The 120,117-nt window shown below is 38.4% G+C and overlaps 2 protein-coding genes across 3 annotated transcripts; one reads left to right on the top strand and one right to left on the bottom strand.

Annotated features, from left to right (window-relative positions):
* Positions 1–25,539: 25,539 nt before the first annotated feature.
* Positions 25,540–42,353, top strand: LOC149842480 (monosaccharide-sensing protein 2-like). Of its 2 annotated transcripts, none has more exons than XM_089999216.1 (6): positions 25,540–25,635; positions 28,290–28,410; positions 28,708–29,274; positions 33,337–34,280; positions 34,681–34,868; positions 41,589–42,353. In XM_089999216.1, exons 2-6 carry the CDS (start codon positions 28,332–28,334, stop codon positions 42,013–42,015), a joined length of 2,205 nt encoding a protein of 734 aa, XP_089855342.1. In that variant the 5' UTR covers positions 25,540–25,635; positions 28,290–28,331; the 3' UTR covers positions 42,016–42,353. The 2 variants fall into 2 exon arrangements, with proteins under 2 accessions (XP_089855342.1, XP_089855343.1); XM_089999217.1 differs by lacking the exon at positions 25,540–25,635 and adding an exon at positions 26,175–26,275.
* Positions 42,354–58,124: 15,771 nt separating this feature from the next.
* PMI1 (plastid movement impaired1) lies at positions 58,125–61,175 on the bottom strand. The gene has a single exon (XM_089999218.1). The coding sequence runs from the start codon at positions 61,016–61,018 to the stop codon at positions 58,373–58,375; it is 2,646 nt and encodes an 881-aa protein (XP_089855344.1). The 5' UTR covers positions 61,019–61,175; the 3' UTR covers positions 58,125–58,372.
* Positions 61,176–120,117: the final 58,942 nt, after the last annotated feature.

The raw sequence follows: 120,117 nt of genomic DNA on the forward strand, positions 1-120,117 counted from the left end.
TCCAACCATCCAGATCTAGAAAGAATATGATGAATGGACCGGAAATCAAAGAGCATAGTTCACCTCAAAAAAAGATGCCCAAGGGCATATTCGAAAAGAACTAGAATAGATGAATAAGGAGAACAAGTTTAAAGAACCAATAGAAGCCATTCACTAGAAGAAGATATGAGGCATCAGATATCAGAGAGAATCAACCTACCAATATAACCAAGTTTGAAGAACCAATATTCAGTAGATTTGTGCATTTAGGATCATGCAAAAGGCATTTGAAAGAATCACCAGAACCATTCGACTCAGAGTGAGCGGATTTCGGATTACGAGACCTCTTCCAAGTGGATAACGATTTGATTAAGGTTTCACCCAAAAGGTTTCAAAGGATTCCCCAAAGACCTGGACCTACTCCCATTTTCCCAAAAGCACCTGGCGATATAGATCTCAACTCCCAAGTGCCTTCCACAAAAAATCTTGAAAACCTTGAAGATAATATGGCCATAGACTCAAATCCTGTTGCATTATAATTAGATTCTTTGTTGTCTGGATTATCTTTTGATGTAGGTTCTACTTTTATAGGCATAGATTTCACTAAGGAGGATGATCATGAGTTCGATCAAGAATTATGTAGCAATACCCAATGCTCAAACAGTCAATCCTGATCTTTATCATTTAAAAATGCAAAAAAATAGAAAATTAAAAACCCCAAAATTTATCTTTTTCTTTTTCTAGAGATGGCATTGCCTCCTTCTCATTTCAGGATTTCTGTGGATGAGATCTTGAAAATCTTTGTCAAACCTCCCATTTTTGTTGATGTTTATTTGTCTTATTCAAAATTTCAAAAAAAATGGATATTTCAAGAATCCAAAAAAATAAATTTTTTAAAAATCTAACATTGATTTTTCTACGAAGCACATTGAGCTTGAGCATGAAAATAGTCTAGACCAAAAGCATTGCATGGATGAGGAAGAGTCTACTAAAGACATCACTGAGCTTTCTCAGTTTAAGAAGATTTTTGAAAGGCAAGAGAACCCTTCTCCGGTGGTCAGGAAGGAAAACCTAGAAGTCAACTTAGGAACCTCAGAGAACCCTCAAGTCATTAGAATAGGAACCTCACTAAGCCCAGAAGAGATCGAAACCTTAGTTGAATTTCTAACCCAGTATAAGGACATGTTCGCATGGTCATACCAACACATATCGAATCTAGATCCGAAACTTATCAAACACTGCCTTATTCTTCATCCAAATTTCAAACCTATCAAACAAAAACTTAAGAAGATTGACCAAAGGATAGAACTCCGGGTCAAAGTCAGTCTAGAGGACATGCTTAAAGTAGGGTTCATTCGAGCTATATATTACCCTGAACAGTTAGCCAACATAGTTTCTATTCTAAAATTCAATGGTAAAGCTAGAGTTTGCATTGACTTTAGGGACCTCAATAAGGGTACACCCAAAGATAATTTTTCTCTTCCCAACATTGACCTCATCGTAGATAGCACTATTGAACATGAAATTTTCTCATCATGGATGGTTTCTCAAGGTATAACCAAATCAAGTTAGTTGTAGTTGACCAACTCATATTGCACCACCATTCGCACACCTACCAATGCCACTCTATTCGAGTTGGTGTATGGAACTTAGGCTGTGTTGCCTCTACAAATCCAGTTACCCTCTCTTAGGATAATTGCTGATGTAGAAATGCCTTTAGAAGTTCAACAAGAGATTAGACTAAATGAACTAGATGTCTTAGATGAAAAGAGACTTCTAACCACTAAAAATAATGAAGAATATCAAAGAAGAATTAAAAGGTACTATGCTAAACATGTGATTGAGTGATCTTTCCAAATCAATGATATGGTCTTGAGATTCATTCACCATATGAGACCACACCCCTTGGGGAAGTGGTGCCCAAATTGGGAAAAACCCTATGTTGTGAAACAAGTCTTACCTGAAAACTCATACCAATTAATCAATTCCAAAGGAGTTAAAATTACCTGATCTAATCAATGTGATGCATTCGAAAAAGTTTTATTGTTAGATTAGATGCATTTTTTAAAAAGCTTTGAAAATTCTCTCCTTGCCTTATAAAAATGTCATTTAAAAGATGAAATGAGAAAGAAAACTTTGAAAGTCTAAAATCCAAATGAAAAGGTTATCCCAAGGAAGAGAGAATTGGTGATAAAGTAGAATTACCCAAATCATTGCATATTAACCAAGGATCTTTAAAACTGAATCATAAAGATTTACAACTTGATGTCTCGAAATATTGTACCATATAGGACTTCCTTAGATGACCTACTCAATGATCTTAAAAACAGAAAAAAGTTACCTCTTGCTTCACCATGATTCTCAACCTCCTTTGGTCGGTCTCAAGAAATCCCTAGTCACTAACCTATGATGGACTCCATCTAGTAGCCAAATCAGTTGAGAGGTGACTAAGGCCAAAAAGGTGCCAATGCGAGAAAATCGTGAATCCCAAAGTGAGAAAAGGCTTTGTCATACCCCTAAGCTTGGTGATTCCACAAAGTTATTGCCCAATTTAGGTTCAGGTGACAACAGTTTAGAGAAACAAAAGAGCCAAAAAGGCCGCACACACAAAAGTCAGAATGAACCAAAGAGGCCATGTGTGAAAGAGTGAAAAGAAAATTTTGTTGTCATATCCTATAAGATGGGGAGGTCAATAGTTGGAGAAAACCATAAAAAGGTGAACTAACTTAGGGTGAACCTAAACTTATCTCCAATGTTCTCTTTCTAGGGGCATAGAAAGATCCCTAAGGTACTTTTTCTGTTTGGCGATAAATAGAGTCCTAATCTTTGAAAAGACCAAATATGGCTAGTATCATGAATATCCAATTATAAGTCCCTATGACTAGTAATCTCCTGATCTTGGTTAAAATCTGTTAAGGAGAGTAATGTAAATGCCAAGCCAATTCTTTTGATTCTGGATAACTTTGAAAAATGGAAGAAAGCTGAAACAATTGAATTTAGAATTTTGTCAAAAAAAGATCATTTGGAATTAAGGCGATCAAAAGCACAAAAGTTGCACACACAAGATCACAAGTTTTGCAAAAATCAAATTTAGAAAGTGTGCAAGTGTGTGTTTTCAGTGTGAGGATGAGTTCGTGCGAAAATTTGTTTAATCTATGTGTGAAAAAGTATCATTCACCATTCTTTGTATGTTCTTGTTCTTAGGGTCACACACATCATCTCACACCTATCATCTCATGAATAATTTATCATTCATACCATCAATCATGCACACACACCCACAAGCACACAAACATTCAAGCATGCAGAGAAGAAGGATCAGAAAGCATAACATAGCATATCATGACAAAAATCATGTATATTTATCAAGTTCATCATGCATATTATGTTATGTATAAGAGAGAAAATAAAAGTATAGACTAAATCATCTTTGGGATCCCTGGCTATCCCCAACTCCTTCCTCAGATCTGCTTATAACACATGGGTCCCTACTTGCTGCCCTCTAGACTTATCCATGTCCTGTAGTGTTTAGGTTGAAGATGATATCTCTGGCCGCTCCATGATGGTACTAGTTATCTCCCTCGAGAGGTACTCGCTCTAGATGGGACAATCTAGATCCCATGAGTCTCTAACCTCTCTTGATAGAATGCCATCAACATCTCTATTTGGGCATGCAACTTCTTCCTCAGTGTTAGCTTCTGTAAGAGAGTCCACGATTTCTCGCGATACTCCATGTTTTCTTTTCTTTAAAAGAGATTTAAAAAAAAGTTTGTGTTAGTATTTTCAAAATATTACACTTTGTCAAATTATGTCTATCATATAGCATAAATAGAGTATGATCTCTATATCACTATCCTAAGTGTTAAAGGCTTACATTCCCTTAAAAAAAAGAGTGAGAATAACAAGGAGACGAAGTACCTCTTAAGCTAAGTCAGTCTAAAGTTGTAGCAGGACCACATGAGTAGTTGTTGACCCTTATTGAAGGCTAAGTCTCATGATTTTTGAGTTTTTCTAGAGCAGCCCTTAGCGTTGTCACAGTTGACCTCAGCTCAACTATAGTACACTAACTCTTCTCACGTGTGGATTTGATTCCCTCCGAAAAGGTGTTTCACTAGAATGATGGGTACACTGTTGTGTCCGAGTGGAGAGATTGATCAATCGGATAATACATGAGATACTATGTATTTTTAAGCTGGATGAAGCTTATATGACATGAATGCATGCTATATATGTTGTGGATCCAAAACCGTTCTTTGTGAAAAGAATGTATGAAAGTGTAAGAGGTAAAAGATACACAAACTGTATACTGATTTTTGCTCCTTGGTTTCCCTCTAAGAAGGTGAAAACTTTGGATGGCTATCGTTGGAGATAAGATTATACTGAACTCTAGAGAATTTTTTTCCAAGAGCATGATAGGTAGTTCATTGTCCTCGATCACGGTAGTAGGAGACATTTACCACTATTGAAACCTGGGAATGGTGTGGTATTTGGCTTCAACTATTAAGCATTATCTGTATACCAAGCAGTGGCCACCTAGGGTATTGTATTCTGATTTTGCTCCGAGGAACAAGTGCATCTTTGCCTGTGAACAATACCCACATTGGGGTAAGGAGAAGACTTAAATTGATTGCAAGTAACATGCTTAGGCATTCAAAAGTAAGCATCAATAAGAAAGATAAAAGTGACCTTTTGCATTATGCATTGGTTTATGTATCTTATAGGATTGAAAGCATATTTGAATTATTTCACGTACTTTAACATTTTTTAAGGTTAATGTTTGTTAGATTTATGCTTTATGGCTTACTGATGGATTATGTAAAAATTTTGTACGAGAACTGTGGTTCTTACCCATTGTTTCATATTTTTAGGTAGTGAGATTCAGACATAGTTGAGCAGCGTGATGGCAGGATTAGTGCTGAAGAGGACAAATCTATGGATCATTGGGTTTATTTTTTAAACAGTATGGGTTGGATGAAAATTATGAACTTAAGTTAAAGTTTGTTATACTTTTTTTTATTAATTGAACTATTTTGTTTCATTAATGGTTTGAAATGAATGGTTGGTTTGATAGTGGAACATGGGTTTCGAATCTGTGATGTACCCTAGATCTGTGGATGTATTTTTGTTTTTATATAAAAGTTTTTTTCTAAAATATGTAAAGGTATTAAAAAAATGATATTTAGGGTGAATTTTGGGGTCATTACATCCAGACCGGGCCATCTAACTTTCTGCCGCGAGATCCAACATTATTGTGTTGAAGATTATATGTTTGAGTTTTAGAACATAGGAAGGACTTTCCAGGCCTGCATTTAAATGGTAAGTGGACCTCTACACCTTCCTAAGACCTTACCCAAGCCTTAGAGCCTTTCCGAAACCCTGAAAACTAAAATTGCACTTTTCGAGAGCCCGACAGGCCCATTTTGACTGATCCGACCTCTCTAGACTCCCTGCATCCTAACCCACGACTAGAGATTCTTCCCACACCATCCTCCACATCTCTAGACCCCATCCAAATCTTTTCACTAAGTCCCATAGCCGTTTAACTTGGTTTTGCATTAAAACATGAAACTACACTACTACCCAATTAGCTTGTTTTGCCTGTTCCTACTTTCAAATCCTAAACCGTCAAAACGAAGAACCTAAGGCATCTACCACACCGTATTCAGTGAGGTGCAAGTCCTAGAACCTCTCACCCACAGGTCTCAGGCCCTTCGTCCCACATGTTCAAACTATTGAAATTCATAAGCATCTCTTTAGAGTACCAGTCCGCCGCCCGACCCGGTATTTCGACCGGCCCATCTTTCCAAGTGAATTTGGTTCAGCCTACCTCAAGTGGTAAAAAATTTGAGGTCACCACAGGAGTGATAGTTCTTAACAATAATTTAATTTGTCGTCAAGGGATGCAGATGTCACGACCCAAAAGACGATTGATGATGATGACAATTCCAAAGGGTTGGCGACAATTCAAGGTGATAACGATAATTGAATGTGTCGTTATCACCTAAGAATTTATTTTTGTCATAACTTTTGATTTTGGTGCTAGTTTTGACTTGATTTTTGGCTTGTTGAAAAGTTGAAAACCTCTCTTTAACCTTTTTTTTTTTGGTAAAAAACCTTAATGAGGTCGTTTTGAAGGTTAAAAATCATATTGAAGTCATCTTGGTAATAAAATTTAGGAATTTTGATCTAGAAAATATCATGGTCCAAAATGGGGTGTCTACAATCTTGGAATAAAAATTCCAACAAAAGTGAATTCTTGAGAAAAAGAACCTAAGAAAACAAGAATCTTGAAAAAGGATTCTAAAAAAGCAAGGAAATTGAAATTTCAATGGAAATTTAAGAGTGTAGAGATTATCTCGGGGCCCCCTCCCAGATGTGAAGAATGTTTCAGGAGTTGCTCCGACCTCTTGAATAGTACTTTTGTAGGGATGTAGAAGAAAATAAGAAAGAATGAGAGTGACAGAGGTTTGGGAACCCAAGGAAAAAATCCTCCGAAAACTCTCGTGAAAGCCCACAAGTAAAGCATTCAAGAATGAGCTTGAGCGGAGATGATTGAAATAGGGTAAGGAGGGGGCATTTATAGGCTGAGTGAACCCCACCCCCCCGCCTTAAAACCAGCTCACATGGGTTCACAAGGGAGTTGCCACCGGCCCCAAGGAGGGCTGGCAACAATACCCCCCACTTGCGGCTAGCATTCTGGCAGAAAGGGATGGCCCTTGTATAGGTCTGGGTATTTCGAATGTAATTCCCAAAGCCTACATCGTATTGATGCACAATATGGTGCGTTGGAACTCTTTGAAAGCTCTTTTGGTGAAATTCAAATTTGGTCATTTTATTGGCCAAAAGTTCACTTGAAGTAGGTTATACTTTTCAAACCATTTTTTAGAGAAAATAATTTTGTTTCTCATAACTTTTCACTCTGGTATCATATCAAAGTAAATTTTGTTTGATAGCATGAAAGCTTTAGTTTTTAACTAAAATATTTGGTTGATGGTGTTTCGAAGGCCAAAATACAGCTGAAACCCAGTTTTTGAAATTAATGTTTTTGTGCTTCTTGTGACGTTTTATAAAAAAAAAAATTCTCTCTCAATTTTTAAAAATATTTTAGATGGAGTTTGTGTCCTGATTGCTCATCAACTTTATACGAAAGAGTTTCTTTGTGAAGTATTTTGCTTCTTATAAAGAAAATACTTCAAGTTCTCATCCAAGGTCTTTGATATGTGAACAAACCATTCCATTTTCAATAAGTCATCAAGGTGACCCTAATGTGCCTCTGGGGATACGAATTTGAACATCTAAAAAAAAAGCATGATTTAAATTTTAAGTTTTTAAGTATAGATTTGAATTATCAAAAGCATGCATTTTTCGTAAATAATCCATTTGACTATTATGCATTATGACAAGCCTCCTTGATACGATCAAACTTTAACCTTCATTCATGCTATTGTTTATTGAATCATGCTCGACCCAACCTGCAATCTTTGTAGGTTCTGCACCTAGAAAATCTATCTAGCCCTGTAGGTCAATATGCATGGAAGGTGAATTGTCTGGATTGGATTTTGAAGTTAAATTGGATTCAGTTAGGGTATGAAAGACCAGAAAATTCTGAACGTGGTTTTGTTTTCCTAGCATTATATCTTCTGTTTGAACATGGTTTAACATGAAACTTAGAAAAAAATGTCATCACCCAGCGCTTGCATGAGAATCTCTCTCTCTCTCTCTCTCTCTCTCTCTCTCTCTCTCTCTCTCTCTCTCTCTCTCTCTCTCTCCTTTTGTGTCATACTAATCAACACATGTATGTGCATAGATACATACATTTCTATGTCACATGGATTTGCCTAATAGGGTGCCACACGACACAACACAAATATTTAATTTATTATTAAAATGAAGTCAACTCAGTGATATGACAGAATTTTAAATTCTTTTTTATTGGGATAAATGTTAAATTAAGCTAGATTTATCCCCAGAAGTTAGACCCAACTGCGAGTTAAGTCAGTTAGAACCTTGTATATATATTTTAACTGATAAGGAAACTATTAGTAATCATCTCCATCCCAATGATTTTTCAAGAAACTTCATGCATGGCGCACTTTTGTTTATTTCATAAGATAATTTGGTATTGAGATCTGGCATGCTGGAAAGCCTTGGTAAAGTTATGGTCACCACGTCTAATAGCATAAAACCCTGAAGCTACCCCCATCACCCACCAGAGACTTTTCTGCTTCGTCTTTGTAGTAATAGATGCACATCCTGGGTATCAAAATCACAATGTTATTCAACTGGAATGTCTTAAGCCAACCCACCTAGCCAGATGTTGGAAACCCTTCTGGATGTTCATGCCTGACAAACTTAGTGTTCCGTTTTCAACTAGTATGGCTTCCATTTGTCTTGATCATTGAGATGCTTTTGGTGTAAAAGTTAACCAAAAATATCGCTTAACCCTGACATATAAACGTTCTTGCAAGTTATAGTTTAGGTCCTCTTCAATCTTAAAAAAAAAAAATTATCCAAAATTTTCCTTAAATATGGTTATCTCCAATCATGAAAAGGTACTTGGTATATTGGTGAGATTAAATCACGTCTTCAACCAATTATACATGCTTTACCTTTATGCTTAAAGCCATCTTCTACTTATCTCTCTTAAACCATTAAAGGAAATCGTAAATTAGCAAGTCAATAACACGTGAGGGAGTATTTTCAATATTTCGTTATAATTTTTTATTTCCAAAAGAGGGTGGCCAAATTTGATTGCTTTGGGATTGCATTTTGACAGATATCATATTGTGTATGAGAGAGAGAGAGAGAGAGAGAGAGCCGAAAAGCGATCAACGTTACTTAAAAGTGAAACTCAACAAAGCGTTGAGACCCACAAGCACAAACACAAACACAACAGCATAACATGAGAACACCAATAACACAAAACAGAACACTCATTGAGGACCACAAACATCTATATGAGGATCGGTTTGTGGCAGAGGCAGGTCTTTGAGATATATGCGTAAGATAGCATACACATCAGCCAAGACCCTATGGGAGAGAGAGAGAGAGAGAGAGAGAGAGAGAGAGAGAGAGAGAGAGAGAGAGAGAGAGAGAGATGGTAAACAAGCCTAATGAATCCAACATGAGGCATTTAAGTTTGTCTTATTTTTGTGATGAGTCGAGTTGAGTTCGAGGTTGTCAGCTGGTTCATTTACAAAAAGAATACATTATTTCAAAGATGAAAATGGTAGGATTTGAACTCTACTTATTGAGCCAAGCTCAACCTAACTTGTTTATAAAAAGAACATATTATTTCAAAATTAGAAAGTAATATGATTTGAGTTTGAACTATGCACTGTGTATATTGCACTACATTATGTGATGTAAAATATATTTAGAATGTATTTATTACTGCTCAGCAAGCTTATACAAGCCAACCTTAGGCAAACACATTATTCATATTCAGCTTGTCATACCTATTTTTCGAGCTCTTTAATTATGAGTTCAGAAGCAAATCATAAGCAGCTTGTATTGTTTCACAACCTTAGAGAGAGAGAGAGAGAGAGAGAGAGAGAGAGAGAGAGAGAGAGAGAGAGAGAGAGAGAGAGGATTGCTTGGTGTAATGGTAAAATGAATTAAGATAGAAGGTAAGAACCGTTTCCAATCCATCCCTCCACCGCACCGCAAAATAGGGGACCGCACTGGGTATGGCCATTTAGAGAGAGAGAGAGAGAGAGACATATTTAGGTAATTCATGACACCTCCAGCACCAAACTTTCCATGTATTTCATCTTAATAAATAGAGCACACACAAGATAACAAACCAAATATTTTTGCTATTGAATGAAAGATGGCGTGGGCTTTCAGCATGAAGGAGAAGGAACAAGTTGCTCAATGCCTGCAGACAGACATTGAGCACCTCAAAGCCACAGGGCAACATGGCACTCATTGCTTTGAGAGCATTGTCAACATATTGCAGAACTTTGATTCTGTCTTTCCAGATATAGAGGAAGAAAAAATGAAAGGCATTTCCAATGATGAAGATGGTGCCGTTTTTAATGGAGGAAAACTGATGCAATACATTCTTGAACCACCTGATGAGGTCACATCTGATGTCTCTGTAAGAAATTTTTCCAAAGGAATGCATTTGGAAATGGATGCTTCAGGTCACCTCTATCTTGTCACTACAATTACAACAGAAATTTCCATTAGCACATCATATCTGAAGAACCCATTCATCTATGTGCTTTAATAGTGTTTCAATATCTACAACTTCTGCCATGTGAAACATGCTACTGTGTACTGCTTAATTTGCATGAACAAATCATAAACTATAACAGTCTTACACTTTTTTTTTTTTAGATTCTTAGGTTTCTAATAGCCGTGACAATGTCAACCCACAAGGACTCTGCCTTACTATCTAGGGGCAACCATAGTTTGTCACCTGACATTTGGTGACCATGATTCAAAACTCACAAGAGGGTGCATGAGGGCGGGAGAGGAGTATCCCTTGCCACAAGGATGAAGTCGGGTTTACTCCTCTAATGGGCTGAGAAGACCTCAAGGGTTTTGCTAACTAGGGGCCTGCCAATATTCAGTTAGTGATAGGGGGGCTTTTCCCTTGGCCTAGCGAAAAAAATGTGACAATATTAGATAATTAAAAACATATATTTAAAGTTGGAACAACATTTGCATAGGTTTCTTTTGGGGTCATCTTGCTATGCAAAATGAGCTAATTGAAAAAAAAACCAACAACCTTTAACAAATATAGTCAATTAGTGATCCGCTATTGCTTATTTTGATATCAACAATGGATAGTTTAAAAAATTCAAGTATGACTAGTCTTTCTAAATTTAAGTTTATTCATAGAAGAAAATACAAATATATATTAGGAAAACCTTACCAAATTTTTTAGTATAAATTTTACCACAAAAAAAAAAGTGCTTAATTGTTGGTTGATTATAGTTGTTTCATTTCTTACATTTCCTCTCAAGCCCATTTCTACCTACGAAAATCAAAGCTTTAAAAAATTTTGATATCATACTTTGTTAGTATTATTGTAGTAAAAATATCACAAATATAAATTTTCTCTTTTCTATCCACATGACAGTTTCTGGTGCAAGTGATATAAAAATTTTCACTTAAGAATTAGCCTCATTTTTCATTTTGTTGTTGGGCTCCTCAATGTACATATGCATTACCCAAAAAGGTAAAAAAATGAAGTGCATGTAGTGAATATAACCAAGTTTAGGATGTTCATAATCTTTTTCACAGCCACATTGACTGCAATAAATGCATTTTCCAAGTACTACACATGCTTATATGGTAATACTTAATGAATATCTTATCTTATTGGCAATCAATATATAAACTATACAACTATTTTTCTAATATTTACCAAGGGAAAACCCCGGTTCAGGTGATGGGGACCGAGAGAGATTGAAGATCACCGTATGGTCCAACCCCAAGTGGTTAAAACCCCTTGGTCATCCCCTCACCTATCAAGGGGCTTGCTGTTTTGGACTCAAGCCAAGGTATACACACCCCTTATATTGAACTCATGATATCTTTTAACATGAATGCTTTAAACCAACTTATCTAACCAAGTGTACGAATCCTTTGTGGGCATCAGCTATATAACTAGTTGGTTCTAAACTCTATTGAAGGCCAAACAGTAGTAGATGCCCAACTTTTTTCTCAGGCTTTGGGGCTGGATAGGGGCTAGGCTGCTGAGCAACATGGGTTGCATGTATATATATATATATATATATATATATATATATATATATATATATATATATATATATATATATATATATATATATATATATATATATATATATATATATATAGAGAGAGAGAGAGAGAGAGAGAGAGAGAGAGAGAGAGAGAGAACAGGCATAAAAAAAGAGCACGTGAATGCACAAAAAACTGAAAGCAGAAAGTCATGAGAGGTGCACCTAGGCCAACGCTCAGCCCAGGTAGGTTCTGACTATATGGCTACCATGTTGTGCACATGGATTGAGGTGAGAGAGGGTAGATGTGTGCATGAGAGGATGTGGGAGAGTATGTTGCTCTTTTCCATACTTTCAACGGGGGAAAGAAGAGAATTTGGATGGCCAAATCATCCCATCATGAATAATATTTGCTTGAAATGAGTTTGTCCCATTGAGGACACATTCTTTGAAAATCCATAAAAAATAAAGATTTTTTTTAAAAAAAAAGCTGTACAAATCTGGGAAAATTATGAAAAAACTTCTAAAAATAGAAAATTTCCAAAAATCCTTAAAAATCTGAAAATTGCAAGAAAATATTTCTATAAAATCTTGTAAAAAATTATAAAATTTGCAAATTTTGAATAAGGTTCTTTTGAACCATGAATCATTCAAGAAAATCATAAAAATGTTAATTTTTGAAGAAATTTAAAAAATGAAGAGAAAATACTTCCAATATTTTAATAACTGGAAAGTGGCTTAGCAAGAATTTCCTCAAGTGAACTCATGCTTTACAAAGAACATGATCATATCTTGTTTGTGAGACACTCTCTGTCTCTTCATTCATTCTATCTTTTATGAGTGAATTTTCTTGTCTTTTTAGCGATCATGTACCTTGTTGGTTTGTCCTTTAGATAGAGCCCCTGGTTCTAATGTGCTTTGGCACTAGTTAGAATTCTTCTCTCAAAACAAGAATCCTTATACCCTGAAATTTGTCTACTAGTCTTTTTCTATTGGAGCTTGTTGTGTTTTGTTAAAGCTTAACACATGATGTTGTTACACCGACATAATACTCGCCTTTTTTGTTGTTAAAGCCAGCACATGATGTTATTGTTGTACCCGTATTGTGTTTGACAGAATACACTCTTTGGATAGTGAGAGTGTCAATATTTTTGTGTTAACCTTTGTCTTGAGACTGGTCATGTGACCCTGCAAGACCCCAACTTAGGGCTTGAACTTTTGTCTAGAGCTATTTTGGATACGTGTCAACTTCTTTATTATCAATCGAGTTTTACCGGCTCAACAACAAAGAGGGGTATTTATTGACACCCAATTTTTTTGGGGTTGCCAAAACAACTTCAATCGTTGGTCCCCAGTATCAGGTCATGCCATGACTCATCACAATTTGGGATTTGTTCATGCATATTCCTCGAGTTTCAGGGTGTGAACTTCTTATACTTTATTTTCATCAAAAATACAAAGCACTGTTAGAAAAGAAAGAAATCTATCCTATCCCAATCATTGCCATGCACACTCACTACAAGAAAAACATTAATTAGCGACGAAAATTTGTGACAGATTATTTTTGTCGCAAATTTATGACTGATTAGCTAGAGAAAACTAGTCGTCCCTAAATTTGGAATTAGTTGTAGCGACGAAAATAATTTTGTCTCAAAATCCATCACTAATTAGTGACGAAAACATTCTGTCTCAAACTCCATCGCAACTTCGTGATGGATGAGCGACAAAATTTTTCTGTCAATACTTTTTGATATGAAATCGCACACAAATTTTATCTCTCTCTCTCTCTCTCTCTCTTCCCCTTTCCCGTCTCCCTCTCCCTCTTTCCCTCTCTCTCTGGCGACGATGCACCCAAGGACTATGACACCACTCCCCTCCGACGATGATGCACCCAAGGACAACGGCACCACCCACCTCTGACGATGATGCACTCAAGCATCCCTCTCCCCCTCCCTCTGTGTCTCTCTTCCCGAACCCTCTTGCTCTCATTGCCTCCCTCCTGACACTGGCAAGCGACTAGCATCATTCCTCTGGTGTCCATCCGATGAGTGACTATCATCTCTCGCTGCCTCACCCTGATGCTCCCCTTGTCTTGCTGCCTTACTCCCGAGCACCCCCACTCTCTCTCGCTGCCTCTCTCATAACCGATCCTGGTGCTCCCCTTGCCATCCTCCGACCTCCAACTAGTGACACTCCTCTCTTGCTGCCTCACCATCGTTTCTCACTGCCTCTCTCACCCCGACCTCAGAGTTCTCCTGTTACGACTGTCTATTCATAGCGATCGATGCCCCTCGATGAGCAACAGACCTCCAGCACAACATCCTCTCATCGTGCCTGAAGGATTTTTGGCGTGACGGATTTCGGCCAATCCATCAAAGCCCCTTTGAGCTGAGCCCTAACCCCTTTCTCTCTTAAACTCTGTGACAAGCAAATCTTGTGCTTGTTTGTTTAATTTTTTTGGCATGTGAGAGAGAACTTAAACTTCCAAATAGAAATCAAGCATCCTCAAATCTGCCGAAAGCAGAATTTGGCTGCTTTTTGTTTAAAGGATTTTGGCTTTAGATGGTTCATTGTGATTATGATGTTCACTTTGCTTGCTCAGGAAGCTAAAAGGGGAATGCATATTACTGGAAAGGTCAATGTGACACTTGTGTCAGAGGAGAGGAGAAGGTTGTTGATGAAGAACCATTGGTTTATGCCACTAAGCAGGTATTTTTCTTATTTTCTTCTTGTTGTCTAGATTTCTAACCATTCAAAGTTGGATCTAACATTTAGTTGCCCCCCTCCTTTCCCTTAAAGCAGGAGGCAAAAAATGCATTTAAGGAGCTCCTGGAATCTGCACATGTTGAATCATATTGGACCTGAGAGCAGGTAATCATGTCTTATTCAACATCTTTTTGGTTGTTTATTTCATTCGTGATGATTGTTTAAAACTAAAAAGAACAAGCTCTAGGCCATGCGGGTAATTATAAATGATAAGAGGTATGGTGCTCTTAGAACACTTGGTGAGAGGAACTGTTGATTCTTGAATAACCACTTTAATAACCACTCATTCAATTACCTGTGTTGGACAAGCTTCACTTGTTGATTCTTGAATGCATCTCTAGTGGTTTACTTATGCGGATTAGCGACAGAATGCATCACAAGTTGGATCTAGCTAACTGGGCACGAACTTGAGCAAGCAACATTGGTCTATTAACTGCTTGCCTTTCTCATATGAATGTCTTCTTTTGCTTTTCATCTAATTTTGTGGATTTTCTTCATCAGAGACATCCCTAAATTTTCTTTTGGCATGTTTAATTTACATTGTAGATACAAGTTCAAGCTTGTTTATTTTTCATCAGGTCGTTTGCCAATGACGTTCCGGACTCCTCCTGTTAGCCCTTCTTGGCAAAACTACCTGACTGGAATGTGAAGAGTGTGTTCTTTAAAGTTCAGACCAAACCAACTAAATTCTTCACCACAATCAGCTATTTATAACTGGAGTTCTGGTCACTTCTTAACGCCCCTGTTGACCTTAGCGAATGAGAATGAAGAAGCATTGGTGAAAAGAGAAGAGAGAGGGAGATAATTGCATTGGATTGTATAGCAAAATGCCAACATTCTCGTGAGCCTTTCACTTTCTTCTATTGTTTCATGTTTCAAAGTTTGTGTTTACATTGGCACCGTTCATCCTTATCTCACTTATTAAAATTTTTTTTTGGAATCTTATTTTGTGTGATTGTTGACTTGCAGTTGTTAGCAAGCTTTGCAATCAAATTAATAGCTAGTTGGGATATCAGGTTCAAGAGCGGCATAAAAGCGATGTTGTTGCAACCCTTCTCTCCTATAGTAATTGCTGCAAATGAGAGTGAAAGAATTAGGTAATATCGTGGATGTAAATGTTTTACATTGACTGGTAGGAAATGTAACATTTAGCTTGGATGGTGTTACCTTAACAGACATGTTTTTATGGGATCTGATTGCTTGGAGGTTGCTTGTATTGTTCTTAGATTAGTGTGCTAATAGAATTCTTGTTGCAAACACTGATATAGATCCTAACACTCTAGTATGGAGCTCCTGAGGTCCTTCTGGGTGCTACTCACTACTGAACTCCAATAGACATGGTATGTCAATTGCGTCTTTGGTAATTGTTGAAGAACAATTAGAACTTACAAGCGACATTGTTATTCCAAATTTTTATTAACATGAATTCTTCCAATTGCATGTTTATTATTATTATTTCAACAACATAAAGATTGAAATTATGTTGTAACTGAGCTTGTTACAAATCAAGCACTCTTTTCAGAAGACTTTGAACTTCAACAACTATTACACATATTCAGGTTCTACTAGCTCACCCTTAACTTTATTAGTTTTTCCTTCTATATGAACTACTGCATTGCTTCAAATGGTCAGCTAGAAATTATTTCCTTTGGCTGTAGGTTGCTGGGAACTCCAAATGAAGAGGTGTGGCCTGATGTAAGTGCACTAAAAAATTGGCATGAGTACCCACAATGGAAGCCAAAGATTTTATTAACAACAGTTCTTGATCTTGACCCAGTTGGTCTGGATCTTCTCTGGGTATTATATGCCCCATTCCATTTTTTTTCTTTTAGATCAATAAGTTCATGTTAACTCCTTGACTTACATATGTGCTCTAACATCTACAGAACATGTTGCAATATGATCCCTCAAAAAGAATCTTTGCAAAGAAGGCAATAGTGCATGCTTACTTTGATGATTTGAACAAAACTCACATTTGAGAAGTGGTTTTCTCATTGGCAGTGTGCAATCTCACCCTCTTAAGTGAGATCATTTGCTTTTCTCAAGAACTTGTTTTAACATTTGTGAACAACAAACATATCATGTTGGATGCAATTATGTAATTAACATGTTTGTCGGTTCTCTTTTCTAGTTTTTTAATTAACATGTGCACAAGTGTCAAATTATTTTAATTTTTTTATTTCAAACAATATTTTTTTAAAATTTTGTGATGGATTAGCGACGAATATTATCCATCGCTAATATTTGGTTTTGCGATGGAATGTAATCCATCGCTAAAATAGCGACAGATTAGCGACAAATATGTATTTGTCGCAAAACCAAATCTGTGCTTATTTAGCGATGGACTCGTGATGAATCTTGGTCATTGCTAATCTATCGCAAATTAGCAATGAAAGTAGTGACAAATCAGTTTTGTCACTATTTAGCAACCAAGAAATTATGATGGACGATATCCATCGCTAATCCATCGCCAATCAATCGCTAAACAGTTCGGCAATGGATTTGTGACAGATTAACGACGGATAGTGTTTGTCGCTAATACACATTTTTCTTGTAGTGACTCAAGTATTTTAAAAGTTGTATTTGATCATATGCATTTTGAAGAATATTTCCAAAGTATTCAGTGTTTTAGGATCTTTCAAAGGAAATTCAATTTTTGCAATACTCTAACCCATGAAATAACATTCTCAACCTCTTTCAATCAAAATTAGAGGTTTTAGCTTTCCCATAAAGTCAAAAATTACTTTGATTCGACATCAAAGTGAAAAGTAATAGCCAAAACAAGTTTTTGGAATTCAAAATAACTTATTAAAAAAGTAGCTAGGACCACTTTGAGGGCATGTGATATTCCAAATAGTTAGCTTTTTGATGCATCAAACTGCTCATCAAATATACTTGCAAATCTCAAGTTATAGGCATTTTTCCAAGATGTTTTCTACTAATTCATTTGGCTAAGGTAGTTCCTTACTTGAACTAGTGTTATAGGGCTCCTCTTGGCTAAAAGGAGCACTTGTGCGTAAGCTGACTCCCTAGAATTTAGTTTAGCAGAATAATGTCTTTCAAATTTATCTTTGGTGTTTTTCATGAATTTGGTTATAAGAGGCTATTAAACATTGGTGCTTGCATAGGCTGACTCCTTATAGCTTGATTCGGTTAAGAAAATGCCTTAGACGAAACCTCACATTAACTGACATTAAAAAATGTTTAAAAAATTTGGTTAAAATTTTGAGGCATTACAACTTTTCCTCCTTCTAGAGTAGTTTTCATATAGGGAATGCCCCTCCCAAATATGAATTTTGGTCGGAGTAGTGTTATTCTTCCAGATTTGCAGCTCGCAGTAGAATAAAGAGACTCTACCGACACAATGAACGAGGGCTAGGGCTACAAAAAGCTTGAGTAAGCATTTTCTTCCTTTTTTTAGTTTTTTTTCTTGTGAATTTGCTTTTTTACCTACTTACACTAATTTTCATAGTCTTTTATTGCTTGAGTGGGTCCACCACTCTAGGCTTACTTCACAAGTGCTTGAAGGAGACTTTATAATCTCATTTTATAAGAAAATCTCAGTCTTGGTTGGATTATTCCTATCACTTAGGGAGGAACAGCATAATCTCGTACTAGTGAGAACCCAACATCTCTTGAAAAGAAGTTGGATTTTAAAAAAATATTTTTCTAAAATATTTTCAAAATAAAATCATTTATTTTCAAAGATAGGATTTCGGTCATACACCTACACACACACACACACACACACACACACACACACACACATATATATATATATATATATAAATTGATCATCAATTATGCCTATAATCTAGTTAGGATCTAATGATGCAAGTTATTTGGACTCCACATAACTGTAAAGAAGCATTCAACATTGTCGATTTAATGAGAACTGACCCTTGGAATGTGTTCTTTTGATGAAAACCATGTTTTTTGCATTGAGAAAATTTGGTGTATTTATGGTCGTTGATTTTTTGCATCAATAGAAAAGCATGTACACATCACATTTGGGTGATCTAAAAGCTGATTCTTTCTAAGCAGAGCTTGTAGGTCACATCTTTGAGGTGAGATTTATCAAAAACAATAAGAAAGTGAGAAGAAGGCTTCCACCAGGTTGATTATAGGCACAGCCGCTGGCAGCAACTATATATATGGCTACTAATGAAGATAAGGAACTAATGAGTAGAAATCACTCTTTTCTTCAAAAATTTTATTTTTTTGTAGATCAAATGTTACAGATGTATTCTACATAGTTTGTTTAGTAGAAAACTTGTTTTTAATCATGTGATTATGACAATTAATCAATTTTTTAAAGGAGTCCAAAAATCAACATCCCATAATGTGCCAAAATTTCATAACTCAAAAGATCACATTTTTACATCAGAAAAGTACAGTCCAAGGCTTGATCCTTAGCAAACAAACCATGTGTTGAACACATCTATATGGTTAGGTTGAGTCGATACAAGCACCTATGATTTCTAGCTCATTAGTTTCACTCCTTCGTTAGTAGCAAATATTTTTCACACACACACACATACATTATATATATATATATATATATATATATATATATATATATATATTGCAAACCCGATACATTAAATGTGTTCAACATGGCCAATTGCTAGGAATAAACTGCTGGATCATGTTTTTTGACAAAAAAAACATGATTTTTGGATGCTTCCATATTTTCAAAAATTCCAAGTTATTGATTTTTAAGCCTTAAAAAATCCTGCTTATGCATCACAATCAGATGATCAAGAGTCATTTCCTTTAAAACCAAGCGTGTAAATCACACCCAAACAGTCAACTATAAGAAAAAATTAATATATATATATATATATATATATATATATATATATATATATATATATATATATATATATATATATATATATATATATATAAAATCTCAGTTCACACTCTAGTTCTCATATTTTAGTGGGCATACATACATACATACATATAGTAATCAAAGCATGCTTAACGGTTTTTCAAACTTTTTTTTTATTTTCAATTTTTTTTCATACAAATGTGATCTATGCACTTGATTTTCGAGGAATAAGCTCTTGGAGCATTTAATTTGGCACAAGGTAAGGTTTTTATGAGATTTAAAAATTTGATGGACCAAAATCATCATAAATTTTTTTAGGCTCTAAATATCATTTTTTAAAATAGAAAACCTTGATCCAAATGTTGATTTCTAGTAAATCAACCATGGTGAACACTTCTATGGAGTAAGAATTGTAAAAAAAGGCATTTAAAAACCTGAAATATCAATTTGGCATGTTTCATTTAGCATTCTCTCTCTCTCTCTCTCTATATATATATATATATATATATATATATATATATATAGAGAGAGAGAGAGAGAGAGAGAGAGAGAGAGAGAGAGAGAGAGAGACACCCTTATGGGTAAGAAACCCCCAAGTGGGAACTCAAAGGAGGAAGCTATTTAACCAAATATGGCCACATGGATGTGTCCAACATGGACAAATTATCAGGAATCAACTCTTGGGTCATAGTTTTTTTTATGTAAAAATATGTTTTTTAATGTTTGAAAGTTTTGATGCATTGCAAGCCATTGATTTTCAACCCTCGTAAAACCAGACATATATGTTAGAAAACCATATTCCAAAGGCCAATTTCTACTAAACTTAAGATATAGATTACATTTGTAAGGTCAGATATGAAAAAAAAATTGAAAAAAATAATTACATTTTTCACGAGGGCATTATGTAGACACCCAATTTTGGACCAAGATATTTTGTCTTCATAAAGCTTGATTCAACCTAATTTTTAGTCTTAAAAATATCTCTTCAAGGTTTTTTACCAAAAGAAAAGATGAATAGGAGATTCTTAGCTTTCAAACAAGTAGAATCGACATTGAGATCAAAAGTTATGAACAAAACTAGTTTCAGAGTAATAACGATAAATTAGTTTATCATTATTACCCTTTAAATTATCGTTATTACCCTTTGAATTGTCATTATTACTATGTCGTTATAACCCTTTTCAAAATGACTCTTTTTGGTGGTGATGTCATTTGTCGCTATAACTTTCGAAATTCCTGTCATCATTATCTCACTTCGGAATGACTCAGATGATCACACCATCATTTGTCGTTAGTAGAGTTATAATGACAAAATCATTTATCGTCATTACCCTCCCATTTGTCATTATTACTTTTCAAAATGTCTGCTTCATTTCATACCATCTTCTGCTGATCTATGTCTTTTCTAAATTATCCAAAATTACCCAAAAAGTCTTTTTTTAGTGCTTTTGTTTTAAAAAGTTTGTTTTTATCTTTGTCTTTTAAAAAAATAGTCTTTGTCTTTGGCAAAATCATCAACTGCCTTTCATGTGATTTCAAGTGACAAGGCACTTGTTTCATCTTTGTCTGAGCTCATTCAACAAAACTTTTCATCCACAACACCGAGTTCACTGCAAGTAGGACTCAACCCAAACTCCATCTATATAATGAGGTCTTGAAGAGTCATATTGAACATTGATTAACGCATTGAGTGTATTTCTTGACTTAGAATTTTTTTTGGTAAAACACCACCTTTATTGGATTAGATTAGATTTTCTTTTGGGTTTCGAAGCCCCGGTTCCTCTAACCCGTATCTACATCCTGCTCTTCTATATTGTTTGTGGTGTTTGAATCTGAATACACCTTTAAAATAAGGTTCATATCTAGATCCAATCCATTTCATTTTTTCACGTGAAAATTGTTTTTGATATTATTAGGCCCACCTCAAGATTTGGTATTCAAGGTTCAAAACTTCTGAAATAAGTCCTGGGCTAGCAACATACGGGTACTCTAGTCTGAGCTCGACGAAAGCGAAAGGATCAAACCTCAGGTTCTTGACCTTTGAGGTTGGGCTGGACATGTCTAAGGTGCATAGCCTTGCTGGATGTAATGGGACAATAGTATTAGGGTAAGGTTTTGGGAGGTTCAGGGTCTAAATAATATATGAAGTTGGGTATGGTTTATGGAATTTTATACCAGACCAAGGCCAACTCCAGTTCCAACCAGGATCCATAAATTTTCAATATAAAAAAGATAAAAAGCCTATTTATATTTTATCAGGTATGGTTTATCTTACGATATGTTTGATTAGATCCCGGTTTGGACTCATCACTGTCAATCTCAAATCAGGTATGAATTTGGTTTCACCTGAGCCCAAATCAAACTTGACCCGTTGACACTCCTACTCTTCAGTAACCTAAACCAAAATCCCCTTCTTCAGGTAGGGCTGCAAAAATGACCAAATATAGGTTAGATGTATCCACATTCAAATCCGAAATATACAATGTAGATCCAAATTTGAACCCAAATCTGAATTAGACCTGATATGGTAGCGTTAAATATAAATCCAAAATGTAAATGGTAAACTAGATCTGGAGAAAACAATAAAAACTAAGGTTTTCACATGCATAAAAACAAAACCGGAACATGCTAGATCAAGATCTGAAATAGAAAAGACATTAAACACTGATAAAAACTCCGCCTGTGTATAATTGTTTAGTTATACACTGCCGATCCCAAGCCCGAATAAAGGAGGAGGGTTGCGGTAGGCCTGTGACAGCCAACATAAAAACTTAGTCATACCCTATGAATATGAACCAATATGAGAATTTCGTTGGGGCGTTCCCTATTGAGCGACGAGCTGTACTCTATAGGCCCAAAGGCAGTGATAAATGGGCAAGGGTTGCTAGGTCGTCGCCCGGAAGCGACGCGTCACACCGGCGCCTGGGTGTGGTGTCAAATAGGCAAGGGTTCCCTCACTTTGTTGGACAGGTGGGGGGTAAATAAGTTAGTCCAAGACCATAAAATTAGGTTAGACACTTGGAACATAGGGTCTTTAACTGGTAAGTTGGTAGAGTTAGTAGATGTTATGTGTAGGAGAAAGATTGATATTTTATGTCTACAAGAGACCAAATGGGTAGGTGAGAAAGCAAAAGTGATAGAACCTTGGGGATATAAGATTTGGTATACAAGAATATATAGGAATAAGAATGGAGTAGGGATTGTTATGAGTTGTGAGTTTATAGATAATGTAGTTGAGGTCCGTAGGAAGGGTGATAGGATTTTACTTATTAAATTAGTATTAGGTACACATATTATTAATATTATTAGTGTTTATCCACCTCAAGTAGGTTTAAATGATTCCATTAAGCGTCAATTTTGGAAAGATTTAGATGAAGTAGTATAAGAGATATCTTATGGAGAAAGGCTTTTCATCGACGGTGACCTTAATGGGCATGTAGGCATTAGTAGAGATGGATTTGAGAGTATCCATGGAGGCTATGATATAAGAGAAAGAAACGCAAGTGGAGAAAGGATTTTAGATTTTGGTTTGTCCTATGATATGATCTTACCAAACACTTGGTTTAGAAAGAGGGAGTCTCACCTAGTAACATTTAAAAGTGGGGTTAATAGGAGTCAGATAGATTTTTTCCTACTTAGAAAGAGAGACAGGGGTTGTTGCATTGATTGTAAGGTTATACCAGGAGAAAGTATAGCTACACAACATTGAGTCTTAATTTTAGATCTTAGAATTAGACAATGACGCAAAAGGGATAGACATAGGATAGATCCTAGGATTAAGTGGTGGGCACTGAAAGGAGCTAAACAAAGAATGTTTGTAGAGCAGATAGTTAAGGACGTTGATTGGTGTCTCGAGGAGGATTCAGAATCAATGTGGAATAAGATAGCGGGTGACATGAGAAAGGTGGCTAAGGAGGTATTGGATGAGTCTAAAGGTGGTGCACTGCTAGGTAAGGATACATTGTGGTGGAACGAGGATGTCAAATTAGCTATGAAGGTTAAAAGAGAGTGTTATAGAAATCTAAGTAAGAGTTATGATAATGAGAATTTGGAGAAGTATATGATAACAAAGAAGGAAGCTAAAAAAGTAGTTCAGAACGCTGAGGATAAGGTATATAAAGAGGTTTATGACAAGTTGGATACCAAAGAGGGTGAGAAGAATATTTATAGGCTTGCAAAGATGAGAGATAGGAAATCGAGGGATCTGGGTATGGTTAGATGTATCAAAGATGAAACACAAAGGGTTTTAGTCAAAGATGAGGAGATTAAGGAGAGATGAAAATATTATTTTGATAAGCTATTCAATGAAAGTCATGCTCAGGATCTTGGAGACTTCTCCATTCCTTTTCATGAGATGAGGCGTGACTTCATGCACAAGATTCAAAATAAAAAAAAATGCAGAGGCTTTGAAGAAAATGAAATCAAGAAGGGCAGTTGGCCCAGATGGTATACTTATCGAGGCTTGTAAATGCTTGTGAGAGAAAGGTTTAGAATGACTGACAAATCTTTTTAACAAAATTTGGCGGACAAATAAGATGCCTAATGAGTGGAGGAAGAGTACTTTGGTGCCTCTATATAAGAATAAGGGTGATATACAAGAGTGCATAAACTATCGTAGTATAAAACTCATGAGTCATACTATGAAACTTTGGGAGAGGGTGATTGAGTCTAGGTTGAGGAAGGTTGTTATGATATCGGATAATCAATTTAGTTTTATGCCTGGAAGATCAACTATGAAAGCTATACATCTTCTTAGACAACTTATTGAGAGAAATAGAGAGAGGAACGTAGATTTGCATATGATTTTTATTGATTTGGAGAAGGCATACGATAGAGTACCTAGGGACGTTCTCTGGTGGACAATGATGAAGAAAGGTGTTTCTCTCAAGTACATTAGTATAATTAAAGATATGTATGAAAGAGTAGTAACCAATGTCCGCACTTGTAGAGGGGTGGCAACCAATTTTCCTTTAACGGTTGGGTTACATCAAGGATCTTCTTTAAGCCCTTTCTTATTTTCTATAGTGATGGATGAGCTTACGAGATCAATTCAAGAAAATGTGCCGTGGTGTATGTTGTTTACTGATGATATTGTTTTGATTGATGAGTCTAGAGCTGGGGTTTAGAATTATGGAGACAAACATTGGAAGCAAGAGGTTTTAAGTTAAGTAAGAGTAAGACAGAATACATGGAATGTCGGTTTAGTAAGCAACGAAGTAGTGATGGGAGTGTAGTGAAGCTTGGTGAGCAAGAAATACCGGTGGATGATTCTTTCAAATATTTGGGATCTATCATTCAAAAGTATGAAGAAATTGATGGAGATGTAAATCATAGGATAAAGGTTGGGTGGATGAAATGGAAAAGTGCAACTGGAGTGTTGTGCGATTGTAGAATGCCATTGCGGTTGAAGGGAAAGTTTTATAGGATGACTATTAGGCCCGCTTTACTATATGATATGGAATGTTGGGCTGCCAAGAGACATCATATTCAAAAAATGAGTGTAGCTGAGATGCGTATGCCGAAATGGATGTGTGGAAATACAATAAAAGATAAGATTCAGAATGAGGAGATACGTAAGAAGGTAGGTGTTGCACCCATTGAAAATAAGATGAGAGAGAATCATTTACGGTGGTTTGGACATATTCGGCGAAGGCCTAATGATGCTCCAGTTAGAAGGATGGAGAAATGGGAAAATATATTAGTTAAGAGAGGTCGGGGTAGGCCTTGGAAGACATGGATGGAGGTGATAGGAAAGGATATGAATGCTTTGAACCTCACCGAGGACATGGTATTTGATAGAAATGATTGGAGGAGAAGGATTCATGTAGAAGACCCAGAATGATTTTCTTTTTTGGTTCATATCACCAACCCCAATTGTTTTGGGATGAAGGCGTAGTTGTTGTTGTTGTTGTATTAAACACTGATAAAATCTGATCCAAAACCCAAGAAAACATGAATTAGAAAATCTGAATCAGTTCCGAATCCATGTTCAAGTCTTATTATAAGGATTGGAATCCAAAATAATGTGCCGGGTTTGGATCGGATATCCGATCGTTTTGAGCGAAATCAGAACGAGGGAAATGGGCGTATCTCGTCTTCAAAACCGTAGGCCACGACCGTCCTGAACGAAGAGAACGAGGGAAATTTTTGTAATTGAATCCGTTCAAAAACTGGTGATTGTGTGTCCACATGGATCGAGATGTGCGACTGTATAAAAGCAGGCCGAGGCCGATCCGAAAGCTACAGATCAGCAGCGTAGAGAGAGAGAGAGAGATGCGAGGAGGATCAACGAGGCGTCTGTCTTGGAGGGACTTTGAGCCATACGTCCTTTGACAGGTAGATGCATGTTCCTGCGATATTTTTCTTCTGTTTTTCCTTATTTTTGTAAAAAATAAAAATTTCCTCTAGGGCCGCATCTTTTTCCTCTCTGGATCTCGCGTAAGAGGATCAGAAATGTATTAGGTTGAGAGAGTAGGATTTATAGTGCGAGGAACGTGTGGCTCTCGGAATTTCTCGGCTTCTGAACACTATTTTGAGGCGGAAGTCGGGGTTTCTCGAGATCTCTGGCGTTCTCGGCTGGAAAGACGGTTGTTTCTTTCATCGGGCGAGAATCGGGAGTCTCCAAGTGCTCTCGATGCGTGTATTGAAGTGATCGGATGGATTTAGTCGAGAATTTACTTGAAAAAGCGAGGGATATATAATTTGTGTTGAGATGTAGCTGCAAATTCTACGCGGGTTTTTGTATTCTTGATTTGAGAATGGAGCTATTAGGCATATTCGGAGGAGTTTCATGGTGGTTATAGCGGTTTCTGAGATGCGTGAAGGTGATTGATGAGGTTACGAGGCGATCGGAGAAATCTAGATGAAAGCACCCAAGCGAGATTCTATTCTGGATGGAAATTTGATCTTTTTCTTGAAAAAGAAAGAGCAAGTGTTTTGAATAGCAGAGATTCTCGGAGAGTGGTGGAATTGTCAGGTAGTTGAAGAAATGTAGGTTGGATGTGTAAAAGCCTTATGTTTCTTCATGTGTCCTTGCCATCTTAACTTCTCAGAGAAGCAAGATTTTGCTGAATTTCTGTTTCGAATGATTTTGGGGAAATGCCTGAAAACATTACTAGGGGATCAATGACATTATTGTTTACGTAATTATTTCGGAACTTTAAGGTGGAAAAAACGTAGGTCTCTTTGCGGTTGAAGTTCCAGTGGAGGTTCGGGTGGTGATAAGGACGACTTTGCTGGATATTATTTTTTCTGCAAGGATTTCCACATATTTTTTAGTATTGTAGGGGAAAAAATGGTGAACTTTGATTGTATGAATTTTAACGGAAATATTAAAAAAATTCATACCAAATTATTGACAACATTTCGACTTTTTATGAATCTTTAGCAGTTCAGGCAGAAACGGGTGATCTTAGCTGTCCTTTTTTTTTGTACTGGAAATTGGGGAACTTATTCTGAAAAAAACAGGTGTTTCAGTTCTCTCTCTGCCTTTGATGTGTTAGATGGGTAGTTTGTAAGAATGGTGGATAGTGCAATTTTCGTTCATTAGATTGTTAGTCTGGAAGAATGGTAGATAGTGCAGCTTCTTATTGTTAACAGAAACAGGAGATTTTTCATACCATAAGAGATATGCAATCATAGGCTTTAGAGCATCGTTTTTTCAGAATACTTTTTTTTTTTATATTTCAGGGCATAGGAACAAAGATTGCTCAGAGAATTGTACAGTTTTTTTAATCTGGAGAGTCGTAATGAAACTGTTTTTCGATTGTAGAATAAGTTTGCATGCTTCCTTTGGAGGAAAATTTTGTACAGATTTTTTTTCTTCTTTAGCATAAACCTGTTAACTGGGCAGACTCCCAACTGCTCCATGGTGGAAACTATAGGCTTGCATATGTTGTTCTCTGTATAATGGAATATTTTTGGATTGAAATATTTCATTGTTCACATGAGATTTTTCTGAGCAGCAAGAAGAATGTTAGTAAGGTTGCAATGAAAAGGTTCTTGTTAGGTGCCTAACCAATCCACCAAGAGGCCTTACGGTGAATAAGGTGCGTAAATTAAGTCCTTAAATCACCAAGATCCTAACAAATCCACACACTCCACAGGCGACATCCTCAACGGCTCACTTTAGGACAGCTTTGACTCTGGCCTCAACTTCAAGTAGCCCTTTCCATCTTTTGGTGGCTCTCACTATGGTCCAGGTAGCGTTTTTCCTAGGTCGCCCCTTTTGGGATTCAAACTCGAGACGTGGTGGTTGCTTTGATACCAAACATTAGGTTCCTAACCAATACACCAAAAGGCCCTAAGATGATGAAGGTGCATAAAGTTATGTCCTTAAACCGCTAGGATCCTAACAGTTTCACATCTATTCATTTAATGTATTTGTATCAAGAAATTGAAGGGCTTTTAGAGTTAATTTGATCTCAGTAGTGTAAATGACAAGTTGCTATACTGCAGTTGTGGATTTAAGTAAGAAATTCAAGATTCTGTATAGTTTCTGATATTTACTTGAAATGACTATGCTATCAGTAGTTGGAGTGCAGATCTGTAGCCTATTTGTCAATCAACAAGGTGCACCCATCGGAAAGGAAGGGGTTTAACATTTCATAATTACTCCATATCATCAATTTTGAAGTGTGCAGTTTTTAAGTTATTCATTTCTTAACATGAACTTAGTTCTAGGATATTTTCTACAAAGTTTTTATTTCCTTTCATGGTCTATAACTTCTATTACCTCCAGAGTACCAACTGTCGATATTCTTTTTCTCGTTTGCCTTTTAAAACTCTGGTCTTGCTACTATTTTCCAGGGGTAAGTTGTTTATTGGATAAAAGTAGATTAAATGTTGTCTGCTTGTATAGTACTGACAAGTTTTTTCTTTCTTTTTTGGTTTTTGTTTTTCTATTGGACTGATAAGGGTACTTGATCAGCACTCAGAAGATGAATTGTTTATTTTATACTTTTTTATCACTTAAATGTGTTCTTTTGCAGGCTAGCATACAAGTAGCCAGTAGTATCTGTTTTAGTGCAAAAATGCGGGGGTCTGCTCTTGTTGCTATAGCTGCATCAATTGGCAATTTGCTGCAAGGATGGGATAACGCTACCATTGCAGGTTAACATCATCTTGCTTGGTCTGCATACTTGTATCTCTTTAAGTTTTTTTCCTATTTGAAAGAATGATTTATACATGTAAGGTTCAACATTTTAGATCAGCTGCATTGGGAACTATGTGATATGCATGGGCCATGCTTTTTAATCTTCATGTTATTGTCTTTGACTTTCCCATGTTTTCTTGATATGTTCATCTTTTTACACCAATTATTTGTCTTGAGCACATTTTCGATGTAATTCCAGTTACACAACTCCCTCAAATCATCTTTGAGCTATTATCTATTTTTGTTGTCTGCAGGGGCTGTTCTTTACATAAAAAAGGAGTTCAGCTTGGAAAACAATCCTACTCTTGAAGGTTTAATTGTTGCTATGTCGCTTATTGGAGCAACGATTATCACTACTTTCTCTGGCCCTGTATCAGATTGGCTTGGTCGGCGCCCAATGCTTATAGCTTCATCAGTTTTGTATTTTCTAAGTGGCTTGGTGATGCTTTGGTCTCCCAATGTGTATGTACTTCTGTTGGGAAGGCTGATGGATGGGTTAGGGATCGGACTGGCTGTTACTCTTGTTCCTTTGTACATTTCTGAGACAGCCCCATCAGATATAAGAGGACAATTGAACACGCTTCCCCAGTTTAGTGGGTCTGGAGGAATGTTCCTCTCATATTGTATGGTTTTTGGGATGTCATTGATGGTGAACCCCAGTTGGAGACTGATGTTGGGTGTTCTTTTTATACCTTCTCTTGCATACTTTTTCTTAACAGTATTCTATTTGCCAGAGTCTCCCAGGTGGCTTGTCAGTAAAGGGCGAATGTTGGAAGCAAAAAAGGTTTTGCAAATGTTGCGTGGCAGGGAAGATGTCTCAGGTTAGTTAACTGGATTTTTTATATATTTTTTGCTGTTCTTCTGTTCTTAGATAATTTTTATTTCTTTTCTGTTCTTTCTTCAATCAGAAATTCCAATCACCATGGAGATCAGGAAAAAGAGAGGAAGTGCCTTCTATAATCTTATCAAGCACAAATACAATTTAAATGTTTAAAACATCAATACTATTTTTGAAATGTGTTAAAGAATGTTAGTAACATAGTTTGCAAACTAGTGACTCAGAGTCAGATCGCCCAACCCTTGACTCGCGAGTCAGCGGGTCAACTTAGTAACTCGGATGAGTTAGGACTATACATTTTCTAGTGTTAAGATATGGAAAAAAACAAAATTCATATTGTATAATCACTAAATTTAGCACATGACATCAATGCCTAAACTATATAAGTATTCAACTATACAAAATTGTTAATATTTTTTATTTAAAAACATATAATTCTTTATAACAAGTATTCTTTTATGGGAATTATGCATTAAAATCACAAAATGCATGAAAAAACATTGTTTTTGCATGTGGATCGGCAGTTCTGAATCGTGACCCAGTTGGGGTCCGATCCGGGTCGACTCGCCGGGTTTGCCAACTATGGTTAGTAATTTATCTAGACTCGGAGGTCAGACTACAGATTCATGAGTTGAGAATCCAAAAGAAGTTCCTTCTCTGATTCTCCTAAATCTCTCTTTAGTCTTGCTATCTGGTCCACTATTTCAGCAAAACAACTCTGATACCAAGCCAAAAATCATGCCCTCCTTCCAAGGAAATTTGTCATGATACTTTTAAAATATATCGGGTATGAACCACATATACCAACACTTTCACCAGAAGAAACCATCAAGCCTGTTTTTTAAAAGTTTTCTAGGTCAGGACAGCTAGTGCATCCAAAATAAACCTGACTTATGGCCATCAATTGTCAACTGTTAAATGTGAAATAATCATCAGATACCAAGTATGAATTTAAACCTACCGTCAATGAAGTACCAAGTGTGTATCAAGGACAAATTTTTATATGCAAATAGCGATTGATAAGTTTTTGATGATTGATGAAAAATGTTCATAGCAAAAATGCCTTGTGCCTCCATTAACCATGCAAATCCCAATCTGAGGTCTACATTCTTAGGCTTTGTGCAAGATGAATGACACTAGTCACTTTTGGACTATGTCACAGGGATTCGGCTAGCAGGGTGCCGCACCCTCGTCGACGCGACTCGACGCGGGTGCGGGTGCGGCACCGGGTGCGGTCAACCCGATCATGGGTGCGTTGACCGCACCCAGGATCATTTAGGTCTGTTTTTTTTGGATTTTTTTAAAAAAAAATTGCCCTATGAAATGGGCTGCGGAATTTTTAAAAAAAAAATTCTGCTAACAGCTGCTTGCTGCTGCTGCTCTTGTTTTATAAAGGGACACTTTTAAAACCATCTAAAATTGAAGAGCCTTTTCAATCCAGATCCTTCTTTTTCGTAAAGGATTTTCTCTCTCTATAATAAATGATAATGATGGTGGTAGCCTTGCTGATCCTTCTTTTTCGTAAAGGATTTTCTCTCTCCATAATAAATGATAATGATGGTGGTAGCCTTGCTGGCTATTAGTATTCACTGTTCTCCTGACGAGATGGGTGCTCTAGCTGTAGCCTTGTGTAGACCTCTCTTTTCCACATGTCCAATCCAATAAATTTCTTTTAGCTGTCGTACAACTGTATATAAAATGAAATTTGAAGAATCCTATGGCGTGGCAGTGGAGTCGTAGGCCTCATGAAGACTCTCTCTCCAACAAACCACATCAAACCTTGCGCTTATATTTTTTTTCGTGAAGACCAGGGAGTTTCAGACATGATTGAATCATGAAAGTCAACAGAACGCAGCAGGCTGGGTCGATGAGATTGCCAATCCTTTCGTTTCATCAATTTTGTCCTGTTGCTTCAAAGTACACAACAAGCAGAACGGGGGTAACAAGTCTTCAAACAAACACACCAGCAAAAAAAATTGGACCCCCAACCCGTGTTGGGGGAACCCCCGGACCCCCATATATATATATTTTACATTTTTGCCCCTGCCGAACCCCCGCACCCGGATTTTTTGGAAGTGCCGAATCCCCGCACCCGCACCCATGTGACATAGTTTTTGGAGTAGCACAAATGAAAACTATATAATATACTTAGCTTTGTCCTCTTGATCTGGAGGGGTCTTAGATATAAAGAGCATCTGAAATCGATAGTATGTTCTTACCAAATGAGAATTGGTTAGAGTATGTGTAGGGATTCAGTCATTACCTTTTTAAGGGTGAGGCCCCACATGAAAATTTATAGTGAAGTCATATTAACTTCTTGTGCCGACTACATTCCTAGAGGATCACACTACACTGAAAAATGTTTATGACGTTTTCCAACATGAGATAAATTGCAAATATGAGTTTCCTTTGGTGAAAGGATTTACCGCCTGTTGAAGGGCACATGTATGTTTTCTCCTTTCCTTGCATCAAATGCGTTAATTAATAAGATTTAGCCTACTCAAGCACTGGGTCTCATGGTGCTCCCTGCTCGTTTATTAACCTTCCAATAATCCAATACGTGTTATCCCAAATTGAAGGTTGTAAAATGCCGACTGTATCCATCTGATGATATTATCTGCTTTTAATGGTTTCTCACTATCTTATGATGGTTTCTTGTGTGTGTGTGTGTGTGTGTGTGAGTGAGAGAGAGAGAGAGAGAGAGAGAGAGAGAGAGAGAGAGAGAGAGATCACTTAAATTCAATGGAATGGCTATCCTCACGAATGCTAGGAACATTATTCTGTGCTTCAGCTGCTGAATTCTTATTTGTATTTTCTTTCGGATTTGTGAAATGTCTAGCACTTGAATGCAGTGGAAGTGGAATACTTTGTGTGCTGATATTTCCAACTGCTGACATCTTAGTGTTTTCCTTTCTGGTTTATAAAATCTCTTCGAGATATATCTTTTCTTTTTTATTTAAAAGAAAAATTAGTCCTAGGCTCCTAGCAACTGATGGATGCATAACGAAGTCAGCATGTTTTCTGTTGGTTGTCCAGCCAAGAAACTGATATATTGGCTCTAGAAATGATTAGCTATGTCTTATAGTCCTCCCTACCAATAAAGCAAGGATTAGATAATAGGCAACAATGGATTTCTTGAAGTTCATCATCTGCTTCTGTTTCTTTCTTCTAGGGCCCGTTTGCATAGCGCAGAAAGCCAGGGGTTTTGGAAACACAGTATTCCATGTGTTTCCGCAGGGCCTACGATGGCTATGCAAACGGGGGAACCTCCTTCCATGTGGAAGGAGGCCCTAAATTCAACGCCCCCCTCTTTCCGCGGTAACGCTTCCCGTGCGGAGGGGGGGTCAGACTCAATTTCCGTGGAAGAGAGCTCCACGGTAATGCTTCCAATGGAGCTCTCTTCCGTGACACAAACGCGCCCCTAATGCTTCTGACTGAATACTTAGAATCAAAATGAGGGGAGGAAAAAAGATTGTATTCCGCTTACATAATAAGATGTGTTGTAAGGCTCGATTGAATGAGGCACTGAAAAAGGTTATTGGTGTTGCATTTTAATTGATTGATAACCGGTTGTCCAGCTCTTTTTTTCATGTCTTGTGCAGGTAATTTATGTCTGTTTGCAATTAAACCCTATATTTGTAAAGATTCAATCTATTCATCTGATTTTATAAAGCCCTAATGCCTTAAGTCCCTAATGCCTAAAGTATTATCGTGTTGTCTTGGTTCTTATTACATGCATTTATTTAGTCCTTTATTTAAAGAAAAAAAACTTTTTCCAGTTTCTGTAATATCTTAAATCAAGCAAGTGGATTCTGAGCATTTCTTGCATGCTAGAAAACATTTTGCAGGGCAGATCTTCTGGTTCAAATTTGTGCTTCCTCTCAAACAGTTTCTCATGTTTTAATTCACCTAATTGCATTTTCCATCATTACATTTATGTGTTTCATGTTGGATTCTTTTGGTCTCATATAACTGCTAATGACTCTTTTCTGGAAACCTCCAATGGATTGCTTAGGAAACTTATCTCTGAATCTGTAATTTGCAGGTGAAATGGCTTTGCTTGTTGAAGGTTTGGGTGTAGGAGGTGAGACAGCAATAGAAGAATACATAATTGGGCCGGCCAATGAGCTAGATGAAGACCAGGAACCAACTGCAGACAAGGGCCAGATCAAATTGTATGGACCAGAAGCGGGTCTCTCTTGGATTGCTAAGCCTGTCACCGGACAAAGTTCTCTTGGTCTTGTTTCTAGGCATGGCAGCATGACCCGCAGCATTCCGTTAATGGACCCCATGGTTACACTGTTTGGCAGCATCCATGAAAAACTTCCTGAGATGGGAAGCATGCGTGGCAGCACGCTCTTCCCAAATTTCGGCAGCATGTTCAGTGTGGCTGAGCAGCACCATCCAAAACAGGACCAGTGGGATGAAGAAAGCCAGAGGGATAATGAAGAAGAAGATTATGCCTCAGATGGGGCTGGGGCTTATTCAGATGACAATCTGCAGAGTCCGTTACTTTCTCGACAGACAACAAGCATGGAAAAAGATATGCCAGTACCACCAGCACATGGCAGTATGCTGAGCATGCGCCGTAACAGCAGTCTCCTTCAGGGTGATGCAGTGAGCAGCATGGGCATTGGAGGAGGGTGGCAATTGGCATGGAAGTGGTCTGAAAGGGAAAGAGAAGATGGCACAAAAGGAGGATTTAAAAGGATCTATTTGCATGAGGAGGGTATTCCTGGATCCCGTCGTGGCTCCATTGTATCCCTTACTGGGGTTGAAATTCCTGCAGAAGGTGAGTACATTCACGCAGCTGCATTGGTTAGCCAACCGGCGTTGTACTCAAAGGAGCTCATGGCGCAGCATCCAGTTGGGCCGGCCATGGTTCACCCATCTGAGACTGCTGTCAAGGGTCCGAGATGGTCGGATATCTTTGAAGCTGGAGTACGACATGCATTATTTGTAGGCATAGGAATTCAGATCCTTGAGCAGGTACAAGTCATGATTTGTATGTCTTTACACATGGCAGAATGCCATTAAGGGATTGTTTTTCCTAGTATAAAAATGTTATCATACTGTCGTTTTCTCTTTGATTTCAATATTTTTATCCCTTCTCTAGTATGTGCCCTCCCAGATTTTGCTTTTATGTTTTTTTTTTCTCTCCAATTATCGTGTTTGGTTTCTTATTTAAATTTTATACTTGGTTCTTTTGACCTTTGTCCTCCTGTGCACTTGTGATTGTCTACTATAGCGATGCTTTTTCCTATCCTCCAACTGTTGTTTGGGGGCACTAGTTTTCATCTATCATTTGCTTGATTAGCTTCTGACTGCAAATTTTTGAAGCACATGCTCTGCCTGATGTTACATATTACCCATTTTTCCTGTCTTGCAGTTTGCTGGCATAAATGGTGTTCTCTATTACACCCCACAAATTCTTGACAAAGCAGGTGTTGAGGTCCTCCTTGAAAACATTGGTATAGGGTCAGACTCTGCATCTCTCCTCATCAGCGCTGTCACCAGCTTGTTGATGCTTCCATGCATAGCAATTGCTATGAGGCTCATGGATATTTCTGGTAGAAGGTAACTTCTGTTCTTCATGTCCTGCATGAAAATATAAAAAACTATAACCAAATAAAAAACATTATACCATAATCACATGCACGTGTTACCTGAGCCATATGAAACACCTTGAATTTTTTATGAAAGCTGGAAATTCCCATTGATGGGTGTCTCTGCTTTCTTGTTTATCCATGGTGTGAAACACAAGCATAACTAGTAAACAACAACAACAACAACTACACCTTCATCCCAAAACAATTGGGGTCGGTGATATGTGTGAGAAAGAACGCTCGTTATTCCCTGCATGGTCCTGTCATCGGCAGAGAGAGGAGAGAGAGAGAGAGAGAGAAAGAGAAAGAGATATCAAGAGAAAAGGGGGTCAGTCGATCGTGATTGCCCTCTCATTCTATTAATACAATTAGTGTATAAACTAGGGTACGAAAATACCCTTTAAAAAAGAGTTAATATACATTCTACACTTATTGGGTCTGGACCCGATCCATTATATAAATGGATCGGGTCAGACATATACAAATGACTTCTTCTTTTCACCCTCCCTCAAGTTGTGCATGGTGTTGGACCATGAACAACTTGTTCTTCAGAAACCAAAATCTATCCTTTGTCAAGCCTTTAGTGAGGATGTCAGCAACTTGTTCTTCAGTTGGCACATACATAGGCTCAATCTCCTTGTCTTCAACCTTTTTCCTAATAAAATGTTGATCTATTTCAATGTGCTTTGCTCGACTATGGTGGATGGGATTGAATGACATGTTGATGGCACTTTGATTGTCACACAACAACAGTGACCGAGCAATCGGTTCTCCCATTTCTGTCAGGAGATGTCTAATCCATGTGCCCTCGGCCGTGGCAGTGGCCATCGATCTGTATTCAGCCTTGGTGCTTGATCTAGCAACAACCTTTTGTTTTCTACTGCTCCAGGATACCAAGTTTGGCCCAATGAAGCTGCAATAACCGGATACTGATCGTCGTTTTTCTGGATCACCTGCCCAATCAGCATCAGCATAAGTGACGATCTCATGGCCCTCATGGCCCCCGCCTGGATCTAATTCTCTTTTCTTGTATACCAACCCATCACCAACTGTACCCTTCAGGTAACGAAGTATACGTTTGACTGCCTCCATATGTGACATACGAGGTTCATGCATAAACTGGGATACTTGATTAACCGAATATACTATGTCAGGTCTAGTAAAGGTCAGGTATTGCAACATGCCAACTAAGCTGCGATACTTAGTGGGATCTTCATATATATCCCCTTCCTGTGACCTCAATTTCTGATGAATGACACTTGGAGTGGTTAACGGCTTACAATCTGTCATGCCTGCTCTGCCGAGAATGTCCAACGTATATTTGTGTTGAGTAAGGATAAGGGTATCATTTCTGTTATCAACTTCTACCCCAAGAAAATATCGCAGCTCTCCCAAATCTTTCATCTTAAATCTCTGATTTAATAACTTCTTCACCTGCTCAATGTGACTTTTACAGTTCCCTGTGATGATGATGTCATCAACATATATCAACAGAAGAGTAGTGACTCCTTGTTCATTGTGAATAAATAATGAGTGATCCAAAAGAGACCGAGAGAAGCCATGCCGTTGTATTTCTAGAGAAAAACTGTCGAACCAGGAACGAGAAGCTTGTTTCAAACCATAGAGTACTCTCTTTAATTTGCATACATATTTTTTGGCGTCTCGTTCTGCATATCCAGTGGGTTGTTCCATGTAGACCTCTTCTTTTAAATTCCCGTGTAGAAAGGCAGTTTTTACATCCAGCTGGCTCAATGTCCATCCATGTTTAATGGCTAGACTCAACACAATACGAATGGTCCCCATCTTAACTACAGGACTAAAAGTTTCATCAAAGTCTTGGCCTTCCTCTTGTGTGAATCCCTTGGCTACAAGTCGAGCTTTGTACCTTTCGATGCTCCCATCTGGTTTATATTTTATTTTGTACACCCATTTTGACCCAACGACATTTCTGTTCAGTGGTCTAGGCACAATCTCCCATGTGCCACATTCATGTAAGGCCTCCATTTCTTCATTCATTGCTTCTACCCATCTTCTAGAGCTCGCAGCTTGATAGAACATAAGAGGCTCATCCTCTTTACATATGGATGTCAAGAATAGCTGAAAGTCCAATGAAATTTTTTTATAACTTACCCACCTGTCAAGCGGATGTCGAATCCGTGAAGATCTTCTGATATCCATTTGCTGCGAAACAGATGATCCAGAAGGATTCGTGTTCATACAAGGAATGGATGAGGGTTCTTTCTCTCGCCGAGTGTATACAATACCCTTATACCTTGTTGGCTCCAAGTCATATGTGACAGTTTCCTCCGTTTGGGTCTCATTGGCTGAATCCTCATGTGGCTCATTCTGACTGCAATTTTCTGGACATTCTACTGTACCATTGGAGAAGAGTTCTGAATTTAACCATGGGTAGTATAACTCAATGCTGGAGCTTGAGTTATCAGTATCCACCATAGTTGAATTATTATCTTGATCAGCAAAGTTCATTTCATCGAAAATAACATTCCTTGATATTTTGACACGCTTACTTAGGGGATCATAACACCTATACCCTTTGTAATCTTCGGCATATCCTATAAACCTGCATTTCAAAGCTTTATCTTGGAACTTGTGCTTGAGTGAGCTATCAATGTGCACATAACAAACAGACCCAAACACACGTAATTCATGATAATCAGGTTGTATGCCAAAAAGAGAGAAGTATGGTGACTTATTTTCTAAGATATTCATGGGCAAACGATTTATCACATGAACTGTGGAGTGGAAGGCCTCAGTCCATAATGATGTAGGGAGATTGCTCCCGTGCATCATGCTCATTGCAGTCTCAACAATATGTCGATGCTTCCTCTCAACAATCCCATTTTGTTGAGGTGTATGAGGGCAAGACACTCCTCTCTTTATCCCATTATGTTGAAGGAAATTAACAAAATCACTCGAGGAGAATTCACCTCCTCCATCATACTGGAAATTAAGAATGTTGGTAGAGAAATGATTTTGAACGAAAGAGTGGAATTTCTGGAACAATCCAAAAACTTCTGATTTGTGCTTCATAAAGAATATCCAAGTATAACGTGAGTAACTATCAACGAAAATAAGATAGTATTTACTGCCAGAAAAAGAAGTAATTGGAGCAGGACCCCAGACATCTGAACAAATGACCTCAAATGGCCTTGAAGCTCTTTTATTAATGGAAGCAAAAGGTAAGACATGACTCTTACATAGATGACAGCTAGAACATTTTGTATCAACGACTTCTGAACTCAGACTGGACTTAGGAATAAGATTATTCATGACAAGTTTTTCAATAAAATGGCGACCACAATGGCCAAGACGACTATGCCAAAGTCTTGGCTTATTACTTTCAGAAACATTAAATAAAAAATCAGAATCAAAGACTTGGTGAGGCTTCAAGGATGAATAGTTGGGATGAATGAAGGAAGGATCTTCTTGGAAGATGTACATGTTGCCCCATCGTTTTCCTTCAGCGAATGTCCTCCTCGTGCGAAGATCCTTGACATAAACAGAAGTAGTAAATTCAACTGAAGCATTTGCATCATCAACAAGCTTTGAGACAAAAACAATGTTCTTTTGAATATTAGGAGCATGGATGACACTTGGAAGTTTAAGAGAGGACTTTGACATGTGTATAATGGCATTTCCAGTATGTGAGATGGCATGATGTGATCCATCTCCTGTGACAATGCTATTCTTTCCAACATAAGGTGTAAGAGTCAAGAGTTTACCTACATCACCTGTAACATGAGTAGCTGATCCGGAGTCGACATACCAAGTTCCTTTGTCATTTTGTTTCATATTCAATCCTGCCAAGGCTGCCAACAACAACTCTTTTACTTCTCCATCCTTTCTAGCCTCTGCTTGTGGAGCTTTCCCTTTGTTTTGAGGATTAAACCAACAGTTCACTTTAATGTGCCCTTTCTTGTTGCATAGGAAACAGGTGGGAATGGGTCTTTGTCCCTGGACATTGGGTGTTGGAAGTATGCCACGACCTCCATAGTTATTTCTCCCTTGTCCTCCTTTTCCTCGAAAAGAACTTCCTCTACCTCGACCATAACTCATTCCCATAGCCAGCACATCTTGTGTTCCAGAATTCCCATGAAAGGCTTCAGAGGAACCTTTCAGATTCATCTCATATTGCAACAGTTTTGCACGAAGATCTTCAAACTTTGGAAGTTCTGGTAAACATAGTAAGGTTGTCGTCATAACATGATAATCTGGCCCCAATCCACTCAAGGTTTGTTGTACTTTATCTTTTTCACTGACAAGACACCCAACAACAGCCAACTGATCTGTGATGCCTTTCATTTTATTCAGATATTCCATAATAGACATGGAATCTTTCTTCAGCATCTGAAATTCTCGCTTAAGAAACATAATTCTTGCCTCAGAGATTTGTGAATATGTTTGAACTAACATATCCCACAGTTCCTTTGCCGAACAATCATCAGGAAGAGCAATAAGGACCTCCTGTGAAAGAGTTGAAGTAATATACGCCACTAACGATTGATCCCTCTTCATCCAAGCAACATATTCTGGATTCTTGTGAAGAACAACAGATTGTTCTCCTTTATCATCGGTTTTTTCTTGTGAAAGGAATTCTGGAGGTGGTGGAATCGATCCATCCAGATGACCAGAGAGGTCTTGACTCTTTATAAACGGGATGATCTGTCTTTTCCAGGTTAAAAAGTTACAGTTATTCAGTTTTTCAGAGACTAGTTGGCCGAGGAAACTTGAGGACATGCATGAATTCCCATGAGTAAAATCTATTTGATTGAACTGACACTTAGGTATATATAAAAAAAACAAAACAAAACACTGCTTTGAGCACTCGACCAGTGAGAATACTCGGCTGACAGATGTCAACAGAGAGAGCAACAATGATTAGCAGACACTTCTTTTCGAGCCAACGAAAACAGAAAACAGCAGACACTTCTTTTCAGAGCCAACGAAAACAGAAAACAGCAGGGATTAACAAAGGAAAATCAGATTAACAGAAAAGGAGAATACTCGGCTGATAGATGTCGACAGAGAGAGCAACAGTGATTAGCAGACACTTCTTTTCGAGCCAACGAAAACATAAAACAACAGGGATTAACAAAAGAAAATCAGATTAACAGAAAAGGAAAACACAGTAATCTGAAATGAAAAACAGAATCACGATGGTAGAATCTCAAAGGAAAAGGAAAAGGGTATCGAAAGTTTCAGAAATAGGAAAGAGGAAACCTGTTATCGTGAAACCGACATCAACCAGCCTCTTTTAGATCCACACAGATCCACTCACCTGTGCCTTACGTTCCCTGATTCACGTTGATGCCTCAGTCGAGTTTTTCAGAAATAGTAAAGAGGGAACCTGTGCCTTACGTTCCAGATTCACGCTGATGCCTTACGTTCCCAGATTTACGTTGATGGACATGAAACGATGCAGCCCACGCAGATCCAGACCGAGATCAACCAGCCTCGTTTAGGCCAACCACACAGATTCACGCACCTGATGCCTTACGTTCCCAGATGATGGCTCTGATACCATGTGAGAAAGAACGCTTGTTATTCCCTGCATGGTCCTGTCATCGGCAGAGAGAGGAGAGAGAGAGAGAGAGGGAGAAAGAGAAAGAGATATCAAGAGAAAAGGGGGTCAGTCGATCGTGACTGCCCTCTCATTCTATTAATACAATTAGTGTATAAACTAGGGTACGAAAATACCCTTTAAAAAAGAGTTAATATACATTCTACACTTATTGGGTCTGGACCCGATCCATTATATAAATGGATCGGGTCAGACATATACAAATGACTTCTTCTTTTCAATATGAACCAAAAAAGAAAATCATTCTGGGTCTTCCACATGAATCCTTTTCCTCCAATCATTTTTATCCAATGTCATGTCCTCGGTGAGGTTCAAAACATTCATATCCTTTCCTATCATCTCCATCCAAGTCTTCCTAGGCCTACCCCGACCTCTTTTAACTAATATATTTTCCCATTTCTCCATCCTTCTAACTGGAGCATCATTAGGCCTTCGCCGAATATGTCCAAACTACCGTAAACGATTCTCTCTCATCTTATTTTCAATGGGTGTAACGCCTGCCTTCTTACGTATCTCCTCCTTCCGAATCTTATCTTTTATTATATTTCCATACATCCATCTAAGCATACGCATCTCAGCTACACTCATTTTTTTGAATATAATGTCTCTTGGCAGCCCAACATTCCGTACCATATAGTAAAGCGGGCCTAATAATTGTCCTATAAAACTTTCCCTTCAACCACAATGGCATTCTACGATCGCACAACACTCCAGTTGCACTTTTCCATTTCATCCACCAAACCTTTATCCTATGATTTACATCATCAATTTTTCCATACTTTTGAATGATAGATCCCAAATATTTGAAACAATCATCCACCGGTATTTTTTGCTCACCAACCCTGATCCAGTTCAATCTCTAAACAGGTTTTATGATATATGTGGATCTCTTTAATTGTCGCATCACGTTGTTTCCTTATAGAACTGCACATGCAAATCTGCTTTCAGTTTCTTCAAAATGGACTCCTGTTATTATCTATTTGGATAGTGCGTACAGCAATTTCCTTGGCAAGAATTTCTATAACGAAAAACCTCATTTCTTTTCTCATTGCTACATTTTTAAGCCTTTTGGTATGTGTTGTCTTTTAGGTCTCTTTTGTTATCCACAATTCCTGTGCTGGTGGTAGCACTGATCGTCCTAGTTGTGAGCACAACTGTGTCAATGAACACTGTGGTTCAGGCCGGCCTTTCCTGTGCAAGTGTCGTGATCTACATTTGCTGCTTCGTCATGGGCTTTGGACCGATCCCCAACATCCTTTGTTCAGAGATCTTCCCAACACGCGTCCGTGGCCTCTGCATTGCCATCTGTGCATTGACTATGTGGATTGGCGACATCATTGTCACTTACACACTTCCTATCCTATTGGATTCAATCGGACTTGCGGGTGTGTTTGGCATCTACGCTGTTGTTTGTGTGATATCATGGGTGTTTGTGTTCTTGAAAGTACCAGAGACCAAAGGAATGCCGCTTGAAGTCATTACAGAATTCTTTGCTGTCGGAGCTAAGCAGAAATAAACTGGTGCGCACATTTTCATTCACTGGTCACGCTCGAGGGAAGTTCCTGGCTCTCCAGATTACCTGGGCTCTGGATTCGAGAGAACAGAGGTGGAGGTTAGATTGCCAACCTGCTTTGAGATTTTGAGGGACTGGAATGCGAAATTAAGGCTATTGAGCGTGAGTTGCTCTATGTTTTTGAGGTGATACCACAAGCAGGTACCCATTTGATACTGCAACCAGTCTTACATTTATTTTCCCTCTCTTTCGCTATTATTTTGCAGATTTTGGGTTGGTTATGAGACATGAACAATAGGATGTAATAATGGGCGGGTTTTAATGGAATTTTCCTTTTAATCCCTTCCTCTCTTTCTGCATGATGGGAGAAGGGGGGCGAGAGATGGATTTGAGATCTTAGGATGTCAGCTCAAAGACCTTAGGGTTTAACATCGGGGTGTATTCAAACACACCTTGTATTGTATTAATGCAGCGGGGCACCAGCATTGGTGGCATCATTCTCCCTGTTTCCAACCTTGTCGTTGCCAAAAATTCTCTCTTTAAAGTTTCCTTTACACAACAAACTGCATGAGCTGACGGGTTCTCAGCCAATGTAAACCCCATGGATCACAAATTCTCTGCCCTCTCTCCACCGTTCACGCTTAGTAGGTATTGGCCTAACAATATAATTAATTGCATGCGCATTCGAGCCTGATTAGCTTCGCCCCTTGTGTGGATCTAAAAGTGTCCTGCGTAGTGTTATTAGTTAGCACTTTACCTGCTCTGTCGAATTCAGATGATTTTGGATTCTTGCCATAATAAGCTTTTCTCACATTTTCTACTGTCATCGTCAAAACGTATTTTTTTTTTGTTTTTGTGAAAATGTACCCAAATTGATTCAAAAGCAATTAGAATGATATGGCTGTCAATCTTGCCAAACTGAGCCTGAACTGCCAATATACGATCAGGAGTCCACATTGATCATTTCTGTTTGGACAATGCTATAAACAATCTGAATCAACTTGCTGAGCAATTGGAAAACCAACGGAGCTAGAAACTAGACCAAGATAAACAAGATCATCATCATCATCAAGCTTTATCCCAACCACATGGGGTTGGTTTTATGACTAGTTGTTACACCCTCCGGATTGTCTGATGTAGAAGGTTCTCGGTAGGGAGTCCTGGGTCAACAACGAACGGATATTGCAGTTGGAGCTCAACGGAAGTGTGTGGATCGTACCTGTGGTTCTTGAGTCCTATGGCTGACGTGTTTGGGATCTTGAGACTTGAGTGAGGAAGTAGCCTAAGGTTTTTTGTAGTTATGAGTTAAGAAATACATGAACATACTAGGTCAATCGGCTAGTCGGGTAGGTGTGGTTTGGGTCTTGTAAGTGGTTTAAGTAAAGATTATGGTTCAGATATGAAAAGATTTGATCATGAGGTTTTGTGATAGTCTAAGGGCGTGTGTATAGGTTTGGTACCGTTATTGAGAGTCAGAAAGATTAGGCTGAGTCGTTGGAGAGGTTGATAAGGTCAAACAAGTAAAATTACATGTTTTGCCAAATTGGCATAGTGTTTTGATGTTTCGGGTTTTAGACATGGGTAGGGTCTTAGCTAAGGCTGAGATCAATTTCAGGTATTGTATATCAGGTTTAAGGAGGTCTTAAAGGGGTCTACATGTTTAGGTATGGTCAAAGTATGTGTAAGAGAATAGAAAAAGCAAAACAGCCAGCAAAAAAAAGCAGGGGTGAGACAAACTACAAGTCTCAGTAGGTAACACAACCACCCACTATAAAATAGCAAACATGGGTAGGTCACCAAGCCAAACTAGACTCCAACTAAGTTCATGACTAACAATGAATCTCAAATCCTAACTTGGCAGGATTTGACTCGACAAGACCTCTAACTCGAGAGGTCAAACAAACAACTGAACATAACTTAAATGCATTCATGTAAAATTTTCTTTCTTTTTATTTAGGTTGATATGTTGCTTTTTACCAATGCACATTATAAATTTTCTTAGTTTTCCCTTTCATTATTATCTCCATGAGAGCACCATTGTCTCGGGTCACTATAGGCTTGCCGATCGATATGGGGGTGTGCATTCATGAGTAATTTAATATTTTATTTTAAACCCCACAAGAACACGGGTCACCAGTACCAAGGTATAAAAATCCTTCGTCAACGAGTTTCTTGCCTTGGAAAAGAGTTGTAGTGTACTACCGCTGGCGTACATAGCTGGACCTCTAAAACAAAAAGAAGTCCTCATCCCCTAAGCCACCGTGGTTGGAGACTGGTCCACTCTAATGACCAAGCGGGGCCCACAAAAGTGACACCACCCGCCAGCTGAGAAGGAGTCAGTTGGCAACTCAGCACAATCCCACGGGGTTGGTGCAAGCTCGCTCTCAAGGTGAGTAAAGAGTCACTCAAGGTGACAAGTTACCCCATCTTTCAGGGCATAACCAAAATATGTGTATTATGTTTATTTTAATTTCTGATTCATTATCATATTCTTAATTTCTCAAAGTATCATTTAGGTACTCATGATCTTGCTAAACAAGATACACTAAAATTTATTTTCAAAATGAGAATTCATTATCCCAAAATAGTGCAAACATCTTATTGCACTCTAAAATGAGCTGTTATTATGCATAACTAATAAGCTCTCACTTGAAAAAATCATTTCCTAAGGTCCACACCTAGAAAAATAAAAAAATTTAAGGATATTCCTAAATCCAAAATTTATGAATCTCAAACCTCATGCACAACCCACAGGGCCCATGTATAGGTTAAATGTTCTTTCTTTTTTATTTTATACATTTTTTTTCTTGGTCTAATTTATTGTTCAAGGCTTTAGAACAACTAAAAATACAGTTTTTTGTTTTCTATCTTTCCTCTATTTTTTTTTTCAAAAGCCTTAAGGGCTAAATGCATGCTCATCTCTAGATTTACTTATTTGTATCTAAATAGATTATTCGAAGCATACCCATTTTTTTTCCAAGCTAACTATTTTTAGTTATCATTATATATATATATATATATATATATATATATATATATATATATATATATATATATATATATATATATATATATTCTTTTTTTCATACACATGAGCAATACGGGAATCCAAGCATGCAGAAATATTCATTCGAAGTGAAAAAAGGCCAGAATTATTCACCCATGGAAAAAAATTATTTTTATCCATACGTATGGCACAAAAGCAAGAATTCTTTCATTTTCTTTTTAAATAACTATGACTGGCCATACAGTCTTGCTGTATTTTGAGTTAGTAACTTGCCTATTTTTCAAGTGGGGTAAACTTGTAATGTATAGATAATATACCTTTTTTGAATAACTTACATTTCAGACTAGAAAACTAGTTGTGAACCTAAGTTTTGTCCAACTTGAGACAGACCAGTTAGAGACAGTCCCGAATAAATCTTAAATTGATTGTTTCTGTTGATGGACAAAACATAAAAGTTGTAGATATACTTGTTAGCTGTCCAACAAAACAAAAATCAGAATTTTTTGAGTCAGAATAACTCAAAAACAGATTAACAGTGGGTTGAGCTAATACAGACCTGGACAATCACCCAAGTGGTTGCCCTCTCTATTCCGACATGTTTTCGATAAGGATAATGCCAAAATTTAGAAAATGGTAAAACACAAAAGTTTTATATATAGTTGTTAGCTATTCAACGCAACAAAAATCAGAATTTTTTGATTTCGGATGACTCAATTATAGATTAAATGGTGATCTGGACTGACATAGACTTGGACAATCACCCATGTGGTTATCCTCTCTGTTCTAAGAAGTTTTCGACAAGGATAACGCCAGAATTTAGAAAATAGTAAAACACAAAAGTTTTAGATATAGTTGTTATCTATTCAATGCAACAAAAATAGAAAATTTTCAATTTCGGATGACTCATTTATAGATTAAATGGTGATATGGAATGACACAGACTTGGACAATCACCTGTATAGCTGTCCTCGCAGTTCCAGAAAGTTTTTGATAGAGATAACACCCAAATTTGGAAAATGGTAAAACATAAAAGTTTTAGATAAAATTTCTATCCATTCAACGCAACAAAAATCATAATTTTTTGAGTTTAGAAGACCCGAATACGAACTGAATGGTGGGTGGGGCTGACACAGCCCTGGACAGTCACCCGAGTGGTTGTCCTCCAGTTCCAGGATGTCTTCGACAGTAATAATGTTGAAATTCAGAAAATGGTATAACACAATGATTGTCAGGGTATTCGATATCTTTTCAATGAGCCAAAACATGAATTTTTTTATTTCGGACCAAAGAGCTATGACCAAAATACTGACAGTGGTTTTTCTTAGATAGGATTTAGTCACCCAAGTGACTGTCCTTACTATTCTGGGACATTTTCGACAGGGACAATGCCGAAATTTAGAAAAGTGCAAAAAAAAAGCTCAGGATGTTCAATAGCTTTTCAATGAGCTAAAACACTAAAATTTTTTACTACTAAGCAAAGATTTATTACTAAAATACTGACGGTGGTTTTTCCTTAGACATGATTGAGCCAACCGAGTAATTGTTTTTACTGTTACGAGACATTTTCGATAGGGACAACGCCGGAATTTGGAAAAGTGTAAAACACAAATTTTGTTGGGGTGTTCAATAGCTTTTTAACGAGTTAAACACATTTTTTTTGACTATTGAGCAAAGAGTTATTACTAAAATATTGATGGTGGTTTTTTCCTTAGACAGGATTCAGTCACCCGAGTGACTGTCCTTACTATTCTGGGACGTTTTCGACAGGGACAATGCTGAAATTTAGAAAAGTGCAAAAACAAAATTCGTCGGGGTGTTCAATAGCTTTTCAACAAGCCAAAACATGCAACTTTTTTATTTTGGATCAAGGAGCTATGACTAAAATACTGACAATAGTTTTTCTTAGAAAATTTCTTTTTGTTTTGATGAAAATACGCCTACACATGCCACTAATGCGAAGCGGGGGGCAGGTACCTACCTTTGTTTTCAAAATCTGACAATCATAGCCCTAGGCGTTGCTAGACACACCTTCTAGCATGACTCCTAGGTGGTTCTTCTCCTTAAAATCATCCCGAACAAAAATACAATAAAAAAAAACAAGAAAAAAATAGAAAATGATCTCATAAAAATGAGAGAATGCAAGGGAAAAATAGAGATGGGAGAGCCGACCTACCTAGGATGACTTGGCCTTCTCCCTTAGACTGAGTACTCTCCAAAAACTCCATCAAAATCGGTTTTTAGCTGACTGACCTCCTCAGCTGCACCAACAAGTTCGATTACTTGAAAAGTGGCACCACCCCAAAGATTCAAAAATTCCAAATGCTTCAATTCCCAAAATCCTGAGTGTACGAGGGGGAGGGATGAGAAATGTGAGGGAGAAGAATGAGAAGGAGAGTGAGGGAGGGCTGGATATCCTCCTCAGGTTCCCAGTTGCACTCTTCGAAACCATGATATTGCCATCGCACCTTAACCAAAAGAATCACCTTATTCTGCAAGACTTTATCTCGTTGATCGACGATCTCAACCAGATTTTCCTTTACTGTCAAGTCTTATCGTACCTCTAGGTCTGCATAATCGATCACATGAGAGGGTTCACCAACACATTTTCGTAATATCAACACATAAAATATGTTGTGAATCTGAGCCAACTGTGGTGGCAAAGCTATCCGGTATGCAAAACTATCAATCCGCTCCAAAATATCAAATGATCCAACAAACCTTGGACTAAACTTGCCCTTCTTCTTGAAGCAAAAGATGCTGCGGGAGGGCGAGACCTTCATAAAAATGTGGTCTCCCACCTCAAAAATCAGTGAGCGATGTCTCCTGTCTGCATAACTCTTCTGCCGGCTCTGCACCATGAGCAACTTGTGACGAATCATCTGCACTTGGTCTGCATAATGTTGAATAATCTCTAGTGACTATCACTCGTTCACCAACCTCGCTCCAACAACTAGGAGAACGATAAAGCCTCCTATACAAAACCTCATATGAGGCCATCTAAATACTCGTATGATAGCTATTATTATACGCAAACTCTGCAAGTGCAACATGCCTATCCCACTTTCCAGACCACTCTAAAATGCAAGCACGTAGCATATCCTCCAAAGTTTGAATAGTCCTCTTTGACTGACCGTCTGTTTGAGGATGAAAAGTTATGGTAAACTTCAGATTTGTGCCAATATCACTCTGCAACTGCTTCCAAAATTGAGAGGTAAATCGAGGGTCACGATCTGATATAATACTTCATGTAATTCCATGAAAGCAAACGATCTCATCAATGTATAACTCGGCTAGCTTCTCCAAAGATCTATTCTTGCTAATCATCAAGAAATGAGCTGATTTCATTAATTTGTTCACAATCACCCATAGAGTCATTGCCTCTATGGGTTCTTGGCAGACCAACAATAAAATTCATCATGATATCGTCCCACTTTCATTCAGGAATATCCAACGTCTGCAGAAGACCTTCAGGTCTCTGATGCTCGATCTTAACTTGTTGGCAAGTAAGACACCTCGCCACGAACTCTGCTATATCCTTTCTCATGCCATTCCACCAATAATGCCTCTGAAGATCCTTGAACATCTTGGTACTTTTTAGATGAATTGAGTACCTCGATTTGTGAGCTTCTGCCAATATCTTTACTCTCAAAGTAGGATCTTTAGGAATTTATAATTTTTGCATAAAGCGTATCACACCATCACTATTGCACTAATATCAAGACTCAACTTTACTAGCCTTGGCTACAAACTTCTTATAATCAAGACTCGCTTTCTAAGCAAGAGCGATCCTATCTAAAATTTCTGGTCTAGCAACCAGATTTGCACACACCAACTTGCCGAAACTCTCTATAAATGGATGCTAATCTATAAGGCTCTGTAAAAGATCCCAATATCAACTGATCAAACATGTGATAGAAGCATTTTTGCTCAGCAACCACGTTGGCCTTTCCTTGATGGTACAATATAGCAAAATCGTAGTCCTACATGAACTCTAGTCATCTTTTCTGCCTTAAATTTAGCTCTTTCTGCAAAAAAATATACTTGAGACTCTTATAGTCAGAGAACACCTCAAAAGTCTCACCATACAAATAATATCTTCACAACTTGAGCACAAAAACCACTACAGCTAGCTCTAAGTCATGGGTCGAGTAATTCCACTCATGAGTCCTCAACTGCCTTAAAGCATATGTGATCACCCCTACCGTGCTGCATCAACACACATCCCAAACCAATACCCGAAGCATCGCTATACACCAAGAAGCTTCTTGAGCCACTATGTAAGGCTAGAACTGGGGCTGAAGTCAGCTTCTCCTTCAAGGTTCTAAGGCTCTCATTGCACTGCAGCGTCCACACATACTTCGCTCCCTTACGCAGTAACTTTATCATAGAGGCAACAATCCTGGTAAAGTCCTGAATAAACTATCGGCAGTAGCCCGCTAAACCCAAAAAGCTACAGACTTCTATGACACTCTTCAATGGTTCCTATTCCATCATTGCTTTCACTTTTGCTAGATCAACTTCGATATCATGGCCAGAAATCACGTGACCCAAAAACATCACTCTATCTAACAAAAACTCACATTTTGAGAACTTAGCATAAAGCCTATGTTCTCGCAATGTCTCCAAAACAATATGAAGATGAACTCGGTGTTGCTCTGCATTCTTTGAATACATAAAGATATCATCAATAAACATGGTCACTAACTGATCTAGGTACTGATGAAAAACTCAGTTCATCAGATCCATAAAAATTGCAGTTCGTTAACCTAAATGGCATCACTAAGAACTCGCAATGCCCATATCGAGTACGAAATGCTATCTTTGGCACATCCTCATTCTTAATCATCAACTGATAATATCTTGTATGTAAATCTATCTTCGAGAACACCTTGTCCATCTTCAACTGATCAAATAAATATTCAATTCTTCATAACTTGTAGTTATTCTTAATTGTTACTTTGATTAAGCATCGTATAGTCGATGCACAATCACAAAGATCCATCATTCTTTTTTATGAAAAGAACAAAAGCACCCATGGTGAAACACTCGGCCAAATGAAACCTTGCTCTAAAAGTTCTTCTACCTGCTTCTTTAATTCTACAAGCTGGGCTAGAGCCATTCGATATGGTGCTTTAGATACGGGAGTTGTACCAGACACTAAATCTATCGAGAATTCCACGTCTCTCAATGGCAGTAAACCAGGCAAATCTTTTGAAAAGATGTTCACAAACTCTCAAACAACTTTCACATCATAAATAGATGCTTCCTCATGGTTCAATGCAATCACACTAGCGAGGAACATCTGATCTCTGAGACTCACAGACTTAGAGGCTCTTAACGAAGATATTACCCTCCCATCACAAGAGGGTCAAACAACACAAAACTCAGCTAGGAGTTGACCAGGTCTCTTCAACAAGACACTATACCCACGACACTCCAAACTGGCAAAGTGCTTACAAAGCCAATCCATTCTGAGAATGACATCAAAGCCCATCATCTCGAGAAGGATAAGGTTCGCAGGGAATACACAATCATCAATCATCACTACAACTCTTGAGAGATGTAATCCATAAAATGTCTTAACTCCCAAAGGAGTGGTTATCTCTTCACCACGATCCATCTCAATTGCTGGAATATCCAACAACTGTGCAAAATCCTTCGACACAAAAGAGTGCATCACACCAGAATCAAATAAAACCTAAACTGAAAAGTCAACGATGTCAAGGGTACCTTCTATAACTTGATGGCTCAGTCCTACCTCATTTGGGGTAGCTATGTACATATGACCCACAGTCTTTCTCTACTATTGTTGGGCTCGTTGAGGCTGCTGCTGTCGTGGAGATATTGATGCTGAATCTGTGGTGGCATTGATCGTTGTTTTAAATGCTATGGAGTAGCCACTCGCTTGTGACAAAATATGATAAAGTGGCCCTTCTTGCCACAATGCAAACATGCACCAATCTCTCTAGGACAAGGTTGTTCTGCATGATCTCTCTGGCATCTATTAGCAGACTGTCTATATTGTTGTTGCTGCTACTACTGCTTTCCCCTATACCTCTGTTGCTTTTGGTATGGGACTTGCCTGTAGTTCTTCTGGAATGCCTTCTTGAAGGACTTCTGTGAAATCTTCTTTCTTCTTGATGATGATGGTGGAGGCTCTACCTTGCTTGTATTCTTCTTTGAAGATCTCCAGTCTTTGTCAATGATGTTGGCCTCCTCTATCGCCTCTAATAGTGTCTGTGGGTGCCCAACCAAAACCTTACTACATGGTCCATCACAAAGGCCTCATGTGAACTTCAGTACTCGTGCCTTATCCATTGAAAAAGTGTTGGGGCAATACCATTCTAAATGTCTGAATTTACTTGTATACTCCTACAGGGTCAAGCTACCTTATTTTAGCTCTAAAAATTTGGGCCTTCTTATCCCTAGCAAAGTCAGGGAAATAAATCTCCAAGAAGATCGCTCTGAACTCTTCCCACGGAATGACTGCAACTCTACCAAATCTGATATCTTTTATGGTCTTCCACCACTTTGCTGCATCATCCACCAACCGGTATGAACCAAAATGTGTTTTCTTCTCCTCTGGTACATTCAGGATCTCGAAGACTCCTTCAATTTCCTAAATCCAAAACTTTGCACGCTCGGGATCTGACGTCCTAGTGAAGGAAGGAGGACTAAGGTCCATGAACTTCTTATATGTCACTGCTTGTGCTGACTGCAGCTGCACCTGGGTCTGGGTTTGAGTATGATTTTGCATCGTCTCTGTGAATATCGTGAGGGCTTCTAGGACGAAGTCCTTTTGATTCATCCAATCTCTTGGATACCTCAACATCTAATCAAGAAAAAATTAATTAATTAAATTATGATAAAGCCCTTGGCTTGTGCTCGTAATCACAAAAAAACAAACAAACAATCAATTATCACAATAGCAAATAACAATTTATTAACATCATTCACCAACTTTTACCCATTCTGCAGGGTTAGGCAGTCAGCAAGATACAAAACTTGAGCTTTTGGATTGGATCTTCTAGACTTAGGCGGCTTTAGGAAAGGTTAAGGACTTATCCTAAGGTGTGATAGAAGTCCAGGGAGTGGTATAAATATCTGAGATACATTCATAAGGAAGGCTGATCAGCAAAACCATGACTGACATGGCCCCTACGTTGATTTTCAAGGTAGAGATCACTCAACAATGAAGATACGGGTACGAGAAGGGCTTGAGCCCTTGGAAGAGATAAAGGAACAACCTAGGAAGGCTTGATCTTCACGTGAATCATAGAAAGAAGAAGGAGAAACATAAGAGATGCGAGATAAGAAGAAGGAGAGAGAGAGACGTTTAGAGGGAGATAGTGTGAGAAAAATCATTTCATTAATCAATCCATAATCTAAAGGGGTTCTTCAAACATTTACTTATAGCATTAAGGTTTGGAGTAAAGTCTTAATCCAACAACTAATTCATAAGCCACAAAAGAGTTCTAGTGTGAAACAAGAATTAGACTATATAAATGATTCTAGAGTCCTACCTCCGTCATGATTTCTACTATAATAAAAAGTCTTAATTAATTAAGAAAAAAATTAATTAGGCTCTACTTAATTAACTTGATAAACATCTAGAGAGAAAGAGACGTCCCACCCTATTCCTCTAATTAGAAGCCCCCTCATGTGAGCCCCCGACAGGTGACTCCCCTTGATTCTAACATGGACATATGTCAATCTCTCATTGCTTCTAGATGTTTCTATCGACTCTCACACTATATTCAGTCATATAAGCTTCCACAACAATATAATTCTTCGTACACAAGCTGAAATCACTTCCTATGAGCATAAGGTGGAGTTTGGGATTTGAAGCACAGATCCTGAGGAATCTCCTGAAAATCGGGTCGTAATACTCATGTTTATTCATCTCTTCCTATCTGAACTACAACTTTGGTCACCTTACAATGCTTCATGTCACTTCTCACTATCACCTTTTAAATTTTTAATGGTTTCCTATTTTCTTAATTCCTTCCACTTGCATTTATAAAAAAACATGGTCATGATCATGCCGACCAGATTCAACTTGGAAAAAAAGTTCTAGGCTCAATCTGTAGTGAACCTGGTTGAAAAGATAGTCCTAAGATTAACAATCACAATAAGCTTATTCGGTCTGGATAGTGCTTTGGAAGTGATCCTGTGGTCCAGCTCTAGCTTTCTCTACCTAGTCCAAGGATTTGAAAGGGAATTCACATTGTTTGAACGCATTGTATATTTTTACATGACATGCTCACCAATGGTTGTTGATCTTGAAGAGGAGGCATACACTCTTCGGCAGCTCCTGCCACCAACTTATCAGTTATTCACATGTTACTGCTCAACTCTCCAGTTGTTGCATTTAGCCACCTGCAATTTTTCATCGTTGTTTCAAAGGCATGCTTTGCCCTAAAATCGCTTTGACAGTGATTGCTATTTTTTTTTAACAGGCCACAAGTTACCTTCTTAATAACGCATAACAAGTAATTTCATACTTTAGGCAGGTATACGGGATGCATTAAAAAGAAAAAGCCGGTGTGGTTAAGCGAAAATAGATAGACATGGCTGCTATTTATAAATAGCTGATAAATTGTGTTCCTTTCTGTAATTTAGACTGCCTTCTAGTAATGAAAAAAATAAAAAAAAAAGAAAAGAAAAGAAAAGAAAAAGGAAAAGCAGATGAAAAATCTTGAGTTCAGGGCGTTTCAATCTCCAAGTAAGAAAAAGTAATGGCACTTTAAAAAAACTTGGGTGCGGGGGTGCGGGGAGGGTATATATATATATAATTTTGAACCGTTTTAAGTTAACACTAAGTGTATGTGTGTACATTTATGAACTGGACTTGGTTAGGGTTGACTGAATTTACCTTTGAACAAAAATGGACCTCAGTGTAGTTGACTTCACCTGACACAAAGGAATCCATGTCCAAATGTCGCACCCACATGGATGCGGGTGCAACGCGGGTGCAGTTCCATGTTAGAAGAGTCCGTGTGACAAAGCTTAGTATCTTTATTTCAAAGAATCTGCAGTTAGGGTTGTTAAGAAACAGATATCAAATGAGATAGCTGGCTGATTAGGTGGTACTATCCTAACCAAGGTGTCTCATGTGCAAATTGCCGGAGGGTTATACCCAGCCTCATGTCCATAGGAGAAAAAAACAAGAAAAAAAAATCGTCAGCCCCAAGGGGTTTGGCAAAGTGGGATGGGGCCTAGACCGCTAGACTAGCGATCTAGGTTCATATCCTATGGGCGTCACCGAAACTCGGTGACTCCGTGGGGGCAAGGGGTAAGCCCAGAGCCGTACCTGTGTTTTATGGGGCCTGAGGCGGAGGGGAAAAATGGGCCCCCCTATTAATAGTAGGAGTTCGGGGGGGGGCTCCGATTTTTTTTTAAAGAATCAAAATAACAATAAAATTTGCATTCACATTAAATAAATATAATATTCCAAATATTTATATTATATTAAATAAAAATATATAAAATATTTATATAAAATACCTAAACAATACTCATTGGCCTTAAAAATGGGCCCCTAAAATTTTTTTGGGCCTAGGGGCCCTGAGGCCCAAGCCTCATTGGCCTCTTTACAGGTCCGGCTCTGGGTAAGCCCTAAGAGTTTTATGCTGCCAGGACATAAGTATGGCAGGCAGAGCCGGTGCGACCAAAAATCTCTAATCTTTGGACAGTTTCTCCAGCACGACCAAGTCTATGATCCTGGGGCGCTCCGAGTAAAAGTAAAAAAGAAAAGAAAAAGAAATATGGTCGTCAAGAAGCTCATAGTCATAGGTATGTCATTAACTAAGTTGCGCTTGATCCATGCACTAGAGATTCTTTTATTGGTACACACATGATGGCATAGGATATTGCCAACACTAATGTGAAACTTCACCATATCCCATACGGACATTAAAACAATCGTGTTAAACTTGACAGAAAAACACGAGGACCCATATAATCCCTTTAATCAGCATTAGATATGCGAAGTGTACAGGTTTGTTCAGATATCTTGACCTATCTGTATCCATTTAGTCGGATTCTAATCAGCTGAAATTGATATTTTGAGAATATTAAGTTTGAACCCTGAGTTCAAATCAGACCCTGGATCAGGCTATTTCTAATCCTGATAACATGTGAATTGAAATACAACTAGGATAAATAGCTAAAACATATCCAGGATCATTAAAGGCTTTCTCAACATCCAAGTAAATCAGCCTAATACCGCCCTGAGTCCATGCTTACAGATTTGTTGTTATTTGTTGTTAGTATCTACCCTTTAGAGAACTCGTATGAACTTTTAAGAGAGTCAACCTTGACATCAATTAACATTTTTCAGCTTCTCATCATCAAATGGAATTGAGTTCCAATCCTTCTGTGTTCTAATTCCATAGTTTGGACATTGCCAACCAGCAGCATATTCATGGAGATTTACGAGCCACCCGAGTTCACAAACTCTGGCGGCATTTGTATAGATGCTTCATACATTTGATGAAATTCCGCCAAGTCACACAGCACGATTTCCATGGAACATGGTCTCCAGAAAACCCGAATTACAGAACAAATCAAGTGATCCAAATCCAGGAAAAGCCTGGGGACATTATCCGTATAGTATATTTATATTATTATGCACACAACTGAACCTGAAGTATGTCACCAAACCTTCTTTGGAAGCTATCTTGAGCAATTTGGTGTTGGATCCTGTAACATAGCTAAAGTTGCTGGCTCACATTGGATATTGTGTTGGCGGTTATAGAGAGCTGTTGAATCCCAAATCAACACTTCAACAGTTTCACATGAACTGTTCCATTGGTTCATGAGTGTCTATGTGACGGCAAGGCTTATTTTGTACCTTCATGCCTCCTTGATAACAGACTTGACAAGCTGGAGGTCGTTGTCAAAAACTTCAGGAAATCAATTATGAAGCCAATCATATTTTTAGCATCAATTCATCAGTGGCGAACTGCAGGAAATCACAACTCCCACAAATTCCAGTTAGGAGAAAACATGTTCCCAAGCAGCAATATTTTTATATCCATCAGCCGAAGCAGGTTATATCTGCGTGTTCTCGGGTTTGAATGAGCGCCATGTATGTAAGCATGTGGGGCTCATTTCCCCGTGTGTGTCAGCATCACTTAACATCAGAGTCTGGTGCGTTTGCAAAGACTTAAGTACTCTTTCCCGCATTAGCACCATAAAACGATGTTTTGAGTAAAGAACAAAAATGTTATTTCGCCAGAAAAGGTTAAAATCATCATCGTTTTTGCTCTAAGGAGTAAACTCCTCTGCTTTAACAAGAGCTCCTCGCAATATGTCGTCCTAAACATTCTGGATCACCCTTTGGTGATGCACCATCTGTTGTAACAGGAGCTTTAATTGATGATGCACCCTTTGCCGCCATTTGCTGTCGTCGGAGCACCTTTTATTGCCGTCTGCTGTCGTCGGAGCACCTTTTACCGTCGTTTGTTGCCGCCAGAGCACCCTTTGTCATCGTCGTCGTCTATTATCGCTAGAGCACCCTTTGTTGTCGTTTGTTCATGAGAAATAGTTGAATTATCAAAAAAATCATCATTCTATCTATTGTTCATCATGATACGAGAGTGCAAACATCGAACTGAGTAAACAGAGAATAATGATTTACAACAGAGACAATGATGACAACGTCAAACTGAGTAGAGTATCGATTTATAATAGAAATCAGATAAGAGAGTAACAATTTACAGTAAAAATCAAATTAGAGAGTAGCGATTTACAGTAGAAATTAGATAAGAGAGTAGCGATTTACAATAGAAATCAAATCAGAGAGTAGCGATTTACAATAGAAATCAGATAAGAGAGTAGCGATTTACAATAGAAATCAAATCAGAGAGTAGCGATTTACAATATAAATCAGATAAGAAAGTAGCGATTTACAGTAGAAATCAAATAAGAGAGTAGTGATTTACAGTAAAAATCAGATAAAAAAATAACGATTTATAGTAGAAATCAAATCAGAGAGTAGCGATTTAAAGTAGAAATCAAATAAGAGAGTAACAATTTACAGTAGAAATCAAATCAGAGAATAGCGATTTACAATAAAAATCAGATAAGAGAATAGCGATTTACAGTAGAAATCAGACCAGAGAGTAACGTTTTATAGTAGAAATCAAATCAGAGAGTAGCGATTTATATTAGAAATCAGATCAAAGAGTAACGATTTACAATAAAAATCAAATGAGAAAATAACGATTTATAGTATAAATCAGATTTTTACTATAAATCATTATTCTCTGATTTGATTTCTACTGTAAATCGCTACTCTCTGATCTGATTTCTACTGTAAATCGTTACTCTTTGATTTGATTTCTACTGTAAATCATTACTCTCTTATCTGATTTTCATTGTAAATAGCTACTCTTATATCTGATTTCTACTGTAAATCGTTACTCTCTAATTTGATTTCTACTGTAAATTGCTACTCTCTTATTTGATTTCTATTGTAAATCATTTTTTTCAATAGAGAGAATAAAAAAAACCACAATCGCTCATAGAGAAATCTTATTGTTCTTTTCAACAATTACAAGAGAGAAAGAAAAAATAAAATTTATACAAGGCAAGAGTAACAACCCTAAACCTAAACAAGTTGGGTCTGATCCATAAGAAACCGACTCTCAAACATAAGCTCCCCAAAAAAATTCTTTCGAAGGGCGCTACCCCCCACGACTCTTCGCCAGGGGCGACCCCCCCGGGACATGCACCGGAGGAGCCCCCAGACCCCCTTCCTACACGGGCAAAAACTTTGAATCAAGCCCCACAACCCATCAGGAATGGATGAGAAAACAGTTATGTGCTGTCACACAAGCTAAAAACAAAGGCGAAACGTGCAAATCTATTTACGGGAAGTGAAAAAACATTTTCATTCAACACATATCTATTTTATCGAAGAAAGGCGAAACGTGCAAATCTATTTACGGGAAGTGAAAAAACATTTTCATTCAACACATATCTATTTTATCGAAGAACATTTTTGTCAAAAGTATGTCTACCTTTTTTATATATGTTATTTTATTATAAAATCATAATAAACAATATTAACATATAAATTATTGCGGGTCCCAAGATATTTCTCCGTACAAACAGGAACATGCCAATTTGTATTTATGAGAGAACACGCACCACCCTCCCTCCATCAGCACACTTTCATTTTATTCACAAACACAATCCCTTAGAACCAAAAAAAGTACATTAACCATATCTTCAAGAGAGACAAATACAGGTTTCAGTAAGAAACTATGGTACTGTAGATAACACCAACGTGAATCGAACTACCACATACACTTCAACGATATACATATCAAAGTAGACAAAATTCTAACTTGCTGTTGTCGCTTGCCTTGGGAACTTGATATCAGGATTCCTGGTTGGCTTTAGCCAGAGCCCAGCGACCACCCTCGCAGAGAGGCTCCACATGGAGTCCACCGCCCCCTTGCCCCCTCTTCCCTGCCCCTGCTGCTGCTTCTCCCTCTTCCCTGTCTTCCCAAACCCGTGAGCCACCAACCACTGTGCTGCAGTGAGCCGCTGCCGCTCACCATCCCACACGTTCCTCTTCCCGACCTGCCTCGCTTTCAAACCGGCCATGTGCACGCTCGTCACCTTGAACCACACCTCTTCCTCCTCTTCATCGTAATCGTTCGATCCGTCAAAGCGCGCCGCTTGCACAACGACGATCATGGGAGCTCCGACTGCTTCAAGCTGCCGTGACGGGTCTCGGAGCTGCACTAGTGCAGACATTGAGACTGCCTTGGTCGACCAATTCCGCGCCCACCGATCCACCATTACAGCATTCGCCAAGATACTACCAGCAGGATCGGGCTTCCCCACCACCGCGGAGACATCGAACGGCGGCTCTTCTTCCGCCATATCTGCCTGAATGTTCAGACCGTCCACTGCCATGGCCTCTATCTTCTGGAGAACTGATGCCAACAAGTCGTCGATGGTTACCGGATCTTCTGCTGCATTCCATATTCCGGTCTCGACTCGGTCCTTTCTGCCGGAATTCATGGCGGCGGTTATCTTCTTAACCACCTCCACTGACCTCGCAGCGCTGCTGCTGGCGACCTCCTTGTTCCGACCGCTGATCACCGCCGAGGCGATGCCTTCGAACGCAATCTGCTCAGGAGTCTTCCCCGCAAGATCGTCGATCGGCATGAAGGAGAACGGCCGGGCGCTCAGCTCCTCTGCTCCCAAAGCAGCCAACTTCTGTACTATATCAAAACCAGAGATCCCACCGACGTTGGCCGGAAAGACCACCGGTTTAGTGACCTGGATCGCCAATTCTGGTGGAGCTTTCCGCCAGACCTCAGCGTTAAGCGGGTTCGCAGCGGCGAGGAACCCTCCGTCCCTCGTCTGGACGACGGATCCCAATCCTTTCCCCAAGTCTGGCAGAAATACCAGGCCTTCATTTTCCTGCTCATCTTCTTTCCTCCTCCCCATTTTCATAGAAGGATCATTGAGAAATTGGAACCCGAAGGACTTAGCCTCGGCTTCTCCTTCTTCCTCCAGCATCTGAAGAAACTCCCTGGTCACAGTCTCCTCCTCGGCATCGAGATTCGGAGGTTCGAACTCGTCTTCTTTTGCAGAACGCTTATCGTCGCCAATTATGGATTCAAGGGCCTTGATCTGTTCGGTAATGGCGTCGAGCTCCGTCAATCTCCGCTGGTGGAGCCTATCCTCGACGACCTCCTTCACGACCTCGCTCGAAACCGATCCCTCATTCTCCTCCGTCGTCGCTGCCCCCTCCGACTCCGACTCCGCCTCCGCTTCCGCCGGCTTCTGGATCTCGACCCCCTTGTCGACGACCTCAAATTCGGGAAGATCATCACCTAAATTGTCCTCTGGATCGCGGGATGAGGATGCAGCTACCGCCCGCGGTAGCGGTGGCGGCGGCTCTTCGTCGTTGTCGTCGAGATTGAGATGCTCGATCCTCTGGAGGTCCGACGGTCTCGCCGATTTTGGGGACTCGACGATCGCCGTCATCCTGGGCGAGCCGACGTTGGAGTTCGGCACGCTAAAGGACGTCTTCGACTGCTTCCTGGCGAAGGAATCGGCGGTCCTCTCCGACCGGAAGATCCCACCGTCCTTCTCCATGATCTGGTAGCCGAGCTTGAGGACGAGTTCGCCCCCTTTGGCCTTGCCGGAGAGCTTGAAGGCGGCGTCCCACTGCCGGACTCGGGCGCCCTCAGCGTTGCGCTCCATGGACTCCTGCACCAGAAGACTGAGGTCGACGACGTTGCGGCCGAAGTCGAGCTCCTCGGCGTCGACGGCGACCACGGAGACGACGAACGGCCGGGGTTCGAACCGGAGGACGCCGGGATTGTGCTTGGATCCGGAGAAGTAGACGTGGCAGCGGAGGAAGAGCGTCTCCTCGAAGTCGGCCGCCCCCTGCAGCACCCTCGCTGGCATCGTCTGGAGTGCCCCTTCCTTCGTCTCCTGCTTCCGCACGCAGACGGCCAGCCGGAGGCCGTTCATCGACGCCGGAACGCCCTGCACCGCCACCACCTCCACGGAGAAGAGCACGTTCAGCTTCTGCATCCCGATGTGCGACAGAGCCCGCATCGGCTTCCAATTCCATATCCCCTTCTTCCGATCCGTCACCGTCGCCGTAGCCCCCGCCGGAACCTCGTCGGGAAAGTCCGACCGAAGGCGGTGGTCGACGTCATCGTCCGCCTTCGGCCTCGACCGCCACGGGCTAAGCGACATCCGGCGAGTCCTGCCCCTAACCTCTGCGACCTCCGGCGCCCCTGGCGACGCGGAGATGGTGGAGGTGGAGGACCTCTTCCGCCGGGGGGTATCATCACTTCGGAAACCGCCGCCGGGAAGCGCCTGAGCTGAAGATGGGAGGGAGAGGGAGGCCGTCCGGCGGGCAGTGTGGGACTGGTAGAGCGAATGGCTGAGTGCCTCGATTTCTTGGAGGAGCTGGGTGCCGGAGTTCCGGCGCTCCATCTGATTCTCCGCCATTTTCAACAAGCCCCAATGGGAGCGAACCAACAAGGGTGGTGATACTGGTGATGAGTGGGGGAGGGGGAGATAAGGAGGGGAGAAGTAGAGGTGGGGAGGGAGCCATGGTAGATGTGGGAGTGAGAGGACCAGAAAAATTTGTATGGATGACTTTACGTCACCGAGGGGTTTTTCCCTACTCTCTCTCTATATATATACTGGGGTCGGGCAATCGGCGATGGTTGGTGTTAAATGCGTGAGCGTGGGCGAGGCGTTTCTCGAAGGGGTGAGAGAGAGAGAGAGTGTGTGTGTGACTGTGTGGGTAAAGGAAGAAGGGTAGTTGTTGCAGCCATGCCATATGCAGCAAGAAAACGAGAGAGAGAGAGTCCTCTCACTGTGGGGCAACGTATTTACGTATTGTTCTTTTGTGAATCCACAAGTTCTTTTTCTTGTTTGGTTGCGGTGGCAATGAAAAACGACGAAACCTCTTTTTGGAAGAACACGGAGGGAAGTTGGCCCACAGCTGACAGTCTGTATGACAAAGATGATGGGACCAATGGGTAATCAGGCGCAGCGGCACGCACTTAAAACTGTGCAATCATCTCAATTAAGGAATTCAACAGCAAAGCAACGGACCTGAGTAAAATGGGACTCGGTATGCGGTTAGTTCTTTGCTCCTAAAGGTGCATTTGGGTACACTAGCTGAGATTCTTACAGAGTTATGCTATTTGAATGAACTAAAAAATAACTGTAAAAGTCGTTTTTCTCAAAAACTAAAATAAACCAAAATTTTGTAAGTCAAAGGAACTTGCGCTACCTATTTATGATATAATTTAGATTTACAGAAAGTGTGGAGTCCACTGATCAGGAGAGTTGCTGTAATTTATTTATTCTAAAAATGCTAATTAGATAGATTTTTCATTTACCAAACTTAAATTCTCTCTTCAAACCCTTATCCAAGCAAGGCCTAAGTAGTTTAATAGAAACAATGAACATCTTTTCAATTGCTTTGGCATCCATCCTTTCACTTGCTTTGTCTTCATTTTCCCACAATCTTACCACTTATCAGTGAGCTTCACTAGACGTATTATTATCTTGTTGTAGATGCCCAAATTTATCATAGCAAAGCATTCAAAGAGTAAACCACAATATGTTCTGCTTAGGTTCGACTGAAAGTAGGAAAAAAATCCATCTAGAGGACTGTTTTTTTTCTTTCAATTCTGAAAAGAGACTTATATTTTCTGAAATTCCTCATACAGACCTTACTTTTCCAAGAAACCGCTAAATAAGAACCTGAATTTGGATTTGTCCCATTTACCTCAGGGTTACACTAAGTTAAATGCAACCATATGATAAAAATGCCCTTTTCACAACCCATCGCTCTTGTTTCCCCTTCTCACATCCGTAGGGGGGGGGGGGGGGGGGGAAGGAAGAAGGTTGGGGAGGGCATTTTTGTTATTTTGTTGCATTTATGTAGACCAACTTAACTCTAGTCTTTAGCTCCTCGTTTGACAGATTCATGGAAAAGTGGTGTCTGTATCAGAAATGTTAGGGAACTGATGTCGATTTTTGAATTATGAATAAAAGATAGGCCCCTAAATGAAGGTTTTCCACTTTTATTTTTACTTGCAATTTTGATTTTTCTTATCGGCTCTACCCTTGACTAGCAAGTGCTTTCGTCATCCACAGTTTGGACAATAATGAAAAAACTACGCCTGAGCTTTCAATTCAAAAAACACAATTACAGTAATTAAAGCGATTTTTTTAAAATCAACCCTGTCTTATAAGGTATGCCCGTAAAGGTCCCTACCTTATCTAAATTCTCAAAGGCACCTTTCAGTTTTTGTTGACCCTTCCAAATTCCAATCCCACCCTTCAGGCCATTTATAGCTATTAAATGACAGTTTTGCCTTTTTTGAAGGATGATTTTGGAAAGCACGAACAATATGAGGATGCTTTTGAAAAAAAAAAACCCTATTAAAACGGTCCCATCTAGGGGTGTCAATGGGTCCTGTTTATCCTAACCCCACCTGGACCAAACCTTATAGGGTCCGGGTACGGTGACAAATAAGAAGACCCAACTAAGACCCAGGTCTCAACCCAAAGGTCCAATTAATACATGGACCCCAGTATAGTTTCTGAATTTTTATATCAGATCCAGGCCCAACCCGAGTTCTGATTAAGACCCACAATTTTTCAATATAAAAATGATAAAAAAATATTAGTTTACAGGGTATAGTCTGGGTCTGGTTCATGCAGTTTCTATAGGGTCCTGGTATGGTTTCTCTTACAGTAAACTCGATTAGACTCGAGCCTGGATCCAATATCATACCCGAAAATGTGGTAGAAGTCTGATTCCACCGGGGTCCGAACCAAACCCGACCCGTTGACAACCCTAATCCTAAGTGACACTAACATCCCTAAGTCGACCCGTAGCCTCAATTACCGAAGATCTTTTGAATATGCATCTCCAAATTGTGCCCATTTCCTGTTCCAAAAACTCCATGAGCTCTATTGCTGAAAGTTCACCATCGAAAACCTCCCAAAGCCACTTGGATTATGCCTACACTTTTCATTCTCAGTGTTACCACCAACCATTTTCTCATGTTATAGACAGTCATACAAGGGCAGAGCTAGTTAATGGCCAGGGTGGGCCCTGACCCAAAAATCTCCAACTGAAGGACATAAACCAGACCCCGGTCATACTTGATAAAATACTATTTTTTATCATTTTTACATTGAAAAATTGCAGGTCTTAATAGGGGCCCAGGTTTGGTATAAAATTTTACAAACTATACCTAGATTCATGTATTAATCGGACCTTTGGGTCCTGGTCTTAAACGGGTCTTCCTATTTATCACCATACCCAGACCTCTAGGGTTTGGTACGGGTTTGGGTAAACCTGACCCGTTGACACCCCTACATAAAACCCATAAAAAGACTTGCGCGTATAAATTCAAACAATAATCATTCCTTTTTCACATAGTTAATGGTTTGGAAATGACTTGTGAAAGGTAAAGTGTGGTGAAGGGTGATTTTGTGGATTTGGCCAGTTAACCATCCATGGACAACTCCAAGACCATTTTCTTACAAAAAATTCAATGTTTCTGGCATATTTTAAAGTTATGTCCAAAACAACATCTTCAAAATTTTTATTCAAAAGAGAAATTAAACTACATGATTTTAGCTTTTCATCAAACAAAAAATTAGGTCAATAAGACATCAGAATCAACAGTTACGAACAAAATAAAGTGATTTCAGATTTGGCTTAGGGTTCTTAGAACCCTAACTGACCTAAGTATGCAATCCAAAATATGTCTAGAAATCCAAAAAAATTACCCAAAGGCACTTGTGAGTTAAAAGCTTTGTAAGCCAGGACTTCGCTCCAAGACTTTTGAGCACTTCTATCTGGTGGGATATCCATCAACAAACCCGTTGGGGAAGATCTGAATCTGTCAAAACCAAAAGAGAAAGAAGAAAATAAGGACGATATTCAATTCGTGGATACGAATAAGGACCAAGGGGTAGCCCAATAGTTTTTGGACATATCCATTTTGGAGGAAGTGGAGAACTCCAATGTAACTTTGAAGTTACTAATACAGGAGATCAAATAGAAATTCCTAAAAAATGAAACTAAGGTGAAGAGTTGCAAGTATGTGCTTGAGAATCATATATAAGTTTGTCTAGTTTTGAGCCAGAACCGAAAACTCCTTTGGGGTATTCATTTTTTCAATTCAAAATTAGGTGTCGATATATTTTCTATAGTGTGAAATAGTTGGCATGTCTGCCTTCCAAGAGGTGTATCTCTCCATCTAATCATCAAACCACAGTGATCTCAATGGCATTGAAAAGATATTGATTTTTTCCTTATTTGATCTTTCTTTTGTGTTCTTGGATTTTCAGTGTAGGAGGCCAAAAAATATATTAGAATATCTGAAATAGGAGCAACAATGCCTGTTCAACACATTTTTAGGAGCACTTATGGGGTTGTATCTCGACACCTGATTGTCAATTTCTGGCTTGTCATACATTGACAAAAATATATTTTTATTTTCCATCTTTTCTCTATTTTGCGTTTAACTGAATTCCTGCATTTTCTAGTACAAAAATCAGTAGCAAAGTTTGCTATTGTTTCTTGACTTAGATTTTTTTTACTAAAACACCATCTTTTTTGTAGATCAAATTTGGTTTTCTTTTGGGTCTGCATCCCGATCTTGTGTGTTTTTTGTGGCATTTGGACCCAAGTGAATATTTTGAATAAGATCCGCATCTGGATCCAAAATCCAATCCATTTTCATTTTTTTGTGAAAAATCATTTTGGATACAAAACCATAGTTTTTCTTGTATGTTTATTTTCAGTTTTCTTAGATAAAAACACTGGGTAGACTATGTATTTAATTTTTCTTGCTTTAGTGTAGGAAATTAACCTAGAAAACCTTGTTGGAGATTTGCATGACACTTAGAATTTCTTAAGAAAATTTTGAACCTCCAACAAGTTAGAAAAAAATCATTTTGATTGAAAAACAATGTATGTATCGTCTATGTTATCTCATTTTAAACCTCTTTCTTAGGACTTTGATTGTAGATACTATGATTTTTTGTATGGATTTTTAAAACACTTATCATGTCCTATAATTTGAATCTTTGGATCCTCGCACTAGTACTAGAAGCCATCAACTTGGGTATACCAAGAGAATGTGAACTCTCTCGTAAGTACCAAGAATTATGGTTCAGGTATAACTTTGAAGGTATAGTATAAAGAAAGGTCATCCTATTATATCCTATTTGGAGCAAACCTCGCTTATCTGTAGAGCATTCAAAGATAATGAGAAAACAGATTTTTAAAATCTTGATTTGTTCGATTTATTTGGGCTCTTGTGTGAATTAAATCCTAAGCCATGGTTCCACAAAAGAATCTCACCGAGGAGTCATAACATCTCAGTAAGAAAAGTTCAGCCCATTAGTGTGCCAAAAATAGTGATCCCAATAGACAGAGCTGCATCTTTCAAGCCCAATGAGTATGAAGAATAGGTCTGGAATCTTAAAGAGGAACTCCAAAATGTGACCGGTCGGATGAATAGAACCAAATAAGAAAGAAGACCATATGAAATCCAAGATTTCATCCTAAGACAGGACACTGAACCTCTGGGTCTCATCTGCACGAAATTTGCAAAATTCAACGGGACTAGAAACCCCTAAATCTATATCATCTTGTTCTTACTGTCTCAACAATGATCATGTCCTAATAAGATGGTTCTCGAGGAGCTTAGAAAGAGAAGCTCTGACATGGTTCTATACTATGGATGTCCATTAGATCCGACAATTCTAGACTCTAATGAATCTATTTATCGAGAGATTCTAGTTCAAAGTAGATGCCTTGCCAATGATCAACTAGCTCTATGATTTTTGGCAAAAGAGGGATGAGGACTCACAGGACTTCATCAACCTATGGAGATCAATATATCATCACATGAAAGAACTAATCCCAAAGTCCCATGTCATCACCCTCACTATAAACAATTTTAATCAACCTCTCAAAGGACTCTTTGCCACTCAAAGGTATGAGACCTTCGTGAACTTGATTAATGTTACCACTTGGATGAAGCCAAACCTTAAAAGATTCATGTATGATGGAATTCTGGTCAACACTGGGTCTGAAAAGGACAAGTCCAAAAGGGATGAATTACCTGAGAGCCAGGTTAGTGTAGCTATTTTTCGAAAAGAAAAGAAAAAGTTAAAGTCTCTGAAGCAAAACTAGGGGCAAGCCCAAAATCCAAGATAACCTAGTGGCAGAGTTCACTGAGATCCATCAGACTCAATCTTGAGTCCTATATATTTTGCTAAAAAATAAGAATTTTGAATTGCCTAAAGTATCAAATCCTTTCCAAATAAAAGGAAGGGACTGCACAAAATTATGTAGATTTCATCAGGCTCTTGGCCATGACACCAAAGCGTGCATTCCTCTTAAGCACATAATTCAGGATCACCTTGAGAAAAAGTGAATTGATCCTAGAAAACAAAGAAGCTTTGAAGGAGCCAAGTTGCATTCAAAATGAAGAACTCCACATGATTAACAAAGTTAAAACAATATCGAGAAATTTTGTCAAAGTTTTCAAAGTCTACATTGACTTAGTGGATCATAAAACTCACAACAATCAGAATCACCACAACTTGTATGTCCTCAGGTCCACGAATATGAGACTCAAGTCAAGGAGAAAGATGACAATGCTTTTGTCCAAGTCTCAAAAAAAGATATTGTACTTGAGTTAGCCATCAAATTCATCATTACAAAGGAGAATGAGGAAGGCCCTATAAAGGTTTTAGAAGAGGAAAGTCTTCCCATGGTTTCAAAAGTTCATATTATGCTTGAATCAACCATTGCATCTCCCACTTTAGAGGAAAAAAAGTTGTTTAAGAATTTCATCGGAAAAAAAGACCTTAAATATGTTGATGCGATGAAAGATCTTGATTCATCTGACTTGGTAGATTAAGATGATCATGCTCAGATGAACTGTCCAAATCATATCATGAGGCATTTGCTGAAAATTAAAATTCTTCATGTCTCTCTTGAGGAAGAAGAAAGTTATGTTGATGAGATTTATTAGGACAACTCAAAATTTAACAAAAGAAGATGCAATATTTCAATTTGTATGCTCATATTGTTCATCAACCTTTTGATCTCAACTTAGGACATGAGTAGCATCCAGGGATGAACCAACATCTTCGTAAGTTCAATCTGAATTTCTGCATCTAATACTGAAAATGATGAAGGAGTTGATTCATTCTGGTAGGCCTAGGTTAAGTTTTAAGACTTAGGTAGGTTGGGTTAGGTTCAGGATTAAGTTAAAAAGTCAATTTGGGTAAAAGAGTAGGCAGATTCTGATAAGGTTTGGTAAAAAATTGGTACTCCCAAATGGTGTGACAAAAAAATCTCAAAATTTAGGGAAAGATTCTAGACACCTGGGACTAGCTTAGGTTAATTTTTCAAGGTCAAGGGACTTGCATTTTAAGAATTAAAAATCAAACAAATTGCAGGTTGAGATTGGGTTTTCTACAGGCTGGAATGAGTTTGGGTAAAATAAACCCGGTTTGTAAAATCAATATCTCTGTTCAAAGATATGATAAAAATATATTTTTTAGAGGGTCTGATATAGGTATCCTTAGGTAGTTTGGGTCCATGTTTCAGACCCAAATGACTAACGGTTTGGGCTAGGAGAATTCTGCAAGTCTAATGAGAATTCAACTACGTAAGAAAATATATTATGGATAGGTTTGGTCATATGAGGGGTTAAGGCTTAAGTGCTTAGGAGAAGGGTTTCAACAAGTTACACATTTTAGGATGGATGTTCTAAGGTTGATAAAAGGTCTAGTAAATTTGGGTTTGGCGAAAGTTCTACATACAAGGCTGGGTTGGGTTGAGTCCTCCACATTGTTAGTGCAGTCCACACAAACTCAAAGTAGAAGCTACCATACTTTGTACTTAGGTAATTCCAGACCCAAGTAGGGTCTAAACCCCTTTTAGTTGATATAGAAGAGGCCTTATCAAAGGGTGAACGAGTTAGGGATAGAGACTCTCAAGGGGGTAAGAGGGAGAAAAAGGGCGTTCAAAGAGAGTGAGAAGTTAAGAGAGGATTTAAGAGAGAAAATTCCATTTCAATATTCATTTTCATATCCTTTACACTACAGAATGAGCTACTATATATAGGTTGGAATGAACCTCATAATGACTACATATAATACAAAGTAAATTAATTTAGAAGAAGCCTAAAATAGATAAACCTATTCTTAGATGAAACCTCCCTTTGCTCATCAATGAAGAGCCCAATTCACAAGACCCATTTGGGCTTCTAAAGTGTATTAAAGAGGGAACCCAAAGGGTTGCGCAGTTCTATAGGGAGGCGTTCAAGAGGGATACATGAGTCCCTAGGTCATTTTTCTTGTAAAACCTAATTTTTTTTAGAATTTTTGGAAATAAATAAAAGGAAAATTTTCTTTAAAATGGATAAGATAATTCAATAGAATATTTAATGTATTGAATCCAAATGAATCTTGGATTTGAAGAAGGTTATATCAAATCCAATATGTGGATTAGATATAGCAAGTAGATTTAGATCCCAGATGGATACAAAACCCAATTAGAATTCAAATTTGGATCCTACCGGATTCAAATATCATATAACCCAATCAAGATTTGAAACCCAACTAGCGGACTCTATGTATTTGTAATACCTAGGAACTCAAATCCGAAAATTTGAGACCCATTGGGGAAAACCCGAATAAAGGTATATTTAAATTAAAATAGACAAAGCTTGCAATGAAATGAGATGTAATGTAGTGAAGAGGTTTGTTGGCTCTTGGGGGTTTGATGCAGGTTCAAATCCCACCACATCCACGTGCAGAGCTTATTGAAGAAACTTTTTATTCTTTTTGACATAAATGCACAACACTTACACATGTATAAGTAAATTAAAGAAAACTCTAATTGCAATAAAATAAATCATAGTACAGTGAAGAGGTTCGTTGCCTATTTGAGAGTGACCCAGATTCAAATTCCCCCATGCACATGGGTTTTATTTTTATATTATTATTATTTTTTTACAAAAAAAAACCTAGAATCAAAATTCTAGAAAGATAAAGAAACTACCACATGCTTTTATCTCTAAGGGTTTCAAGATAGGATTAAGATAAAGTAAAAAGAATAAGAAGTTTGTAAAAGTTTGAATTAAAAAGTCAGCTATTTTTCCTCTCACATCCATGATTTTCGTGGTTGAGCTTGTGTGCAAAGCTGAAAAAAAATGAGGCAAAAAGTGAAAAAGGATTTGAGAAATCAAATAAGGGAAAAAGTGAATAGGTGTGAATAAGGAGAGGGGCAAAATGATAACTATTGTTATGATAACTTTATCATAATGATAAGCTCAATTTTTGGTTAAAGGATAGGCGGTTTCAAGAGTTTGAAATTCTAGCTATGAATAAAAAAAGAATAAAGATAAAAAGGAGATACAAAATTTTGGGTTGGTTATATATATCTCTCTCTCTCATCTCACTCATCTCTCTCTCGATTTCTCCTCTTTTCATCTCTTCCTTTCTTCCCTTCTTCTTTCTTTCTCTTCTATCTTTATCTCTACCATGCAACCATCCTTACTGGTGGTGCTAGACGAAGGAATGACCAAAGGAGGGTGTGTGAATGTAAATCCAACCAAACTATATAATAGTAATTGGTGATTCGACTCATCAGAAGAGGTAGGGACCCTTATATCTCTATGCATGTATATGATGTTATGTGTTCATACCGACCAGTCTTGAAAAACTAGTTGGGTCTCCCTCATATCTCAATCAAAATTCACAAACAAGGACTTTATCTTGATCTACACATTATGTACTCAAATTTAGTGTATTTATTTGATTTATTTACAATAGTATTCTAGAAGATATGTTTGTTGCAATAGGAGACTAATTTTTGTCCTATTTGCCAGACTGTATTGATGTTCTAGTTTGACCTATTTTGAAAGAATATTTGTATCTCCTAGAAAATAAATCTGAAAATATAAATGAAGACTTTATCTTGATCTACACATTATGCATTTAAATTTGGTGTATTTATTTGTAGTAGTATCCTAGGAGATATGTCTGTTGCAACAGGCGACTAGTTTTTGTTCTGTTCGTCAGACTGTATTGATGTTCTAGTCTGACCTATTTTGAAAAAACATTTGCATCTCCTAGAAAATAAATCCAAAAAATATAAATGAGTACTTTATCTTGATCTACATACTTTGTACTTAAATATGGTATATTTATTTAATTTATTTGCAGTAGTATCTTAGGATATATGTCTATTGTAACAGAAGACTAGTTTTTGTCATGTTTGTCAGACTGTTTTGATGTTCTAGTTCAACCTATTTTGGAAGAACATCTGTATCTCCTAGAAAATAAATCTGAAAATATAAATGAGGACTTTATCTTGATCTACACATTCTGCACTTAAATTTGGTGTATTTATTTGATTTATTTGTAGTAGTATCTTAGAAGATATGTTTGTTGTAATAGGAGACTAGTTTTTGTCATGTTCGTCACACTATATTGATGTTTTAGTCCAACTTATTTTAAAAAAATATGTGTATCTCCTAGAAAATAAATTCAAAAAATATAAATGAGGACTTTATCTTGATCTACATACTATGTACTTAAATTTGGTATATTTATTTGATTTATTTGCAGCAGTATCTTAGGATATATGTCTATTGCAACAAGAGACTAGTTTTTATCTTGTTTGCCAGACTGTATTGATGTTCTAGTTTGACCTCTTTCGGAAGAACATCCAAATCTCCTAAAAAATGAATCCAAAAAATATAAATGAGGATTTTATCTTGATCTACACACTCGATACTTAAGTTTGGTGTATTTTTTTTATTTATTTGCAGTAGTATCTTAAGAGATATGTTTATTTCAATAGGAGATTAGTTTTTGTCCTATTTGCCAGACTGTATTGATGTTTTAGTCTAACCTAATTTGGAAGAACATCCATATCTTATAGAAAACAATCCAAAAAATATATGATGACTTTATTTTTGTCTACACACTATGTACTTAAATTTGGTATATTTGTTTGATTTATTTGTAGTAGTATCCTAGGAGATATGTCTATTGCAATATGAGAGTAGTTTATGTTCTGTTTGCCAAACTGTATTGATGTTCTAGTCCTACCTGTTTCAGAAAAATATTTGGATCTCTTAAAAAAACTTCAAAAAATATAAATAAGAACTTTATCTTGAGCTACACACTTTATACTTAAATTTGGTGTATTTATTTGATTTAATTGAATACATTTCATGAGAGATATGTCTATCACAATAGCAAGGAAGATTTTATTCAGATACATAACTATTTTGACTTATGTTGAATTATAACTGTAGAGATAAGTCATATATATATACATACATAAACATATATTGGAGACAATTATTTATACGTGAGGTTTTATCGAAATTAAGATTGTTTTCATATGTACATTCATTAGTATACAAGAATGTGTCATAGCATAAATAAGATATCCATGATGCTAATTATCCTGCATATAAATTGAAAATATGATTCACATGACTATGTTCAATGCATGAAACACTTGTTGTTAAACACATTATTTTAAAAATTATAGGGTTATGAATTATGTGATAGCTCAAAACTGAGCTTGCGGTTCTGCAGAACATTGTAATATCATATGAACACTCCTAAATTGTTGTACTTGAGACATGTCATGTGTTTGCATGATCAGTGGGGTACGATGCGTACACCCTAATCAAAAAATAATATTTAAAATAGTTCAAGTATAAGTACTCAGCTCAGATTTGAGCCATGATTCTTAGAATTATTGTTGGTGCTTATTGGGCACTAGGTTGGTGATATGCATACACTGGATCATCCCAAGGGTGGGTTTGGGATTTTGAAAAATTTATTATGGTGCAATGACTTTCATGAAGAAATAAACAAAATTTAATATATGCACATATAACCTAACTGCGGGATTCTGGGTATACATGAAAGATGGTATATGTTACTAGTTTCTCAAGGTTTTGGGTACACTTGAAAGACAGTGTATGTTACCATACCCATGTTCTACCTTGGAGAGGGTATATGGTACAAGCTCTGTGAGACACTTATGTTTTTGTGAGAGCAAGGCATTTCACTCAGTCCCCAGTCTTCAAAGTTAGGGGGTTAGGACTACTAATGCATCCTAGGTGATAGATCTAAGTCTTCTGCAAAACTTTCCAAGGTGCATCCTATTTCTAGCTGTCATTAGGGAGTACTTTCTTAATCGCGAACCGTCCCCCTTGGGTATCTGTATGACTAGTCACATGGGGGTATTAATTGAAAAAGCATAACAGACCCTCGTGTGGTCTCAGTCCACTACGCTGTCGAATACATGTGCATACCCACAAGGTAATTAATAAGAGAAACATAAAGCTATCTCACCTTTAGATGTTTTTAAGTATATACACTACTAGATGTTGCATTTGTTATAATATAGTTGAGGTTCATTTATATGAAGCATTGTTCAATAATGTTTTCCTTATATATTGCATCATGAACTGTTTGCATTGGATGACTAATATAGAACTCTTATGAAATGTTATTATTTTATGTGATACATTTATACTTGTACACATGACACTGAGCACATTCATATTGATATTATGCTTTTTACTTAGACTAATTGTATTCTGAAGCTTCTACTTCTCATGTTTTTCGTAGGAAGCGAATAAGGTACACAGACCATATTATAGTGTTGTCGTGGGCAGAGCTATGAGATTCATTATTTTTTATCCTGCATAACTCTGATAAACGTTTTGATATTTTATTAATAAGTTTGTATTAATTTTGGACATATCATTTATTATTGGTAATAAATATTACTCGAGTATTCTCTATTACACCCTATAACTCGCCCAACTGTTTGACTGAATAAGTTAACTGGTACTCCACTATGATATATTAAAAAAAATTATACCAAAATTTTCAAGTCAATTTTTTGGGATGTTACATTCCGTGGCTGGGGCACCAAAAGGGGTGGAGACCTCTTGGTGTCCTTGACCAATGAAAGGAGGAACATCCTCCCATGTAGGTCCCACTTGCAATAAAGACAACATAAATAGAGAGGGCTCCATTGGCATGAGTCTCACTTGGCTGACGTGGCTACAAAATCGATGTGACAATGCTTGGCATGGGTCTTGCTTGGTTGAGATGGCCTATATAAGATGAAGCTTGGGTCTTAGATCCAAATCATCCATACTTGGATCCGTTTGCAAGATTTGGACCTATGGAGTTGGGTTAGAGTCTTTAACCCTAGGATCTGCTTTGATTGACTGGTGCAATGGAGTAGGGTCTTCAAAATTTTGGTCTGCATAATCCCATTCCCCTTAAGATTTGCATAGCCCACTAGCTAGGTAAGGTTTCAATATAAAGGTTGCCATTTATCTCTAATGTTGGCACAATCCTTCGCACAATTTGGCAGACTATCTTCTAGCCATTAGCATCACTTGGGTCCCATGCATCTTTATGACACATAAGCAATTTACACCTGTGAGGGAGCTTATTTTGTTGGTGGTGGATCCACTAATGGCTTTCACCAGGATAAAAAATAGTACATGGATCAATTTCAAACACTAGGAGTTGTGTTCTCAAAGTTTTTCCCACCATTTAGATGACCTTTTTATGGGTGCTTTCATTGAGATTCAAACTCAAGTTTCGATGTGTGCTCACCCTAGGGAAGGAGTGAGGCCATGGTCGAATCGTCCTCTTATTGTAGCGCCCCAAGATCCTAACCCATAATAAATTCATAATTTTCAACCTAAAAATTTCAACCGTTTTTTTTTAAATACAAGTAATATGTAGCGGAAATCTTTCTTTGGGTTTGGGTTAGACAATCTTGAGTGGGTTACAGAAAAGTACCCATCACAATAATAGACCGAACCCCAATCTTTATTTGGTCTTGAGTCCAATCCACCTGAGTCACTGATTTGACTTCTATGCTCACAAACCATTCAAATATATAAATGAAAACATTAAAAGTGTTTCAAACACCCGTACATATGAAGTCTTAAAGAACTAATTTAGAACATGAAACAAAGATAGAAAACTGGCTCAAGGCACTGCCCGCCCATCCATCCGTCGCATCCAAAGCTATTTCTTACCTAAAAATGTTGTATATAAGGGCTTAGACTCCATCTAGTTTCTTAGGTACAAAAACATCATATAGTTGTAAAGAACTAAAATATACAAGATGAAACAAGCAACATAACATGTATTTTTCACCATATAATCTTGCAGTCAATCATACTATTTAAACATGCATCAAGTTATATAATTATGATACATGTTGGTCATGTATTCATTAAACATCAGGTAATAAGAATACATACCGAAAATGCTTACCATTTCAACTTGTAATTTACCAGAGATATACTAATGTAGATGTCAATATTCTAAACATATAAGTAACCAAACTTAATTGTTTGCATTTATCAAGGCATGTTTTTTATTGTGTGAGTATAAGGTCTTTATTTCAATATTATTCTCTCTGCGGGTACTCACAAGGTTAAATCATCGAGTTAGACCGAGACTATAGGGGGTTTATTATGCCATTATATATTTAATACCTCATATGACCAGTTGAAATAGATCCAAAAGGGATGGTGTAAAAACTGAGAGAGAATTTCCCAAAGGCTGTAATTTCGAAGATGCATCCACAACTTACTGCAGAAGTTTATGGGACCTACCACCTAAGATAATCATTGGCAACCATGTCTCTTACCTCCAATGACTGAGGACGTCGAGTCATTGCCACTCGAAGAGCATTTTTAACAATAGTGTTCATCAAAGTTTGTATCATTTACCATCTCTCTAGGCATGAACCAAAATATGAATGAGCTATCAGGTCTTCTTTATTAAGGGGTTTAATATATTTCACATGCCTCACATCATTAGGCATTATCCACCCATTCTGGGTAGGGTCTCATAGTGCATATACCTCATATTAGGAATGTTTCACCCATTTAGGGTAGGTTCTCATTTTATTTGTATTATTAGAACCCATTTACTTATGCTCTGGAGCCTTTAAACCAAAAGAGTGTCTTACTTGTGAAGGCGGTCCTGAAAATTAAGTGTGCATGTGCTTTTTATAACATAGTGCATTGTCGCACTCCATGGGTTATCATAAACCCTCAACTCATTCAAGAGTAAACAAGCATACATGCATGCATTATATGTCTCACAATATGAATATAATATTTCACATGCATGATAATAATTCACATTCCATTCAACATGACATGGAGATTACGATAGCATGATACATTCTATTAAACATAACATGGAGATTACGATAGCATGATACTAATTCACACTCCATATATTTCACAACTCACATATGCATTTAATATTCATCTATGCATAGCTTGAAACCTAGAACACATGTATTCTAATAATGAATCATGCTACTTTATGCATACATAAAAACATCTACTATACAAGTTTATGTAATCTACAATATATATTCAACATCATGAATCATGGAAGTTCATGCATACATAAACTTAAGCTCATAACAGATATATTCATATCATTAAAACATGCAAATCATGAAACTTCATACATACGTGAAATCATACATGTTCACATCATAAAGCATTTTGATCACTATGTTTATGTAAAATTTGAAGCAGGCAAGACATACAACTTTAAGCATATGTAAAATCATACATATTCACATCATAGATCATTTTGATAGCTAAGTTTTCGTAAAATTTGAAGCATGCGAGGCATGCAACTTCAGGCATACATAAAATTATACATATTCATATAATAGAGCATTTTGGTAGCTAAGTTTATGTAAAATTTAAATAATGCGAGACATGCAACTTCATGCATATGTAAAATCATACGTATTTATATTGTAGAACCTTTTAATAATCAATTTTACATAACACTTAAAGCATGTGAATCATACAACTTCATGCATACCTAAATTTTAGCTTTTAACCTATGTATTCACTATTCATGTATGTATTATAAACTTGTTCTACATATATTTTAATAATTTTCATACAAATTAATTTTACGTTAATAAGCATGCATTAGAACCGTACAACTACATGAGTTAATATAATTTTCTCTACCTCATGAAGTGTGAAGATACGAAAGAAACAAAAAAATCTCCACAATACCGAGAGGAATTTTCCTCCAAACGAATTTACAAGTCTCCGGTGAGGCAAAATGTGTTCACAACTTCATGTGGCAAGGGGTGGTTCATGCCTTATGATCCGTGCCCAAAATAGAGATCGGCTAGGACTTTGTGTATGTGATTACACACCACGATGTGGGTCGGTAGGAACTGCGGCCCAACTGCGGACTGTATCACATGCTATGTCAAATAGAGAAACAACAGGTTGGCGGCAGCGGCCTTCTTGGTTTGCACTGCCACACAGACAGCAAGCGGCACAGTGCAGTGGCATGGCTGCATTGAGTCGGCGTAGGTGATGTCGTGTAATCGAGAATTAGGGGCGTAGCTTAGGGTAGCGGTGCTTGGTTGACCGGAGGCGACGGTGGTAGTGGGGCGAGGTTCTGGCTGTCCTAGGTACATGAGGAGGTTGGTCCAGTCTAGTTGAACTAGTAAACACAGAGAGAGGGAGACACCAGCTTGTTCTCAGTTGGAAACAGAGGTGGTCCTCTAACCACCAAGAGAAGGAAGGAGGCGGGTGGTCGTCTGACCACCCTACTCAATCCGAAGGAGACACTACAAGAAACCTGTGGATTAGCAATGACCTAAATCTGTCGCTAATCCATCGCTAATTCATCGCTAAACAGTTTAGCGACGGATTAGCGTCGGATTAGAGACAGATAGCTTTCATCGCAAATTTTTCGACGCTAAGTAGCGACAAAACTTATCCGTCGCTAATATGTTGCTAATTTGCGATGGATTAGCGACGGAAATGATCCGTCGCGAGTCTGTTATTATTTTAAATTAGCGATGGATAATATTCGTCGCGAGTCCTTTGCTATTTTAAATTAGCGACGAATAATATCTGTCAATAATCGGTCGCTAAATTTAAAAAAAAAAAATTGCTCGCTGCCGGGAGGTATTCCGGCAGCAATAGGCCGGACTTGGAGCGATTCGTCGGCGGCGACGGAGGAGGAGGACGACCCACCATCGGATCCCAGCAAGCCGTACTCCCTCGACCCCAAGATCTCTGATTGGGTCTCGCAGAGGTCGGAATGGACCGATCTCGTTGTTGACAGTCATGACGGAGACGAGGCCGATGTCGGGGCAGATGGCATCGCGGAGGCGGTCGAGGTCGAGCAGGTCGTTAGAGCCGACGGGGAGGTAGGTGGTGTGGAAGCGACCTGCTCCCTGGCGCGCTCAACCGCCTCGTCCGACTCCCAGCCGTAGAGGTGAGTGCGGGAATGGGGGTTGCCGAAGTGGCCAGTGAAAAAGGGCAGCATCGCGTCCAGCACCCGTGGGTCCACCGACGATGTCACCTGCATGTCCAGGTACAACGGCTGCCCCGCGATCCGCACGCCCTTCATCGAGATTCCTTCGCCCTCCTCTGCTGCGTCGGAGTTGGGCGACGGTAGTCCTGGCGGTCGACATCGTCCAACAAGATCGTCCGGTGAGCCATACTGCGACGAGCATGAGGCTCGGCTTCATCGACTAGCGGGAGCACGAGGCTCGGTTTAAATCGAACATCAATTTAATCTTCGAACGGGGGAGAGAGGGAAAATTTCGCGCCTTAGGTGGGACAGTTTAAATCAAAAATTAGCGAGGGAATTTTTCCATCGCTAATCCGTCGCTAATTAGCGACGAAAAAAATCCCTCGCTAAATCCGTCGCTAATTTCCAACAGTTTTGCAATGAAAATTTTTTGTCATCGATCTGTCGATAATTAGCGACGGATTTGAGACGAAATTTATACTGTCGCTAATTTCAAAAATATTTCATGTTCTCTTGCTAAGTCCGTCGCTAATTTGCGACGAAAAAAATCTGTCGCAAAGATCCGTCGCTAATAAGGGTTTTCCTTGTAGTGAGAGGAAGAGTCGAGCACAGAGACACCAACGGGAGAATCGGTTGTTGTTTGATCCCCTAGTGCACGGGAACTGCTTGGCCCTGTTAGGAGGTGAAAAAGACAGAGGAGAAGATGGAGACGATGGTGGTGGCGGTCTTCCGACCACCTACAGGGACCGCAAGAAGAGGCAGTGGATGTTGTTGTGCAGGAAACCGAAAAGGAAAAAGGAGCTCGGCTACACTGACGGTGGCAAAGGCATCCAATCAGGCTTGGTCGAGCCAGGTGTCGACTAGAGGTAGTGGAACTTATGGTAGCTCCCGAACACCAGAGCGAGGGGAGGAAACTGTGCACAGTAAAGATCAGAGAGAGTCGGCCTTCGATGCGGCTGTGTCACCAGGTGAGGTTCTCAGCTTGGTCAAGTAGTTTCTAGCAATGACGCCAACCTGATCATAAGAGTCAGTGATGGTGGTGGTGGTTCTCACCACCACTTGTGGCAAAATGAGGAAAGGAGAGGGGGTGTCTCCTCTCACGGTAAGAGAGGGGGGGGGGGGGGGGGGTTCTCGAGAACCTTCACTAAAAAGCAAAATGGAAAAGGTGCGAGGAAAGCATGGCAAGGGGTGCATTCTTATAAGCGTGTACCCCTTCTCTTTTCTAGGATTTTGGAATGTGGTAGAAGGGTGTAGAAGGTTTGAGATACAACCCATGTGTGAATGGGGTGGTTAGGGTTTTGGGGACCGGAAAAAGGAAAAAGTAGGTGGGGGTGAAGTGGGCCTCATATCCATGGCTCCAAAAAGGATGCATGCACAAAACCCTAGATGGCTTCTCCTTTTTGGTGGGTCAAACCCAACCCATTTTTTAATGGGTTGGTCCACTTAGTCAATATTTCAATGAGAGGTCCAAGTAGGACACACTTTAAAATGGATCCACATGGACCGGGTCCATAAACCCAAATCGTGTGGGTTGACCATTTTGGGTCCTCACTAAGGTCCAAACCCAAAACCTCATCGATCCAAATAGATTTTGCTTTTGGATAATTATTTAAATTTATTGTCTAATTAATTTTTTCTATGTTAATTAACCATAATTTGCTGATTAATTATAAAATAATTATAAATAACAATTAATTGCTAAATAATTAAAATTCACAAGTATGGACCATTTTAAAATAGACAAACCCGGCCCCACCTTAATTCATTTAAATATTCACTAAAAATTTATGAATATTACACTTAATACCATCCTAATTTTCCCACATCCTTGACTCATTTCTCGTATGACCCATTTTTCCCTTTAAGTTTTTTTGGAGCTTTGGACGCATTTACCATCACAAGGCCCAGATCAAGACAAGTACTTAACCTAGTCTAACTCAAGATAATTATGGGTGGGATCTACTACCCATAGTACATTCATTAATCGTTCATTTATCGTAGGCCAGCTAAACTCGCCTGTGGCTCCTTGTAGGTTCTTGGGACCTATTTCGAGACCACTCAAAAATGATGAGTTAAGAAGAAAATTAGAGGGGATCTCGACATCGTCGAGAAGTAAGAATCTTTCTGTACAGAAGACCCTTTCACCTAACACTTTTTATTGGGCATGGCTTCTGGACCTTCCTTAATGGCCCTCTTCCACTCATGTGATTTTGCTTTATTTTTCATCTTACATTCCTTGCTTTTCACATTACATTTTCTTTTCAAATTGGCCTTCTCCATTTGTCGAGATAAGGCATTGGTAACATGAATTCCTAGGCCCTTCTCTCACCATAATTGACAAGAGTACTCCAATAATTTGGTGACCCAATTTAGTTAGAGCGGGGTTAAGGCACGCTGATCCATGAGACTTTATAAGCTCACATAGCACCTGTGAACACCCTAAATTTTCAAAAATTCAAAATTTTCTTTTTTTGCCCCTGACCCCCACCTTCTGAGCAATTGGGCTAATTTCTAACTAAATTCTCGGATTCACTTCCTTGTTGAAGATCCGAAATCCAATTTCATTTTCTATATTTGACCCAATCTCGGATCCAGATCAGATATCCAAATCCAATTCTGAGCCTGGATCTTCTATTTTAAAAAAAATCCAAATATCAATTCTCTGTATTGGTTCAGGTATTTTATCCAGATTCAATCTCCATTTGAATCCATTCTTCTCATTTCATTTCCTCAGTTCGAAAGCCAAACTCGATATTTCCTAAAAATCTCGAATCCAGATCCATTTTCGAACCCCAACTTTTTTTAAAATCAATTTTGCTATTTCACAAAACCCTTCTTTTGTAAAATTCTCAAAATTTCAAATTTAATATTTTCGTAAGGCTTTCAAAAACCTCATCTGGATCCCATCTTTTAAATCCCTCGTATTCCCCTTGTATTTTCTGGTTTTTCTTTCAAAAAAATAAAATAAATATATATAAAAAGAACTTTCAGAAAGTAGCTCTACCTCCTTTTTGAAATTTTTTTTAAAGACCTTCTTTTTGAAATTCTTTAAAACATTGAGGGATCAATTTTGAAAAACTTGTAACAACTCCTTCCTATATAACAGCCATCGCAGGGGATCCCTCTGATCCATCTCTCTCGCATCTCCCATCGCATCCTCACATCGAGTCTCCCCTTCCTCTCTCTCTTCTCTCGTTTCCCCTCTCCTCCTTTCCCTTTTCTCTTGCCTTCTTGAGTAGAGAAGGGGTTCGGTCCAGTGGTAGCCTACAGAGGGATCACCTCTTTGCCCTCAGCTTCTGCCAAGCCACGATAAGAATCCTCCTCTCTCCCTTTTTGGTGTTCTATGAATTTATATCTTAAGTGTTTCCTTGCCTTTTTTTTTTAGTTTGTATTACTATTTCCTTTCTTTCACTTCCCATTATCCATCAGAGGCATCAGATGCAACATCGATCTGCATATAGCAGCATCGATGTGCATGCTGCAACAGAATATCGATTCCATTTTTATGATACTTATATTTCGGTTTTTCCTTTTATATTTCATTGCTTTTTTTTCTTCTCATTCGCTTATGCATTTTCTACATCTTCTTTCCCACCGTTTGATCTGTTGCACTCCATGTATATTGGCATTTGATCTTGCTTTATCTCTACATCAGTTTATATCTTATCATTTCTTCTGCATTATGTTTGGTCAGCATCATCTCTACATTGGGTGAACGAGTTAGGAGTGCAAGGACTTGCAAGGGGGTAAGAGAGAGAAAAAAATGTTCAAGAGAGGGGGTGTCCAAAGAGAGAAGAAAAGACATTGAGGATTTGAGAGAGAGTAATTTCATTTTAATTTTCATTTTCATATCCTTTACACTACAGAATGAGCCCCTATATATGGCTGAAATGAGCCTCATAATGACTACACATAATAAAAGGTAAATTAATTTAGAAAAAGCCAAAAATAGATAAACCTATTCTTAGATGAAATCTCCCTTGGCTCATCAATGGAGGGCCCAATTCACAAGATTCATTTCGGATTCCAAAGTCCATTAAGGAGGGAACCCAAAAGACTACACGGTTCTATGGGGAGGCCTTCAAGAGAGCTACATGAGTTGTTAGGCCATTTACCTTGGTTGGGGCACCAAAAGGGGTAGGGCCCTCCTAGTGTCCTTGGCCAATGAAAAGAAGGATGTCCTCCCATGTGGATCCCACTTGCAATAAAGACCACACAAATGGGGAGGGTGCCCTTGGCATGAGTCCTACTTGGCTAAGGTGGATATAAAGCTGATGTGGTGACACTTGGCTTGGGTCCAACTTGGCTGAGGTGGCCTGCATCAGATGGGATTTGGGTCTCAGATCTGAATTGGCCATACTTGGATGCATTTGCAAGATTTGGACCCTTGGAGCTTGGTCAAGGTCTTCTACACTGGGATCCACTTTGATTGACTGGTGCAATGGAGTAGAGCCTTTAAGATTTTGGTTTGTATGAGGACTCACCTATAATTTGCACTATACCGAGCAAATCTATGTTGGGTCTAGGAAACTAAAAGGTCATTAGATATTTTCTATAATGTGGAAGATCAACATCGTCTATAATTTTGTAGAACCTCTTCTGGGGCAACAATAGAACAAAAGTCTAAATCCCAATATTTTAAAGATCGAGAAAAGGAGGAGGACAAAATAAGAATATGGGTCACACTATAATAAAGAGAAAAATGTTATAGACTTATCCTTGCAGCATTTGCAATCTACTGACAGGGCAGATCCAAAGCACACGTCATTCTCTACATCATCAAGAGGTAAAATTACACCATTTGGATCAGGTTTGCATTCAAACTCTTATAGTCCGAAGTCATGTGTTCATCATTTTTCACATCTTTTGGGAATATAAATGAGTTGTTTGATTGTCTTTTATAAATAGATATTTAAAATTTCAAAAAAATTAGAAAAAAAACCCAAAAAAATAAAAAAAAAAATAAAAAATCCAAAAAATAAAAAAATTTCAAAAAAAAATCTCTTTTTGTTGCAAAATGGGTTTTGAATGAATTTCACCTAGAAGAAGTTGGTTTATGAGAAGTTCATATGCACTTCGTCTCACTCCTTGCATCATTAACAATGGTCATTTTTTTCTATTATTATGAATATGAAACTTGAAGGTCGAGCCCTTTATGAGAAGGCAACATAAGATGGTTGGGCTTGCAGTAAATAGAAGAGTAAATTTTTTTGTAAAGCTTGAAAATACTAAAGGATGAATCATATAGAGGCATATACATATTCATATTTTATGGTTTAAGACGATGGTGATCCACTTAGAGGAAAAAACACTTCAAACGGAAAGATATCAAGACTACCTTCTGTTTTGTCTTTGCTTCTCATCCCTTCCTTTGGTCGGTTTTGTGGACTTATTTATCTTATGCTCTGGTACCTTTTACTTCTAAGTCTTGTTTTCAACATCCCTGAAAAGGACTAAGTTGGTCATATAATTGTACAAAGCAAAACCTATCCATTCAGGCCTTAACCTAGGGCATATTTTTTTATTTTATAAAAAGGAGCATCAAGAAAAAAAAGTTCTCATACAAAAATTTCCAAATGCCAAAGAAGGGAAAAGAAGCTTTATTGAAAAAGGCATAATAAAAGTGAAAATGTTTCAAAAATTTTAATGCTTTCTCTACAAGAGATTCTCAGGATCTCTTGCCACTTGATTTTCTTTAAGCCTTACATTAAAAAAAAATGTCATGTCTAACCTTCATTGTTACCCCTTTAGAGCCTCATGATACCTTAAGTTTGAAGAAAAAAAAACAAAAAGTTCTATGTACTTAAAAAAAATATAATTTTATCTCTTACCATTGTTATCACCATTTATCTTCATTACCTAAAGTTCAACAGCCCATGTCCTATTTGTTTTTTTCTAAGTCTTTAAAAAATGATTGGCGACTTAAAAATATTTAATATGGATAAATTTGATGCAAACTTTGGAGTAAGAAGATTAAAGTGCATCAAAATGGAAAGTATCGGGCTTTTATGCACTTAGAGCTATCAATTTCAAGCCTAGATGGACAAGGAGTCTTGCTCATTTGAAAGTTACTAGAATCTCAATCTTTGTGAAATTAGATTGACAGCTAATAAATCATGAACTTATACATGTGCTGGTATGACTAGTCACTTTGAAAATTGAGGGTCAAACAACAAATCTATTTTAGTAAAAAAAATAAGCTTGTCTATTTTATGATGACTTCAAATAGAAAAAAAAACTGAAAAGTGAAGTCAAACCAATATTGGTAAAAAATCAAATTGTTGCTCAGTAATGCAAATTGCACACACTTACCTTTGCACTCACCCTTCTTATGTCTGCAACATCTTTTATGACAAGTATCCATTCAAATAAAAATGTTCTAAAAAAAGAGCGAGCCTTAGAGTGAGAGAGAGACTTGAGGTAATGTAGAGAAGAGAGAAAGAGAGGCTAGAATTACAGAGGTAGAGAGATGAAGATGTGAGATAGAGAGAGACTTTTAAATTTTTATTCATGCTCAACAAGGAAAATACAAGACTTTTTTATAGGCATAAGAAGCCCTCATTAAACCCTTACACCCGTTCCATGAAATATTAAAAATCTCTTAATTTTGGTTAAGCCTTCTTGGACCCCAAGTTGACTAGGCTAATTTTAAAATCCTGACCTCCAAAAATAGCTCAACCTCATATCCTCTCATTCCCATTATTAGCACCCTCATAACCCCACCTTCAAAAGGGCTTCATGCCCCTTAAGTATGTCCACAAATAGGAGAAGATGCCTCATGTGTGGACCCCACCAAGCCCAGTTGCTCTTGCTCTTAGGACCCTAGATCTGGTTGTACCCGATCCATATCATTCCCTCCCCATTGAGTTTTGCCTAGTCCATTAGGCAAGAAGTTGAGATGCCACTTTCAGAGATCATAGTTGAACTCCCATGTTGGTGCTCTATCATCATAAGTTGCAACAAAAAAATATTCAATTTTGCTTCCTCCATTCATCGAGATAAGGCATCAACGACATGATTTTCCGAACCCTTATTGTATTGGAGTTCAAAATTGCACCCCATCATTTTGGTGACCTATTTTTGCTAAAGCAGAATCAAGACTCATTGTTCCATGAGATACTTAAGGCTCTTATGGTCAGTGTAGACCACAAAGTGCCTTCAAAGTAAATTAGGACTTTATTTATCAAGCACCAATATGATGGCAAACATTTCCTTTTCATATGTCGACAAGGACTTGTCACAGTTGGTGAGACTTTTACATATGAAAGCCAATGGGTGGTCTTCTTGCATCAAGACTGCACTAATTCTGATGTCACATGCATCAGTCTCCACAACAAACTCTTTGAAAAATTCTGCTAAGGCCAGCACGAGAGCCTCACACATGACCCACTTGAGCTTCTCAAAAGTGAGCTTAAACCTCTCTGACCATGCAAATGCATTCTACTTCAACATTGCCCTTAAGAGGGCAATAATAATACCATAGTTTCTTACAAACCTTTGCTAATACCTGATAAGTTCAAGAAATCCTCTAAAGGCTTTGATGGATGCGAGCTTAAGCCAAGAGAGCATGTTTTCGGCCTTCTTGAGATTCATGCTTACACCTTGTTAGTCTATAATATGGTTAAGGTAGGACACTTTAGGGTGTTCAAAGCTACATTTGGACCTCTTGGCTACGAATTTGTGCTCCCTTAGGGTACGTAGAATCACCCTCACATGCTCTAAGTGGTCCTCCTAAGTTCAACGATAAATCAAGATGTCATAAAATAAAACACCCCAAAATTTTGACTTGTGATTTCGAAAATATTATCGAAAAACCTTTCAAAGATTTAAAGTTTTTACTTTTAAAAATGACAGTGAAAGACATTTAGAAAGGAGAACAAGTCAACAAACCTAGGTGTGTTAGCTGAAAAACCATCACACACATGAACAACAACTTAAAAGAATTAAGGAAATAAGGCAATAGATTAAAAATCTGCAGTTTATTACAAAATGAGCGTTTTCCCAAAATTCAATAATCTAAAGAAAAATTCAAAAAGACTCAGAGCCAAGCTGCCAACAGAAAGAAGAGAAATCTTGAGCTATATTGCACCACGCCATCGGCCGCCTGTGAAGTCCTACTCCTCACATGCCCATGAAATGGGTCAGTTTCATAACAAACCAGTAGGTGCACGAATAGATAAGTAGAATGAAAATAAAGCAGGACATTCATGAGATAAGCAGTTATTATATTAAAACAATCAATACAATTATAATTTATTATTACAAGTGTAATATGTGCAAAGAGTTATTGTTTGAAGCATTTCAAGTAGTGTAAGTCTCAATCATCTACAACTATTCAAACAGATATTCTTTAAGTTCTGATATTAACTGGCCTGTGAGTACGCACATACGCGAAACATAGAAACAACCGATACTGATCCAGGGGTTTATTATATTAGGTGTTTTCATTAACCCGGATGGTTGACTGAGTCCGCTCCTAAGGGGACGGTCAGTGACCAAGAGAGTAAATCCCCAAAGGCATTCGTGGCCCATGGATGCATCCAACTCTGTAGAAGTACCTGAGAGTTACCACCTAGGATAATGTATGGTAATCTCAATTCCTCTAACTCCGATGACTGGGGAAGCCGAGTCTTTTGCCTGTGGGGTGGTTGTTAACAACCTGTCCATCGGAGTTTTTGTACCATCTATCCTCTCCTTTGATGAACCGTGAAGGTTGAATGGGTACGACGGGGGTTTCTTAACCGCCGCCCCATCCTACATGCTTTGGTCTATTAGACCCACTCGAGCATCTTGCCTGTGAAGGCGAGTTGTCACCATTTATGTGATCTCAGCATTGTGCTAAATGCAAGCATCGAGGTTGCTACAACCTCATCATCCAACCATCGTAACACATATGGGACATACTTGTCCAAAAAGTATGATCGTACCTTCCTAAGGGTACGACTACGCTGAGAGGGTAACAATTAATGTTTTATGATTCTTTTGGTTCATACATTACATGCATTGGTCTTTGAACAATTGGCCTGTGAAGGCCGACATTATCTCATTAATATCTATAAGGTGTTGATTTCCCACTTCAGGGTACTTTGTTACCTCTTATAAAACTTATACTGTACATGTCTTAAGGTCTGGTTACAATAGCAATTGCGATGGGTTTCTCTCTAGAAATGAGTCTATTTACAAAGTTTACTTTAAGTATGCAATAAGCATGCAGAACAAACAATCACAAGTTAAGTAATCCTACAGGTAAGCAGGTATGCCAATTAAACTACTTGATTCTCTCTAGAATGAGCCTACCCATAGAGTTTACATTAAGCACGCAATTTCAAAAGAATCAGAACGAGGAAAACACTAACCAAACAATCACAAGTTAAATACTTCTTCAGATAAGCAGGTATGTAAAATAACTATTCTATCTCAGAAGTCTTATTTATTTCATTCATCCAAAATCCTCGTGCGACTTTCCCCTACCTTGAGATGTCGTGCAGCTGTGTGCGTCTACGAGTATAGATGACACGAAGCTCAGGCCGCGGAGCCAGAGCGGAGTTCGATGTGAAGTCTGCAAAAGTGTGAGTATTCAATTATGATAATTTTAATTTAATGGTGCGATGAGGGCAAGGGTAGGATTAGGTGACCGAGGATTTTGGTTCCTTCCTAACTGAACAACAAATGGCAGGGGCCTCGGCCCCTGCCTGACAAAATAGTGAATGACAGGGGCCTCGGCCCCTGCCTGACAAAATAGCGAATGGCAGGGGCCTCAGCCCCTGCCTGACAAAAATAGCGAATGGTAGGGGCCTCGGCCCCTGCCTGACAAAATAGCGAATGGCAGGGGCCTCGACCCCTGCCTGACAATGAAGCGAAGGGCAGGGGCCTCGGCCCCTGCCTGACAAAGCAATGTATGGCAGGGGCCTCGGCCCCTGCCTGACAAACATTGGATGGTAGGGGCCTTGGCCCCTACCTGACAAAACAGCCGACAGGGGCCTCAGCCCCTGCCTCACGAAGGCGACAAGTGGCATGGCCTCGGCCCCTTGCTTGCCAACACTGAATGGTAGGGGTCTCGGCCCCTGCCAAACAAATTAATAAAAAGCAGGGGGCTTCAGCCCCTGCCAGGCGGAACAGAGAACGGCAAGGGCTTCGTCCCCTTGCATGGCGAACAAGAAATGGCTGGGTCTCGGCCCCTGCCTGGCACAATTATAAATGGCAGGGGCCTTGCCCCCTTCTCATACAAATAGGGAATGGAAGGGGCCTGAGCCCCTGCCTCACGAAATAAGGGAGGGTAAGGGCCTCGGCCTCTTGCCTGAAGAATCGACGAATGTCAGGGGTCTCAGCCCCTGGCTGACAGAGTCACGACGACACCAAAAAAAAGGGAAAAAGAGGGTGCCGCAAGGGTGACTGGACCCCTGCCGGCTCTTTGACAGCCCCAAGAGGGAGGGGGGAAAGGTGACAGGGGTCTGAGGGCTCCCTGTCGACCCTTCGATGGTCACAGAGGGAGCGGGAGGGCGCGGCAGGGGCCGTGCGCCGCCTGTTGACCTCCCGACAGACCCTTAATAAGGGGGAAAAGAGGGAGGTGAAGAGGGAGGAGAAGAGGGTGGAGACGTCGTACTTGGGTGGAGATCGACGTCGGCGTGGGTCGTAGCGATGGTGACGATCGGCGTTGGTGGCGTGCGCAGGGAAGGAAAAGGTCGACGCGATGGGAGCGAAGGGCTTCAAGAGGGAGGCGTGCCTCCCCTCGCTCTCCCTACAGTGCTCTTAAAGAGCTCGAGGGGCAAAAAAATCGGGGAAGCCTCGATTGGCTTCCCTTATCGGATCGCAGGCGCGGGGGGGGGGGGGGGGGTTGCGGCGCACAGGGGAAAGGGTTTTCTCAAAACCCTTTCTCCTGTGTCGGGTTTTAAAACCCTATCGATGACGGGTCCAGTTCGGGTCTGGACCCGACCCGGCCCGGGTCTGATACAATTTTTTTTTTAACTGTGGGTTTTTACATAAAAAATATGAGGACAAACTTGCACAGCATTGGTTGGAGCACATTGTTCATAATTTATTGGAATGTAGCTGAGACATTTGTTAATCCAAAGGACATTACTAGGAACTCAAGCTGACCATCATGATTCCTAAATGTCATCTTTGAAACATCTCCATCAACCATTCGAGTTTGGTGATATCCGACTCCAAGATCGATCTTGGTGAAAACTAGGGTTTCGTGCAATTCGTTCATCAATTTATCTATGATTGGAATCAGGTGTTTATCCTTCATGGTCACAACATTAAAACCTTATAAGCAACATAAAATCACCATGTATGGTACTTTCACACCAATGGCACTGATGAAGAATAGGGGCTCAGACTTGGTCGGATCACCCTGCTATCAGGCATCTCTTGGATAAGTCTTTCGTTACCATCTTTTTGGGAATGCACATATTGATATGGCTTGACATTCACCAGTCCAACACCTAGAATAAGGGTGATATGATGGTCTTAGGATCATTGGAGAAGTAGGGAGGTTAGTTCAACGAACACTTTCTCAAATTTGTCAAGAATTTTTCTTATTTCAAAGAGAACCTCCTCCACTTCATCACTCATTTGATCCTTTGTATGGATCATGCAAAGGCCTCTTGAGTAGCACTATAAATTTTAAGAGATTCCTCCGAGCCTACTTCATCTCTTCCTTTAACCCTATGGGCCTTTAGGCATATTGTTTTTTCATCTTTGTCAAAACACATACCCATCTTGCTAAAATTCCACTTAACCTTTTCAAGGTTATAGAGTCAACTCATTCCTAGCACCACATCAATGTCTTTCATGAGCAACACATAAAGATTTAATTTGAACTTAGATTCTTGGAGATCCAACTCCACGTCGGGGCATATGCTAGCATATTTGAGATGGCTCTCATCTCCAACCCTAACATTGAAAAGGGGTTGCTCCTCAACATGACAACCCATATCTTGCACGAGGTCTTCCCGCACAAAGTTGTGGGTCAACCCGGTGCTGATGAGTACTTCCACTTTTACCCTCATGGAGTTTGGGATAGAGACACTAGCAAGGGCATGATAAGTGATTCCATGTGCTTGTTCATCTTCTAGTTCTTTTTTACTGTTGACACATTCTTGTTCTTCTTCGCTCTCACCCTCGCTTTCACACACTACCTATATTTGTAATGATTTATATTTGCGTTTGGGAGCCCATTTTTCATCATAATGATAGCATAGACTTTTGTTGTGCCTATATGCCATTTGGGTCTTACTAATGAATTTTGTCTTCATGTTGGAACCAAATTTTGTTTTGGCTCCCTCCTTGACTGGTTTAGAGTTTTTCAACTCGTCGGGGGGTCAACAAAGTCTTTTTTATAAAGAATGACTTCTTTAATCATTCTTCTATCTCCCTATTCTTTATAAAACATTCATCTAGGGTCAAGGGGTCTCTAAATCCTCCTACAAATGAGTCTATCAAGACAGTTTCAGACTAATTCTCACACATGGTACATAGGTCTTCAAATTCTGCTTGATATTCTTGGACATACTCCTTTTGTGTGATGTTTTTCATTTCTACATCATGGTTCCTATAGGAAGAAGGTCCAAACCTCCTTAGGAGTTCTTTTTTAAACTCGAACCAGGTAGGTGTCCTATCGCATTGCTCACACCACTAGAACAACCTTAAAGCTTCACCATCGAGGTGAACTATGATGCATCTTAATTGTTTTTTGGGGGGTATGGTTTGACTTACAAAATATTATTTGGCCTTTTACATCCAGTATTTTGGGTCCTTTCTCGTGAAAGTGGGAAACAAAATTGTTACATATTGCGAAAGAAAAATACCAAAATTTTACATTCTAGAGCTTGTTTCTCGCTCTCTCGGGTGCGGTTCAAGAATGGATTCTTGTGCATCCTCGTCTTTCGAATTAGCATGATCCTCAAGGAAACCTCCTCAACGGTTAGGGGTTATGAATTGCTTATACACATCTTAGAAGCTCCCTTGGAGTTTCTATAGCAAGTTTGTGATTTGTTGGAGGTTGGTCTCTAGACGGGTCATGCAGTTTTCAACACCACCAAACTTGGCGTTGATCTCTTCGGCGAACTTGTTGATGAACTTGGATTTATCTTTGATGTTTGGTCCTAGATTTTCTTAAGTAACATGTGGTTTTGCTCTGATACCAATTGATGTGTGCTTTAGTAGAGGAGTTCATATCTCGAAAAGGTTAAGACTAAACTATGCCAACTCGGGTAGACAGGATGGTTGGATACAAATAGAGTCTGGGAAAAAAATAAGTTATCTCAATTGGTGCAACAGAAAAATCTCAAATTTAATGAGATGGTTCTAGACACCTTAAGATAGGTTCTATTCAAATTTCAAGGTCAGTTGACATGAGAACAAGGAGTTGCGAATTTTTAAAGTTGCTAAAAAATTCAGGATTGGACAGGGGCAAGCAGGTTAAGGTTCAGACTAGTTTGTAAAATTTAGTTATCGGCATTGAAGATTATAAATCTCAAAAAATTGAAGGGTTGACTAAGGACACTATGAAGCACCTTAGGTCCAAAAATCAGGATTCCCTACAATTTAGTCTAAGAGATTTTTCAAAGTCTAACAAGTTTTAGGGAGGTTGAACTAGGTTACCACAGATTCAACTAGGTTTGGGTGATTAGTGAAAGAGACTCAGACCTACAAAGACCTCAGGGACCACGAGAAGGGCCTTCTTACTCAAATCCTACCATGATTTGCATGATATTGTCTATTGCCTTAAGTAACAATTGGCCTATTAGACAACTTGATGTTAATAATACTTTTCTCAATGAGTCGTTAGAAGAAAATGTCTTAAAGGCTCAACCAAAGTCCCATAGTTCTCAGGTTATATTTATAAGTTAAACAAAGCACTCTATGGGTTGAAACAGGCACCACATGCATAATATCAAGAGTTAAGTAATGCATTAATCAAAAGAGAACTTATTAGTTTTAAGACCTATCCTTCATTGTTTGTGCTTTGTCAAGGTAAAATACAAGTTTATGTTGATGATATCTTGGTGATAGGCAATTACGTGTCATTTATTCCGTCTTATTCTTATTGATTATATTGGCAATCAATTTGCACTTAAAGATCTTGACCAATCGCATTATTTTCTTGGTGTGAGAGTTGTATATTCTTCACATGAGTTCTGGTCGTTGTCTGGAGCCCTTATGAGCACAATCAGCTTATTTGATTACTTGAAAATGACCCAATTGGTTCTTTTCAATATGCACCTGAATCAGCTTGAGCTTACATCTTTTGTGCTTAAATACACTTATACATAATTGATCTATGCCCTCAGATAAGGCTGGGAAACAAGCCTAGCTGCTCATGGCTTGGCTCATGTTTGGCTCCTAAAGACCTCGTTCAAACTCGTAAAATAGACTCAGCAAGTTCAGTACGAACAGAGCCCCAAAGGGGTTTGGCATGGTGGGATGGGAACTAGGCCGCTAGGTAGGTGGTCTAGGTTCAAATCTCATGAGCATCATCCTTTGCGCAAAGCCGAAGCGTAGTGACTTCATGCGAGCAAGGGGTAAGCAAGTCTATGGAGTTTTATGTTGACAGGATAGTGATCATAAGTACGGCAGTCGCCAGCGCGACTTGGTCTCTGATCCTGAGGGCGGTTTTTCCATGTATATATATATATAGTACAAACAATAGGTACTCACCTCAGCTCCACTTCGTATAATAAGCTCGTAGTAAGTATATTTTACATGTATTTTTTTTGTAATCATATTTCTTCCAGCTCTAAAACAATGCATTTTTTCTATAAACAAGCCAACTCGAACTTGACTCATTTAACTCGGACTGATTATCAACTCAAACTCATTTTACCTCACCACAAGAATGAGTCAAGCTTGAACACTTCAAGCTCATCTCATTCAGCTTGTTTACCAGCCCTACCCGTACAGACAACGACCATAACTGATGAATTAAACTCATTCATACTCCAATGTATAAAGCCCCAAAGAACTTTTGCATCTGGATCGATCTTCTCCAATGGCACTCATAAATTGAAAAGGCTTAGAAGAATCACTGCTCTAAACATACCAAAATTTATAGAAGAAAAATCAAACATTATTTGAAAGTTATCAATTATATCAATTTAAAACGAAAACGATACCAATATTGTGTGATATATATTCACAATGAATAAAAATCACTATCTTCTAAAATAATTATTCTTTAAAATTGTTGTTCACTTGAAACAAGTTTGGGTATAAACCAGCTACGGTTTTGAGGTTAATTTGGGTGATGAGTCAAAGATGGTTCTAGTTTGGATCGGGTATGAAACGAGTTCGAGTACAAAACGGGTCTGGTGTGGAGTTTGGGACAGTTTTGTATGCATTGCATAAAACCATTTTGGATAAGTATAAAAAAGGCTCGTGTAAATGGGTTTGTTCATGTTTTTATCTGACGCAAGATACCGACCCATTTTTTAAACAACATGAGATTTCAGACCCGACCCAAAATCATGAGTAGATCGGGCCAGAACGAAACTGATCAGTTCTGGTCAAGAATACCAGACCCAGTTACACCCCTACGAGCCACCAACCTCCCCCTAGGGTTGTGCAAGTTGACAAGTTGCACAGTGACAAAAGTTTAAAATGGCAAATAACAGGCATCTAAATTCTCGTGAAAAATGAAAGCAGAAAAATTGCAGAAAATAGTAAAAATATAAAGTACATGAAAGTTGAAAATACGCAAGATGTTTTCAAGAAACGGAAAATGTGATATTTTCAAGGAATGAAAATCTCTCGATATTGTGAAAGTTTTAACGGTTGCCAATCGCAGTATTTTCACGATATATTCTTAAAATATAGTCGTATTTCTTAGTTTATAGCAATCCACCTAACCCGAATCGAAACTCCAGGGAGACTTTGTAAAGGAAGGTTCCTTGAGAGAGAGAGAGAGAAGGTTTGTTAAGTCAAAACACTCATTCCTTGATATTTTCCTAATCTTTTTGTGGATCAAGCCCTACAGATATGATATATGTGGTTTGTTAAGTCAAAATACAATTTTTAGATCGTTCGATTGTGCTGTATCAACTGTCTACAATGCATGAAAATTTCACTATTAAGAAAATCATATTTTTATGGCGACACCATCTGACCCAAAGTGCATTCAAGAAAGAGAATTCTTAGTTCAGTTCTCCACCTTTATGACAAAAAAAGGGATTGATAAATTCTATTGAGTTCTCACTTATGATAATCATTTATCAAAGAATTATTCTGGTTATCCAATGATTGAAACCGAGATCCATTTACTTATGATATTTGGTTGACATTGATAAAAAGTTGAGTTAGTAGACTAGGGGTGGCAAAACCTGACACGACCCGCCAACCCGCCTCTTAGGCGGGTTCGGGTTGGGCTTAAGCCAACCCGTTTAATAAACGGGTCGACCCACCTAACCCATTTATTAAACGGGTCGGGTTCGGGTTGGGGGTATGCCAACCCGCCAACCCGGCTGACCTGTTTAATAAACGGGTTAGGCGGGCGGGTCAACCCGCAAACCTGACCCGCCAACCCGACCCGTCAGCCCGTCAACCAGACCCGCGAACCTGAGAACCCGTTTACCTGACCCAACCCATTTATTAAATGGGTTGGCGGGTCGTGTCGGGTTACCCGTTTATTAAACGGGCCGGGTTCGTGTTTGCCACAGCCGACCCGTTTAATAAACGGGTCGGGTTGAGGTATGCTGACCCGCCAACCCGACACGATTGCCACCCCTACAGTAGACCCTGTTTAGCAAAACGACAAATATTCGTTGCTTATATATATATATATATATATATGGTTAAATGTTTGCTACCCTCGTGGGTGAGGCTCTATTGTATTGCAATAAAACCAACTTATTCACGCTTAAAACATTAATGACACATTGCCGGGAAAAAGAGAGATAGAAGGAGCATTAAATGAGAGAGGATTACATAGTGGGAAGAGAGAGCATTTAATGAAAATGCTTTTATAAATAAGTACCATGTTTCGGTACATCAACAATACCTCATGAGAATAGTCCCACATCGATGGTAAGAGAGGAGTGAGGAGGTCTTACTTATAAAAACATGGTTTCTTCCTTTCACTTTCATTCATAAGTTTGCCATATCTAATGAGTCGGGTTTTGGACTCAACTATCCATAACCCACAGTATGACCCAAAAGGTGATGTTTTTCATGGGACAATTGTTTTTTTTAATTAATGGCACCCATAAGTTCCTGACTCGGGCTTGGACTGGTACACGAGACCAGTTCGGCCCAACTTGTTTCAGGCATGGTTCTCAAACAGAGGCCCGAGCCAGACCCGAACCGGGCCAGGTAGTCGAAAGCTCGTTGGGTGCCTGGCCGTTGGACACCCCTACACATTCGATAGTACCAATATTTTTAATTTTTTAAATTTTTTCTCATTTGACCCTTCAAATGGGATCTACATATTCGGATTAGCAGAAAACGGTACGGTGCTTAGATCATGTTATTCCAACATGTGTAAGGTTTTACATATTAATATTTGGATTAGTAGAAAACGGTACGGTGCTTAGATCATGTTATTCCAACAGGTGTAATATTTTGTAAGGTTTTGAAAATTTTGCATCCTACAATGTACCAAATTTTCAACCTGCCATTTTTTACCATGCTGAAAAGCATCAATGAGGTTGGATTTGGTCAAAAACAACCTTCCGCGGTGAGCTTCGATTAGTTTTTTTTTTTTGCTCACGAGGGTACCAAATACTTTTTCATATATATATATATATATATGTGTGTGTGTGGAGTTAATGTTTGCTATCCACGTGGGTAAGGAAACCCACATATGGTCCTCTAGAGGTGATCTATATCAAATCAAATCAAGATGAACTCTAAAAGAGACAAGTTGGGAGGAAACACAAAAGGAAGTTCATTGCTTAAAAAATGAGAGGGATGCAACAATATAGGGAAGACTTCTCCTCTACCTCACCATAAGACAAAAACAATTGACCTTACTCTTAACTATGACAAAATAGAAAAATTCCCCTATGAAACATGAAATGTATACATATACATAGCAAAAAGGGTAGCACACAAAATAGTGATACATATATTACATCAATCTTAACACCGCCTCTCAAACTTATAAAGATGCAAGAGGATTTATCTAAAGTTTTGAAAGAAAAGAGTTAAAATGCAAAAGAACAAGACTTAGTAAAGACATAAACACATCTCTAATTTGATCTTTAGAGCTCACATGCTTAAGACAAATGATCTATCTTCATAAGCTGACCTGGTAAAGTGTCAATCTATCTTAATATGCTTAGTCCTTTCATGAAACTATGATTTTTTTTATATGAATATTGCTCATATTGTCACAACACACAAATGGGAACCCCTAATTCTCCTAGTAGCCATGTAAACTAAACAATCTCTTGCTAGAACCTATGTCATGGCTTTGTACTATGTCTCAATTATAGATAAAACAACTCTTTGTTGCTTTTCGCTTTTTCACGAAACTAAAAAACTCACACAAAATCCTATAGTAGAGGGACGACCTCAAGTATACCATCGAAAATCTACATCATAGAAAACTAAGATATGTGGAGGAGGAAGAAGAGAAGAACAACACAAAAGGAATAGTGTGTCTCACATATCTAATGATTCAGAGTACAAGTGCAAGGTGTACTAACCTGGGAGAACTCATGGATTGGATAACCACATGAACTGTATAGGTGATATCTGACCTAGATATGGGTATATGAAACTCCCAACTTGCTACCTGTATGCAATTAGATCCTCTAGCTCTACGTCATTTGAAGCCCTCAATTTTACATTTGCTTTCGTAAGAGAAGTAGCCTTTTTACAATCATTTACTAGTCTTACCTTTACAACAAGATCAATTGCATACTAATGTTGAGATAAAAAAAGTCTCTTCTTTGAATATGCAACTTCCAAACCAAGAAAATGTTGAGATAAGGAAAGTCCTCTATTTGAATATCCTAGGTCATTCATTTCAAAAATGCTAGCCAACATTTTTTTGGTATCATCTACATTATAAAAATTATCACTTGTAATGATCATATCATCAACATATAAAAACAATATATACTTCTTTTGAGAATAAGATTAAACAATAAATGCTAGATCATAACAGCTCTATTCAAAACCAAGAGATCTAACAACCAATTTAAACTTTTCAAACCAAGCCCAAGGTGCATGCTTGAGTCCATATAAAACTCTCCTTATTCTACAAACTTTGCCCTGTGAATCTAAATACCCTTGTGGCAACTACATGCTTCATCCAAATCTCCATTCAAAAAGGCATTTTCATATCTTACTGTCACAAATTCTATTGTCTTATTGCAGCAACTTCCAGTATGGTTCTTATAGTGGTCATATGAGCAACATCTGCAAATGTTTCAGCAAAATCAATCTCAATTTGCTGATTTTATACCTTTGCTACCAATTCTCGCCTTGTATCTTTCAATACATTCATTTTCTCTAGTCTTAATCTTGTAAATCCATTTACATCTCATTATATTCTTTCTAGATGAAAGTTTCACAAGATTTCAAGTATCCATGCTCTCCAAAGCATTCAACTCTTCAGCCATTGTTTGCTGCCACTCTTTTTTAGAAGTTGTTTTTATATAAAACTTAGGCTAACATGAGAGTAAATTAGAGCCAAGAATGCACAATGAGTAAGGAACTATAACATACCTGAGTAGGAGAAGAAGGTGTAGGGATCTTGAACTACATGCTCAAAATCAACCGAAAGAGAATCAAAATTAACCTCTAAAATCTTAGTTTTTTCTTCCTCAATTTGATCTATGAAAGGAACACTTAAGACACCCCACTTGTCTTCTATCATAGGTTTGATCAAACCTATTATCAAGAGTTTGAGACCCAGGCTGAATGTTAGTAATCCTCTCAACACCTTCTATTGAAAAATGACACAAAACAATGAAAATCAACCTCAATCTCCTTCTCATCCTTGCGCTGAAAAAATATGGTGTATGCTCATTGAAGATCGCATGTCTAGTGACCTATGTCTTCTTTCCAACTAGTTCATAACATTTATAACCTTTCAGCTCATTAGAAAAACCCAAAAGCAACATTTCACTGCCCAAAAAAAAAAATTATTTGTATATCGCTTAGGTAACAAAACAAAACAAGTGCAACCAAATTTTGTCATTAATTTATAATTAGATGCATAACTTGCAACTTTTGATAGGGACAGATACCTTTAAGAACCCAAAATGACATGCTATTAATTTGTCTTCAAACTTAATAATTATTTATCAAAGTTAGCCAAATTGTAGATAATTTTTCAAGTTAGAAACTGCGCTAGGCGCTTTATGCATGACTCGACCACTTAGCCGCTGATGCAGCCTTGTGTGCACAAGTCAGCAGCTTGAGCGTGAATCAACATGGACAACATGGACGTCTGCCACATCAGGCCTGTTTACATCATCTTGTCATATCCAAGGGTCACATCAACTTAGTTTTATAGTTTTAGAAGTTAAAAAACCATTTCTTATTGTGGTTTGTAACAACCTATTAGGTAGACCTATATAAACCCATAGGATGACTTTTCTTGTATCTTTTGGCAATTGAATTGAATTCCATGAACTTTGGAGAGTGGTTCTCTTAGGCTGGTTTCTAGAACCGGAGGGTCCTGGACCCATTTGGCCATTGCCTTAGCCACTCGGCTAAGCTTTGGATTGGCCCTTGCCTTAGCCTAATTTGGCTAGGCAAGAGCATATTGGCACACACCGGTGACAGTAGGTTCTCAACCCGCATGTGGGTGACTTCGATGTCACGTTTGAGGAGGAGAGGACTGATGCAACGACAATTCAGCAACCAGCAAGGGTGTCGGCACAACTATTCGATAGTGGGATCGCTTGGGGTGCTTCACCAGCTCATAGGTGAGTGCTCTTGCCGATCTTGTATGACTTTTCATCATTTCAACCATGCACTTGTCTAGATCGTCTTTTGATCACCTTCTCGTGCTGCATAAGGACACCTCCCAAACCTAAACCTAAGGCATCCGTGTAAACTATAAAACCTCCTCGCCTAGACGACAAAGTCAAAATTGGGATTGTAGCGAGCTTTTCTTTCAGAGTCCTAAAGCTCTCATCACACTTGGCATCCTATACAAATTAATCTCCTTTCATAGTAACTTGGTCATAGGCAGGGCAATCTATGAAAAATCTTGTATAAAACCCCTATAGGACCCAGCTAATCCCAGAAAACTATGTATCTCGGTGATGTTCTGTGGTGGCTTCCATTCCAATACTGTCATCACCTTCATAAATTCAAACACTGATTTCATAAATCCAATAGAGTCATTAAAAATTTTAACTAAATTTCTTGAATAATAATAAAAATTTAATCCCTTACCTTTGATAGATCCATGGATACTCTATTCTTCAATATTACATGGCCCACAAACATGACATTCTCAAGCTAGAACTCGCACTTAGAGAACTTAGCGTAGAGCTTAAGGGTCTCCATAATGATCCGCATATGATTTATATGTTCTTTCATGCTCTCCGAACAAACCATGATAGCATCAATAAAGACAATAGCAAACTGATTCAAATATAATCTGAATATCCAGTTCATAAGATCCATAAATATTATTGGGGTGTTCGTCAACCCGAAGGGCATAACTACGAACTCATAGTGCCTATAGCATGTTCTGAATATTATCTTAGGGATGTCCTTGTCGTTGGTCCTCAGTTGGTGATATCCAGATCATAGGTCGATCTTAAAAAGTACCTTCAAAATACCAATAATTCAATTAAAACTTTGAATTCTATGTTTCTATTAGGGTATAAAATCCAAAAATTCTTTAAATTATAATTACCTTGGCCCTCTAGAGTTGATTGAATAAGTCTTCGATCCTTGGCAACATGCATTTATTCTTAATAGTCACCTCATTAAGCATCTTGTAGTCAATGCATAACCTTAAAGACTCATCATTCTATTTCACAAAAAGGACTCGTGCACCCCATAATGATACACTAGGCTTGATAAATAATTTCTCAAGCAGTTTTTGTAAATGCTTTTTTAGCTCTTCGAGCTCAGTTGGTGCCATCCGGTATGAAGCTTTAGAGATTTGAGCTGTCTCTGACACTAATTCTATGGCGAAATCAACTTTTCAGGTAGATGGTAACCTAGGTAGATCCTCAGGAAACACGTCCTCAAACTCTTTCGACATGTCCAAGTTCTTCAGGTTGGTCGATCTAGGCTCTGACATTGTGATACTAGACAAGAAAGCTTCACAATTGTTCTTCACTCATCTTTGGGCTTTCATGATAGAGATCATCTTGACCTTGTCCATAAGCTTTTCTGTCTTGTACTCTAGGACAAACTTATTTGGGCAAATAAATCGAATTCGTCTCTCTACAGTACATACAAGCATAGTGCTCGTATAACCAATCTATTCCTAGGATGGCATCATACCCAATCATATCCAGGATGATTAAGTTTGTGGGTAGGTTTTGTCCTACTATTAAAACTTCTACATCATGGAGATAATTTCGAGCTATGGTCCTATCACTCGAGAGAGTTACAACTTCAAGTACATAATTCAAATTTATATAACAAACACTCAACATACAAGAAAAATGGGTAAAAACAAAGGAGTGAGTCACTCCTATATAAAAAATGACCTTAGCACTAAATCCAGCAATAGAAAGGGTACCTTCGATGATGTCAACATCCTGGTCCAGCTATGCCACTCTGGTAGCATAGAAACGACTCATAGTCTTCTTTGGATCCTACTGTTGTTGTTGTTGATATGTGGCTACTGATGAGGTTGTCCCTCAGATGTCCAATACCCTCCTATTTGTCCTCTTTATGGACACTTTTTAATGAAGTGCCCCATCTAACTGCAGTGAAGACACACTCCTATGTCTCTTGGGTATGGCTGCCCGTTATGAAAGCGGTTGCACTTTTGGCAGTAGTAACCATTGCTTTTCTGCTGCTCCCCAGCTCCTTAGGACTACTTCCCCTTCTTGAAAGATGACTCTGACTGGTTTCCACCAAATTTTCTTTTCTAGCTCCACCTCTTCTGACCGCTCGAAGATTGATCAGATGACTTTCCCTAGGCCCTCTAAGCCTCGACACAGACATCATTAAGTAAGGTGGCCACCTCAATGGACTCTTTCAACATCCTTGGCCTACTCGTGTAGACCTTGGTCCTTAGAGCCATCTTCAAACCCCTGGCAAACTTCATAGCCTGGTTGGTCTCTTTCGTGTAGAGGTTGGGGTAGTAGCGCTTAAACTCGTGATATTTGGAGATATAATCCTCCAAACTCCTGGTATGTTGTAGGTCCATGAACTCTTGCATCTTATCTCGAGTGTGCTTTGGGATGTAGGTCTTGCGAAAGACCTGAAGGAACTGCTCACAGGTCAATAGTCTGTTGTGGAAATGAATTGCATGAGTGTTCTCCTACCAATTTTTTTGCCTACTCCTTTAGACGGTATGTCTCAAACGCGACTTGTCTGTTCGTCGGGACCTCTAGAACATGAAAGATCCTCTAGATCTCCCTAACCCAGTTCTTTGTGGCCTCTGGGTTGACCTTGCCCTTAAAGGCGGGCAAGTCTAAATCCATAAACTTCTTATATGTCATGCCACCTGCTTCGGCAACCTGACGATTCTGAGCCACCTACTGAAGGTTAGCTCTCATGGCCTGCATCACTGCTGCCTGTTGCCGAACGACCTCTGCGAGGTTGTTAAGCGTATCCATAATATCATTGCAGCGCTCTTGCTAAGCCATGTATTTGTAATTAGTAAATGAAAACAAAAATGAGTTCCTGGCCAAACTCATGTATCATGTCCCTAGCATATGTCTAGGTTCTCGCATAAAACTACATTTTTCGAGTAATATCATGCTCAAAGTAAACAAGGCTACAATCAGAACATACTTATAGGGATGGACGGTTGCTCGGCTTGCCAAATGTCATAACTTTTTTATTGGCTCTGATACCAAAGTTGTAATGCCAGATGAGATAATCAATGCATATAAACTCATTAGATGTGCATGAAATTCATATTAAGACCAAATAAAAACATAATGTTGTAAACCACCCAAACACATTATTATGTTCTTTTTCTTTACTTGGGGGTACACTTCCAAGAATTTACTTCAATTCATCTATCACAAGGGGTGTATAATTATGTATGTCTTATTTTTCCAAGGATACGAAGATTCTAAACTACCCACTGGAGCGACTTGCAGTCATGAGAACCTCATAGTGGTTTGTGCAGAATCTTAATTCCTACTCCACAGAGTGAAGGACTACCTACCTAGGCTTCTTTGGTAGCCTAGTTTCCTACAACCGACAACTGAGAACCAGAAGATGCTTTTGTTCTCCGAAATACACAACGTTTTCTATCGATCGTGTGTATCCCTACCCTCACCAAGGTAGGACTAGATTCAAATGGGCCTAGCCTCATTTCTAAACTCGGTGCATTAAGCACTGGGCTCGTAAGCCCTAGGTTCCACTTAGGGTAATTCATTATGATGCCTCACTAGGCTTGAGCCCAATACCTTCTTATTTGCTTCAAGGTACCATTATCTCACTAAGATAGCTCGTTTGAATATCTCATAGGTCACACCCTTGCATTTGCTCTAGGGCGACTTACCCTTTTAAATTACCAGATGCACCCTAGCACCTGACTTGGCTCAGCTATGAGCCTGTGTATGCATGCATTTCATGGCTTACTATACTAACATGCACCTTGACTCACACATCATAATGCATGTAATCAAAACCCACGTAATATGAACCACATACTTATACAACCAATTCATTTATGCATTGCACCCACACGGTTCATCTACGTGCCTAAACTCCATAGGCTATCATGTGGACCAAACATGCAATCATGCATAACAAAAAAAAAATACTTGCATGCTACATGAATATAAATTTTATATCATAATCCAGCCAATAAGAATATGTAAGCTAGATTTTACTTAAGTCTAAGTAAAAGCATATAACTTAGAACATGGTTCACTAGTCAAAACACACATAACATTCAATTGTGTACAAAAACATTTCCTTGTTGTTCTCCCTATTGTCCACGGTTCTACAACTTCCTCTACAGAGCTCACACAGGTCCATCAAAAATTCATGACATAACAGGGGATGTCAGCTTTCATCTTCAAGTGAAAGCTCAGAAAAATCTCATTTCAACTATAGTAATTTCTAGATTATAGTGTGTTTTTATGTCCTAACCATACATGTTAGAACGTAGTTTGCTTATGAGAATTTGAAATTGTTCTCGTCCAAGGGCCTTTGTGAAGATGTTTGCAAGTAGTAATTTTGTACGAACATATTTAGTGTATATGACCCCTGATTGCTCTTTTTCATGAACAAGATGACAATCTAGTTTGATATGTTTGGTTTGCTCATGAAATACTAGGTTTGCCACAACAAGGATAGCGGATTGACTATCACAGTATAATATCTTTGGGCTTTTGTGGATAATTCCAAAATCAACTAGAAGTGCTTTCAACCAAACTAACTCACATGTTGTCGCTGTCATGGACAGGTATTCTGCTTCAACAGAAGATCTTGAAATGGTGGCTTATTTCTTACTTTTCCATGAAATGGGATTGGTGCCTAACATGATGAGGTAACCAGCTATGGATCTTCAAGTCATCGGGCAACTAGCTCAATCTAAGTCATAGTAGGCTGATAGTTTAAGTTCACTTTTGGTGGGTAAAAAAATTCCATGACTGGGAGATGATTTTAAATACCTTAAAAACCCGAACAACAACATTGTAATATGGCACTCTAGGCTCTTGCATAAATTGGCTAAATATGTGAACCAAGTAGACAATGTTTGGTCGAGTCACTGTCAGGTATATTAGATGTTCTACAAGTCCCCTGTAGCGAGTAGGCTCTTGAATGAGTTCTTTATCTTGCGCATTTAACTTCAACTTTTGATCCATAAAAAAATCAATTGAATTGCACCCATAAGTCCTATATCAGACAATAAATCAAGTATATATTTATTTTGGCTCCGGAAGATTCCTGATGGTGCTCTAGTCACTTCAATTCTTAGAAAATTTAATCGGCCCAAATCCTTAAGCTAATATCGAAAATTCAAAAAGTATTTGATCCAAGATATGGTATAGCTGTCATTTCATGCCATAATGATGTCATGTACATAGATTAAGATGACTACAAATTTTTATCTCATTTTCTTGGTAAAAGGAGTGTACTCGGATGATGCCTGTATAAAACCAACTTCTTTGAGCACAAATATAAGTTTATTGAACCAATTTCTGGATAATTGTTTTAATCCATAAATTGATTTGTTTAATTTGCAGACATGATGCTCCCCCTGACGGTTGTATTTTGATGGCAAGTTCATATAAACTTTCTCGTGAAGATCTCTATGTAAAAAAGCATTGTTAACATCCAATTGGTATACCATCCAATTATAAATTGATACAAGAGTAAGTAGACAACGCATGGTGGTGAGTTTGGCCACCCGTGCAAACGTCTCATGATAGTCAAACCCTTCAACTTGATTATATCCTTTGGCGACCAAACTGTCTTTATAACACTAAATAGACCCATCAAATCTATACTTGACCTTATAAACCCATTTGCATCCAATAGGTCTTTTACTTGGTGATAGTGGGACGACAGTCCAAGTGTTATTCGCTTCTAAAGCTTAGATCTTTTTTAGCATGACATCTTTCCAATGTGAATTCTTAGTGGTTTCTCTATAGTTATAATGCTCAACATCATTTAGAATAATAGAAAGGAAGGCCATGTGTAAAGTAGAAAATTTAGAAAGACAAAGAGAGTTTTGGATAGGATACAACTTACCCAAAGAGGCATGATCGTGAGGCATGGGTAACTCTTTCTTAGGCACCATTGTTGATGAACATATGTAGTCAAGTAAGTATGTGGGGCGAGTACAAACCCTTGTAGATTGTCGGGTGTTGAAAATGATTGTGGAAGAGGTATGCATATTTGCATCTGAATATGAAGTTATTGGGTGTGCAATGGTATTGGGTTCTCGAGATATGTGTGGATATGAAGGTGTTAGGTGTTCATTATGATCATCGACTAAGGAGGGTGCAGAATTAATGAATATATCCTCAATTGGGTTTGGTATGACAGGTGTCATGTGAGTAGACTCGTGTCAAGTTTGTGTAAGGAAAGCAAATTCATTTTTATAAAATAAAACATCTCGACTATAAAAAATTTCATGAGTGTCCAGATCATAAAGACGATATCCTCACCGATTATATGGATATCCAATAAAAATGCATTTTTGAGACCTTGAAAAAAATTTGTCTCGGATGAGGCCTAAATTTGGAGCATAACATAAACACCTAAATACTCGTAAATGATCATAGTTGGGTTTTCTTTTGAAAAGAACTTCATGGGGAGTCTTGTTTTGCAAAATAAGGATAGGGATGTGATTGATCAAATGTGTGGTTGTGAGAATTCACTCTTCTAAAAAATGTATAGGTAAGTTGGCTTGGAACCGTAAAGCACATGCAACCTCGAGGAGATGATGGTACTTTCGTTCCACCCTGCCATTTTGTTGAGGAGTTATTACACATGACTGTTGGTGATCAATCCCATTTTGGTGAATTTTGTTTTGCCCATCTTGTGACAAGAATTCAGCATCGTTGTTAGATAGAATATGTTACACTTGACTTTTATACTGAGTATTGACAATGACACAAAATTTTGTCAGAAAAAAATATGTTTCTAACTTATATTGCATAAGAAAGACCCATGTGCATCGGGAGAAATCATCCACAAGAGTGAGAAAAAAATGTTCACTTGTGTATGATTGTGTTTTGTAGGGTCCCCATATATCACAATGCATGAGAAAAAAATGTTTGCTACTCCTATTAAAACTTATTTAAAAAGGAAGTCGAGTTTGCTTAGCTCAATAGCACACGACGCACAAACGATTAAACCAAGGAGATAATCACCAAGTTCTTTAGACAAATATATGGTTCGATCATAAGACGGATGTCCAAGTCTCATATGTCAAACTTGGGTATCTGGTGGTTTTGTAGCATGAAGGGCACAACTAAGTTGAAAGAGAGGGTCAAAATGGTAGAGTTCATCATAAATCTTACCCGCTCTAATCAGCCTCTTCCTTGAACGGTCCTGAAAAATACAAAATGAGGGAGAAAATACAACAACACAATTCAACGATTTAGTTAGTTTTCCTACGGATAATAAATTATAATGAAAAAAAGAAACATAAAGAACATTGTTGAGAGTCAGATCTGGTGATAGTTGAGCTTTTCTGAAATGGGATACTCATATAGTCTTACCATTAGGTAGTCTAACAGTTTTTTCTTTTGACATAGATTGAGCATCGAACAAAGAATTTAAGTGAGGAGTCATATGATCTGATGCTCTTGTATCAATACTTCAAGAAATATGTGACGAAGAAGAAAATGAATGAGAGTATGATGTATCACTTGCAAGGTTAGCAGAATCTAGTTTAGAGTTCGAATTGAGCCATTCAACTATCTGTTTAAGTTGATCCTCACTTAGTTATGACAAGGTTGACATCCCATGAATTTGGTTGGTTTGATTTGTGGTTGCACTGGTTACTCCATTGGCATCTTCTTAATCACTTATAATATTTGCCTGACTACTCAGCTTTTCATTAGCAACTTGAGTTTTTAGATGACCGTCCAGATAACCTACAAAGCTATAACATTGAGCCTTGACATGACCAAGCACCCAACAATGATCACATTGAGGTCATCTGTGACCCCTCCCAATGCTTCGATTATCATTTAGGCGACCAGTGACATGCCACACGTGCATGTTGAAATTGCACAATATAAGCTCAATTACTCCCAGTAGGTTTTTAAGGTATTGAAGTACGTGGCTAAGAGAGATTGATCTTGGCGCAGATCACATATCAGTTTTTTAAGTTGATAAATACGAGTAGAGTTACTTCGAGAAAACTTTTTTGCTCGATCCTTCCATGCCTTACATGAAAGGTATGCATAAATAATATTATTTGCAATATCTTTTGAAACTGTGTTGGGAATCTTTGATAGTACCATGTCATTGTATTGATTTGATAGTTGGTACTCATTCGAGGTGTCCGGCTGCGACGATGAACCATCCACGAATGTGAGCTTATTTTTCATGTTCAATGCCATTCTCATTGTTCGTTTCTCGGTAAAATAGTTGTCGCCCATGAGAAAGGTGGACAGGGTTATCTGAATGGTGAAGATGATATGAGGATGTAGGAGATGTGGGTTCCTTGCTTGGTACCTCTGCTGCTATGATCAATCAGGATTGGTATGATAAGATGAACCGACACTTTGTTGAAGAACCGACACACTCAATGCCAATGACAATGGCATCTACCAACCCTTCTTGCTGGAACAAACTTCGACAGCTTGATCGATTCTTTCAAACCTCAAAAAAAAATTGGCTTTGATATCATAAAGAAGCCGATTTGCACAAGGTTAATTCACACGTATTATTTGAATATGGGATATGTACATTTATACAACTGTAGATGCCTTGATAATAGGGATAGACATCAATTTACAACATCAAACTATTATCAACTATGAGTACATGTAGTTCCCTTTGGGTGATCGTCTTTTTCTTTTTTTTGATATTTACACCGAGAAACCTTTTGGCGATCACCTTGGAAGGTGATTGTTCTGATTACTACATTTGTGCATCCTGCCCAATGGGTGGACTAAGCTGATCTGTGAGTAAGCAATTGGTGAGTGTGTTTTGTGGTTTCTATACCCGAGTGAGGATGATGAAAAATGTTGAGTCAAATGGTCAAAACAAATTGGACCGAGTGTGCTCCACATGGGACCATCTTGTGCCATGGTGATCTAAACGAAGAAGTGAAAGTGATGGTTGCAGAGTCAATACGCGGTCAGTCAGCATGGTGGTTGACACCATTGACCATGACCATTTTGACATGTATATGGACATGCGGCACACGCTTGCTTGACAAGTGTTGATCTGCAATTGGATGGGAGGGGCCAGCTCAATCCATCATGGGAAAATGTATATCTGGTTGAAAGTGGTCAACGAATGAGTAGTAAAGGCAAAACGGTGCATACATGGGGGATCGCAGGTCACTTGAAGATAGATAGAGAACCATCATCCTTATGGTCTTAGTGGGATGTGGTATATGAAAAAGGGACCATGTATCTTTTTCCTTTTTTTTTTTTTTTGTTTGTTAGGTTAGAAGAAAACCCACTTTCAAATCACCAACCGCACATTTACAGGCCTTCTGCTGGTAAACAAGGTCCCTCTGCCCACCAAGTACACTCAACTTTGAGAATCCTTTTTGACATATCTTAGAAGGAAGTTTGTTTGAAAAGTGAGAAGCCAAAAAAAAAAAAAAAGGAGGGGAGGAGAGAAAAATATCTTCCTAAGAATCTATGGTAGGCAAACTCAATAAAATAGTATAACAAAATGTGCATACTGCTCATTTTAAAAATATAATTTAATTTTTTGGATGATTGAGCTTATTGGTCCAGCACATTAAGAGAACTGAAGATTCTGAAAAACCAGAGTTATAGCTTTTACCTTTTCAGATGCTTAAAGGGTATTTGGCCCCACATGGTCCCTTAGTTGAGCTGGCATATGGTTCATTTCTCCCAAAAAGTTCAAGACCTAATGCTTTCCATCTTCTAAAATGATTGCCAAGTTCTGAAGGTGTTTGTTTACGGTTAGGATTACTGGGGTATCTAATCCCACTTAGTGTCGGCTCAGTGGAGTCCTATCACGGCTGATCGTATTGTATGCCAAAAATGATGATTTTTTAAAAAATACCTTATAATTTTTTAAATCAATTTGATGTTCAAATTCACAAAATTCTGACAGTAAAATAACCTTTTTTATCTTTCACATACATGAATTTCCTGTACATATGTCAACTTCTTCCCAAATATCTAAAATATATAAATTTCTTTCTACATATGAGATTTTTTTTAAATATACATTTTTTTTTAACATATGAATTTATTGAATGTCCTCCTGCTGCCCCCCTTATGTGATTTAATTAAAAAGAGGCGTGCACATTTTGAAGACATTTGGAAGCATGAGTTGCAAAGGTTCCTAAAATGTGCACACCTTTTTTAACTAAAATGCTTTTACATTTGTGAATGCCCTGACCTTCACGCGTAAATGTTCTCGTGCATTTGTAAATGTCTTTTTGGCTGTACCCGTTATACGATTTTAGTAAAAAAAAGAGTTGGCATATTTTGGGATCTTTGCAACTCATTGTTGCGAATGTCGTATTGTATTTGTGAATGTCAGGACATGTTAGACAAAGGGCCTTGTGCTTGGTATTTGCAAAAGTGCCAATAAAAAAAGCTTTAGCAACACTTCAAAAGCACGTTAAAACCTTTAGGAAGAAATTATATATTTAAGAGAAAAAATAGTATATTTTCATATTTGAGAGAAAATTTGCATATTTGAGAGAAAATTCACATATTTAAAAAAATTATAAAAAAATTTACATTTTTGAATATTTGAGAGGAAGTTTATATATATATATATATATATATATATATATATATATATATATGAAAGAAATTCACTTGTGTGAAAGGTGAAAAGGTCATTTTATAAAAAAAAAATTATGGTTTTGATGTGAGGCAGATTTCAAAAATTGTAGGTCATTTCGAGAAATACATCATTTTTGGCATACAGTATAATCATTTTTCATTATTTTTTTATGACTATGCATTTCATGGTTCAAAAAATTCTCCATGCCCGTGCACTCTCCAAACGGGAAGCAGATCGGTCATGCGAAAATGAGTGTTTTTGCTCATGCTGACATCGTGGCCATCCAATTTGCATTTTAAAAAGCTCAAAAGTCAACAAAACCACGTGGCATTCATCCAAAATGCAAACAGACGGCTACGATGTCCGCATGAGCAAAAACACTCATTTTCAGCATGACCTGATCTGCTTCCCTCCAAACCGGTCTATGTTTGTATCTGGAAAGGCAACAATTCTGGGTTGGGAACTAAGTTAATTACTGAAATCTATCTAAACTTTTTCTCAAAGACAAAAAAACCTTTAGCTCCCAAACACAAATGGGGAAATCATAAAAATGCCTTATATTTCCAATATGCTGCTAAAGTTTTGTTTCTTGGTTTCCTTATGTGTCATGAAAATATAAACAGAAAACAACTGCAAAACAAATAGTCTGTCTTCTATTTTCATTTGGATGCAATTTATAACTGTATAATTAACGTAATTTCTTAATAAAAGAAACTTTTATTGATAGGGCTGTCAACGAATCAGGTTGATCCAGATTGGGTGGATCTGGACCCAGACCCACTGGCTTAGACACAAGCAGATATGGGTCCAGTTTTGGATGGTAAAGACCAGATCATAAAGTCTTTAGTTTTAGATATTTTATGTTGAACATTGTTGGATCTTAATTGGTACTTGGGTCAGACCCTCTTGTGGTTTGAAATTTGTAAACTAGCTGGGTTGGTATCAGATCATACCCAACCCATTGACAGCCTCATAACGTGACAGACAACGATCCCCAAGCAGTCGTCACTTTGCAAAAATAAGTGCCAGAGTTTTTTTGCTGCCACCTGTTTTTTTTTTATAACAAGAATACCCTTGACCTCGTACAACCGGCATTAAGCACGGTGAAATCCGACGAGTTTTTACTGGTAGGGGTCTGCCTACCAAAGCCTGCCTTAAAAAAAAACAAAAGTTTTCATAACTATGGCAGGCTGGACCAGAACTAGGGATGGCAGTGGGGGCGGGGGACAAGGTCTCCACCCCCGCCCCGTTTCAAAATCTGAACCTTCATCCCCGCACGGGGATGGATTTTAACCTCCACCCCTACCTCTATCCCCGTTTCATGTCCTCCATCCCCGGTCCAAACGGGGGTGAGGCTGGGCGGCCCCGTTTCCCCTCGGTCTATAGTCATTCCTTAAAGGATTGGAGATGGGGCTGGGCGGGAATTGAGACGGGGAGGGGATGGGCCGGGGCAGGTTGGGGGAAAGCGTAAGTCTATCCCCGCCTCCATCCCCGCACGGGGATAGGTTTTAACCTTCATCCCCTGTCCAAACGGGGCGAGGCAGGGTGGGGCCCGTTGTCCCCTGGTCCACTGCCATCCCTAACCAGACCAGGCCAGGCCTGGACAAGACCAGCCATCGACAACCCAGGCCTAACCCTAGTTCAGGCTGGTCCATTGTTAAAATCTTGGCTCAGGCACAACCCTAAAGGTCGGGGCTACCCTCGGCCCACCTGGTTTCCAAAGAACAAAGGTACACACGGTGATGGGTTGGGCCGATCCGTGTCTATTTTTGACCGTGCCCGACCCATTGACAGGATGTGGGGACCACTCTGCCTGATGCCTATCACTACTTTTAAGGGATTTCTCCACTTCTTTTTTCTCTTTCATGGATGCAATTCCCATAGTTTATGGTCAGGGATTAGTCTAAGCTATTTTATTATACTTTTATGTTATTTCATTTTTTTGTAACTATATAAAAAAAACCACTTTTATTATATCTTAACACCAAGAGCTTTGAAATCAAATTCCCTGGATCTGCAACACGATTTGAACCAGATCTTGCCATATTACCAAATATGGTAACCGCTTTTTGAATCTGGGTTGGTTCTTATACATGTATGGTCTCATATATAATGAGACCAGGATCCAATGAATTAAGAGATTGGATATAGGCATGAAATTAATGGGTGAGTTAGACATGAAATTAAGACATTTGTTCTTTTTGCACGTATAGAAATGATAGAGATAGCTCGTTTAACTGGTTCTAGTGTAACAAAGTTTTGGTAGGATCTACATTAGGATACTTAATTGGACTTTGGAGCCAAAATTAATTACGGATATGGACCCCTTTTGCAAGAAATGAATACTGATCAAGCTTTATTTGACGTTTTTTTCTCTTTTATATATATCACTAGAATATGAGAACTGAAAGTATTTGGAATTACCGTGTGAACCACGATTTTCATGATTTTTTGGTTCTTTTCTCTTAAATATAATCGTACTGATGTGATCTACATGCTTGGTTTTATAAGGACCAGCTATTGAATAATCCTATTATGATGCATAAGTGAGACTTTTTTAAGGCTTTAAAATCAATGGGTCATAATCATATAAATATTCAAGCATTTTAAACTCACATTTTCACGATCCAACAGTTATTCCTAGCAAATTTACCATGCTGAATACAACTACATGGTTGGGTTTGCAAAAAATACATTGAAAATACCCATATTTCTAGTTTTCAGATTCTAGTGATTAAATATATAAAATATAGTCACTAGAATATGATAACAGGAAATATGAGAACTACTGTATGAACCACCTTTCTTATAGATTTTTTGTTCTTTTCTCTTGAATTTAATGGTACAGATGTGATCTACATGTTTGGTTTTATAAGAATCCACTCTTGAATCATTCAATTTGATGCATAAACGAGATTTTTTTAAAGCTTTAAAATCAATTGCTCATAATCTTCATAAATATTCAGGCATTCAAAATTTGCATTTCTCATTGAAAATACACAATCCAATGGTTGATTCCTAGCACATCCACATGGTTGTATTTGCAAAAAAAATAATGAAAATGCCCAAGTTTCAAATTCTCACACATATATAGGGCCACTAAAATAAGTTAACTGAAAATATGTGACTTGGAGTATGTACCGAGATTTTCATGGGTTTTTTTTATGTTTTTCTTAATTTTCACTGTATGAATGTGATATGGATGTTTGGTTTTATAGAAACTGACTCCAGGATCATTTGATTATGATGCATAAGAAGGATTTTAAGGCTTGAAAATTAATTACTCAAAAATTTTGTATATCCATCAAGAAATCACATTTTTTCATAGAAAATACATGATCTGACGGGTGATTCCTAACAAATGGACAAGGCCGAATGCATTTGCAGGGTTGGATTTGCAAAGAAAGTGTTGAAAATGCCTAATTCACACTTTGGTTCACATATTTCCAGTTAACATATTCTAGTGATCTATATATATAAGAAAAATAAAAACCTACAAAATGGGCACGGTGTTAAATGAAACACACTAATGAATTTTCGGTGTTTTTTTTCTTTGAAATTCTGTCCCCATAGATGTGTTCAACATGATTGATTTATCAAAAATAAATACTTGGATCATGTATGAAAAAATATATTTGGAGCCTCAAAATTTTAAGAAAAATCGTACGCCTTTAATTTTTGAAACCTTATAAAAACAGTTCATGCATTGAAATCAAATGCTCCAAGAAGTGATTCTTATAAAAACAAACATACGGTTAGAATTTCAAACAAACACTGCATATCTATTAACATGTTTTATTTAGCACCGTGGACATTTTGTAGGCTTTTATTTTCACACACACACACACACACACACATATATATATATATATATAGGGTAACAAAAATATGTTTACTGGGATGAACCAAGATTTTTATTTATTTTTTTACTTTTTCAAAAATTTTACTATACGGATGTAATTTAGACACTTTGTTTTATAGAAAGAGAGTCTTGAACCATTCAATTATGATGTATAAGAAGGATCTTGTAAGGGTTGAAAATCAAGGGCTTAGAATTTTCATAAATATTCAAGCATAACAAATTGCATAATTTTTTTATCCGATTACGATGATCCAACAGTTGATTCTTAGTAAATGGACCACGCCGAATGCATCTGCAAGGTTAGATTTGCAAAAAATCCTATAAAAATCTCGATTCATGCCAGCAAACATATTTGGTGAAGGAGAACCTGATGGTGATGGTATAAAAATTGGTTCATAAACAAATCAGTTTTTCCATATACCTGGCTTCCAAATTGAGTTTCATGTTATTTAAACCGGTTTTGGTGCCAAGGACACTAGTTTCTATGCCTTTCAAATTGCTTCATATGTCCAAACCCGATTCTCTTTGGTTATGAACCTGGTTACCACCCAAAGTCCACCCATTTTGGTCCTCTTTGACCTAAAATCCTATTTAAACGCAATTGAAGTGTCTCAAACTTGATACCCAAACCCAAAACACCTAAAATCCAATTTGTCTGACCGATATTTTTTCCAAAATCCTACTAAACCATCTTACATATGTGACAACTCCTTCCCATTTGACCTAGGTCCAAATCCAAACCCAATTGTAAAGCACTTGGATCTAATTAAATTTGATTGTATCCAAAATATCTTTGGATGGATCCTTCAAATTTGTCCTCTATCCTACTTGAAGATCTGATTATCTTCCCACTACAACAACCACAAGTGGATCATATCATCATTCACATGTGGCTTGAATATTTTCTAGATCAAATCCTATTAGTGCTAGTAGCATACTCATGCTTGGAGAAGTTGCACCAAGCTGCTATTTCTCATAGCTGGAGCAAAATTTGAAAAAACACAAGCAGGATCCAACCTTGGGGGCATGTCTTCTCTAACCTTGTGAGAAAAATGCAAGAGCAAGAAAGAGTCACTACAGGGTCTATAGGATCCATTCAAGTCCATTTTTATTATTTAGTATTTTTGTAATTATTTAGTTTGAATATTTTCTTAGAGTCTTGTTTTGGATCTTATTTCATAACAAATCTATCTCAGAAATATATTGGTTCTAGAGTCATGTTAGAATCATAGTTTTAGATTGGATCTATCTTAGATCCATATTAGGATTAAGGTTTATAGGGTTTTCTCTCTTCATTATAAATATTCATTATAGAGAGACATAAAGGGAGAGGGATAAGTGAATTATGAGATATTTTTAATAAATTTTCTTTAGTTAATTTCATTTTTTTCATAAATTTTTAGTTTTGTAGCTGCGCTAGGGTTCAGGTTCTTTCATGGTTCAGGAGCGATCCTCTTGATCACTGAATCAATTTAGCATAAGCGCTTTGGTAGTTCTTCTCGATCATCGATTTATTGTGAAGTTCAAGGAAAGATCCTATTAGGGAGAAGGGATGTTTCCCTCCATTCGCTCAATCTGACAATTCAAAGAAACAATCCCAACATATTCAAACTTGATGAAAGGATCCATGGAAGAATTTGAAACATGTTTGGAATGTCTTGAGGTCAATCAAGGAAAAAAAGAATGAGTCTTGATAGGTGGGGGCATGTGTGTGAGATTAAGAAGATCCTTGACCACATGGGAAGATCTCTTCAATCATACCAAAGTAAAAAATCGGTATTGTATGGTGAGTGTGATAGAAAGCATGATGGTGTCGACAAGCAATCACATAATCTTCAAAATTGAGACAGCACTGCCCCCAACGTCAGGGCTCCATCCGGCCACCTCGCGGTGGTGGGGTTGGCCGGCATTGGCCTGACCCACTCGTGAAAGGCACCACCTAAATTGACAATGTTGCAAGCAGTGGGGGAGGCCCTTCCCCTTTTCCCTCATTCGAGTGTGGTGGTCGTCATCGACTGCCATCCACTGGTCGGACTTGGCCGACCGGCATCCCCTCTAGCGGTGGGAGCCCAGTCCAGTCCACCATTAAAACGGGTCGTGTGGGAGGGCTCCACCGCCTCACTCTTTCCTCCCTCTTCCCAAATTGGGTGAAGGAGAACCCGATGGTGTTGGTAGGGAAACCTGTTCAGAAATGAACCAGATTTCCCATGTCATTCATGGCTGGTTTTACAGCCAATGACAACTTTCTATGCCTTTCAAACTAGTTCCTACATCCAAACTCGATTCTCTTTGGTTTTAAACCTAGTTCCGACCTAAAGTCCACACATTTTGGTCCTCTTTGAGCACAGATCCTATCTAAACCCAATTGAAGTGTCTTAAAATCCATACCTAAACCCAAGACACCTTTTTTTTTTTACCCATATTTGTCCCAAAATCCTACTAAACCATCCTACATATGTGACAACTCCTTCCCATTTGACCCGCATCCAAATCCAAACCTAATTGTGAATCACTTGGATCTAATTAAATTTGATTAGATCCAAAAATATATTTGGATGGATCTTTCCAGTTTGTCCTCTATCCTACTTTAAGATGCCCTTCTCTTCCAACTACAACCACCACAAGTAGATCATATCACCATTCTCATGTGGATTGGATATTTTTTGGATCGGATCTTATTGGTGCTAGTAGCATACTCATGTTTGAGAGAAGTTGAACCAAGCTGCTAATTCTCACAGGTGGAGCAAAATTAGAAGAAACAACAAGCAAGATCCAACATTTGGGGCAAGTCTTCTTCAACCCGGAAAGAATGATACAAGAGCGAGTCACTATCAAATCTACAGGGTTCACTAGGATCCATTTTCATCATTTGATATTTTTTGTGATTATTTAGTTTGAAACTTACTTTAGGGTCTTGTTTTGGATCTTATGTCATATCAAATCTATCTTAGATCTATATTGGCTCTTAAGTAATGTTTAAATTATAATTTTGGATTGAATCAATCTTAGATCCATATTAGGATTAGGGTTTCTAAGGTTTTCTTCTCTTCATTATAAATATTCATTGTAAAGAGACATAAAGAAAGATAAATAAATTATGAGATATTTTTAGTAATTTTCTTTTAATTTTTTCTTAATTTCTTGTTTTTTGTAGTTTCTTAGTTTTGTAGAACGGTGTTCACAAGTAATCCTCCTCATCACAGCATCAAAGCCTCATGTTCCTTTAACCCCTCAAAAGGTATACTAAGAAAAAAGAAAGTAATTGAATAACAAATATGAGTCCTTCATTTTAAGAAAATTGAAACCAAATTGTATTGCATCATTATCCCTTCTCTCAATCAAAGCTTTTAATTGATGGGATGAATGAGTCTACTTAAGGCCTTGAGGGTCGAGGATGATTGACTATCATTTTTTTTTACTCAGAGAAACTGCCCTAGGGGCAAAGACCTATTCGCATTGGCTCAGACTGACATACCTACAGTTGTCCTATCAGTGTAAAACTCTGAGGGCTTACCCCTTGATCTCAACACTACAAGAAAATTGTTATTTAGCGATGGAAATTTGTGACAGAAATAATCCGTCACAAAGTTGTGATGGATTAGCGAGAGAAAACTATCCATCCCTAAAATTAGAATTAGTTGCGGAATTAGCGACGGAAAAATTTCGTCGCAAATGTTGTTACAAATTTGCGACAGAAAAAAACTGTCTCAAACTTCGTCGCAACTTTGCGACGGATAAGCGACATTTTTCTATAGCTACTCCATCGTAAATTTGCGATGACATTTGCAATAGAATTTTTTCATCGCTAAATTTCCCATAAAACCCTCATGTGAGCTTCTTTCTTTTTCCTTTCTATTTCATCTCGTCGTTTGTCGCCCATCGCCCGTTGCCCTCTCCTTCACCTCCTCCTTCTTCCCTCACTCCATCTCTCTCGCCGCCATGTGCCACCGTCGATGACCCCTGAGCACTCTCCCTCTCGTCGCATTTCCCAACCTGTCATCGTCGGCGAGCAACGCCACCAGGCGACAGTGCCACCACTACTACTTCCCGCTCTTTCATCTTCTTCTGTTTACCAGGATCGACGTAGGCAACCCTCTCAGTTGCCTCCTTGCCTCCCTCGCGTGCTCTCACCGATGACCCTTATCGGGTAACCCGTGATGCCAGCCGCCTCCGCAGGTAACCTCTTTCCCCTTTGCATGTCTTCTTCTTCTTGTCCTCCTTTTTCTTTCCTACCGACCGACAGTGGTTAAAGCCTTGTCTGTCTGTCTTTTTCGGCAGCCATGACCGTTAGGCAGGGGCTAAAACCCCTGCCAGCATTCCATGTCTCCTTGTTGCGGCAAGGGAGGGCGAGACCCTCCCTGCTCCCTGCGCTCCCCCTCTCTCGTGTTCAGCGTGCTTGTGCCCCCGGCTTGCTTGCTTACTCATTCGACGATTGTGCCGGCTAGTGAGGGGAGCTTCAGGCCTGTTGTGCATGCTTTGGGCATGAGTGGGGTTGGCTTTGGTACCCAGCGTCATCATGACTATGCATTGTGCTTTTGCCACGAGGTGCTTGTCCCCCTTCATGTCTCCAAACAGAGTCCATATTCCCCTTTAATTTGTGAGATCGGTTTTCGGTTTGATTTGGAGAAACCGAGTTCCCATTTGTATATTTGTGCTTTGCAGGTGCGTAGCTGAGCTAATTGCGTGATGCTTAATGCTAAGCATTGCATGTGGTTAAAAATATCATGCAAAAAGAAATAAGAAAAATACAAAGGCAAAAGCATGCAAATCGGGTAAATACCCGTGGTGAGTAAGTGATGCAGGTGCATCATAGATTATTTACTTTCTTGGATGCAACACTTTTTTGTTCACACACTCACTTAGTTGTGGATATCTAGGACTGCTTTGCTGGAGTTCAGAGATCATGCTGAGCATGATTTGAATGTATGAAAATAGAAGTGCTCTTATTTTTGGAGTTCGGATTCCATGTTAGTCATGGTAGTAGTTAGCGGGATATTGGAGTGTGTTTGCTGTAGGTACATATTTAACATTGTTGTGGTATGAATGAGTGATTGTATTGCTATATTTGATATGACTGTATTCATGCTTGCATAAAGTTATTTTTTATTTGATTATGCCTTCTATGTGAATTGCATCATGAAAACATACTTCAAATGAATGTATCGTGTTGATGAATGTGATTTCATCATTCTAAATATCCTTGTGATGAGTGTAAATATGATGTGATGGTTTTGCATATGAAAATATTAAGTTATCACTGCATGCATTATAGTTCTTGTGATTAAATGACATCATATATATATATGGGGGGGATATATATCGAATTATTACATCCACCATCAATGCATGATAAATTAGATATTTTCTTCATCATAGCATTATTATGATTATCTTTTAACTAGTGAAGATAATATCTGTAACATCATAAGATAAAATGGCTGCAAATCATGAATGGATGTACCGTATGATAGTTGATAATAAGGTGTTGCTCGAATATATGGATAGTGTTGACAGTTTTATTGAATTTACAACGGCAAGTGTCAGTACAATGGATCCTATCGGTCAGATCAGGTGCCTTTGCACGATATGTAAGAACAATTGATTTGTAGAACCTCATGGCGTTAGATATCATCTATACATGAAGGGTTTTATGAGTGGTTATCAGAATTGGATGCTTCATGGTGAAGAATTTTGGAACAATTTTGACGTACAGGTGGATGTGGTGCACGATAATTCATATGTGGATTTGATATTTGATGTTGTAGGATTAGAACTGGGTTCTGCTATGGGTCCTAGTGATGTACTGACTGAGGTAGAGGAAGAAACACTAAATGATGCAGCTAGTAGATTTTATGAATTACTTAGAGATGCTGATGAGCCACTGTTGAATGATTGTGAGAGTTACGCTATCTTGTCTGCAGTTCTTCAATTACTAAATTTGAAGTCAGTGTATAATTTAAGTCAATCATGTTTTGATCGTTTGTGCTCTATTTTGAAGAGTATACTGCCCAAAGATGAGAAATTTCTATAAAATTTTTATCATGCGAAGGTTATGGTCAATGCTCTAGGTATGGGGTGTCAAAAGATAGATGCTTGTCCAAATCACTGCATGTTGTATTTCAAAGATTAAGAAAATAACAGATCATGTCCATCATGTAGGCATCCTCGATTTAAGCAAAGACAATGGGCAATGATAGCACAAGGTCAAAAGAAGTGTCATATAAGTCACTCCGCTACTTTCCTATCACCCCTAGAATACAAGGACTGTATATATCTTCGAGGATAGCTAAACACATGAGATAGCATGCAAATAAAGTTTGACATGATGAAGACAAAATCACGCATCCTATTGATGCGGAAGCTTGGAAGCACTTTGATCGTACTCATCAGACCTTCACAATGGAAGTGAGAAATGTTAGGCTCAATTTATATATAGATGGATTCAATCCATTTAGGGGTAGATCAACTCCATACTCATGTTGGCCAGTATTTGTCACTTTATACAACCTCCCTTAAAGATTGTGTATGAAGCGTCAAAATCTTTTTTTGTCTCTATTAATCCCTGGTTCGACCTCTCTGGGCCAAAATCTTGATGTATATTTAAGGCCATTGATTGATGAGCTGAAAATACTATGGGATGACAGTGTTCTCACGTATGATGCTCACAAAAAACAAAACTTCAATATGAAGGTTATTGTTCTATGGATAATTAGTGACTTTCCTGCGTATGATATGTTATTTGGTT

The sequence above is a fragment of the Nuphar pumila genome, chromosome 3 (genome assembly GCF_984573655.1).
Source record: "Nuphar pumila chromosome 3, dmNupPumi1.hap1.1, whole genome shotgun sequence".
Lineage (NCBI taxonomy): Eukaryota > Viridiplantae > Streptophyta > Magnoliopsida > Nymphaeales > Nymphaeaceae > Nuphar > Nuphar pumila.

What these genes read in the sequence shown, in the direction of transcription:
- LOC149842480 (XM_089999216.1), top strand. Translation starts at nt 28,332, where the DNA reads ATGCGGGGGTCTGCTCTTGTTGCTATAGCTGCATCAATTGGCAATTTG. An exon ending in GGATAACGCTACCATTGCAG is followed by an intron (nt 28,411 to 28,707) that starts GTTAACATCATC and finishes TGTTGTCTGCAG; the next exon opens with GGGCTGTTCTTTACATAAAA. An exon ending in ATGGATATTTCTGGTAGAAG is followed by an intron (nt 34,869 to 41,588) that starts GTAACTTCTGTT and finishes GTTGTCTTTTAG; the next exon opens with GTCTCTTTTGTTATCCACAA.
- PMI1 (XM_089999218.1), bottom strand. Translation starts at nt 61,018, where the DNA reads ATGGCGGAGAATCAGATGGAGCGCCGGAACTCCGGCACCCAGCTCCTC.